This window comes from Indicator indicator, chromosome 15 (assembly GCF_027791375.1).
Source record: "Indicator indicator isolate 239-I01 chromosome 15, UM_Iind_1.1, whole genome shotgun sequence".
In the NCBI taxonomy this organism is placed as follows: Eukaryota; Metazoa; Chordata; class Aves; order Piciformes; family Indicatoridae; genus Indicator; species Indicator indicator.
In genome coordinates, this window is record NC_072024.1 from 14,136,939 (window position 1) to 14,258,834 (window position 121,896).

Here is a 121,896-nt window from a genome sequence, read left to right on the forward strand (position 1 = left end):
TGAATACAAGTTTCAAGTTTCATTAGGAGGCAGAGAAGTAAAAACAAGCTAACCCATGAATCTGTACTTGCTGGAACACTGTCTTGGTACTGTATATTGTTACAAATGAACTAATATATGCCTCGCAGAAACACCCTGTATGTATATTTGTACAGGTAGATGTTTGTGTGGACATATGGATATATAGGAGGGGATTTCAACACTACACTCTGGGACAGATACTTTTTTATTTTGATTTGTCCTGTATGACGAGGATCTTTCCATCTCAGCTCTTCCTTTGCTCACTAGACGCAGATATACGGAAGGAAGAACACTGTCATTGCTTTTTTGGTTCTCTTTAAGCAGTTGCAAAAACACAACACTGAATATTTTCCACTGTTTTAAAAATACTCTTCTTCCCTCTTTATGATTACTGCAAGGCTGAAGTCAAAAAAGACCCTTGTTTATTCAGCAGCAGAGGTCTTCCACTGCCACATGCTTACTGTTTTGTCAGAAAAACACTCAGAATATTTTGCATTTGAAATGCAGCCTTGGGATAAATTGTGATGTCATTCAGTGTTTCTATTTTCAGCAAAAGACATCAAAGAATGTCTCTTAAACCAGAATATGGCATTAGGCTCTGTGAATTTATAAGGAGTTGCTTTGTAGGCAAGAAACCAAAAAATAGGAGCATAGTTCAAACTATAAAGGTAAATAAAAATTGGCTGGCCTTTACATGTCTTCTGCTGCTGTTGCTGGGATCAGCAATAATCCTTAATGGAAATTTAATCTCATCACAGATTTATCACATTTTTGGGGGCCCTGGAAACATACCATGGGCCTCTGCAGTGGACACTTGCCGTTAGTTTTTTGGAGCACCCTAATAGCAGGGGGAAATAGCAACTCCGACCACTGACTGTTTCATTCAGGAAAGGTTTGGTTTAGCCTGGCTTGCAAAAGCAGAAGGGTGTGGGGAGCAGCAGCTCAGGTCCTCAGTGACATCAGTGGACAGGCACCACATGATGGGGTGACTAATGAAATCTGAGGTCTGCTTCAGAGTAATAAACTTTATCATGATCACATGTGATGATATGTTCTTGGATTCCTCCAAATCATGGGCTATTTAAGAGAGATCCCAACCATTTGAGACACTGTACATGCTCTCTGCTTGATGCAACAGCTTGCTTTGATCAGAGAACGACAAGAATCAGAATTGATATGAAAAGTTAACCCAACATCTTCACAGCTTGCTTAGAGAAGGAATAAGCCATGGCTGATCATTCAGGGGTAGGTCTTCACAGGTGGAAGAGGTTTTCTCTAACACTGTCATATCATGGTTCAATTATCACCTTTCTGAGTGCCTATGCAAACAGAAACATCATTTCTTAAAAGATTTCAGTGGTGCTGCATGAGGGGCACTTATCCCACACTATGACTAACCCCACACAAATTACTTTGAAGATGCATCACATCACAGCAGAAATGTGTGGTGAAAAGCCAGCAAGATGCTTCCATCCTTTCCAAAAGCCTCTGTCAAAACCACAGCACCCAGAAGGTTTGTAGCCTGTGGCTGTCAAAGCTTGGGAGTTGTCAGGGCAATGGCCTGGAAAAGGAATAACTGGGCCACAGGCTACAGCAGCCGGGTAGCTTTAGAAATCTATCAGGAGATTTTAAATATTTATAAGTTTTTGGCACATAATAGCCTTATCCAAACACAGGACAGCATTGTGCATTGCAAGAAAATCCATGCACAACAAATGCTGTAAAATAAACGATCATGTATTCAAAACACTCAGCAGATGCTAATCCTCACAGCACTACGGGGAGACTCATCTGCTAATCCAACACCCAGCCGGCAGCGTTAGAGATAGAGAAGCTGAGGCTCAGAGTAGTTAAAGGTTTGGGGTTCCAGAAGCTGCAGACACCATAACTTGGTGGGATTTCATGACTAAGTGACCATAAACGGCATTGCCATGCAGCCAGCAGTGTTGATCCTGGCTCAGCAGTCACAGCCAGGTCTCCCGGAGGCAGCACCCAGCTTCCTGCGTCAAAGTTTTCCAAACACACTGCACATTTTCTTCACCCAGTACTCTATTTACTGGGGTTTTAAGACAATAGAAGTGTTTATTCTTGATTGATGAAGTAGTCATTAAGCCTCTCCTTTTATTACCATGATCTCTACCAACTGAAGCAAAACCAAGACAAGTCATTCAAGTCAAAGCATGAATTAAACAGATTGCGTCATGGATCACATTTTCCTTATTCAGCAGTTCTTTGGAAGGCAAAGAAGTTCTGCATTATACAAATATTGGCTAAGACATTTGAAACAACTTGTTCTGAGTTTTTCCATCTTCTTTTTCCTTCAACTTCTGTTATCCAGGGAAGACAGCAAAACAAGAGCACACAGCAGCAGTTCAGTCCAAATCGGGCAGAGGGATGTCTTTAGGCAGTGAAATCTCTAGAAATATGTTGAATTTGTAGTGAAATTTATCACTCAGAAGTCTGTTTAAGCAACAGTTGCTTGTAGTAGCAGTTTTGCCCAGGGCATTTTTCTTAATCTCTCTAGGTCTAGAAGAATATGAAGTCTTGCTGCATTATGTATGTATGAATATATATAGATATAGATAGAGATATAGATGTCTTGCTGCATTATATATATATATATCCAGAAGCTGACACTGGTGCCAAAAGCAGCCATCCATCTGGCAAATGTGGTGCTTTGTCAGAACTTAAAGTGCTGCTCTTACTTTGGATGCCAGAGTGACTTGCAGCTAGAATTCAAAGCTCTGGTTTTGAAACAGACTCTAAAGAGCCCAAGAGCAAGGCTGCTCGTGCTTGTTGCTATCCTGTGGCAGCTGAAATCAGGAAAGACAAACAAACAAACTGGAGTCCATTTAGCATATACTGGAAGAGCAAGAACAGGGCCTTCCATAGGAGCATGTCTCATGCAAGAATTCACTTTTTTCCTTTGTCCGAAATACCCTCACTGCTTGTTCCTATGGAAATGTTGCAAAGTTCAACCATTTCTCTAGGTTCATCTGTTTTTCTGATTGATAAATTGATGCGGGGTGTTTAATTTTGCTTCTGAATTGTGACGATAGTTTTAAGTTAGAAAATATATGCTCAGTCACAGATAGGCATCTCTTTGCAAAATCCAAATAGAAGTTGTCTTGGTACCTGAGGACAATGCCTGGCAGAGCAAATGTCCCCACAGCCTGCTCCCAGCCAGAACCTCTGCTGAGCACCAGGAATGCAGCGATGGCCTCATTGTGGGTGTCTGAGCAAAACATAGCTTACCCAAATAAATGTGACTAGACATATCAAACATGAAGTTGAAAAATTATGTGAAATAGCAACTCATTTTTAAAATAACTCAGGATCTGATTTCATGACCTGGGAAGTCAGATCCTATGCAACACCACACAATGCTCCAGTGTGCAGCTAATCACAGCTTCCTGCCCGTATCAGATACCACAGGCACGGTCCTCAACAGACATTTTCTGTGCATGCTTCCAGCTTTACCTACTGCTTGTGTTTGCATTCAGAGTACCTGGGGCTCTCTTCCTAACATGGCAAACTCATTTTGCTCAGGGTTTGAGTTTCTTTTCTTTGTGCTTTTACTCCATCAGTTGGAGTTTGCAGGACCGATGGTGTAAAATCAGAATAAAACATCTCACATCGCCCAGAGCTCGTGGACTGCACCGACTTCCAGGTGACCCCTGGTTACTCTTCAGGAGTTGTCTTAACCTGAGGCACAGACGAATAGTTGTGCTTGACTGCAGAGGAGCAGCCAAGCTCTGACTTCAGACAGCTGGATGAAGCATAGGAAGGAGTGCTTTCCAGGGGAACAGTGTATATTTTTTAAACAAACCAAAGCTGCTCTATGTGACATAAACAAAACTGTTGACCTACGTGCAGCCAAAGGGGGAGGTCATTTGTCTCTCCTGGCATGCACCCCAGGATGCAGCAGTCACACAGATGTAAATGGCAGTGCACCGAGTGAGTAAAACCACACACAGCCCAACTATTCCAGAAGAAAGGCAGGATGCTGCCCAGAGCTCACGTCTACTGTCCCCATTACATGTTCCCATGGTGGTGAATAATCAACCTAAAGACCTCTTCAAGTGGATTTGCTTGTGCAAATGGCTGAAGTCACTCTCCATTCCTTTTTTTTTTTTTAAACACTTCTCACAAAAATATTCCCAGACAGAAATCTTGCATAAGAAGCCTTAAGCCTACTGACTCATTTTGAAAGCTACTTTATTAGCCCCTACGTGGGCTGATAAGCCTTGGCTGGTGCATAAGAAGACAAGGGCTGTGCATTGTTCTGCTGCCTCAGCCCAGTGCAGTGCTGGCAGCCTGCTCTTGATCCAGCCAAGCAATTAGAGAATTTAACTTCCTCCATAAATGGTTGTATGTGCAAGGTCATGTATTTGTGGGTGTTTCTCTGCTCGGAAGGGAAGTAGCCTTCTAAAATTTTGCAGAAACAGAAGGAATGACAGAGGCCTCTATGGGCAGCAACACATTGATTTAGGTGAGAAATAGGAATAACAAAGGGTGAAAGAACCTGGTCAGCAGTCACCAGCCTCAAGCTAACGTTCCCTTCTGCATAGTTGTTGTTAGCCAATTCTGCTGTTAATTGCAGTACAGCAATGTCCTGTGGCTGAGCTCTGCCCAGCAACACCCTGCAAGGAGGAAAGGCGGAGGCAAGTCCATGGGTGCAAGAAGCACCAGCCGGGGGAAAAGGGCAGGGTGTTGCCACTGTCCCAGAACATAATGGGAGACACCACCCCAGGGGTGGGTGGGAGCAAAGCAGCAGCTGAGGAGACCTTAGGCTTTGCACGCTGGCACAGCCCCCCCCCCCGTAGAAGCTGGGAGGCTGGGTGTTCAGGGGTGGTTCTATAGAGTTGGCCTAGAGAAACTAGAGCCCCCAGGCAGGGCAAAATAGGGCAGGAAGAAAGCTGAACCTATCACCCACCACCACCGCACAATCTGTGCCTTACCTATTCCAAGGAGCTTTTCTAAGTGTAAATATTTCCTAAAAACTGAGATTCACTTGAACAGACCCCACTCTGCTCTGTCTTTGCCCTTGCCTTGTAGAGCAAATTCTGCAATTCTCATGTTCCTTCTCATCTCATAATTATGATGCCTAAATTTTGTGAAGCAGCTCCAAAATGATCAGCTGGGGAAAAAAAACAAAAGAGCAACAGAAGGTGTGCTACTGAGAGAAGATGGCATCAGAAATGCACTACTGGCGGAACTAAATGAGCAGCTGGCACCTCTTATTCTTTATGTGCCTGACAGAGACCTGAAATGGGAGATAAGACCAAGAATAAGCCCAGTCACAGTGTCTGATTGAAAAGGACCAAAAAGTAAAAATAGATCCTTTTCCATCAAAAAACAGTGTATTTCAAAGGACAGTTCAGCCATAATGCAGTAGTTGGCAGCACACTTTGTATCAGCCATCTGCTAGAGCGCTCCCAGCAAGGAACCTTGTCTTTGTGAGCTGTACACATTGTGGCTTCCCTAGGGGTTAAAACACCAATGAAGAGGCTGGTATGACACAGAGTGGAATAAAGGAGCCCTACCAAGCCCAGTCCTGCTAATCAGAGTGAGCAAGAGAAAAATGTAACATGGCAACAGGGTTGGGGCATGGCTTGAGACCCTTTTTTGAGGGTGGTTGCTGTACCTTAGGCTCAGTTGGCCCATTGCTGCAATTGTATTGTTAGAGAAGGGAGAGGGACGAGTGAGATACAGATACAGCAGCCTCAGGTAAGTGGTTTTATCTTTACAGCCATGCGAGAATATGGATTGCAGCAAGATGGAGGTGATCCATCTGGGGCCAGTCATGCTATATCGGAGCCCCACTGGTGCCTGGGCAGGATTGTGGGAGCCTTGCCAAGCTCTAGGTTATCACTACTGCCCTCTCAGGGGCTCTGCCTGCTTTCATGGGCACAGCACAACAGCCACCCAGGCACCTTTGAGGGCCCTTGTTTGCTTTTGGCCTCTCTGATGCTTGAGCCTGGAGCGGTAGGTGATAGCAGTTCCACTGGAAACGTGAGCCACCCCCACCACCATTTTCTAACACATGCCAGCAGGGCCAGGTGTACCCAAAAGAAGCCCCCTTCTCCTGCTTTCTGCTCAGCAATGGTTTTCTGGATATAGCTCCCCTTTTTTTAACTTCATATTTTACATTTTTCCTCCATTCTGCATGGACTTTGATCCCTTTGGCAAGAGCCACTGCTGGCACCAGCTCCTTGTATGACTGTGTCTATAAGTGTCAGGCTAAGCAGGACTTATGCCAGCACACCTGTGTTATCCCCATCTCCCTGGGAGCAGAAGCTGGGAAGACTCTGCAGTGAGAGCCTTCGCCCCTGTGAGAAAAGCACAAATGCAGCTGTTAACACACCAGTGGTGCTGGTGCCCAGCTGGCACGAGCACTGAGGTGCAGCTACAGCCTGGGAGCTGGGTACAGACAGACGAGCTGTGCCCTGCCCTGTGAGGTGGTGGTTTGGCTACACAGCAGCCTTCCTCCTACTCCTTCACCAGCCTCAGCACTGGTGTGCCTGGCCACAGGCAAAGTTGGAGAGGTACTGGCCCATTGCCTTTTTTGCAGTCCTCGCAGCAGGAGCAGATTTTCCTTCTGGAAAGCAAAAATCCTCTCCCAGATTCCTTGACAGCAGCAAGTTTCCAGTAGCAAAATGGGCAAGTGTGATGAAGTGGTTGCATACTGGTGAAGTGTAACTGGAAAATGGCTTTGTCATTTGTACAAGGCGAGAAGAGGCTCAGGGGCAGGAGAGCAGAGGCTGCTGGAGTTGTTTCCCTTCCCGCCAAATCCCAACCGCTCTGACAGCTCTTAGAAACACTAATTAGAACGAAGTTCATTTAACTGCCGGCCTTGGAGGGTGAAATGATACAGTAAATAATAAAAGGGATACAGTGATCCTGCCCAAGAGGGCTTCGAAGAGGGTCCTTCCATGCAACCCAGGGCTGCATGAAAGCCTGTAAGTAATCTGAGGGTTAGTGCTGAAGCCACACACCGCAGTTCTCTAAGACAAACACGCAGTTCTGCGGCGTGTGCACAGCTGGGTGGGACATGGTGTGACAATGGCCACCATGAGTGGGTGCCCCATGCAGGACCAAGCCTGCAGAAGCCAGGCTGAGCCAAGGACTGGTGGTGTCCCAGGGCTTGGGAGGTGCCCCCAGAACAAAGCTGGTGGAGAGGGGCAGCCTAGCTTGTGCATCCCATATCTAGGGAGAGGCCACTGCCAGCCTCATGGCCCCTCCACCATCCACAGGGCCCCGGCTAGCACCAAACCTGCCTTTACAGCTCCTCGCTCTGCTGGGCCACCGGCCAGGTCTCCTGCACAGGACAAACCCCAGCAGAACAAGCTGAAAGTTTCATTTGATGAAAATCCCCACAAACCGACAGCAGGGAAATTACTCAGCATGGCTGAAGGGTTCACTTGCTCTCCATGAGCTTGAGAACCAGCACGGCTGGGTGGGAGGCAGGGAAGGGGATGTGCTGCCCCTGCTGAGGCCTGGGAATATCTCCTAATGCTGCAGGAATGCGGTTATGTCATGGCGAGTCCCCCACACACCCTGCCACTGCCTCCCAGCCATCTGCCAGCCAAGAGCTCCGGTGAGCATCGTTACTGCTGTAATGGAGGCACAAACTTCTGCTGGCAGGGCTCCTGGCTGCGAAAACTTGTAAGACAAAGCAATCACTTGCTGTGACAAAGTTACTCCAACATTTCCCAAGGTACCTGTCCCATCTGTGAGAGCTGTGGGCAGGAGGAGGGGGAAAAGGTTTTAAACAGCTTTTCATTTTCCTTACGTAGCTGAGCATTACCAGGGGCAATATTTCTGACTGTGCATGAATCCTGCCCGCTGAACTCACTGGGCATGACACACCCACGGGAGGGGAAAGCATGCCCGTGACCAGAGTAGCTAAAGTACGCTCCTGCTGAGCTGCTCTTTCTGAAGATTTGTATTTCTTTTTCCAGCTGAGAAGCTTTATTATTGCAGAAAGAACATGTGATTTTTATGAGTGATTTTATAAATTAGTTTCTCAAATTGTTTGCAGCAGCATGAGAAATGTTGCAGTCATTAGAGTTCATAGAAAGTATCGAGTGCTCTGACACTGCAGAGCTTTTCCTTGTGCAACAGAAACAAAGCAAAGGCATCCCTGACATGTTTAGACATCTGACCCTGAGATACTGTTCATCACCTCTCCACTGTAGCCATACAACCACGCATCCTGCCCTCGTGCACATCACTGGAATGAGCCGGGAGCTGAACCAGCACAAACCCAGCAACAAACATGAATTTAAAAACAAATAACTAATTATTTCCATTCACTTCATTTAATTTGGGTTCATGCAGAAATTCTCTTCGTCCAAAAGTCCAAAAGATGTCACGTATTAGGAGCTAAAGAGTCCAACCCAATGAATGAGTCATCACCCAGTGGATGAAATCCCATCTCTTCATGGCTGCTCATAAATAAGACAAGCTCAACTTTATAGTAAGTCATAAGTAAACAATGAACTATATGAAAATCAGAATCAGCTGTGTTATAACTGCACGGGCACAGTGCCCATGCAGAAATGAAAAGCGAATGTGATACCATCACTGTTTGGCTCTGGAGGCTGAATTTGGGGCTGAAACTCTTAGCAGGGTTTTAATGCGTAGCAGGGCAGTCGGACGTCCAGACCTTCAAGGCCGCTGCAGATGCCTGTTTGCAATAAACAACACATTATCCCGACCATTAGCACAGCTGAGAGCAGCCTCAGATCCTGACCAGCAGATTTTCTGAAACTATCGTCTGGTATCTCCTCTCTACAGCCCAATGTCTCCAGGCGGTGCTCCTGTGCTCACACAGCCCTCTCCTGCATCAGCATTCTCTCCTAGGCTGAAAAGAAGCAGCAGCAAGAAGCTGCTCCTTCACCCCACAATGAGCATTGGTGCCTCACATCCCTGTAATCGTTGCCTTGAGTACGGGGCTGGATTCACGAAGCTGGCTGGGTTAGAGTTTTTGGGGAGGGGGTGGGTTTGTTAATAACCTTGTGAGAGAAGACAGGAAATAGCCGAAAGTATTGATCAACCTCCGCCTCACTATAAAATTAGCAGCATATAAAACTCAGCATTGAAATAACTGGAAGCCTGACTGCATGGTGGAAGGGCTGGACGAGAGAAGATGTGCTTGCTTCACAGAGAAAGACTGGCATGTGGCACCAAAGGCACCATGAGCAGTGGGAGCAGCTGAAGCCACCTCCACACTTGAGCACAAGTGGGCCCCAGAGAGAGTCTCCAGTGGGCCCCAGGGAGTGTGTCCCTGACCAGACAGCACTGTAGGGGCAAATTCAATAAAAGCAGCTTTCTGCTACTGAGGAAGAAAAGTAAAAAAGTTTAGGAAATTAATATTTTTATCCCCCCACTTCTCATATCCTACTTGTGTTCAGGTGCAGGTGGGATACTCATTCTTAGAGCATTACTGGAAGCAGATCCTTGGATTTCAGGGAAAAACAGGCTGTGCTTGGTCACTGACGAAGGGAAAGCAACAAGTAGATAGGGTTGACCATCTCAAGGGATTTTCAGTTTTCATTAGTGTGGCACTACACAGGAAACCATTAATGGCAGAGACATTCAGAGATGCTATTGCCTGAGGGAAGCACTCTGGGCACAGATAGAACAGAGGGTAGCTTTGAAGACTTCCAAGTCCACATGGGCATGGTGGTGCACTTAGAGGTGGAGACGTCCTACTGCTCACTCACCCTAACCTTCTCTTCAGCACAATGGAGCAGTTCAGGCTGCCATTAGAAGAACCACAAGGCCAAGATAGTAGCTGCCTGGCTATAAGAAGGAAAGAGAGAACAAAGCAGCTTTTCCCTGAGAGAGCAAAGCTCCAGCATCTGCCAAAATACACAAGGACACAGACTGCCTGTGACTGACCCTGCAGAGCAGGGGCTGGGGCAGATCAGGCTATCCATTCTACAGTGATGTGTCTGGACACAGTGGGGGATGCAGCAGAAGAATGGTTGCAAGTGCTCAGTCCACCCCAGGGGATGCACTCCCACCACCCTGAACATTGAGAAATGTGAGGTCCTCTTAGGACTCCACAGATAATTTCCAAGTTCTCTCAAGAGATCTCAAAAGAGCTCCTCCCGCTCCCTGGCTTCCTGATGGACCTCAAGACAAGTGACTCCAGCAGCTGGAGCAGACTGGGCAGCGCCATGACCCTAGTGTAGGCTCTTCCCACCAAGGATACTTTGAATGGCAAAATCATTTTATTTTCTCCACCCCACTGTAGCTGCAACAGGGAAAAGTGGAGATGAAACCCAACCGGAGATGTGACAGCACAACCCCAAGATGCTGCTTTCTGTGCAAGCAGACGTCCCCCACAAACGTTCTCTTTTTAACATCAGAAAATTATTGTACCTTGCTAACACAGTTCTGTACATTGATGAGTAATTTCCATGAAGGAAAGCTTGCATCAGCATAACGTTGCTTCTAATCAAGTGATCTTCATAAATTCTCCAGAACAAACGGAACTTCATATTTTCCATATGTAGCCATCTTTGTCACCCAAAGCACTTTGTATTCAATAAAAATCCCATTAGAGATCCCATTTCATTAGAGAAAACAAAAACCCTTCTGGTGCACAGTTTTCCTGGCATTGCACATCTCTGGTTCCTTCACTCAACATGTTTAGAATTAAATCTCAAAACCTTAACTCACCCTCTAATGATCTGTTTGTTTCCAGGTTCATATTCCCACAATATGTTTGCTGACAGCAGTTGGGCTCCTTGACAAAAGACAAGGAATTTTTCCCAACGATGTATAGTTGCTCATTCTGGTGCATTATAGGGAAAGGGTGCAGGCTGCATGAGCTGTCACCAACAATGTGACTGTAAGACCAAGTGTAATTTATTTAGTACAAACTAAATGTTTATACTAAGTGTTCTTTGTTCTGAACATTATCACTTCAACATTCAGCTTTTTATGAAGAGAGCTGTGAGAAAGGTTGAGCTCTGTTTTGAAAAGATTTTTAAATATAATATTCGCTGTGAGTTGGAGCCAAAACCCCCAGGCACACAGTTCTCAGGAGGAGGATGGTAAAAAGCTGCTCCCTTCACTTTCAGACACTTGAAATTTGTTCTTTTTGAGTTCACATTATATGTTAGAACAGAGGAAAACCAAACCAATTCTTGAAAGAATATGTTGTTTCAAAATAAATCTGAAATGTTATACCCCAGATAATGCTAAATGCAGTATTTTGACATTAATGCACATTATGCTTTTCTTCCACCCTTAAAATAAGACCTTCAAATTCGTATCCATTTCACAAAGCACTTTGATCTCAACAGAAACACACTGGGATAAAACCTGGTCCCACCAGTATGCCCTCAGCCTCTCTTACCTGTCCATTGATGGATGAGGCTAGGAAGGTGTTCTTATGCACAACCAAACTGAAGGCAGCAGTGCCAAGCAGCTGTCATGTAATAAACTGCTGCCACACAAACAAAGCAACCCAAAATCTGTAATATCTGAATAGCCCTGGATGTGATCTCTTTTAACAGTAAAAGTTATCTCCTGTTTTCCAGGCCTAGTGCAAAATTCTTAGTCAGAAGAATACTGGACTTTGTTAGCAGCATAGAATGATAGAATTGTGTCAGTTGGAATAGACCTCCAAGATCATTGAGTCCAACCAACTGAGCTGAAACCAGCTGTGGCAAACATACATGAATAATCTCATCCCATATAAACATACTGGAAAGCTGCATCCAGGTGTGGTATTTGCCACTCAGCAGAGCCAAAAAGAAAATGGAGAGCAGCTATAGCATGGGAAACCCACCTTGTAGTGAAGGGCTTTGGGAGCCCAGTCTGCTGCTGAGGTCCAGGCCAGACTGGTCCCAGGTTGCAGCACCTACACAGGGAAGCAAAATGTCAGAGGCCAGGGGTCCAGCCTTCCCAGAGGGAAAAAGACTCACTGGCAGAAAGCTGCAGCTAAGCAGTCATGCACAAGGCAGATACCTTTTCAAATGAGCAACTTGACCTCACAAACAATTAATTGCACCCTTATTCACCTATTACAGTAAATCCTCCACCTCTCTCATGAAAAAAACCCCAATGTCAGATGTTTCTCTAAAACACAGGTCATCTGAATAGGCACTATTTAAGGTGGGTGTCCCAGCTGTTATATTGTAACTCATCACTAATTCCACAGTCACTGCTTCCCTGGGGATAATTTGTCCTATGAACAGGGATCTCAAGTTTTACTCTTAGAAAGAATTAATATCTTACTATTATTACTAAAATTAGTTTGGCTTATTACAAGATATTTTAGACACATCAAATAAAATAACTCTAGGTTTCTCTGAAGAAAGGAAATCCTTTCTGCGGACTCCCCTTTGCTCCCTGCTGAGATGCCAGCTGAGAAGACTGCACAGTCCTGTGGCAACACAAGAGCATGTTTCCCTGGGGTGTGAAGCTGACTCTTCCTTATTACAGACACAAGCTTTATGGCACAGGCATTGTTCTGCTTCACCAGTGCCCTGTTTTCACAAGGAATTTAATGAACAGTCTTTCAGCTGCAAAAATACAGGCTGAGATCAGGAAGGTAAATGACCTTTGTCTTGCGACTGCATGTTCACATAGCTCCGCTTATTTCGCTCATTAACATATGGGTATCCCTTTTTGGTTAACATGCTTTATTTAATTTTAATGGGCTTTTTTATTGTATTTAACAATTTGGAGGAAAACAGAAAAAAAAAATCCCATTGTTCTCCTCCATGTTTGTTTTCACTACAGCTGCTAAGAGGAAAAGCCCTTTACAAAAACAGGATACAGCAGACTCCTCTGCACTGAAGCGCTCCGCACCCCCGCACACTCGCACGCTCCGGGCACAGTTGCAGTGGTAATTGAGAGTCCATAGAAAGTCATAAGTAAATCAAAAACATCAATGGCAGTTTTATTAACCACTTGAATGGGAGTAGCATCAAGTCCCTGCTGAATAACCCCCCACCAGCCTGGGCAGGTTCTTGCTTCCCTTGGATGCATTACCAACTGCCTACAGGCATGTTCTCCTGTGACTTCAGTTATGGACACTGGGTATGTCTGCAGGCACCCCACCATTGCAGGAAGATGTTGAGCCAATGAGATGCATGTCAAGAACCCTCACATCTAGCATCCCTTCCTAGCTGTCCTAAGAGGTAAAATACCAGTGTCTCATCTGATGTCACCCTAGAATATGCTTCCAAATCCCCCCTTGGCCTCACTGAACAGCCTCAGGCCATCTCTGGGGTGCCCTCAGCAACAAGGCTCCCACTGCATTTCTACTGACTTTCCAGAACTGCTCTCCTAAGATACCCCATGGCCTCCTTTCCCCCACTCAGATTATTGCTTCCCCTGCTTGGTTCTCAGATGGTCAGCAAAGGGGTCCCTGCCTGTGACAACAGCCCCTAGGAAAGCCATTGGGGCTAAGACAGGAGGACTCACAGGCTGCACTCCCTGCAAAGCACCTTCCTACGAGCTCTTGTTAAGAAAAATAACAAAAATTGCTGTTTCCTTTCCCTCCACATGTTAGCATTTGGAGGAGTTCATGCATCCAAAGAATAACATGGACTTCTTCTCCATGATACAGAAGAATAAATCAAGTGTAGTTACCAGGAGACCTACATTTCTGTAATCAGGAACCTCGTCTCTGGCCTTGTGGGGATCAGGTTGTAATGACGGGAGACCAGTAAAGAGCAACTGGAGCTTTTCTGACTCTGAAACATAGTGATTGCAATTCCATTCACCTGCTCAGAAAGTACTGCTTAGCAGCAATTTGCCTGGCAACCTCCTTCAGACACCATCCCAAGATCATTTCAACCTTACAAAAAAAAAAAAAAAGGAGGGGGGGAAGCCTCATATTTCAGGGAAATACATTTTCTGGTTTCTTTCTAAGGAAATATATGTAATGTCATAAGGGCTGGGGCAAGAGAAACTGATACACTATTTCGATTTTCATTTTATAGGAGTGTGATTCTATTTGTCTTTCTTTTAACCAAGTGTAATCCTTGTTTCTTCACCAGAAACAATCATGACTTTTGATTCAGCCTTGATATCTGGACAAGAAGTATTACTATAACGTAAAATCATTATGTTTTATAATGCAAAATATATGAAAAATGTTTATGCAAATCCTTAGGTAAGACTACACTACTTTGTTCCTGCAGAATAAGCACCCAACTTGCTGCCACAATGTCTGTGAACCACTGTGTGTTTGATTACTGTGCAATAAACTGAGGAATCAGGGAGACAAGACAGACTTAAAACAACAAGCTATGCCTCACATTACTTAGAATCAGACCATGACGTTTCAGCTCAAGATTTAAAAAAAAAACAACCAAGATCCATTTATACCAAGAAACCCATCCATTGTTTAGAAAGTGTAAACTGACATCCCATGTTTTCTGCATTTATTAGTAAATGGCTACCCACCATCAGAAAACAGGACTAAAGAATGTGACAATCATTCCTTCCTCATCAGGGAGAAATAAATCCACAACATACTTTCCTGCTGCATGCAGGGAGTTCAATTACAAACCCTTGCAATTCCCAAAGCCTCAGAATCTGCCGGCTGTGCATCCCAAAAAGCAAGAAATCACATTTCCCCAGGCGCTGTTTGACAAGCTGGCTCCGAGCAGTCCCTTCTCCAAAAACAGATCAGGGACAATCTTCCCATTGCTACCTCCAACCCACGGACTGTACACTCTGTCATCGCCCTCCAGCCTCAGCTCCCGGAGTCCCACCGGAGCCAAGGGCAGGTCCCACATGATGCCCGAGCACAGCACCCCCTGCACCTACCGGCCGCTGCTCCTCACCAGTCCCACCAGCCGATGGATGAAACTGCCGGGCTTGGACTGGGGAGCCGCTGTCCCAGCAGCGGGAGGTCACCAGGCTGCTGGTTTGATCTTCAGTTCATTTTCCATCTGAGAAGTTTAACTCCTTCATGCCCTGGAAGGTGAAGTATCGACAGGGCTGGCTGTGCTGCAGCACTCGTTCCTTGCTAGAGATGCCAAGCACACCCTTGGTGCCAGGCTGCCAAAAACAAGTGAAAACACCTGAATGAAAGCAGGACCAGAGCTGGCTGGCGTGGGTAGTTTTGCTCTGAGACTTGGGGGTGATTTTGCTGAAGAGAAGCCCACAGTAAGATATTCCTCTTAACTTACACCCACCAAGCTCCATTTCGAAGCCTCCTGTATTCCCATGCATTCCTGTGGCTGCCAAATCCCTGCCGAGGACCCCAAGGGCTTACACTTGGGAACGGAAAGGGAAAACCTTTGACAGTGCTTTTTTCGCTTTCTCACCAAGCCCCTGGGACATGGCAGGGGATGGAAATCTCTTCTCAGACAAAAGAAACCCAGATCTGCAGGGGTGCACTGGGAGGTGGCCCTAAGCCATCCCAGCCACAGAACTTCTGCCAGAAACCCCCAGTCAGATCTGGGCTGGTCACCCATGTCCCTCTGTGTGTTGATCAGAGAGAGGTTCCCAGGGACAGGAATGGGGTTTGGTCATGATAAAAGAGCATGCAAGAGCAGAGGGAAGAAGATGCCTCTGCTTGGTCCTGGCAGCCCACTGGGGTTCCAGCTCCCTGTGTACCAGCACCAACCTCTGCACATGCCAGTACCATAATGCACAGGACAGGGTAGAGCCAGCCACCAGGAACCCAAGACACTGCTATTTCCAGCTAGATGAATAAATCAGTTACACGATGATGTCAGCCCTGACCTCCATGTTCCTCTTGCATTTCTCTGCTGTACAGCTGTTCAGCAACAGAAACACTTTCTGCATTTCAACGCACTGCTTCCAGTCCCCCATCCCCTGCTGCAGGCTCACTCTTACCTTTAGCTACTACACACGTTCTACGCAGACTGTTCAGGGTTGGCAGATAGGAATTTCTACGCTCCTGCCCTCCAGGAAACTAAGCTAAGTCTGGCCTTGGTGAAAGCTTCTTCAAACACCCCTTGTTAAGCATGAGATTGTGGTTCAGCATGAACCCTGTTCTTGAAGCTGCTGCCACACAGAGGCTGCCCTCTAACCTGGCCCTGGTGGCAGTTAGAGGAAAGGGGCAAGCACTTCCCAGCCTCCTTGGCAGGAGGATGTGCCAGTGGGCAGGCTGTGAGTAGTCACAAGGAGGGTCACACACTGCAAGGACAAGAGCACTCAGGGGGCCAACAACAAGGCAGTAGGGTCAAGACTTAGTAAAGATTTTCTCATAGACCAAATATGCCCTGGGGTGTTGTAGTGCCCCATGGGCACAATGCACACTGGCCTGAGCACATTGGCACTCACTGTGCTGAGTCCAGCTCCTGCCCACCCCTGCTTAACCTCTGCATCCATTCCAGTGCATCTACCAACACAACCACAGGAGTCTGTTCTAGTCTTCATCACTGGTGATGAAGCACTCAAAGCAAATAATAAGCACAAGGCTTCTGCAGCCGGCACGTCCCACCCTGCACCCCACATCTGGGCTTCCTTACAAGATCCCCAGGAGCATTGGCACACCCTGCCTGGAGCACCCAGGCACCCCAAGTTGCACAAAGGGTGATTTTATGCCCGATAACAGGAGCTTTGATGAAAGAAAAGCTGAGTGAGGGAGAGGGAGGAAGAGGTGCCCCTTGGTCTCCAGAGTAGGAGGCTCAGTGGTGCTGTAACTCCAGGTGACACACATCACCCCCAGTGCTTCACCACTGATACATGAGATGACAGCCAACACGTAATCCCCATGCAGACACTCTTACTGAAGGGTTGCAGCAGCTTTTCATTCATCCCCAAAATCAGCCTTTCAATGCAACTTGACTTAAAAGTCAGCATTTAGGATAATTTTTTGAACCTTGCTCTGGAGGGAGGGCAGCTTTGCGCCTTTTAATTTCAAGCATGAAAAATGTAATTACAGATAATGACACCTTTTGCAGCAGCACAAGCAAGAAATCTGTGTTTCCTGGCTGGTCTCTGCATCCTAGAGTAAAAGAAGGTTTCTGCTTCCATTACAAAACATATTTGTATTTCAGCCTGAAAGGCTTCTCATCTGGGAGCTCCCTAGTGGCCAGCAGTCTCTCCTGCATCTGGTCTTACTTAGCCAGCAATTTTTCTTCTGCGCTGCCTGGGGGCCAAAAGTACTCCCCCAAAGGCGAAACAGGGGTTAAAATTGTGTAGAGAACAAAAGTCTGTTAGAACATTTTATTGCAGCCCGGGGAAATTACTTTTAAAATACACACACATAATATTAGCAGCAATAATAAACTTTTAAAAAGTCCACTGCAAAAGTAACGATGTTCCAGGAGGGAGCCAGCGTTTCAAACCCATCTGCAGGGAGATCGCGTCAGACACGCGGCTTGTGTTTCCACTTTGTGTGGTGTGAAAGAAAACACCCTGCTAAATGTACCTACCTTCAGAGAGTGCTGGCTGAACTCTGAGAGCTGGGCTGTGCAATTGCTTGTACACAGAAAGCTTCACTTTCACAGAAAGCTAAAACTGTTTCTTTCGCTTTGTTTTTCGTTTACAGACTACTCAGCTTGTATCAAACCTCACACTGGCTTCTGACACCCCGAGGCTGAAGTCCCCTGTCATACTTCAATTATTGCAATGCAAGAAATTAAGCTAGGACTTGAATAGTGAGCACAGGACCTGTCCCAGCCGCTGTCTCACAGTGTTACATTGCAAACATCTAGGCTCACTTATTTGACACCAACCTTTCATCTGTCCCTGTGCTTAGGCAAGGGACAGAGATGCCAGTGGCCAGAGAGGGTGTTGAAGTGGGCAGCAAGGAGCCGTGCCAAGCACAAGGCAGCTCCAGTGCCTGTGCTATCCTGGCCTCAGGCTTTGATGAGGTTAATTAAGGAGTTGCACTACATGATGAGACTTCTCAGCTGAAAACAGAGACACTGGCTTACCTCCATGTACATTTCTTGTAAGCAGAAGCAAGGTCTCCTGTCTTCTACCTCCTCACAAGGACTGTACAGTCCTGGTGGGCTGTAGGCATTCAGGGGGACAGTTCAAAGAAGTGCAGTCGCAGTCGATTTGGACCTTGCACAGGATACACTAGGTCCAAGCACACTATACATCACTTTTGCTTATAGTTACCTGCCCTTAATAGCATTTTCTGGGGGGAAGGGAAGCTCCAGAGGATTGACTTCCAATCTGCAGAAAGATGTCATCACCTGGTGTACAGAGACAGGCGGAGCAGTGGGGTATGGTGGCATGCATACTCTAAAGCTAGTCTGAGATTTCCACATCATCATAAAAACATAAATGATAAGACTAGAATAATGAACTCTAAGCCTAATCTCTTAAGCCATCTCCTAAATTTATAAATGAAAGAGGAACATCCAGAGGTCCCTAGTTTGAGATCTTATTTCCTTGTTAATCAGGAACACTCTGAATATTTCTTAGTCTGTTTTCAAGTCTTGCCTTCTCACAGAAATGACCATCTAAAGCATTCCTCTTTCTGTTAAAAATACACTATTTAAATAAAAAAAGAGGGAAAATTTTTTCATTTGTATTAAAGCCCTTTTTCCTTCTTTTTTGAGATGGGAAGAAGGATTTTCTAAACTTACAGAAAACCTTCTCAGAACGGGTGGAGATTACAAAATATATCTAAGATGCAGTTTTCTTTGATTTCCAAAGAATTTGATTCAAGTGCTAGAAAGCTGTAGAAAATAATCCCAATGAGAGAGCAGTAACAGAGAACTAGGTTCTTCCTAAGCCTCCAAGGGCCTTTCAAGCTGGTCTGAAAACCTCATTGTTAATCAAAATAATTACATGAAAACTGATCAGGAAATCCTGAAACATTCAGAATGAAAACTTGTCATTACAAATTCACCATCGTGGCTAAACCCCAGATTATCTCTGTCAAAAGCTGTGGGAAAGTTTGCTTTGTAGCAGTAGGGGCAGAAATAAATATTTGCCCAATCTGTTTTGTTTATCCTAAAAACACATATACATGTACAGCACTTCAATTAAACACTATTTTCTTTTCCCCCATGTGCACATCATTTGAATTGCCCCTGTGAGGAGCTGTTAAAGCATCTCTCCCAGGAGGCAGGGCGATGGCTCCAGGCCAGTGCCTTACTCAGACAGTTACATCACAGTGGGGCAGGTTGGCCTGCTTTGAATTTGAAGCCTCATTTCTTCAGTCTCACCTCTGAGTCTGTTTAAACACAGCTGGACCCCTTGCTGTAATTTCAAGTGATTTTAAGCAGGGGTACAGAGTGCCACTGAGCACATACCTGGGCACGTGTTGTTATTTTTGCTGATAACACCAGGTGCATCCATGACCTCCTGGCACACACAGGCAAGGCTGCTGCTTGCTGGGGAGTGGGGCACAGGGTGAAAGGGCTTGGGTGCTGACAAGGTCTGTTTCATCAAGACGACTCCCAGATTGCAGTATTTTAACCATTTAAGAAATTGCATGTTCTCTTGAAGAAGTGGTGCTGGAGATGATCAAGTTGGTGGAAGAGCTTGACCCAACATGGGGACCAAGAGTGGAGGCCTCCTCTGCAAGTAGTGCAAGGGAACATCACTGGCACCCAGTTACGCCAAGATATCCAGCACCATGTGCCTGCCCCATGTTGGCCTTCACCAGCCCAACTACCACCACTGCTGCCAGCTCCTCTCTGTGGATTACCCTCCTTACTAATGGGGTCCCTGGGAGCTTCTCCCAAGGGGCTCCTCAGAGGTTCAGCATTTTCACAATTTCAAGTGAACTGTTCAAGCTACAGCTCAGCTTGCTATGGGACAAGTAGATGAAATAAGTATTTCAACACAGAACCATCAATGGCCTGGCCATGTAGTAGTCACAAGCCTCTCCTATATAGACCCCAAGAACAAAGTCCACTGCACTGACCACTGCTTCCACAGGGACACAGTAAGAGTTAGGGATCCAAAAGGTCTCCAGTGTGAGCTCTCTTTTTGAACAGCTGTTTGCAAAGTTAGTGGTGCACTTTGCTTTGAAAATAAGATCCATATTTATAAACACAACATTTTAAAATGTAGATTTAAAAGGAAAGCAGAACAATAAAAGGGAAAAAAAACAGCCTAGTGCTCCAACCCTCCTGGCCCATTCCCCTGTGGCAGCAACATCCAAACAAGTGAAAAGGAGAGAAAAACAAGGGGTAATAAAAGAACAAGTGCTTGCCACATTTAAAAACATCTGCTGGAAGTGACCACAGGAGAAAATAGTTCAGAACGTTTTTGAAAATACATAGATGATGCTCCCATAACCCACTGCTCTCTGGAGGGGGCTGGGGACCTCTGAGACTTCACCCCAGGACCCCATCAGAACATCCATTGATCCCACTGGCATCACATGAAAGCACAACATTTCTCTGTGAGGTATCATTTCAAAATCTCCTCTTGCTTGAAACAACTCACAGCTAAACAAAGTCTTCTGGCGTATTTTGTACAGATTCAGCAAGTCTTGGATTTGTCTTCTCAAGAGACTAGGGTCTTGGTGCTTCTCCCACTCCAGTCATTGGGAACACTACCACAGGCTTCAGATGGCAGCCAGACCCTACCCTACATGCTTATCTGTTGAGCTGACAACTTTCCATTTGTCACAACAACAGATTTGCCAGGGCTGAGCATTACTGGAACTCGAGTGGGACATGCAGCAGCTTTCTGCTGCTGCACAGGGAGCTAATGATGCCACCTGGGATGCCCCCAGCCCTTCATTGCTGGACCTGTGGTTGGGGTTTCTCTTCCCTGGACACAAGGCAGCACTGCATGTGTGGTATGTGTTTTAGGAATGAAAAAATCTGCCATTTTGCTCCCACTTTCCATCCTGGTCCTTGGAGCACAGTGAAGGGCTGCCTCACTCCAAAGTGGGTGGGACTGACCAGGCTGTGACAGTACATGATTTTGCACATAAGCATCACCGCTTTTATATGAAGACAATTGGTTTGACACAAGGCTCTGTTTCCAAGTTGGAAGGGGTGGCAGTTGTAGACTGGTTCCCTGCTTGGTTGAATTCCATTTTTGACACGTTTCTTTGGGATTCAGTGGTGATTTTTTGTAAAACCATGGAAACAGACATATCCTGTGTGCATCTCCTCCCAAGACAAGCAGTTCTGGTGTCAAGAAGGAGCATCCCCAGCCATCAACCTTGCTGTGCTGCAGCACTTCCCTGTCATCACAAGCTGTTGCTGTGGCCAGCGACCCATCTGCTGCCAAATAATAGCTCTGATCAGCTATTTATGCCTCCATGTGCACAGATATAGATCTGTTCCTGAAGAACAGGCAGAGGGACACTGCTACAAGCAGCAGGCACCTTTTCCCCATTCCTTGGGAGAAATGGAGAAACCCAAAAGGAGTCAAAAGCTGTGCTGGGAGCCGAAGAGGCCAAGGAGCAGAATTATAGATGAATACCATGTGTAGCGTAATTAATCTAGATTAGTTTTTATTCGATGGCATTAACAGCCCGCAGTCACAGCATGTGGTGATCTGGTCCTTCAAGTTCCCAGCCTTCGCCGGGCTGGCCCGGATCGCCCGGCGCTGGGAGAGCTCCAAGCACAGCGTCAGCGCGCAGGAAGCAGCGGTGGTGACTCACCGGCTGCATGCTTGCTCGGAGACTAATGAACTAATACCCGGCACTCCGGCCCTTTCCACGGCCCCCTTCCATTAATCTTCTGTTTAAAAAGCACAGCAGTGGCTCAAGGGGGAAATTCCCACAGAGCAGGAGGATTTGTGCCGGCAGCCCCCCTGATAGCCCTCGCAGAGCCAAACGTCCGACTGCCCTGACCCGGCAGCCATGGAGCCGGCTGGGATTTATGGCTCTTCCTCCTGCTTGCCCTTGGAGGCTGTCTCCTGCACCATATGCTGGGTGATGGGGGTTCAGGCTGCAGTTTGTGTCTTGGGGATGAAATGCAGAAGCAGGGTCTTGCCCTCGTGTCAGGCAGCTCATAACATTTTTGCTGAAAAATGAAAGGTCAATCTTCCCCCTGAAAGATTCACCCTAGCACTTATTGGCAGTTTCCACCTTCTGCAATAGCAAATTGCCTCTCTGAATGCTCATAGCCATCCTCACCACCCTCCAGCCTCCCCCCCAACACACATTTGAGATTCAGAGTTTTGTTTGCCATAGATTACAAATTACCATATACTGTGCCATTACCAACATGTACCACCCCTAAAAAGGGGCCACTGTTGTGCCTGGAGCAACAGTAGAGCTTCTCCAGCCTCCAAAAAATGAAGCACAGTTGAAAATTGTTTCCTAAAACTCCTGAGACACAAGAGCTGCACTGTGCCACAAACAGCAGGAAAACGTGAGATCTCAAAGACCAGCTCTGCTGGTGAGCAATGTGTGACAGAATTTGATCTGTCCCTCCCTTTCCATCCAGGACAAATTGTATATTTCACATCTTATCTTCACTTGGGAAACTCCTACAGCATTCCAGGGACAGCAGAGACCTGCAACCACAGTCCTTGCCCCAGAGGTTTTGGAATGGGACAACCAGTGTAAGGAGGGACTAGGGGTCCAGTTACCACACAGCTACTTTACTCCATCCTTTGACTTTATTTTATATACATTTTTCTTCAATATAATAGAATACAACTTATTTTACATCATGTATACAAACTATATCACAATGCTTTACAGAGCAAAGCATGAATTACATAGGAAAAACTGGGAGAAAAACAATGAGTTCCTCTGCACTGCCAAGCCCCCCATTTTCTCCCTATTGGGTGATCTCCCAGGACACCCTCTACCTACTGCAAACTCCTACCTGAGTAATAACTGTCCCCAGCTGAACTCAGCGCATCAACCAATGCTCCAGAGCAGGAGCAGGGCCAGCACCCTGCTGCTCCCAGCCTCTCCTCGCTGCCCAGCCCTGTGGCCAGTGGAGCATTTGGCCCCTTTTTACCCCCCTGTGTTTTGCCACCTTTTTGTCACAAAACAGAAGGCAGCTCTCTTTGAGCAATGCATTCCCCAAATAATTACTGCAAAGTCAGGGTGAAAAACCCACCTTGGTCTTTTCTCTGAAGATGAGCTATGTTCTGCAGAGCACATGGGTGGCCCCAGATAAACCACTGAGCTTGGCAACGCTGTTTTCTGTGCTTATGAAAGCAGTAAATCCTTCACAGCTCTACAGCAACGGTGGCAGAGCCAGGGTAGGACATGGACCTGCCTCCTCTGATAGTCTCTTTTTGTAGCTGCTTTATGAACCCAGCTCGGAAAAGCACCCACAGCCACCATTCCTGGTATTATGGGATATTGGAAGTGACCCTAGATTGACAACTTCCAAGTCTGTAAGACATAGCAAAGAGAGCACTGACAAGGGGAAAAAGGGAAGGTATGGGAGGTTGGGAGAGAGTAGGATGGTGAACTGCAAGAGCTGCCAAGAGCTGGGAGTCACACACACAACAGAGACGTTAAGAGGACAAACAGAGGGGGGGAGACTGACCTTGCTGCCAGAAGAATAGTTTTCAGACAGATCCTCAAAGTGTTCCCTGTAGGAATCCTGAACAAAACACACACACCTATGCAAAGACACACACACACCTAGCAACAAAAAGAAGGTACTGCCTACAGCTTCCCCCAGCGCCTGCGTTCCTCAGAACTTGCCATTGTGAACTAGGCCACTATTTTAACAAAGATTTTTCATGAGTAATAAGAATAATAAACCACCCATTTACCATTCTCTAACCTAACGGAATAAATGTATAAGTTCACAGCAACTGTACAACAATGTCATGTCCAGAAACTTCCCCAAATATGGAAGGATCAGGATCTCTTCCTGAAAGAGCAAAACAGAACACACCCATGGCAGAACTGATGACAATGGGCAGAAAAAGAGCAAAGACAGGAGCATAGGAATAAGTTACTCTACAAGACTTAAATTAGAAACATAGGTTAAATATACATTTGATGAGTAGGAAAAAATTAGTTAGTGGACAAGAAACCAGAGAGTTTCCCTAACTTCAGAGTCTGCTTCCTCTCCTAATCTCTTTCATTCCAGTTGTACATCAATGAATCAGACTTTAACCTAAAACCTTTGCACCAGGAGAATTAGCCAAATGCTTGCATTATATATTGCTTATAAAAATCTATTTCCCTTTCTTAATAGCAAACTTTCCAACTGGGAAAAGAGTTTGAGGCCCATATGCTTTCTGAGTTTGTAGAAACAGAAGTTTCTCTCTCTTGCATCCCATCTCTCATAATCTGGAAAAGATACAGCCTTACATCGAATTTTTTTTCTACCCAGCAGGATATTTTCTTAACCAGGAGGAATTCTCTACATCTAAACCATTCTTGAATGATCTCTTACTTTCTGATCATGCTTCCTGTAGTCCTTGAAACCACTTAAAGTATGACAGATTTCTGCTGACCCTGGTAGCTGCTGTTCAGTAGCCTAGGAATTCCTCCTGACCAGGACCTGGAGCATCTGCTGCAGCTCTCCTGGGCCCAACGGCCAAGGGATGAACCTGCCTTGGCTGACTGTAAGGTCATTCCACCATGGAGGGGAAAAAAAAAAAAAAAAAGGATAATCTCAGACCCCACCCACATAACTGCACTTACCAAGCAAGCCCCAAACAACCAAACCAAAAAAATCCCACATCTTTCTCAATTTTATAATACACAATCGCTGGATCAGATCATCCATGGCTCATTGAGTACACTATGGCTTCATGAACAAAATAAATGCATTGCCAGATTACATGTGGCCACATTGGCCATGAGAGAACTACAATTTACAGACTAAGAATTGCAGAATAGGAGCAGGTCCTGCCCAACTAATGTTGCTTTTAATCAATGGAGATACATTAGCTTTTATCTCTACTTGAAGTTTGGACACAAGGTACAACTGATTAAAACACAACTACAGCACAGGAGGTTCCACCTCAACATGAGGAGGAACTTCTTCACTGTGAGGGTCACAGAACACTGGAACAGGCTCCCTAGAAAGGTTGTGGAGTCTCCTTCTTGGAGACTTTCAAGACCCATCTGGATGCATTCCTGTGTGACCTGTGCTAGATTCTATGATCCTGCTCTAGCAGGGGCATTGGACTTGATGATCTCTGGAGATCCCTTCCAACCCCATTTTGTGATCCTGTGATAAAGATAGCAATTGTAATCTCAAATACTAAACCAGCAAAGTATTTATTAAATAAGTACTGGGTAGTCCACACAAAGCTTCTCTTCCAAAGATGGTTATGACTATGATTAAAAAACATTTAAAGCCTAAACAGGTTTTTGGTAACTGTGTTATGGTCCCATTTTCTTAGTCAATTGCAGCTTATGAGCAGCAACCATTTCTCAGACCATGCAAAGGAGGTTGTATCTTCTCTGCAAGCAAGCAGAAGACCATCACATTTAACTAACAATGGAAGCTTTGCCTGTGGAAAATATTATCATTTAAGTTTCCATATTGGTGGCATAACTGGAATATCTAAGTAATTGCATGAGAGTTTTCTTGGACTAGTTTTAAGATTACTGCATAAAAGGAAATGCTTTGAAGGTCTGGCAAAAATGAGAACTAGAACTGGTGGCTTTATATCCTGCTGGGCCTTTCAAGGGCCACAGGCATATATTTAGAGCAGCAATTAGGTCAAGCTTTTCTCTAGTTCTCAAGAAACGTTTCTAGATTTCTTGAGAATTCTTCTTTAATGAGAGACAAAAAGGAGGCTGCTCTCCCTGTTTCGCCTCTGGCTTTACATGGTGTTCTGCAAACACACAAGGTTGGCTCAAGGAGCATGTGTACTCCAGGGCCCATTCCTACAAAGCAGCACATGATAACAAACCTGGAAGCATTGTGGACTTGAAGTGAGCTCATGGCTTTGTGTGTACACAGAGCACAGCAACCTCCCTGCCCTCTCCACCTTGCAGGCATGCTCCAGCCATAGGGAAGACATCCTGCAGACCTTATCCAGTGAGTTTCTTGGAATCTCTGCCTGAGGTCATAGGTTCTTGCAGAAACATGGGGCCATCACAACACAAACCCTCCTAACTATGCTGTGGTGCAGATGACACTATCAGCTTTTGCTGTGCACAGGATCAATCCCTGCCTGCCAAATCCTGCTGCCTCCACAAAGCAGGTAAGACACATACAGCAAACTCGATACACGAGTTATTTGGGTGGATTATTAGTTATTAGTGGACAAGACAAAAAGAATTGAAAAGGGAGTCCAGTATTGCACCAGTTATAGCTTAGAATACTCTTCTGCTTTCTCTCTCGCTTCAGTTGGATTGGTACTTTTTAAACACAATCTTTATCACCTTATTAATGAAAACATAGCACAGTTCTGTTGAAACAAAATAGATTGCACTGTAAAGTACAATTTCCTAGGAATTCACGCTATGGCATTCTAAGTCACATTGATTCCTATTCTAGATGTGCAGAGGTGTGTTGAGTTTTGAAGGTCACAGAGCATCCTGCTAAATAGCCCTTCTTCAGAAAATGCTACAAGGTTGATAAGGACCACTGAAATAGTCCGGAAAACAGAGCATATCCTAAGGCAGTGATGCTTCAAACATGTGCTGAAGCCCATAAAAATAAGTTAAAGGCTGTGTTGACAGACAGGATGAAGGGAAAAATCTGTTTCTGGGATTAGTAGCTACAAAAGGTCTTCCAGAGTCTGGAGTAATCACAGGATGAGATTTCCAGATGGCTAACCAGGATTTTCATAAGATCAGGGAAGAAACACACATCCCTAAAGTTACCAGGCACAGCAAATCTTCTAGATAAATGGTATCTCAAGGATACTCCTAGGAATCATCACATAAAGGTGGCACCAAAAACCTTCTTCAAAGAGCGACCCTCTCTTCCTGGAAGCATGAGGAGTTAAAACTGCTTCTTGCCTTACATGTCAGCCAGGACACCAGCCCATAAACCTGGGCAGACTCATTGCAATGGAGGAGCACACTGGGCTCCTGGGGAGGATTCATCTGAGGCACTGCTGAATGACAGACAATCCTGGACCCAGTGAGATGGCATGTTTGTGAGATGCCCCAAAACATCTCACTTCTGCCCTGTGCCTTCTGGGCTCATCTGCTTTTATAAAAGCTGCTAGTTTAGGGTAAAAGAGACAGTCTATAAGCTCAAACTAAGGCATGAAGTACCATTGGCAAGTTACTCGTTCCACACAGATCTGAAAAGACAGATCTTCAGATGTGGTCTTCCTTAGATTTTAGTCTGAGACTCAGCATCAGAACAAGCAAAACATAGCAAGAGCCACAAAAAGCAAGTCGGTGCCCCACCTCCAAACCATCTTGGCAGTAACAGAGCCCTTCAGAAGACCAGATGCCAGGGTGATGGGTTAGTCTATGAGTGCTTTCCCAGCTCCTGCTGACAGCTTAGCAGTGCTGCAAGTGGAAACGGGAAAAGGCAACAACCAGATTAGAGAAATCAGGAATCTGACCCAAACGTTTGCTGGGACAACTCCAGCTGAAAGCCGGTGAGAAGTGGCAATAGCCACTACACAGGAAAGGTCTGGGAAACACTGTTCTGCCCCTGGAATAATGCAACATTTGTCATCTTTACTGAGGATATGATTCTGAGAGAGCAGCAGGTACACAGATTTACAACACAGCTAGAGGACCTCAGGCCCATGGGACCCCCCAGCATGTGTGCCAGCACAGTTATGCTGCACAGCTTATCTAGCAGACAGGGCTCCTGCTCCTCATTAACAGCACCCACCAAAGTCTTGTGTTGAGGAGGGAAGGGCCCCAAGGATGGCTCACAGGGGGTGCCTAAGCTTCAGGAAGAGAAAACAGTAAAGGGAGGGGCTTAAGGATGGATGAGCTTTGCTCCGCGCTCTCCTGGCTGCGTCTTCCCCAGGAGCAGTCTAACACTGTCTGTCCACATGGCATGAAATCAAGTTTGAAAACAAACTCACTGGTTTGAAAACAAATCACTAATGCTTGCTAAAAACTTTTTAATTCTTTCTAAACAAACCAACCAACCCAAACAACTTTCAGTCTTCTGTCCTTGCATGACTAGCGGGGATGAAGTTGCTTACTGACAGCGAGAAGAGGCACATTGAAACCACACCCCTGCACAAAGGTAGGTGCTGGGAAACGGGGAGCCTGTCTCTTTCCCCAAGGCAATTCACTACAGGACCAAGCCTTTTCACTAAGTATGGCACAAAAAAAAAAACAAAACAGGTGAGGATTTTCTCCCTCCAGCAAGCAGATCAGTGTGCACCTCCCACTGAGGTGGAGCCTGACAGTCTACAGCTTTCCCCTTCGGAGGGAGTATCTCCCATTCAGGTACAAAACAGATGCAAGAGCCCAGCCAGGCCAGCACTCTTGGCTGCTTACAGAATGCCTTTAAAAGCTGAATGACAAACTGTAGAGCAGATGTTCACCCTTGGGAGCAACTATAGCCACACTGTGCTGTATCATTTTGCTTTTTCAGCTCTGGCCAAAAAAGATGCACATTTCCTCCATACTGTGTTATGTAGAAAAGACTGAACTCAAAAAAATATCACCATGTTTAGGAGACAACAGCAAACTTCTGTGGTAGGAAACCAAGTGCTTCACTGGCAAGTTCATCAGTGCCCTGAATACCACCATTCTGAATGACTAACACACTGAATCCCAGAAATGAGACAGCAGTTACAGTTAATTTATGGTTCAGGCATCATTTACAAAAGGCTTTTAGAGGTGTGCAAAAGCAGATTTCTGGAAGAGGACAAAAGAGCTGCCTGTGCTTTACCCTGCCCTCCCCAGCAATCTACAGGCACCAATTTTCACATAGTTTAAAACAAAAACAGGAGTGAGTAAATTTTACTAATAAATTACAGTCTGAAACAGAGTAAAGTTAAGATTGGGAGAGCTGATTTGGCTCAGGACACAGAGTCTTTCTCAAAAACACACACTTGAAGATGAATCACATATGTCTCGTAAGGACGCTGTTGCTAAAATTTGCTCTCCCATAACCATTTAAGGTTCCTGTTCTGCAATAAAAAATGATGTCATGACTTACATTACTAAAGGTAATGGTGCTCAGATCAAATGTAGGAAACCAGTCTCTTCCCTCTTAAAGTTTGGTAACCACATTAACTGTCTTACCAGGTTGGAGAGTATACAAACTCTCCAGGGTTCCAGAGTAAAAATAGAAACACAAAGATGAAAAAGGTGCAAAAGTGACCCAAACCATGTCCTTAACACATATTCCTTCTGTTCTTAAAAAACTGGCTAAGTTAGAAGTGACGTAGTTCTCATTGCTTTCACTCTGTCCATGCTAGGGAGATTAAACTTCCGCACAGGAGAGCTGCAGCTGAACAATATTGCCATTATACTAAGCACAAATAGCTTTTTCTTGAACACTGAGCATGCATGTGGCTTCCCCTCTCCCCCCCACAGCTTACACTTTATGACATTTTAGACAGTCAGAGAAAACTCTCCTTCCATATGTTCAAGATGTTAAGATTTCAACCTCCTTGCAGCAGGAAAATAAAGTCATCTTCTTTGAAATGCCACAGCACTGAGCACACACACAGCACTTAAACAGTAATGCATGAACTGATCTCTGCCATTGCTGAAAACTGCAGGGATCCCGTAGCAGGTCTTGTTCCTGTCATGTCTGCAGATGCTCTGTTAAGGACTCCAGGGACATAGAGCAATTACTAGGGTTTGTTTCTGCTTTCCAGGAGCAGTTCTGTTTAGGAGAGAATAGAAAGGGGTTATTTTCACCTTATAGTTTGGATTTACAGGGTTTGAACTGAATTCTTCTTCCCACAGAGATACATTGTCGTAACAACCAAATATTCTAGTGTCTTGTAACAACCAAGTATTGTAGCGTCTTGTAAGGAGGGGCTCCTTCAGAGCAGCACACACCATCACAAGGGCTAACAAGGGGGGAGAGCAGGACCCAATTAGCAGCACTGCCGGAGACTGGAAATTGAAAGGCCCTGCTGCATTCAGCCCACACAGAGGGACGCCACAAGGTTTTTCTCTTTTCTTTTGGTGGGCTTTGTTGGTTTGTGGTTTTTTTTGCTTTGAGTCTGCTCTACTTGACATCTGCTTCTGGTGAAATTAACAAACTTTCTTATTTTCTTTAGCATTAAACATAGATTAAAACAGAACTGTGAACTGCAGTGTCTGAATCTGTGGGACTGTAAGAAGTATCTATATGAAGCATTTTCCACTTGCATGTATTTAGAACAAAACATTTAAAGTGAAGATTTTTTTTCCATATATACTATGTACATTATTATATACAAGAGATTAGACAAAACAAAACTAGAACAAAGATACTTTGATGTTTCAAAAGAATCTTTGTCTGTCTTAGCCATAGGGATGGCTTAAGCATGAGGCAATGAACAAGGCGACAGATGCACCAAAGGCATCTCACTCATAATACACCATTTAGCCAAAGCAATACTAAGACCATGAAGAGGATGTGCTGACACCATCATCATTCTTCCTACAGCAAAGGAGGTCCACAGATCTTACCTTCTGACGTAGTCAATCACAGATCCACCCTTCATAGTGAGTTACACAAGCTCTGGTACTTTGACCAGCAGAGCTGATGTTACCAAGGGTTGTGCTCACCCCTGCAATGGCACTGTGCCATCACAGCACTGTACACATCTGTGCTCTGCAAGATAACCTCCACCAAATCTCACCCCACAATGTTTCCTGCAGCAGTGACTGCACAGACAAAAGTCTTTGCTTCCTGCAGACCTTAGACACTAGAAGGGTGTCTCTAATTAAACCCCCTGGACAATAACTGGCAGCTACTTTCTTTATTGTTCACCTGCTTAATGCTGCAAGCAAAGCTCCATGTCATCTGTGTTGTTGCAAAGAGTTGGAGAAGTCTTCTGTGCCCAGGAAGATGGAAACCCAGAGGTCCAGCTCACATGGTGGAATGTGCTGGCCTCACACAGGCCACAGGAAACCTTGGGTCAGAGCAGACCCACAGGTCAATGCCAGGAAAGGGAAAAGAATGGAGCAAGGCTTCCCATGAAGTTCAGGGATAGGGCAGGAAGGCAGATATTGTCTCTAAGGCCCCTCTTGCACAGCACAATAAAGAGCACCTTCCATCTCACTACAGCCACAGTCATGCATGGTCAGCTGCTCCCTGCACAGGACAGCTCGTGGCTAGAGGCTATCCACCACCGTATTGGCTGAGAAAAGAGGCAGCAGTCAGGAACAGGCTCTCTCAAGGTCTGAAGAGTGCTTTCCTCCTCTGAGACAAACCTCAGGAACACCCCCATCATTCCCAGATATATTCACTTTGCCCTTTCCTTCCTGACACCCCTCCCCATGCTTCTCTTTTGTGTGGTATGGGAATTTTCCCCAAAACAGTTTCCCTCTCATTTCCTTCCTCTCAAGACACCTGGAACTTCCTCCTGCAGGTTCCTGCCACCCCTCACAGTAATATGGGCCAGCCCTCACTTCACCGGGCAGCAGCTTATTGTCTATGAAACCAAAACAATCACACGTACAGCACAGGGCTGCTGGGGTGACACATGCAGAGACAACGCAATTACAGATACCAGTCTTGAACATGCTGAATTTACTTCAGGAATTTACTTCAGGAAAACAGCCTGACATTTGAGGAAAAACAGAAGCAGCAACTACCAGCAAGGACTCCTTCCAGAAGGATTTTCCATAATGAAAGATGTAATGAGATGTACTTGAAACTTGTGTTTTGACATCTCAAGCTGTTAGTTAAACCTCCTTGCTAAAGAGTCAGTTTTGCAGGCAATAAGCAATGCAACACCAAAACAAAAGGAAAAAAAAATATCCTTTCTACCTTTAATGTCAAAGTTGTTGGGAGGCAGCCAATATGTTTGGGGAAGCTTTTTAAACTCCCTTTGCAAACTAAGAGACGCGTCAGCAGAGATCTGTGCCTACAGCGAATGCCACGCATCTCAACTCCAAGTGAACTTATACACCAACCTTCCAATATGATGAATTTTAAAAGCTTAGGAGAGCTTCACCTGAACCCATCCCATTAAAGCAGTATTGGCAGGCCTCATCCTGCTAAGAAACTGCACATGCAAGTTGAATTTTACGCAGTGCCCTCCTACACCAACTTGCATCTGCTACACTTGATGCCCACAGCTATGCAAACACACAGTTTAGCTGGCTCATTGAACTTGTACTGTCAGACACTGAATGTCTGTGAAACAGATATTTAACCTAAATGCTGGCCTTGAGCAGAAAAGCAGACCCACTCTGCAGACTGCAGCATACTGAGATGCACAAGGAAAACAAGACTTTTTACTGGTGGGCAAGCACTCAAAGTGCAACATGTGGGCATCACTAACTATGAAGGTTTACCTCTCCCACACTGGACACTTGTATACCCAGGAGCAGGTGCTATCACATTTAATGAGATTAACAGTAGATTACACTTCTCCAAAACCACCAGAACCCACATCACAGCAAGTCATCTTAGCCTGTGCAACTGCAGAGAAAAATCACAGCTAAAAGCTGGATGTAAGCAAGACCACGATGACTGCCTGAGTTGCCACTCAATGGGGCAGTAACAGCTACAACCAAGGTAAAGTGGTTCACTTGACTCTAAGACCTCCATAAATGCAAGGCTGAACTTGAATTTCTTTTGAACAGGTAAGCTACCTGCATACCAGTTTGGATAGCTACAGATCTCACATTTCAAGGGTCTATTTTTATCTCTTCAGCTTCATCAGTCAGAACTAGAAAGAGTGAAGTGGTGGTGTCCCTAACCAATGTTAACAGGATGTGACTCTACTCTGAGTCATCATCCTCTTCCTCAGTTGGAGATGGCTGCCCACACCTGGATCACTGGACACCCAGGGTAATACCTATCAAGACAAACAGACTGCTTTTCAAACTTGCTCATTGGAGGCTGCAGGTAGCAACCTCCACATCGAACAATTATAACTTAGTATTTTCACAGTACCTTCACAACCAAGAGGACTGAAAACCTTCAATATGTGCTCAAAAGGCTGCAGGTAGCAACCTCTACATTGAACAATTATAAGTTAGTATTTTCACAGTACCTTCACAACCAAGAGGACTGTGCTCAAAATCTAAAAATTAATTCAGCAGTTTTCTGAAGTATCTGAGCCAGCAGGATCTAGCCAAAGCCCTACTTACAGTCCAAGAAAGTGAAAACTTAACCCACACAGCTGCAGAATGACTAAACACCCAATTACTAGTCTTTATTTTAGAATAAAAAAATCTTACCATGTTTTAGTAATCTCCAGTGACATTTATTTCATGGGAACTGGAAACCATTTACATTAAATGAACACCACTGTTACAGAGTCTGTGTGCATATGAGTAGAACTGAGATGCCTCAGTTGAGAAAGAGCTGTGCCAGCACAGTAGTCTCATCTTCCTTCTTGATATGCATTACATCAAAGGCTTCACCGATGAATTTCCTTGCCCATGTAAGGGTAGTCAGTAGCAGAGATGTGAGGCAGACCCACATTCCAAGCAGATGCAACATCCTACACATCTAACAAAGCAATTCAGTTCTCACCGAAGACATTTCCCAGAATTACTCATTCTGCTGGAATTATTCCAGTATTTGTTTCTTAATTACTGGAGGAAGCACCAGTTTGAGGCAATTTTTTTTTAGCACTCTCTAGATGTCAAACTAGAAACACCATGTAAGTCACTATTTGTCTGTTTTACTAAGTCTCCTCCTGAACAGTCGCATGGATGTGCCATGGCAGCCCCTCACTCACTCCAAAAACAGTCCTGCACATAGAGTAGTAACATGGGAGCCGTTAATTTGTTATTGTGTGAGACATAATTATAGAATGTATAAACGTGATAAACATGCTGCAGGTGCACCATGGCACCAACTACGAATTTGCTGTTGAAACAGATGGATGGAAGCCCTTAAAGTTCGAAAGTATTTGAAAGGAAGGAAGAATTATAATTCAGAGAAGTCTGCAGAGGAAGGACGTAGTTGCTGCAGCACGAAGCACAGAGACACCAACACCTGGCCAGCCCAAGTCTGTGAGTGCAATTAAAAAAAACAGTCAAGATGCTGCAGGCTAAATTTTCACTTATGTGCCATTACAACAATTATGAAATGGAAAATACTGAGCAACAAATGCCTATGACAGTGCCCTGCTACAGTTGGATTACAGTCAAGTTCTGCAACGGAAAAACTACCAATCAACTGTGACTGCGACACACACAATAGAAAACCCAAACGCCTTTAATGTTGTGTGCACCATGAGTCTGTAACACTGGACCTTTAAAAATGAGCAAATCTTAATCACCACTTTCACCTATAGCACTGCTCATAAATAATGAGAGAAACTCTGTATTAGGTCTGAGCAAGAGTGCTCTGCACCAGTATTTGGGAGATGAGAATTTGAGATGAAGTTACTGGTAGATGTTACATGCTACCAACAGCATCTCATGAAAAGCAGCTAGAGCAACATTTAACGTTTTCTTAGGCTTTTTTTTTTCCTCTCAAATACTCAAACATCTAGTATTCTAAAGTTAGCCCTGATTTTAACCTTTTAAACAGGGAAATGGAAGAAAGGCAAGTTACCTAGGCTCTTAACAGCAGGACTTCGAAGAGCCTGAAAGGGAATCATGCTTAAATTACACTCTGAGGTGGATCCAAACCACACAGCAAACAAGGAGGAGACTTCCCTTCCTCAAACTGCTCAAACTTGCTGAAAACTACACAAGTGACTCAGACGTCCTTCTCCTGAGTCAGCACTGAAGCAGAGTTCCATCTCATTTACAAAGCAGGCTGAATATTGTATGATTGTTTGTTTTCTTAAAGGATGATCTCTGAAAGATATCCTGAGGGTGTCTGGTCACTGAAGACATGTAACCCTTGCACAAACTAAGATTGCACTCACATCCTGTGTTCCAGCCCCTCTCCCCCTGGGTTTGCAGGCAGAGCTGTCAGAGCACTGCTCTAGCACATTACACAAAGTGGAAAGGTCATATGGCTGTGAATCTCACTCATACGGCTGTGAATCTCACTCATACAAAGTAAAGAGGTAAATAGACTCCAATTTAAAACTAAGTTTTAATTTGTTTCCTTAACTAGCAACTTGTCTTCTATTGCAAAAAAGCAGAGTGCAGTAGGTTATTTGGAAGTTGTGAAGTGCTGCAATTTGGAGTCAGGCTGAATGAAAGACTATGTACAATACAAATCAGCTTTCTGTTGTGTTGTAAATTTATTCTTGTAATTTTTACCATTTATTCATCCCAAGAGACATATTGCATATTTGGAACATTTTAAAATAAAAACCATTGTATTATTCAAGACGAGTAGATTTGTCACATAAAATTGATGACATACCCAATGAAAGTATTTTCCAGAGCAAGAACTCCTTACAAGAAATTTAAATAGAATAAGCTTCATAAATGATCCAGCACAAAAAATACAGTAAAGCCATTCCATACTGAAGGCAGTACTTTACCACTGATAATATGTGGGTGGTGTTTCTAAAAATCAGTTTCCTAACAGAGGGTACTGAAACAAATGCCAGCTAGCTTTTGGGTAAATTTTATTCCAATAGAACAGAATGAATTGATCACTTCACCCTTTTTTCTCAAGTTAGTGATTAATATGATCAGGTTAAAAAAAAAAAAAGTTACTTTTGGTGTAACTCAAGGTTTGGATTTGCTCATCTTTGTGAGACAGGATGAGATGACATGCTTGGAAGCACATCTGCATTTTCAATGCATCACCTGACACAACAGAAGAATTACACCTCCACACTAACATCTCCATTCCCACAGTTGAGAACGATTCAACTGAGAACCTCGATTACAGCTCCACTCTCATGGTTGCTAAACGCAGGTAATCGTGATCTCTGTTACTGCATGCAAGCGCAATCTCAGGACAGCACTGTACACATACACATGCACACACCCCCGCCGTGCGCTACAGCTGTTACATTTCCAGCACTGGGAATAATGCTGAGCCAAATCAAGTAGCCTGCAAAAGTTAAACAGAGTCACATGAGTAACTCAGGAGTGCCTTATACAAGGAAGCAGCAGGAAGAGGCAACAACATGATGGGGCTGAGGGAAGTGAGTAAAATGGGGCTTTGTTTCACTTGAAGATCTAAGCATACCACAGAGTAATCTATGGGAAGCAATCAGTACAAAATTCAAGAATGTAGTACAACTCCTGCCTGTCAAAGCACTTTAAAAATAAAATTCCACTTCATAAGTTTTTAAAAAAATCGAAAGTTTATTGGTGTTAAGCCATGACTTCTGTAAATCATTTGACATTCCAATGAAAGTGATCTCTACACTACTATCACGGTAACTAATAAGCCAGGTTGGAAAAAAAAAACAAAAAAACAAACCCAAAACAAACAACAAACATAAATGAAGAAATTATTTTATGAATGTTTTCCCTACTGTCCTGCAGGGATCTGCTTTTGGCTCGCTACTATTCAACAGTGTATGATCAATTAACTAGAAAAGCTTCAGCAGCCACTGTTAAAATCTGAAGGGGGAAAAAAACCCAAACCCATTGATGAAATGCTGAACAATAACAAGAACACATCATTGCTTTGGACTGCTTGCCTGCAGTGGTTTTGACCAAACAATATTGCAAAGTCAGATGCTACACAGCTGGGATGATGCAAGGAATGCATGGATTTGATTTACAAGATGAAAATCCTGAAGCTAAAAGTCAGTGAATCCCAAAAAAGGTTCTGGTAGACAGTCAAATAGGAATACCAGAGCAGGATATATAAAGCTTATTATCCATTTATATACTGTTAGTAAGGTAGTTACTGTAAGGACATGTTCTGTTCTGGCATCTGCTCTTCAAAAACAAAAACAAAAAACAAATGAACATTCTGAAAATTCACTTCAAAAAGCTGACAACAAAAAGCAGAGGGATGAAGAAAAAATTAAGACATTCAATTTGTTCCTATCAAGTAAAATAGGAAGGTCTTTGTCATGGTATGTCAAATCCCTGGATCAGGACAATAGTTGAAAGTGTAGAACATGCTCCATGAGAGATCTATCAAAATCCAGTGGTTGGGAGCAGAGCCAAAGCAAGATGAACTCAAACACAGAGTTGGGGTTCATTTTGTTGGATTCTTTTGAGAGAACAGTAATTGTGCTCAAGTAACTTACCTACAGAGGTGACCAATTGTTTTTCTGAAATTCTTAAAGCAGAGTCCTTTTTGTTCTGAAATCAGTTGGTGACATTTTATGACTGTGGTATCCAGAAAAGCCATCACATAGGAATTACCTCTGCCTTTACCAATGAACACAGATCTCTAATGGGCCTTACTACTGAAATCTTTGTTCAGTTCTGATTTGCCTTCTACTCCTGGGAGCCTGTAGTCAAATACCATGGCACCTGCTGTTATTAAAGCAGAAGCAGGTGCAAACCTCTCTCTAAGCAGAAGAGTTTGGCTCTGTGGGCAAACCCTTGCTAACTAATTTGAACAACCTGGCGCAAACTAGATAGCCAGGAAGAACAGGGAGATCCATACTGCAGTCCAAATCCCTACCACAGGAGAAAGAAAGGAACTCTGTGTCAAGAAGCACATGCAAGGAGGCCCTGGGATGAGTAAATCAGCTGGATTGGGGGAATTCAATGCAGCTGTTCTGGAAGCAATAACCCTTCAAACAGACCCAGAGGTATACAAGTGTGAGACAGAGAATATGGCTTCTAATTATTTTACGTGATCAATTGCTATATTAATGGAGACTTAAAATCTTGAAACAGTTGATAATGAAATACTAATGGTGGATGAAAAGGGCAAAAAGGCCCCTGGTGGAAACCAGCCAGCCCCAGCTGCAGAGTTAGTGCAAACTACAGTGGCTTCCCAAAAGCCGTTGTGGTGACCTGGTGTTTAAAAGCACTCAGATGCTGCTGGTGGAATGAATCTTGGCAGTGGATTTGTCATGGAGAAGACTCAAGCTGAAGAAATGATTCTTCCAAGTGGCAGAACCCTACACATTAAGGCAGGAGACATTCAAAATGTAAAGCACATTGATAATTTGAACAGGCAACATAATCCAGAAGGCTTGATTAGAAAAAAAGAAAAATAGCTTAGCAATATACCCCAAAAATACACACACAGGTGATTGATTACCTTTGCATCAGCCATCAGTCATTTGATACTAAGTCTCACTAAGACTTTTTATGAGAAAACACTGCAATATGTTGTGCAGGCTCACAATTCTCCAGTTAGCACCAAAGAAATCCAGAGATTCTGCAAGAACGATCAGGCCAAGACTCTGGAAGGATGCATTTAATTCAGCTACAAGGAGCAGGTAAGCTACACTGTATTTTAATATATTTGTATTTTTAAATAGCTGTAGTCCCCATGTCAGTAAAACTCTTCTATAATTTTAAAAAAAGGTGCCTCAGAGTAAGTGTTCAGATATTTTATTATATTGCAACTTCCAAACTGAACTAGCAACTGATTCAGACCGATTTTTCTAGTATGAGGAATGTTTTTAAAACCTCAAACTTCAGTGAAAGGTCAGAGCACTTATTCTACAAGTGTCTTAGATATTTGTGAACAGCTGCTCTCATTACACCAACTCTAAGGCTTAGCTAATCAAGCCTCACAACTAAAACCAACCTAAATCTGAGTATAAAAGAGCACACACATTTTTCATAAACAAATGCAATGGAGAAAAAAAAAAAAGTTTATGCATAGAGTACTTGCAAAATAACTCCCCACTTGCTGCTTTAGTACCAAAGCACTCAAAACCAGCAGCTTCCAAGTTACCAATCCTTCTCCAGGGATTCTCACCACAAGAGAGTGAACTGTGCATTTGAGCTCATTCCTGATCATTTTGAACATGCAAATGTCAAGAACTCCTGGGAGAGGCACTGTATTAGGGAACCACAGGTATACTTGTAAGCACAACCCCCATGCAATGTGTACTATGCACCTGTGTATATAATGTAAATATGCACACATGCACATCTTTACATTAGAAATCTTTCTCCTTTAGTACAACCATGTGGGGTCTCAAATTCCATCTGTCTGATGCTCTAAAGATTTCTGAAGATACAACATTTGTCTTTAATACAAGAAGAAACATACCACAGGCAGCACTGCTTACTTTGGGGCACCAACTGGTAGCGCAGGCCTGCCCTGAGGTTGTCCCAGGGAACTTGGCACCTTCCCTGCTGCCAGCCAGGTGGGACTGCTGCTCCACCAGGCTCCACTTCCTCACACCACATCTACATGCTACCATCAGGGAGGAGGGAATAGAAACCACTGGAAAAGAAACAGTAGCTGAATGAGGGGTGAATAGAGAGTTCAGGATGCTGGAGAGGAAGCAGCATCAGCCTCCCTTCCCCTAGAAAGGATTTCTGCTACTGACCCCTATGTGCAGCCACTGCTCCTCCAACCTCGCAACCCTTGCCACAGGCACAATCCACCCTTCAGCTCTGAATACTTACTTTTCTCCCCCACAGCAATTTTTCCCCCAAGACTCCCAAACCTTCCATTGCTCTCTCCTCCCTTCTTTCTTTCTGAAATACACTGACAGGAGAGAGATCAGCTAAACAAACCTAAAAACAGTGCAAATGTGAAATATAAAGGGGGGGGGGGAAGTTTTTGCTATTACTGGACATGCTGCAGACACTGTGCCTAGTAACTGTGGCAATATCTAGTGCAAAAGAAACTTAACATGAATCTTGTTTTCAAATGACATTCAACTCAAACATGCATAGGGAGAGTAAAGTTATTTTATTAAATCATGCACATCACGTGTGTTAGTGCAAATAGTTTAATCTGTACTCCAGAAATTCTATTGTATTTTTATATCTTTACAAAATAGATTTAAAACAATTATTTACTTTAAAAAATGTAATTCTGAAGTTAAGCATTTCAGAACAATATTTGCAATAACCTATATACAAGAGGTACTAAGTACCACTGGCATACGAGTATTCTGTGGTTGGATGGCTTCCTGCAACTGAAAAAGATGAAATGAATGAACTAAATGACAATATTTATTTTCTATAAGTCACTTGTGGACTATTTTTTCCAACTAATTATCCTCCCATTAGCAAATCCCATCTAAAGATAGAACCTTTAAAGGACAATGACCCTTAGACCTTCACAAAGAAAATTATATGCTAAATTTCTATTTAAATATTTAAACTATCTGTCGATTGCCATAACATTCTTTAAAGCCAATTGAATTGATGAGACTACCTTTCCATTTTGAAGTTTCCTTCAGCAGAGCCATTTTACTTGACCATTCTTTAGCATATTATTTAAGTCTTTAATAAACTTTTTGGACAGAACTGTTGAGCTGAACAAGACAACTACAGTCTACATTTAATTCAGCACTAACTACAGTGATTCCCACCAAAAGTCAGCAACTAGCAAGTTAATAGTACTTAGATAAGGAAAATAAACTTTGTAATGGGGACCACTGCATCATACAGCCACGTGATGTGGATGCACAAAATTCTACTACCAAATTAAAACCATCACCTGCTAAAACTCCCATCAGGTGTATGATTCCAATTTTGTAGTATTTTATGTATCTTGGATTCTGTAATCTCATCACAGATGTACTGTAGCAGTTCTCTTAACAAAGTTACGTCGACAAAAGCATATCTAAAGAGCTTCTCCAGCTCAAGTCAGGAAGTATCAAATGACTGAAAAAATAGATTGATACATGTGATATGTGAGACAGTATTCATACTTTTAAAGAACATATTTCTTTAAATATATGAAATTTAATAAATTACATTCAAACTAAAGTTAACGTAAGTTGAATCACTGCACTATGTCCATCAAATGACCCAATACTTGCTCCCAGAAATACCTTAGTTCACTCAAGAACACACACATGCTTACACTCGCACACGCACACACTAAATACTTGAGGCTGGTCTTTACCATCAATATCTCTATCTCTTAAGGCTGGACATGAATTGTGTTTATTCCCATAAATCATTAATAAAGCAACCCTTATCAAAGAAAAATATGCTTCCTTCAAAAGGTGTGATAAGAGAAGTGTTCGTAAGTCTTGTTCCCAACAGCTCAGTGACTAACAGCAAGTAAAATGATATACGATTAAAAAAAAAAAAAAAAAAGAATAAAAAGAAAGCATACTGAAAGGCACTGAGCACACTGCATCTGTTTACCAAGTATCTGCAAAGTTACTTGGCTTGGGTATCCAGATCAGAAACATGTTTTCCTTTTAAATCTGGCAATCAGACTCTAAAGTACGTGTCCACAACCCTAGCCATTATAAATAATTTGGTACCAAGAAGCCTACTTTAGGCCACCATTATAGTATTCAGAATCCCAACATACTAATTTAAAACTTGCATGAAATTGTAAGCAAAAATATTGCTCACAGTATGATGAATCACAATTTTATTCCCTCTTTATAGACAGATACATTTTATACAGTTTAAAGCAAATGACCCTACTGCTGTTCTCACGCAGAGCTGTGCTGGATTAAGAGGTAAAAAGGAAGAGAATTAATCTGTTTTCCCTCAGTATATGAATGTTGCCAGCTTCTAAAGGGAGGACGGTGTATGGATTCAACAACAGTTCTCATGGAGAAGCTCTGGTTAGGCCTGGGTACAGCACCACGGCTGTTACAGCAACCAAAGCTGCCATCACAGGCATCCAAGGCCATTGTCTCTGTGTGGAGAGAAAAAAAAAACAATATCATATTTGTTCTAATTCATACTAACCAGTTCACCCCGTGGTTCCTGAAAGTCTTGAGTACCTGTTGATAGGCATTACTAAAACATTACCCGTGGGCCCTACTGCAGGCTAGTCCTGACAGAGCATCACAGTAAACCATGGTTCTCTAGCAAAGGGCACTCCACAACTCTTCGTGGCTGAGGATCAGGAGAACTTTGGGCAGTGCCGTATTTCCAGCTTCATTACTGTATGCACCTCAAAGAAATGTGCCTTTAGATGTGAGAGCTTAAGATGTTTAAAACATCAATTTTGCCGAGCAATCGCTATACACAGATTTATGCAGTACTGACATCTTCAACTTAGCTTTTCAATGTTTAAATCCACATCTAGGAAGTTAGCTTGTAGCAGATCCTAACATTGTGTCTAACTGACTGTCCCAACATTTCATGACAACAATAGCAGTTTTAGGAGGAGGACACACTGAGAGATGTTAGAGAAAATGCAAGCTGAGAACTCAGAATACAAACCAACCACCTATTTCTCATAGTCTTGTTTTTTCCATATTCTCCATAGCAACAGTAAGAAAAAATAAAGTTTAGAGCCAGAGAGGAATTTCTTAGTCCATAAATAGGAACCAAAGTTTGTTGATTTTTGTTATTATTTAGAGGCAAACTCTTCATTTTTCGTAGTTAATTAAGCAATTAAGTTTTCTTACAAGCCCTAGCATCACAGCATTGTGCAAAAGGCAGCCCATTGCCTCAAGACAAACTGAAACCAGGATAGATGGGGCACATTCAGGACCAGTTAGAACGACAGCCATTGTTAGGATTAAGGAAATCACACAGATGTTAAATGATTAGTTGATCGCTCGCCTCGTCAGTATCAACGGAATGGCATATTAAATGAAGGGTTTGCTTCAGGTGAAGAAATACCTGTGAGCATTTCACCATGCACTATTTTATACAGAAATGGCACGAACAGGTGAGAGGGACAAACATACATTGACTGAACAGTAGTGCTTGTACCTTTCGCTACCACAATGGGCCGTAACACCAATACAGGAAAGCCAGGATTAGGCCGATGAATACGGCTGGGACGGGTTGTAATATGGAAGGCTAAAGAAGGGAAGGGATATTAAAAATCACTTTGTGCTATAAATCAATCAGGTAACGATGATTTAGAGAGGGGAAAATAAGTCAGTGAGTTCTGTTTTAATTGAAATGTATTAAAGACATCTAACACAATGTAGTATTATCTCTTGTGGTATACAAAGTTAGTACACCGTTCTACTCAAATGAACAGGGATGTTTAAAAATAAAAGGGAAGTACGCAGAAAATGTTGTAAGAAACCTTGTCACAACTCAAAATTTAGCACTTAAAACAAATTTTAAACTGATTTGCCTGTAATTAGTTTTATAGTTGGTTTTAATTTTTCTACGTAATAGGAAATCCCATCTGGATTTCTTAAGGTACAAAGACTCACAACAGATACTGAATTTTTCATCTATTTCTTCATTGCTTACTGCTTAGCCTTTCCCACTCTCCATCACCAGCCACCAGGAAAGGCAATTTTTTTTCTCCTTTAGTGAATCAACTGCAACTATGTCCACAGGCAAACCAAGTAGTCCAGACATTTCTGTGAGACTGTAAGATGACTGTACAATCTAAGGTACTATGAAAGTACTAAGGTAGTATGAAAGTGGGAAGTACACATCTATTAGAGATACCACAAGGATCAGTATCTCCAGCAGGTCTGCAGAACCACGACCAAACGCAATTCTGAAAGTCTATCAAATGCTGCAGCTGGGCCAAACAACCAGCTGGCCAGAATGCAGGCTCCTTTAGCTTAATGGCCTCATTAGAACTCTCTACACAGTTTCTCAGCTACGTTCAATTAACTGTAAACTACTTGACATTCTGGATGGACAGCCTCTATCCTTAGTATGATGAATTAAAAGTAAACAGACTGAAATGCTTTTTAAGCTGTCCTTAAAATATAATCCGCTTTCTCCGTGTCGTAGCCTATTTATTTGTGCACACACACAGACACACAGAGGTTAATTTCAAACCATGCTAAATACTTTTAAGAACATTTTTTTTGCTGAAGCCACCTTGATTTTGTCCAGTCAAATAAATATATAATTGAAGACTTTATAAAAGATTGTGATTCATAAATAAAAAACTCATCCTATTATGACTTTGTAGAAGTCAATCATAGAACCTTCAATATGGTTCAAAACATAGGAATCTTAGAAAGAATTCTAGCTTCTGCCATTCAATTCAAATTTGTTTTAATCAAGGCATATATTTAAAAGAAAAATTGTGTAATGATTGAAGTAATTCTCGTGCAAGATTATTTTTGTGTCATTGGTGCCACAAATCAGAGTGCCACTTTCTCACAGAAAGCATGTTGGTAAGAATAATCACAGCAGTGTTCAAAAAAGCGCCAGAAGTTTAAGTCAACCAGAGCAGCTAAGGTTCTCAAACCATTCACAAAAATAAAATCTGTCATATAAAGTGCATCAGGAAATAATCAGTGACTACAAGCATGCAAGCACAAATAGTACACCACACTGCTAAGCATTCCAGGACTCAACACTGCAATTTTTTTTCCAAGTAAAACTTAAGTATAAAAAAGTAATGTTTAGATTATATCCCAAATGGAGTACAGAAGCCTTGTCTTTTCTAAAAGTTCTTAGTTAAAAATTTTATGGGTTTTTTTTTTTTTTGTTTGTTGTGGGTTGAGTTTTTTGTTGTATGGTTTGGGGTTTTGTTTGTTCTTGGGGTTTTTGTTTGGTTGGTTGGGTTTTTTTAAGTTAAATGCATTCATGGGTGTTGCATTTTGACAAATTAAACAGATGATACATTTCTACCACATTATGTTAATTTACCTCCAAACAAATTCTTCCACTCATGAACAATATATAACAAATCTCCTTATTGTTGAGGAGCATTTAATTAGGTAGTTCATGAAAAATGTGCATTTTGTATTAGAATCTGGATACAAACTTAGATACAGACAAGTTGCAAAAAGGAACAAATCCCACAGTGACTTCCATTGCTCTTTGGGCCACTGTCCTTGGAAATGAAGTAACATTTAATCATTCCAGTACATGGGGACAATGGTACTTGAAAAATTTGACCTTGGAACTCAGCCTGGTATCCATGATGCTTCAAAATAACCCACAAGATTGATGCCTTTTACATTACTGATTGCGACTAATCCTTGCTTGAACAGCAAGCTTGTACTAAAAGTCCTTATATGGTTGGATGCTCCTGACCTCCAGGTTTCAACTGTCATAACTAACTCCTCCTCTGGAAACAAATTTTGGCAGCTGTTGTCATTCCTGAATGCATTCAAATACTCACCTTGAATTGTTCCTAAGGTTCCCCTTAGCTTGCAAGCCTTTCCACTTTCAAGAGCTCAAATTCTCTTCCAAGTAGTTCTTCCCTCCACTATGCTCTTTTTGTTACCGATCATTTTAACTACTAGGTTAATGTTTTTAACAAAGCAGAAGGTTTCACATGGACAATTACTTATTCAGTGTCATCTTTTCTATTATAATTATTTTTTTTTTCTGGTTGTTTCTGACTAATTTAACGCAGTGTTATCTGAGTATTGGAGAAGAATTTCAAACAGGAAGCAGGTTCCAAGAGAATTAGAACATCATATTCATGAAAATATGGCTGAAGTGAAAAGGGGTTTTGAATTCTTCGACAGTTTTACTGCGTTCAAGGATTACATTCAGTAATTGGCTATTCACACAAACTTTGGACATCTAGCAGCTGTAGAAGGATGACACCTGTAAAACTTTCTTTGCAGTCAGAGAAATAGTTTTCTAAAAGGTCATTACAGAGCATCCATTATCCTCCTTTTTTGTACTGTCCACTGCAGGAGTTGTTCACCCTGCACTGATCATAGAGGCCGTACAGGAAGACAATGAATCCAGCCAGCCCAGGGTAGTAAGGGACCTAAGATGAGGCTATCACCACCTTATAACATTTGGAGGATTTCAGAAGTCTCGAATATAAAAAAAAGTTGTCAACAGCTGTAAACTCAATCGTTAGGATACAACCTCTTAAATGAATTGCAACAGAAAAGAATGCATTTTCATTAGTGAATAGAAAGGACAGTCCTACTGCACTGTTCAAAGCATGAGCTGATCAGGGATAACCACTGTTAAGAAGCACAAACAAGAGAAATGGAGCATCCATTGTAACAAATGCTGATAAAATAAAAGCATCTTAAAAAGGATTACTTAATTCATCTGGATAAAGGTTTCTCAAATTTACAAGTTTTATGTAGCTCTGGCTCTTTAGTATTTAAGACAGAAGTTTTCAAGAGAGCAGATATCTAAGCCCACATTTAAAACTGCCACACAACTGTAAATTTACCTTGCATGCATAATTGCAACAGGTTAAAAATGCACAAAATTACACAGGTAGTACTAGAATGGAATTTTGTATTTAACACAGCACACAGCTTTTCATGGTGGTTGTTTTTTCCAGTTTAAGTCTGTCCTTTTCTATTTGACACTGACACATGCTCTCAATCAACAGAGCTGCCAGTATCATAACCTGACTCCCCTATGTATTTTGTACAAACTTACGTTGTTTCCTCTTTCTTGTAGCAGCTTCAGGTTTTCTTGACATTGTTTGAGCTCTTCTGTGAGTGACTGGTTTTGTTGTTCAGCCATCTCATACTTGGCCTTTAGCTCTGCGAGCACAGTCTGTGTTCTTTCATACTAAAGACAAAGAGAGAACAGTCTGCAGACTCCTGGACACCCAACACATGCTTACATTTGCTTAATGCACAGCTTGGATCAGTACACTTTTTCAAAAAAGCAGAGTAGAAAACCCCTAGTTTAGATTTTTTTTTTTCCTAAATGAAGATTTTTGTCCCTCACTTTAAAGGGCTAGATTACTAATAACAAGGAAATACGAAGTAAATGCAAGATCCTACCTCTTACACCAAAAGATTACTCATTCTCATACTGGAAAGTACCATAAAAACAATGAAGACAAGACAAGGAACGGGAACAAGGAGTCCCTTATGTTTAAATAGTGGCCTAGGTATCTAGGCTGTAACTTAAACACCTACACCAAGCAGGGACAAAAATCAACATTCTGTATGAAGTAAAGTAAACCCTTTTCCCCTCAGAGCAAACTCAAACATAAGAGTAAGGCATTAAAAAAAACCATTCTGCCTTACTAAAATCTACTAAAATCATGTCATAATCCTCCACAGCATGGGTAAATGTGTCATGTTCCTGCACTATGGGCAGCTTCTCCTTTTTCAAACTGACAGTCCATTTTTTTTTTCTATAGATCACAAGCTTACTAGTAGTCCTCATGAAAGGAATTAGCAAGGACAGAATCAATCACTTTCAGTACTGCTATTTACCATGAAATTTAAGAGATCAGGTATCTTCACAAATACACAAGACCTCAGACTGCCAAAACTGTGTTTTTCAAATTGTGAAAGTGGGCCATTAGATGAATTAATGACAAAGCAAAGCACAGGACTGTGAAAGAAACTACAAGCAGAGACTGAGGAAAACTTCACTCAAAATACTCATGAAACCAAGTAATTGTTGGAGACTGTGGCTTTCTTCCAGACAATATTTCGAGGTAGGGAAGATAAAATACATGTTCAGACCTTTATAAAGAATGGGTACTCCCCATAGCTTAACTAGGAGGATCATATTGAATTAAAAAAAAAAATTACAAAGAAAATAATTTTGACTTAACTGCTAATGAAACTCTATACCACGATGTTTAGGAAGACTCTGAATAAAGGTTCACCTGTCTGAACAGCCTATAAGTAACTTCACTAGGGTGATGCTTGAAAGTAAACTTTAGGAACTTTCAAATCATTTTACCCAAAATATTCTGGTTTACATTTAATCTCCAATTTATACATTGTTAGCTACCGTGTAAGTACCTGTAATAGCAGTATTAAAATGTTTCATTACTAGGAATTTTAGATTCTTTTCTTTTAGCTTTAAAATTCAAGTCATTTGGCATTATATTCTTCCCAAATAGAAATGTTTCATGTTACCTCTTTCTGAAAATCTTTTGCTTGACTTTCAGCTTCACTGAGTTGACTTTTTAGACTAGCTGCATCCCGTTGATGCTTTTCTCTCAAAGATCCCATCTGACTTTCAAGTTCTTTTCGAGAAAGTTCAAGAACACTTATATCACTGGTTAGTGCCAAACTCTGTTTCTGAGAGCTGAAAAACAAAATCCAATTGATCCCTTATGTCTTTTAAATTTAAACAAAAGAGGTATTTTTTAAAAGCATTTTTCATCCTCCAAAGTTTCAAACATTATTTTCATTTAATAAGGAAACACCAGCTTACAGCAACCATAGAACTACAGATCATCATCGCCCTATACACAGCACTGACACAAAAGGCAGCCCACAATCTTGCTTTTAAATAGCTGTACGCAGCTTAGTGTATATAGTGAAACAAACTGTAATTTAAATAATTCATTAATAATAATTTTTCGTTTCTTATTTTCCTTTTTATTAATAAGTATTATATACTGAAAAATATTTTGAAACAGATTTGTAATGAGAAGAAGTAAAATTGTTACAAGTATTTCACGTGTTTGCACATATGCTTCTGCTCACCCTAGTTGGGTAAGCTAACAGCCAGGACATTCAAGTGCTTAGTAAATTGTAAAATAGTCATAGAAAGCTCTAAATTAAGCTATTAAAAAACTCTGTGTAGTAATCAAGTAGTGCTAATTTGTGCTTAAGCAAGACAGAAAAAAAAAAAAAAATCAGAGGAGAGATCTTGTGCCGCTCCATTACGCAAGCCCTCCATTTGATATTATGACCTTCTGTATGACGAAGAGTGGAAATCAGGACATGATGGAATGAAAAAGAAAGCTGTGATTCCTATAAGCACATTACTTCTAGAAATGCTTTACTGTGGGAAACAATCTGTTTTTTTAAATTAGATCTTACAACAGTGAAGAAGCCAAAAGAAAAACAAAATCATTATCTAAGCATGATGGTAAAATTCAGATCTTCAATAAAACAAAGCAGCTATCCAGTATTTACTTTGTGAATTAAATAACAATATCTGAAATTGAATAGCAATATAGTAATGGCAGATGGGTAAGAGAAGTGACTTCTGGGCAGAAGATTTAAATAGTCTTTAGCAATACCATGTGCTCAAACCGCAACAACACAAGAAAATACAAACACTCCTGCACTCTAAAATACCTCCCAATACTTAGTATGGCACTTGAGATAAAGAGGTGTGCATGCTTCTGTTAAGCAAAACTTCATACAAAATCCTATCTCTGCCCATGATTGCTATTTATAATGTGACAGCTTCTGTGAAACCCAATTCTATCTGAGAATCATTTTTCAACTGTGAATGCTGAGAACATTTTAGGTTAGGAAGTGTATGTCATCTTTTAAGTAGAAGCATAATATCTAAATAATTCCACAACACATGCTTCCAAGTCATTAAAAGCAAGCAGTAAAATAAGCCAGGTTACCTTCTGACAATATATCATCACTGATCAATAGTACAGAAGCATTTGCAGAATAGAGAATAGCAAATAGCCTGGAGTAAAAATTTGGCGTGATAGCAAGTGTTCAGCCCAGTACTATCACACATATAAAATTTCAATACATTCAAACACACAGCACTTTTGGGAAGAAAAAAAACCCCGAAGCAAACAAATAAACCCCTTCTTCAGCTACTCTAATACTTGCCTAAACAAATCCATTGTGCCTTACCTAGAAAGCTCCTTCTCTTGTCGCTGAAGTTCAGATGCAAGTAAGGTATTTTCCTTCTTTAGTGTAACACATTCTGCTTCCAGAGCACTCCACTCTGCCTTCAACTTTTCAAGTTCACCTATAATTAATGAAATCAAATTAAATTGAGTAAAATTATTCCATCATTACTTCAAGTATCAACAGCTAATAAACGGAGGAAAAGCTGATACCCCTCATAAATCCCAAATACACCTGATAATCATGTGACATGAATTCTCTCACAAGCACTTATAAAACATTACAATATCTTCTATTGGTATGAGGTTTGTGAGCCATTAAACAAGCTACTGCTTGCCTTTTTTTTTTTTTTTACTGCAAGATTTTTCTAAGCCAGAAAGGAATAGACAACAGTCTGTTTATGGGTCTACTCTAGTACTTTAAAAACAATGACAAAACCAGCTTTTATATACAAGCCTTGACACACACGTAAACACACACGTGTAGCTATATAGACAAAGTAAATGATTAGAGAGACAGAAAAATTGTGCCGTGAATAACTGATGTTCCTCATATGAAGAAGGATGCTATTCTGAGTGCCTGTCTGTGACATTCTTTTTAATAAGTACCTTTTAAGCGAGTAGCCTCTTCCTTATGCTGATCCTCACACTGCTGGCATCTGAGCTGAAAACTTGCTTGCAGACTGATAATTTCCTTTTCATAATCTGAGGCATCTTTCCGCCATCGTTCAAGTTCTGCTTGCACTGTTTGCAGCTCGCCTTGCAATGCAGAAATATCAACATCTCGCTCTGATGCTGTCTTTTCTGCTACTTGTTGAAGTGACAGAATTTCATTTTGAGCACTGACTAGTTCATTTCGAGTGCTTGAGATTTCATTCTCCTTTTCCTCACGAAGATTCTCAATATCTTCTTGCAACTTTCGCAGCTGAGCTGGAAAGCACACATGAATATTTTTTAAACTCTATTTACAGAAAATCTAACAGACTTAACTCCTTTTTTCGACAAAGTTCTCTTAGACAGGGTTATTATGAGAGTGATACTGAAACAACTCTCAAAAATCTGAAACCAAGAATTAGATTCAACTCACTGTAAGCAAAACGAGTATTACAGAAGGAGAACGCTGCAAGGTTCAGGGTCAAGAGTGAAAGGCACAGAAGCTTTCTTGCAATCCAAGTAGTTGCAGAGCTAGAATGGAAATGTTTTCCCATTCAGTATTTAACTTGTGATGTCTATAAATATTTGTGGCATAGAGTCTACTTTCTGATCCAGTCTCAACATGTACTAAAGGAAATAAAATTGCTTCTTTGCAGGAAGGATTTTTCAAAGTGCAAGATTAATTTCAAATTAAAAGTGACAGCTTCAGTTTACTGTAGATGTGCAGCAGTCACAAACACTACACTATTTTACGTTTCTGCATGAAACAAATTCTATGAATTATTCTCATTCAAAACTGTTTCATTACTAACCATTGTCAAAGGAAAGAAGGACAGAAGGACATAATAGTTACAAACCTTACTGTCTGCATTACTAATGAACAATGCTTGCATAAAATATTCAGTCATGAAAACAAGCATGGTATCACTGAAAATCCAAACATATGGAAACATTTCTAAAGTTCAGTAGAGTTGCAGAAATAACTCAAAAGAAAATAACTACCAGCAGTATTAGAATGATTTCTAAAGCACTGGATATGGTTTGAGAGGCCAATTAGTAAGAAAACTTCCATTACATCTTTTATGTAAGCCATTACCTCATCTGAACTGAATGCCTCACTTTTTTTTTTGTTTAGAGTAATAACAAGTTACTTGAATTTCCTTGCTTTACCTATCCGTTCATCTAAAGAATTTCACACTTAGAGACAGGATCTCAGTGGTTTCTGTGTTTTTCTATGACAAACATACAAAGCCATGTAGCGCTGACTAGCTTAAAACATGGATTTAGTGAAAATACCTATGAAATGTTACTGAATGAAGTTACCAGGATTTTGTTTTTCTCCACTGCAGTTCTCAGAGGCTGCCAAGAAAGAATCCTGACAACTTTTCCCAAGTTGTAAAATATGTCACACCCTAAAAGTCTGGGAAGCAGCAAGCATATAATAAACATATGAACACTTTGAACTACTGAGGAGAGAGAAGAGGAAACCTTATTAGGCAAGACCTAACTGAGGTGAGGAAACAAAAGAGAACTGAATTGACAAGAGGTATCTTGCAGTTAACTTTGGCTCTGCAAAGCTTCTACTTTGATTCTTCTTCTTTGGGAGGGCAAAAAACTCATCTTTTTTTACTTAGAAATACCTATCAAATTCTATTTTCTAACTTTTGATACAACATTTTTTACCTAGAGGATTTTCATTATTAGGAGGGGGTAAGATTCAAAATTAAATGGCTCCTCTTGTTCTGAAAATGATTGTTATGTAAGCTTCTTATTCTTACAGGAACAATGGCAGAGAAGATGATAATTCTTTGCTGACATTCCTATAAAACAGTGTAACTGGTATTCTCAGCATAACTGGTATGTGACACAGCATTCCATAACAAACTACTGCCTGTTAAGTAATTTGCTAAGAAAGTGAAGACTGTTGGTCTGTCTGCCTGTCTGCTTACCTGCCTTGCAATCATTTTTGGGTCTAGGCCAAATCATATGCTAACAAAGATCCCAAGGAATGAAGCTCCTACAAGTTTCATAACAATGAATATCTGAATGGATGTTCAAACTAATGCTTGCTTTAAGGAAGTCCTAATACAACCCTTACTGGTCACACAGACAGTCTCTTGCCCAATGAGCCCACTGACCTGCACAGGCTGACAATTTAACATGATGCAGAATGTGACACAAGAAGTTATGCAAGTCTGCTACTATTACTTTGGGCTGAAAAAAGCAGGAACAGTCATACTGTTTTTTAAAAAAGGACAGTCTCTGTTGCAGAAGTTTTACTGCATGCCCAGATGTTGGACAAGGCTCTGGATTACAACTTTGTTTAGGAGGATCCCACCAATGAAGTGAAGGGATTGAGTAGAACACACAAAAAAAAAGACTAAACCTTCTGAGTCACAGTAAGAATACCTAGATCATTCAAACCTGGGAAGGACTGAAGAAAAAGAAAGGAGGAGTAGTATCTGCTAGATGATACTTTTTTCTTTTTTTTAAGTTATTAAAATAGGAATTGACAGGAAACATTTCACAGTAAAATTCAAAGAAATGGTGAAAGAGTTGAGACTTAAAAATGCGCTCTATAACGTTTTCCTTAATTAGCATATATGATGCCATGGAAACAGCCAAAGTAATATTTTCCCTGAAAAATGGGGTGAAAAAAAAATAAATTCTTACCTTGCAGAACATTTATTTGCTTGTTAGACTCTTCAACTTGAGCTCGATAAGCTTTTCTCTCTTCTTCCAATAGAGCTACAAATGAAAGTGAAAATGTGCCCAGAAGTTTGTTAGTAAGAAGTATTTCAGCTGTGCAACTAATTTTAGTCACAACTTCCCCTTAACTGAAAAGATTGAAACAATCTTATTACTTCAGTAAGTTGACAAAGCTAGTAGCTGTGTAAGTAGTTTAATAAAATGTTAATATTAAGACATCATTCCATTATTGTGATAGTATTATAATTAATTGGAAATTAATATAATCTGTTGCCTGATCCAAAAACTCCATGGTGTGGGAAGAGGAAAAAAAAGGGCAGCTGTAAATATATTCCATAAAGAACACTGAACAATATGCAGTTAAACTGGACTATATTATTTCCTGTCAAAAACAATCCACAGTTTTGCTGAGGATGATGACACAACTACATATCTGGTAAGATAATTTAAACAAAGAACTATCACTGGATACAATGAACTATGTGCATTACCTGACTGAAATAGAGATTAATATCTTTAGGATGAAATCTATGGAGTTCAAGTACGTATTTGCTGGTCTACCTTGAACCAAAGGACAGAGCTCAATTGGACTGTATACAGCGTTTAGAAAAGCAGAAAGTGTTTCTGACATTCTGTGTAGATGGGAATGCTATGAAACAAAATTATCCAACAACCAAAAAACAGAACTCTTTTAAGACTACCTGATCAACACAATTTGAATGGATAGGCTACACAACTAAGTTGATCTGGGTCTCACCTTGAAGTTCAAAGCATTTTTGTTTACTTGTCCTAGCTAGCTCTTGGGCTTCAATCAGTTCCTTGTGCAGTTGCTGAATTTCTTGCTTAGCCTCAGTCTCTGACTGTGCACCCTGGAATTCATCTGATAAAAGAACATTTTCTTTAAACCATAAATTTGTACAAGAGTTTAATTTGCATTGATGTGATGACTGGTGATTTTTTTTATTCAAATCCTCTTAAGTTAGTTAAAGTAAACTCAAAATTGGATTAGGTAAATATTAGAAAATATATTAATACACTTTTAAAGAGGAAGATACACACAAACTTTAAAATATTCATTATATATAGCATGCAGTATAAAACAAATAAATGGCAAATAAGAATTAAAGACTTTTTAAAAGCACCCTATAGATCGGCAAAGATAACTGCATTGACAACAACGAAGGAAGCATAAAATAATCCTTGACTTTGTTTACAACTTGTCTGTTCTTTAGAGGAAGCTACTCTAACCCTCTCTCTTAGCAGACACTTGACAGCAATGACCCTGTGTTCCGTCTCCAATGCCCACCCCCTTCCCCACCAGCTCTGCTCCTAACAGCACGTACCAGCCCTGGCAGGCAACATAGCAGCAAACACACAGCCCCAGCCTGTCCCAGGCCTGGCTAATACCAGTCAGCTGCAGGAGATTACGCAAAGAGTTCCTATGAAGGAGTTTGCTACTGCGCAAGGGTTGGCTTTCCCCTCCCTCTGTGGAACATAACAACAAGGAAAGGAAAACAAGCAGAGAAATGTTCTAAACCAAAACAAACAGACCCAAGCAAACTCTGTTCTCCTTACTTTATTCAGTGGCCTACTGAATACTAAGCTACATTTTGCCTTTTTTTCCCCCCTATCTTAACATATTAGGTATATCTTTAAGAAAATGAGATTGCTACACCTGTTATTTAAACTCTAAATAAAAACACTTGCTCTGCCCCACAAGACTTGTACTAGCTAAAATGCATATCAAATACTTCTCAGGCCTACATGAAATGATTTGCAGTTGCAGAAGAAAATATTTGTAACAAATAGCAGTGTGCACACACTAGAAACTGGATGCAGTAGAGGAAGCCAACACTCTTGCCTACAGGCATCTGCAATGCCAGGAACTGCGTCCAGGAAACTCTCATTCACTGAGTTTTCCTTATTTAGTGCCTGTGCAGAAACAGATCTGTCAGTGGTCACCAACAGCACTAACAAACCCTACAGGCAGAAGACTAAAACTTCCTACAAAGCCTGTTAGGTCAGAAAGGCAAAGGAAGCAAATGGGTGAAAAAAAAGGCTAGCTGCGCATCATGGGAGAGGGAGAATGAAAAGGCAAATAACAGCTAACTGGTTAATAAACCTCTACCACTGTAGACCATATGGATTTAAGATAAAGGCACACTGATCAGAATAAAACCCCTAAAAGAGAAATCACTTTGGTTGTCTGGACCTTTGACATCGTAAGAAAAACAATAACAATATAAAAGCTATTGTTTAGGTCATCATTATATTTTTGACACTCATATTTGACTAACTATAAATTTTTTCTTCATTAAAAAAAATAATTTATCAAATCATGCTAAAGTATGCACAATGTACCCCTCTCAGAGAAGAGGCTATTTTTCCTGTTCTCACAATAATTAATTGGTGGGATCGAGTAGAGCTGAGGGGGCACAAGCATTTTTAGACATTCAGAACAAAATTAGGAGAGCAGAAAGAAAGGACTACATATTTCATCCAAATACTCTCTTTTATAGTTTATTATAGAGTTCCAAATCCAAACTTCTCTTTACTGAACATTTTTTGTTCTTAGCCTCTCATGGGTAAGATTTGGGGCAATTAAGACTTTCAACCCTCCTTAATGAGACTGTTCAGAAGAAACAGATCAGGAAGTTGACAAATTACGTTCAAATCATGGCTAAAGAAGCAGCAGTGTCCCAAATCAAATAATGGACACCCTAAATGAACTTTCCTGTGGACAGTGTTTTCCAATCAATGAAAGCAGACAAAGACAATACTGCTTCAAAGGAGAAGAGGAACTCAACTTATGGGACAACAAAATAAATCAGCTTAACAAAGACACAATCCTACTCATGCAATAGGAGAATTTCCACGTATCTGACATGCTTCAAAATCTAAAGCCAAGAAATACAAGTACAAGAAAGTAATGGCTTATCAGTCTTAACCAAACTGAAAACTTATTTAATCTCTTCTAGTTCGAAGTGAACAATTTGTGCTAAACTCCAGTTTTGGAAAAAAATTCTTATTGAGTAGAATTGCTCTTTGCTCTATTTATAAATAATAGAGGTACTAAATATCATGAAGCTTAGAATTAGTTAGCTCAAGAATCAAATCCATGTCATAAAAACCTGGTTTGAGTAATTTCCAGAAGTATTCAAGCATTAGACTAACTCTAATGAACTCTAAGGAACTCTATCATTAATTACACCAAGGTGCCAAAACCAGAAAAAATTTAAATACAAACAGTTTGAAACCCCTTATTTATTTATTTATTATTCTAGTTCACTTTGTTATGTTTCTTGTAACATTCTCAACACACACCCAAGGAGGTTTCCCTTACTGTCAACTCTACCCATTGATCTGAAATTGTTAAAGTAAGTTATCATCTGTACAAATCATTGCCAAAGTACACTAAAATGTCTTCTCCTTCAATCTGGCTCAAGACATCACAGGTCTGTTTGCAAAAAAAGGACCACTTCCAAATCATTTAGGAACGTGAGTGAGAAAGAGTATTTTATAATTTTAGGGTCTATAAAACATCAATAAAATCAAAACAAAGCTTAGGTTGTATTACTGTTTACAAGCATTAAGATATTAACAGAGCTCTGCTTATTCGTTTGCCTTCATGCTTTTGTTTTGGCAACAGAGATGATCTAGAACCACACACAGGCTGTGGTCTTCACTGATCCCTTATCTGTATGTGCCTGGCCTGTGAAAGTAACTTCATGAGCAGGCTGCTATTTCTCCAAAAGTAGTTCACTTCCAGAGTTTTGCAGGATTTCTCAGGTTATTCAGATAACTATTTTCAGAGCACTCAGGTGAAATCATATAATTAAAACCCCAAGTCGTCTTCTGTTTTGTAAGATCCACATAAAATAAACTGTACCATATATTTAAAGTATCTGACTACTGCAACAAAAAACAATGGCTGATTTTCAGTATTTCTTATATAAACTACCACTATTAAGCAAAATCTCAGCTGAAACCTCTTTTTATTAGGATTCCATGGATCGCTCTTGTAGTTACGATGAAATAAGGAAGTAGATAAGAACAAGATTGCTAACCTTTCAATGACATTTATTGCTTCTTTCCATCTGTTTAACATTTACCTGTTCCTAACTTTGCAGTAAGTAGTAACAAACAGCCTGTCTAAATAGAACTGTCCAGGGAACTGTTAGTAATGGCTAATAAAGTCATTCACCTTGTGAGAAAAAATGCACACCTCTAATCTGTGACAGCTTTTCTCCTTCCCCTCTGACTTGTAGAAAGTTCAAACAAATCCTGAATGTGCTCAGAATTTATTTATGGAAAATACACTTGGAGGAAACTACAGCAGTTAAAAGTCTCATCATTTTCTTGGTTCATTTATTTGTTTTGCAAATTCCAATAGTTAAACAAAAAGGAATGCTGCCTTTTTCAGCAGCCGTTTCTGCATTCCAAACAGCTGCCAGATCAGAAATGTTCTCACTCCTCCTCAATTATATGACTGCATAAAACATCTACTTGGAAATCATTTTGTGGCAAATAAGATCCTTTTTAGGGCAAAGTCAGGCACATGAATTAGCTCACTGACAAAACCTCAAACAAACTTCGGAGTTTATAGGCTCTTTATAACAATTATGAGGTCAAATGATTCACTGTGCAGGTATTTTTTTTAATGGTTTCATGAGAGCAAAGTAGGAATGCCCATAAATAGCCTCAAGAGAGTTACTCCAATTATTTTAGTTAACAAAAACATGTAATTTGACAGCAAAGCAGTCTATGCAAATAGGTATTTTTTCTACTTATTCACTTCGAAGTTCAATAATGCTTATGGTTTAAATCTTTAACTGAGTAAAGACAGATGAAGCAATAAAAATATTCACATAAGCAAAAGACTGCCTCCGTGTAACTACATAAAACTTGATCTTAGTCCTTTAAGAGCTCAAATAACCCTCTCTGACCGTTTAATATACCGTGGATAGAGAAAGTGTAACTACACCTGACCTTTGCCATGATACAAGACTGTTCTAATCCAGGAAGCAGCATATGCACAGCAGTCTTGCCCTGGTCTTGGGTTAAATGAACCTTTCTAACAGACTTAGAAGATTTTAATTGTGTTAAGGAAAATTCAGGAATCTGTGGTGTTCAGCCTGAGGGATCTCATGGACTGCTTTTGATACGTCTGCAGAAGGTAACTAGTAAACCAATTATGAGTAGTCTTCAGTTTGCTATCTTAAAACTAAGAACTAGAATTAAATTAATTCAGTTTCTCTACTGTAGTGTTTAGATACAAAGGGTTATTCTGGCTGTGAATTCTCTGGATGTGTCAGCACTCACAGGAAAGAAACTCCTTCAATTGTATCTTATTCTGAACTTTAAAAGTTCTGATACTTAATGACCATCATGCTTTTCAACTAAAACTTTTTTTCACATAAAACTTGCTGCCAACCCCATATTACAAAAAATACGACTATCATAATCACTATGAACAACATGACCAGATTGTAGCTTCTAACACAGGACACCACTGAATATACTTGTTATTAATTGCAGACATTAAAGCAACAGCCAAATGGAACATTCTCAGTATCTCAAATATCCCTGTTTAAATTGCTCTGCTGAACTACTATCCAGTGGAAAACTCTCAAACTCAGTTTCAGTTTTGTTGTTTGGAAACATACGTAACATAAGCAGTTTTTCAAAGTCCTTTTGTCATAACACTAGAGACCTGAAATTACAGAAACAATGCTCTTTTACAGGTCTTCAAAATTTCATTATAGTTTCCAGTCTTTCAAAACCAAAAGTCACAGTACTTTCTATGCGTGCTCCCAGCATATGTATCAATCTACAGATCTTATCGCATGTCTAACTGTACAAAAAGCACAGATTTTTCAGTATACTAAATTTAACAGATAATCAGTATCTCACAAAATTCTTTACCTCATGAACATGTAAATATTACCTCACTAATCAAGTTTTAAGTATATGTCTTCAGTATACAAAGCAGTAAAAAGAATAATTTTATAGCTACAAAACTCAAAGCTAAGGCTAAGTAGTTATTTTAAGTAGTTCCAATAGAAAATTCAAATCTTGACTGTGTTAAGCAAAAAAAAGGAAAAAATCTATTTTCTTTTTAAGCCATCAGGTGCAAACCAACAGAAGTGTTTCCAAGAAACCACAAAAACTATCCCAGTAAAATACAGCAATGCTTAAGGCATGTCTATGATTGAAGACTCTCCTCACAGCTACCAGCTCTAACTTAAGTGTATGCTGAAACTATTTCTCAATTTCACTTGAAGTTACACCATGTAAATTCCTAGAGTAGTGTTGGTGGGTGCAGATATTAGCTTTATACACAAATTATTTCTATACTGAGATTCAAAAATATGTTTTTATAACACCCAAAAGAATCATTTTTGATATTTAAATGCAGCTTTTCCATATTCCTAAAAGATTTGAATTTCAGCACACTACTTCAAAAGATGTATGTGATAAAAAACAGGTTGGCAAAAAGATATATAGATACATATACACAGATTATTCACCTGAAATTGCAAAAATAAATTTGTTTACCTTTTAGAAGAGCTACTTTAGCAATAGGTTCATTTAGATCTTGGTCATCCATTTGGGCATCTAAAAAACAAAACCCCGCATCTTTCAGACAGCAGGCAGACTGCAGACAGTTTTCATAGAAGTGTTAAGTGAAGAGAAGCTTTGACATTGTTCTCACATTACAACAGCTAATATGAAGCAATGAAAGAGACAACACTGCTCTTGGCTTTTATCTGGCTCTGCATAGTATACACCTCCACTCTTAAAGAAAATGCTCTTTATTAATTGATTTGATTCAAATTACAGAAACCTCAGTTAAACACTTACCTGTAGTGTCGTCACTGCTTTTTTCCTTGCTTGGACTAAGAGTGTCTGACAAATCAGATTCTTTGACTCTTGCTTGATTCTCTGTAAGAAACGAGGAAAATCAATTGCAATCAGTAAATGCTTCGTTCAGGATGCTCTCGGACAGGATTTCTTTTATATGTCTATTTATTTAATTACTGATAAATGTTAATAGAAAACAACTTGGTTGAAGAAACACGCTGGTGGTTGAATATTTCTTCGTAAATCTGGGCTAAAACGGATTCAGCATCACTGAAGGCATTAATCTAGCCTAGCATCAAATATGGGATTTGACTGCCTCATGCACAGCTTGAACTTTTATTAAATCTGTATTCTTGCCAGCTGGAACTCTGTGCAAAAGCTGATTCAATCGGGGAACAAACAAGAAAAGAAAACTAAAACAATGCAGATACTGTAACAAGTCAGAAAGAAATTGCTGGGAACAATAAACTGGGCTTCAGTATTTTGGACAAATAAAATAATATCAACAAGTCTTCTACATACAGTACTGTTAAAAAAGAAACGCGTTATGAACCAGTAAAGCATCACAGCAATATCCATCAATACACTAATGTTGATAAAATATGATTTGAACTGAAAATTCTAAGAGAAAACAGTCTATGCCCTTTCCAACAAAAAAGCTTCATGAAATACCTGTTCAGGCACAATTCACCATATTAAATGCAGCCTAGTGAAACCATACAGTTGGTTTTGGGGTGGGGTTTTTTTTTGTTTGGATTTTCAGAGGTTTTTTTTTTTACTTATTTGGGGTTTGTTCTGTTTGGGTTTTTTTTCTGTGTTTGGTTGGCGGTTTTTTGTTGCTATTGTAATTTTGGGGGGTTTGTTTATTTTCTTTTTTTTTCCAGTTTTTATACCAAATCTAGATTTTTAATGAAGATTAGACATTTTCAAAGGGTGAGGGGACTTAATTACACTAATGCACTGTTTTCCCCACACAGAATTATCCCTGACTCAGTTTAAATACTTCATGAGGCTGTACTTTTAAATATTCATTTATTTTTAAAATAATCATTCCAGTTCAGTTGTGATATGCCCATTAAAGAAAGGTACACCATTTCTGATGTGGGCAAAACCAGTAGCTCTGTAAGTGAGCAATCATATCACTGACATGCAGATAAGGTTACATATAATGAAGCTTTTTTTGGCTTTCATTGCAGCATCACTGCCCACTGATTAACAGAGGTTTCCTCGGAGTCTCAAGTTTCAGCCAGAAAGATACACATATAATAAAATAGTATAATAAAAATAAAATCTAAAAATACATCATTACAACACTTCCAGTATACTGACTTCAATTCTACCATACATGCAGGAAAGCACAGCGAACAAGCAATTTCTTCACACATAGATGCTGTAGATGCAAACAACTATCAGGATGCAGGAAGACAAGTGAGGAGCAATAAGTAAATCAAGTATGTTAGAGCAATAGGGTTAGCATACACAAATATGCAACACAAATATGCAAAAAGCAAAGGAGTAATGAGAAAGCTTGTGTGCATTGCCATTTTTCAAACAAGAGGACAGAACTAAAAGCCCCCAGAATGAAAGTGGAAGCTGAAGACAACCTGTAGACCTACACAGTAAAATTGGCAAGATTACAAAACACAGAAAGGTTAATAATAATAAAACAAAAACAATATTTGCTTCACCTAACATGAAATGTCTTCTATTTCTCTCTGCTAGAGGAACGTCCATTGTACATAAGACAGAAGGTGGCAAGCACAAAACAAACATCTTGATCAAGAGCCCGACTCGTCCTATCCTGAAGTGACTGAATCACTGGGGTTAAGAAAAGGAAATCATCTGTACCCTTAAAGCACATTAGGGGTTTGGACCTGGCAGCTACTTCAAATATATCTTTCATGCCTTCAGCAGATTTCAAAGCTCATGACTGGAATAGATAAAACTTGATGTTTGGGAGCAGTTCTTTGCTAAAACCAAAAGGGCACTTTCCTATTTATAGGAATAAATTTTTAACTAATATCTAAAGACATTAGAACACAAAGCATTTTACAAATATCATACAGAATCAAGTCCACAAGACTGTCATTAAAACTGCAATAATCAAACAACCAAGTAATACATTCACTTTAAAGTATTAAGAAAAGTATATCCCAAAAGCCTCACCCATGTCGTTCATATTAGTGGCCAATCCAGAAGCACTAAGCTGAGCAGTGTGTGTATCCAGCTACCTTTACCATATCTGGTCATAGATGGAAACACAGCTTTCTTGCTCTGTGCAAAACGGGAGGAACAGTGCAAGTTCCAACCGCTGAATTAATTCTCTCTCCCCCCAGCTCCCTCCCCTACTCCCCACCCACCCACTCTCGGGTACACCAGTTTCTTCCCCTTCTATCCTCCTCCCCCTGAAAAAAGGAACAAGATTAGGCGCCAGAGGAAAGATGCATCAGTGTCTACAACTGAAAAAGCAGAAATCAAAAAGAGAAATTATTTAGAAACCTACTTCCCATTCTTGAACTAGAGTCATAAGCACAAAACTCTTTCCTGTACTATATTATTTCACAGCAGTTGTTGCTATTTTCCGTAATAAAACTGAGTGGAATAAATATAGCCAAAATGATGAAGTATATTGAAATGTGTTGACATCATACTTACTTGATGAGTTAGAATATATTAACAGACACTAAAAATAGCTCACTGCTGTGAAGGATAACTGGCATGCAAGTGTTACATTACAGTTATTGTATGCATTCTTTTGCCAAATATGGCATGCTGTCTATAGGTTATTCACATACAGAAACAACTTAAAAGGTGCAAATTCACACATTAAGAGAAGATAAATCGTAAGTCTCTAGAATACCAGAACTTTTAACAAGCCAACATTTATTCAACATAGTAACACTTTCCAGAAGGACAGAGCATACAGAAAGGAGTTAGTATGTCTAGACACTAATGCAAAGCTACAGAAGTGGAGTCAGCCTGCAGTCCAAACAATCTTACATTATTAGACACATAGGAAATACTCATCTAACACTTTGCAGCACTCCTGATTGTGGTACTGCAAGATAAGGATAACTGCTCCTTAACCAGAGAAATCTTTTCTAACTAGCTCCTTTTCTAGTCTTGTTTCATGCATAAGAGTTAGAAATGCACATACACACTGCACTCAGCAAAAGCACGTTTAAGAGGTTCATGTTTTAAGTGTGTAAATTCGAAAAAAGTCAAAATACACTTCTATTGAGAAGTTAAAATTTAGTCCTGTAACAAAACCAAAACCTGTTTGAAATTTATGCAGACAGTAAAGATTTAATTCCATTTACAAAAGTTATCATATTTTAGGTTTTTTTTTAAACACACATTTTAAAAAAATGTATATTCATGTTAATGACATTCATTCAGGCAAAGCTGAGACTAGTATTTCATGCAGTTGATCTTAAAAAATTGTTTCCTTTAAACCTTTTCACCCTACAATAGTATATGGAACAGAGTTCAGTAAACAATATTCCTCCTCTTCATTGATTTTTTCCTTAAGTGAATATTCAACAAAACTGAAGCTGCTAGTTTAAAGACAGACCATGCACTGAAGTGACACAAAAAACATGCTTCAAAAACAGTTAAATAAAATCCAGAAGTCTAACCTTTCAAAAGCTTTGTTTCTTCCACTTTGGTTAGATGTCCTTCATCTATGATCTTGTCTGCCAAACGAAATAAGTGTTACTTTCCAAGCTCAAGTTAAGCAAGCTTTTCCCTGCACACATCTATGTAGACTACATTCCATGACCAAATTAAAAGCTGATAATATTACTTCCTACTCAGCGTTGAACAAAAACTTTATTCTGGCATGGAATAATGAAACAGAGCACACAAGCCTACTGGAATTTTGTGATAAAGTGCTTAATTATTTCTTCTGCAATTTATTAACTTATTAATGCTTCACTTCACCAATGGGAAGTCAGCAAAATTAAGTTTTATGAATTAAAAAAAAAATCTAGCTGGGAACAACAAATTATTAATACGTTCCTGAAGTTACAAAAAAAATTAATTAAAAGAGCTGGTTGCCTGAAATAGATATCCACTCAATACAGCAGAAATCTAGAAACATGCCACAGTAAAACAGCAACTGAGATTCCACCTCCACATCACAATTGCTTTAGCAGTGCCTATGAAAAGTACACAGAAATAACATTTCTTAGCTTGACTTGTCAGAAATCCACACAAACTTGCAGAAAATTCCACATGCATCACCCAGGTTTACAACAGCTGAATTTATACATAGCACAGACAGGGAGGTGTATTCATATGTGTCAGGTGCATAAAAACCTAAAACACAGAATTTGAGACTAGATTGCTAACTTCATCCTAACTCCAGCTAGGACATGAAGGCAAGCAGTAAGACCAAGAAAAGAAGAAGTTTGGATTAATCAAAGACACTAAAAGAACTACTGAACCAGAAATTAGTAAATTTCTTTTCCAGGTTTCATTATTTCAAATCATTTAGGAACTGGCCAGCGACACCAAAATGCAAAATTATCTAATGTCATGTATCTTACAGATCAAATCATCACTTCCATAGCAGTGCATATTGCAGTTTAGACAATGGTGAAAGCTATTAACACCCACTGAAACCCCAGGCTTGAAACTGCCTCTGCCTCCACTCTGTGCTCTCCCTGCTGCATCCCTGATAACGAAGCAGCAACCTGAGTTTGTTGGTTATGTCATGTGCTACTAACAGGTAACTGAGACAAGGGAGTCTGAACAAACAGCACATACAGGAGAGTTCAGAAGGTGAATGACTGAGTATTTTTCAAATTTTAAAACAAAATTAATGAGCATTTCCAGCTTTAAGTAGCTCTGAAGATTAGAAGTCTCTGTACTGCTCAAATGGCATGTTGCTGGAACCATGACAACTTAAGTAAGGGCAGAGGCAGGACGAGATTTGCAGAGAGATCTCTTTCAACCCTACATAGACGACAAATTTCAGCCACAAATCATCTAAGGTCTGAAAAGCAGTATGCACGGTCAAATCTTACTCTGTCCCCTTTCTCCTCCCACAGCCAGACAAATCAATCTAAAAGAGACATTTCCTCTACCTGCTTTTCTCTGCAAGTATAGTTGTGCATTCCTATAACATTTTGCAAATACCACTTCAGAAACACACTAAACAGCACTGGATTTTCAAGTCTCACGCAACCATAGGAGATTACTCATCATCCAAGTTCAGAACAGTTTCAAGTTCATCAGAGCTGGAGACAGTCACTGTGCCTAGACCAAGGCAGGCACTGGGGGGAATCAAGTTACTGCAGCCACAAGTGAAGAATTACTGAGTGCTATTATAAGCCCTCTTCTGTTTAACAAACAAACAAACAATTTAAAAAACCAGAACAAAGTCTCCTAATGTGATTACTCCAGGACTCAGCTCAGGCTGGAAGGGTGGTAGGAAAGGCAGTAAGAAATCAGCAGAGGAATCCTGACCATGTCTGAAAAAACTGGCTAAATGTAAAAAACATATACTCAAAGTACCTATCAATTGCTTGATCTGAAGGGGTAACACCTCATCTGTGCTGGACTTTTAGCTTAAAATAGGCTTCTATAATCTGCTTACAGAAGAAAACTTATCATTATGAAATGATGGATCTTGGGAGTTCTCACAATTCAGCTACAGTTAAAACCAGAATAATTTTAGTACAAAACAAAGAAAGTATTCTTCTTGACCCAGATGTTTTTCCAAACTAAAGCCTTTGCAGCAGCTCTTTACACTTTTAAGAATTCTCAATTCCTGACTAAAAAAACCCTGCAGACTTAAATTTTTCTCTTTTCCAGGGTGGCTAACTGTTTTCCAATGTTCATTGTGAATGTGTACATCTGCATATGTACAACAGCTTTCTTCTTAACACTATTTCTTCAGCAAAGAATTTCATCAGTAACACACAAGTCCCCTTGCCCAGTGACCCAAAGCTTGTACAGTCAGTGTTTTTTTGCTTGGTGGCTGACATCTCTCTTAATTACACAAGTAAGCATTCTCTGTTCTAAGAATGCTAGCATTAGTGTATTTCAAAGCCAACAAAATATAGTTTGTTTCAGCATGCTTGTGTATATTTAGATTATGAACACAAAATTGGAAGTCGGTGTCGCTGAACTGTGTAGAATCTATTTGGCATTGTTACTAAGTCACTGAAAATGGCAGAATCCAGACAACAATCTCAAAGTAAAAGCAAATGTACCTATATCATTAAAACTTCCTTTTTTATTTTCAGTTCTCTGCATCTTTTCACATTACTATGTCAGAAAACTTTATAAGCTTGGTTTCATTTTATTCAATCCACATTTGCCTTGAAACAAGATGTATATATTTTTGGCTAAAAATACAAATTAGGGTGAGGATCCTAGCTTTAATTGTTGGCACAAATAATGTTTCTCTTTCATGCTATCTGGTCACTACTTAACAGAAAGCAAAGAGTTATTGATACATTATCATAACTAATTTTTACTGAAGCATCTAGTTTGAAGTTAACCCTTCAATTCCTCTTTAAGAACAGTCTATGTTACTTTTTGATGATGAATACAGTTCAAAGGCACCTTTCCTTTAGGTTCTTAGGCATTTCCTATTTAAAAACTCCCTTTTAGATTTATGTTGCCTATCATTATGTGTAATACAATAGCTGAGATCTGTTAACATTACAATGACTACTGAAGATAGCTCCAAAAATCTTTTTTTCTATTGAATTAGTCCTTGAAGGAGACCAGTTTTGAAGACAAAATGAAACCTAGCCCTCAACACACAAAATTAAAATAATCTGAAAAAAATTTAAAAATTGATACTAAGTAAAAATTGATACTAATTGATACTAAGTCTCTTCTTGATACTAAATTGATACTTTACTTGCCACCAGGAAGTCATAAATTTATGGACAAGTTCAAAAAAGCCATTCAATCCATCCAAAAGCTACCCCATTTTGGATGAATTGGGAAAAAAAAACCAAACAAACTTACTAGAAGAAAAATTGACTTGCATTTAAAACCATAAATGCAAAAATCACAAAATTAAGAAAAATTAAAGACACAAATAAAGAAGAGTTAGACTGGAGTGAAAGACAGAAATTAGCAAGGCACCCAATCTCTTGTGTCTATACATCATCACTTTGGTGAAAATTCATATCGTGTATCATGATGTTTTGCTCTCCACATCGCTGGTTTTCACCAGTGAGCACTAAAAAAAAAAGTTATGAAGTGAGCAACAAGTGAGCTGCATGTAATGATCAGAAAGTAACAGACTTCCCAGATCATTCAGAGCAAGATTTCTACAGCTGCTGTAGATCATGACAGGTTACTGAATGATACTGTGTGCCATATCTGCCTTAAACATAAGTGCTGTTTTTAAAAACGCATCAAAGCTGGATTTTACCCAAGTTAAGCATTCCAGCTGCACTGCAATTCAGATTTTAGTGTCTTGTTGATTCTTCCCTACCAAAAAAAAAAAAAATCTAGCTTCAGTATCTTAAGAGGTCTCCATGCTCTCAATTAATAAACACCTTTGATCGCCTAGTATCTCTGTAGTAACTGCTCATAAAAATAGTGGATTGTTCAAAGCATCCCATATTCTTCCATGTGCTATCTTACATACTCTACTTCCATGAATTAAGCTGGTTTTCCTTAATTCTCTGCTTGTGCTTTCTCAATTTAAGTGCTTCATTCCCAGAACTATGGAATTGTGCACTTTCCCCACTGCACCAGCACAAGTCAGAACCTTCTCTTCTAGACAAAGTAGACAATGTGACCACGACTTTGCAAGAGCACAGATAGTCTCTTACTACACTACTGGCATCTGCTAGTATCACAATGTCACAATTCTATGCTTAGAAAATTTACACTCATACAGAAATATTAAACCATAGTGACAAATTCTGGGTTTTATCCACCTTTTCTGGTTTTTCTTGTTGTGTTTAAAGCAAATGTGATGAACACTCTTGTACTCACTCTGACATTCTATGAACTGATGAATAAAAGTGCAGTCCCCTCCACTCTTTGTAAGAAAGTGCTCTAGTAAAGAAAGAAACACTTCTTAAGTTCACATCTTCTTATCATTTTCAAAATGATGCAACAAAAAATGTGAAGGCTTTTTAGAATACTTGTGTAGTTACAGTGAAGTATTGAACTCTGAGTTTGTACGTAAACAGACAAGACAGAATTGAAATGATATCTGAGTGATATTAGAAAATAGATTACAGTTTTCAACTCATCAGAAGTACTTCAACAGCATTTTCAAAGGGTACTTTTAAATCCTAACATTTAATAGCAGTTCTTAAGCATAATAAAAAGCTCCTTTCCACAATAAAAGCTTTAAAAAAAAAAATCAACGTTTTTTTCTCAACAAAATTTACTAAGGAACAGTAATTAGAAGTCCAAATGCCATTTGGCATTTGCTGTATTGCTCTTTCAGGTTAGGTGGTGTCAAATGACTTGCACTAAATTTCTGTTAACAATTTTGCACTTTTGGCAAAACAATTAATACAAGAATGTGATTCTTAAATCACAATAAATTTAGAAAACATGAGATGATATATGAGTGAAACATGGAACTCCATAGCACTGATGCCTCTAGTTCTTGCTGTTGGTTAGCTTATAATCAGGCATGGATAACTGCAAATACTAAATCCAAGCCTTGAAGAATAAGGAACATATATTTAACTACCACTAATGTTTTTTATTAGTTAAAAGGGCATTTAATAAGTTTCTTTAATCTTCATGTTAATTCTTACATCCAATACACTCTTGAAATTAAAACATTTATAAGTGTTGCTAAGTATCTCCCTTTACTTTTTGAACAGAGTTTCACTGAGCAGAGACAATACATTTTAAAGGACAGTTCTACAGTAGAGATCCTAAAACTGGGCTAGATTCTCAGGTTTTCCCAAGTCCCATGTGACCTTGGCTGAGCTCCCAAATCCATCAGGATCTCTTCAGGTAAAAATGTGCTAACATATCCTTTCAGAAGGATCTCATACACACAAACAGGGGAAACCTTTTCTATATACCTTAAAGATTGTTTAGCATTCACACAAGAATTCCTGGCTTCCACCTTTAACTGTGAAGTGTTTTGCTCATGCAGAATACCTACAACCTCCTTCTATCGAAGTTACTGAATCTACATTATAAAGCCCAAATTCTTAGCTTTCCTAAAATAATGCAAGACTATTCAGAAAAACAAAACAAAACAAAAACCACAACCCAGTAACCACCTCCTGCTGCTTTAGAAAGAACAAAATCCAAGACCTGGCAGTGAAAATTACTGCCCATCTGTCATTATCCAAGGGCTAAAGGACAGGAAGATACGGAAAGGCACAAACTGTCATGGAGAACACAGGCCAGCAAGCTGTGAAACACCAGAGAAATGTGGATGGACACAGCATAGCAGAGATGTAGAAGAATGCGGTACAAGAGAATAATGGAAAAAGTACACTAAAATACAGAATAAATAAAATAGCGTGGTAGATGCACAACAGCAAAGTGACAGATTGTATAAACACACAGAAGGACAACTTCAATGAGCAGTTCTATGTTATCTATACTCATATAGATAAATTAATTGGCCAAGAGCTTCCTATAACTCCCAGATTTAAGCACAGGCTCTACTGTTACTCATAGAATGGAGGAATCTGTATTTCCCTGCAGCAATGCAGGTAACATTTTGACTCTTGTGCAAACCAAAATAAGGAAAAACCAGATTGCTGCCTCAACTTTTAACAAAGAAGTAACTAGCAGTGATAATAATGAATTCAATTTTGAAATGCTAGACAATTTTTAAACCCAGATTGACAAAAGGTAGCAGTATTTAAAACCTAATAAGATATTCCTACCATTAATATTTAAACAGTGAGGTGTTTTAAAAAATAATCTTTACCATATTTAATGTAATATTATCAAATATTTCTTTATAAAACAATACATATTTACACTCAAAGCTTGAAAGTTTTCACTAAGTGCTTTAATTTAGCTGTAGGAAACTTTTGTTCACAGCATTGGATGTTTTTCTAAGGTCTTTCAAAGTCTTTTTGTGGCTTCCATAAGTAGAATGAAGAACCACAATCTCTATAAAAAGCAAACCTGAGGTACTATAAAGAAGTTCTTTTTGAGGTTGGAAGAATTAAAGAAAAATTAAAAGCAAATGTATTTCTTAACTGTTTTCTCAAACACTAAGAGTATCACCAACCTGAAATTATGCATCAACAAGATGGATCATTCCATTTGAAAATTAAGCATGGCCATGCAGAGAACTAGGAAAAGACTTAAAGTCTCCTGCTTGCTAATCTCAGCGTGCACCACAGCTAAGTGCCTCAGACATTAAGGGATAACTAATACTTAGATTAAGGGGAGGGTTTTGTACAGCTCCTGTCAGTGTTCTCCCTTCTCCTGCTCTATATAAAAATCAGATGTGAGGTTATGCCATGATTAGTTTTGTTTTGCTATTAAAGGTCCTTAGTTAGAAGCTCTTAATTTGGACTTCAAAAAAAAAAAGTAAAAAGGTAAAAAGCTAAGAATTAGAGCATAGAGAGTCTCCTGTTTGAAACAAAATTGTTTACAGTGATTAGTTAAAATAATTTCTCTATATAGGTGCCCCAACCTTCCAGCTAATACTACCACCATTTCTCAGAGATTTCACTATCCAGCAGGCACAGCAAATGCTGAACAAGGGCACATCAACGCAAAATTTAATTTAAATGGATAAATATATCTTAGCCAAACGAACGAATGAATCAATTTTGTATCGTAACTGCAGTAATCTTTGCTAATCTTTGTGATGTATAGCACGTTCTTATCAGACATTTTTATTGTAAAAAATTTTAAATGTGTGTTATTTAAAATAGATTGCCCTAATTGGTCTTCAAAAAACCAAAAAATAAATCCTCAGTTAGTTCAATCTGTATTCATTCGTCCTTTAAAGGCACTCCTGCATTTTAAAAAGTTCGTTCCTGCTGTTTATCCATTTCATAAACTCACATTTTTTATACTTCAGAGTTGAGAGGAAAAACCAGTTTTGCTGACTTCACTTACCATACCAAATTTACTAGAAAAATGGTGTATATCTGTGTAGTAAAGAACAACAAAAATTGAGAGGGGAAAAGAGTCAATGAGTTTTCCACTTCCTTGTGTCACGAGCCTGATACCATTCAGTAGATTCCTACTATTTCCAGTGAGAGCCCGTCAAAAATGAGCAAAATACCAAAAAGTCCAAGTTGGTTATGTTTTACAGAACTTGAAGACACCTAAGCAAAAAATGCTGGTCAGAGAAGTGGACAAATTCAATTCCAACTTTTTTAAGAGAATACTATTCATGTAAAACTTTAAAGAACGTTTTGATTTTGTTCAACTTCAAACATCAGCCATAAGATAAAAGGTAGCCTTAAGATACACTACCTTTCTCTGTGCTCCCATTAATTTTAGGTATGAAGTCGTCAACTTGTATGCCTAGGATTAAGAAAGGGTATTATTTCTGGAACCAAGCAAAATGTTTGGGGTTTTGTTTCTTTACAAATACAGCACTGTGAAATACATCAGGGCATTCGTTCTACCTCCTCCTAAGTATCTAATCTAATCAAACAAAATGCATAATTTAATGTGTTTTCCTGCAGTACAGATCATGTCCCTGTTTGTTCAGACGAATAAGAGTTTACTATCATTCAAGGAATTACCACCTATTACATATATAAATATTTGAAATCCATATGCGTAAAAACCTTCAAAATCTTGCAGTTCAGAGGACGCAAAGGGAACTCTAAATTGAGCAATGACCCAGAAGTCTGCACAGTCACAACAGCAGTGCCCTCTACTGGCATTCAGTTCTGTTGTGGTTGGTAAGGGACACCAAGAAGAATGCACTACCGGGTTAACTGCAGGGCATAAATCTTTGTCAAACACCTAGACTATGAGATTATTATAAAAAAAGTAATTGAACAGAAAAATCTGGAAACCAGCTTGAAACAAGAAACCAATCACACCTACCTAAGCTGTTGTGTTCTTTAAGAGTTTTCTCTTGAAGATGTTCTAACCGTACTGTAAACAGAAGTCCAAGAAAAAGATATTTCACAGATAAAAAGAAAAACAAATAATCAAAGTTTCTTCCCCACTAGTGACTAACCTTGTAAAGCAGTGAGGCGCTCATTGGTGAAGTCATTATCAGCCTGCAAGGCTTCTATTTTTGCCTGAAGCTCTTGCTCTCTCTCTTCCATTTCATCTATTTTATGCTGCAATTCCTTTTTCTCTGTCAGTCCTTTCTGTTGGATTTCTTCTTGTCTTCCTTCTGCAACCTGTTCAAAGACAATTAAATGAATCATGCAACAAATCAGAATTAACATGCTAAGGAACAGACTTGATTTTTTTTTTTAAATAACTAAATACACATAAGTAACTCTTTGTTAGTAGGATGAACAAAACAGAAGCAATGCCATGAACATTTTCTACTGTTATTTTTCTGTTAATTTCATTTCAAGCACAATACCAGAGAAAGAATGTCAAAACATTTAACTTTTCATATGAGGAACCTAAACGTTACAGGAACAGTACAACAGCCCAAGGACTACAAAACACCCAAAGTCTTCCAGCATTTCAGTTCAATCAAAACCCAAGAGTCCTTCTGAACTGAATGAACATAGCACAGACCAACTTGACTGGAAGCCACATCTTGCTGGATTTCATTGTATCTCTAAGACTTTCCTCCCTCAAAACTCAGTAATGAGTTTTAATATTGATCCCTCTGTGTATACACAATATCATCAGTGATTAACTGATAATTAGGAAAGCAATTGCCTTAAGATGAACAATTTAACATTTTAATTTGGAAAGAAAATTACTCTGAGGTGCTGATATAGGACTCCGAGAATCTAAGTTCAAATTCCAATATTTACCTAAGACAAACAGAACTGACTCAGGTCTACAAAAACTACTGCCTTCCAGAACTATTTCTCTAGATTGGAAAGAGGTTTTCTCATATGATTATTTTGTTCTTAAGCATCAAAGATCTTTAAATATATTCAGATCTTTTGTTTAGTAACAAATCTGACAGCACATTCCTCCCCGCTGGAAGTTACTACTGCTACTATGTGGTAGTCTAGTTATACTTGTAACTGCACACAAAGGCACCATGAAATGCAAATTTACTCCTAATTGCAGTTTTCATTCCCATTAACTGTAAGATATTTAGGTCAAACATTATTTGTTTACTTAAAAGCACCTGAATACAAAGTTTCCTACCATACATCATTTTATATTGTATTGGAAGACCAAAAGTACAACAACTTTGGCAGTGAACTAAAACAGAACCTCTTTAGCAATTTACTTCACTGGTAACAGTTTCAAGTATATTAAATGTAAATCAAAAGAACATGTAAAAGATGATATGCATCTTTCTTTCACTAACCTGTTTTAAAAGTTCCTTACATTTTGATTGCTTCATTATAAATTAAATTCTACTTATTTGTCCCACGCATTATAGTACTGTCATAAGGCAGATGAAGTTCCGTCATTACCTTTAGCTTGTCAGAAAGATCTTTAATTTCATTTACAGCTCCATTGTACTTATTAGCTAATTCTCTTAATTCTTCCTGAGTCCTCTCATTCATTTCTTTCAGGTGAGTACATTCATCTTCTGTATTACTTAAACTCCGCTGTAAAACAGAATTATTATGAAATAAATAAGAGAGTAATCTAATTAACACTGAACCTGATCTAATTTTTTTTAAACAAAATATGTAGCTAATCATATTTAACTGCCTTGATACTAACCATTAAAGCTAAACAAACAGATCATGTCCTGGCCAAAACAGAACCTACACAAATCTCTGTAAGGTTGTATATAAAGAACAGATTATATGATGTGGTGGTTTGGCCCTGGCTGGGTGCCAAATGCACCCCCAAAGCCACTCTATCACTCCACTCCTTAGATGGACAGGGGAGAGAGGAGAAAACAACAAAAAGTCCACAATAAGATAGAAACAAAAGCAAAGGCCACACGCAGAAGAAAAAGATGGATGTTATTTACTTCCCATCAAGCCAGACAGTGTTTTTGGTCACTCCCAGGAAGCAGGGCTCTAATACACGTAGCAGTTGCTCTGGAGGACGGACACCATCAACCAATGTTCCCCCACTTCCTTCTTTCACTTGGTTTATACATCTGAGCTGCCATCAGATGGCATGGAATATCCCTTTGGTCAGTTTGGATGACCTGGCCTGGCTGTGTCCCCTCCCAAGTTCTTGCCCACCCCTCAGTGTACTCTTGGGGCAGAGAAATTTTGGAAAAGCACAGCCTTGGTGCTTGGTTCAGCAGTAGCCAAAACACTGGTGTGCTAACAACCCAGCTACAGCACTGCAAAACAGCTCTAGAAAGATGCTCTGGAGAGAATTAATTCCAGCTCAGCTTTAACCCAATACATGTCAAAATATATTGCCTTCTTGCATGTTGTAAGAATGGATTTCACGAACATAAACACTACAACCAGGACCCCTCAAAACTTGGACTAAGTCAGGCCAACATCTTAGCAGGAGTTTAAGGTGGCCTGCTCCATGATATTACTAAGTTACTGAGCCTGTACAATGGAATGTAGTTTCCATGAACATGCAGAGGCAAGTTCTACAGGAAGGGGCCTATATAGTAACAGGGGTATTGAGTCATTCCTGTTACCTAGTGGATGCCAAAATACTGGATTGTTCCACTGTCCCAGCTCATTCCTTCAGAATGAGAATCATAATTGCTTTCAACAGGGATTGATGCCCCTTAGGCAAGCTTTGCTCATTCTAATTTTGTTATAATACAAAAGCACACTTCCTGGTTGAAAGCTACCCACCTCCAAGGTGTACCACAACTCAGACACTCCTTGGATATGCCTGGAGGCCTTGCTCATGAGAGGAGGAGATTGGTCAGGTGTTACTGACTCTAAAAGAGGCCACCCTAGCAACAAGTCTTTGGAAAAAGTTTTCCCCACCAGGATTAAGAAAGGATCAGAAGGACCAGCAGGACTGGACCCAGTACCAGAGAGATGTCTTTGGATCCTCGCACTGATGGTAGCTATAGGCCTCTTTCTCTTTTCTCTCTTCGCTTGGCTTTACTTGACCTTTCTCCTCTCACTTTTTCCCACCTATCGCACACCACCTTATGGACAAACAATGAAGTTCTATTGTTGATTGAAGCAAACGCCTGCTGGTGTGGTCACCTGAGTTTTTACACTTTGAGATGACAGCAGACCAACCATGATGAGTCCACTGAGTGGACCGTGACACGTGTAAAAGTAACCCAAACAAAAAAACCCCACAGTACATGATATAATTAATTGTGATTGATAGGAACAATGAACTGAAGCGTGTGATCCATTTTCCCCATTCTTCCTCATTTTATGCTAAACTGTGAATGTTTTATAACATTTTGTAGTTCAATGTTATCAATAGATATAATCATATCTTTCGTGCAGCAAAAGACTTAACACATTATAAAAGCCAAATGGCTCCAAGAAAGAGTTCTAAATCTTTTCTGTACTCCATAATGTTGAAAGGCATCTAAACTAAGATCTCCTTACTGAAAAAGCAGCTGGGTCTTCAGGAAGCAGGGAATCAGTTGGCGACAGCAGTGCAACTAAATGGTGGGGAGAGTTTCCTCCTCATAGCTCAAGACTTGTTTCTTTACTCAATTTTTTTTCTTAAAACTCTGACTTAGTTCTCCAGCATTGAAGCAGAACAAAACACCTTCAAACAAAAGTGCTTTTAAAACTACATTATATAATAATTATTAAAAGATGACTTTCAACCAGAAGCCAATGAATCTTCTGTGTGGAGACAAGTATGTGGCAGGATGCACTCAAGCAAAGCTGTTACATTAGTATTGCTCCTCCAAGAGAAAAGAACAAAAAGTAGAACAAATAGGTGGAAGATTCTTTTCTTAGCATATGATTGGAAAGCAGAATAAAGTCAGAAGTTAACATAAAACTCCAACAATTAACAAAGCCATCAAGAACCATTACAATATAAAAAGGTACATTTAACTGAAATCTCACAAGATTATTTATTAGACCTCTATATGCACTGCATCCTCTAAACAGCATGAAGAGGGCAGAGATTGTCTGCACTTAATTTTAAGGCAATAAACCAGTAACAGTGTTATAACCATTTCAGCATTTCCAGATTAGGTATGAAAGCTCAATACCTCCACTTCAGACAGTTTTCTGACCACTTCAATTTTCTCCTGAAGGACCCGCCTCAGGGACTCTTTGGCTGTTGTCTCATAATTGTGTTTGTCTTCTTGTAATGCTATAAGTTCTTTTCGTATACTGTCTTCTGTTTGATTCTGTATGTGTAAGATAAGTCAGATACAAAATCAGAATGTAGATTAGTGTTTTGCTGATTAAAAGCATTAGATGGTGATAAGGCCTGTTCTACTCTAAAATGTTTAGCAATTTCTGATAGATGGGAAAATGGTATTGTCATATCAGTGATCAAAGACACACTTGGGTATAAACCAGTTAATTTTTGCAGTGTATCTATGACAGCACACATTCAACAATTACCTTTGTCCACAGGAAAACAATGAGGGATTTTTGGACACTGCTAAGGCAATGTCAAGTCTAGGAGACCTATAACCTGACAAACCAGAAACCTATGAGGTGACATCTGAAAGACCTCACAAAGGACCTGCAAAAAAAGTTCTTAAAATGTAAGTAGCTGAGAGGAATTGACAATAAAAATTCATGGAAGGCTGAAGGTGGTCTAAACAACAATCAAGTCAGGGCATATTTGTTACTCTGAATCCATCAGACAGCACATTGATAATGTATTCTTCTCACATCCCTATTTGGAAAGAATCATCCATAGGAAACAGGACAGAATGGCTGCCTCTCATGAATGATAGAGATTCTTTTTCTGCACTTCATTACATACATTTATATGCATATGCAAAAGAAGGGCTAAAAAATGCTGAAAAATAGCTGTTTATCCAGACTTACAATAATTCAATTAAATACAGAAGAGATCTACGGTTTTCATGCTATTTGATTATCAAAACTGTGGAGACTCATTTCACGAAGTCTGTTCCAATTGTTTCCCTACAAGTAGCTGATTTCAAACCACTTTGAAAAAGCTATCTTTCAGCATCCTTAGCATTCAGCTTTAAGTGACTTACTTACCTTTGAACATGCCTGTAATTGATTTCCCATAACCTCTAATCTTGATAGCAGCCTGTCTTCATCTATTAAAGCCTAGCAGAAAAGAAGCATCACCTTAGTATTAACATGTGCTTTATGTAGTACCAGTAGAGTTATATTTGAAAGACTACTACTATTAGTTACTTGAAATTGGTACACACTCACTAAATTTATTAAACATTACCTTTTCTGCAATTTATGAGAACTGCCATAAGCTTTTTATTTTTTCTGCTGCTTTTCCTCCCTCATTGTTTATAAATTAATAGCTGAAGTTTATATGCCGCTGCTTATTTCAGCCCATAAAGGAAAAGGATGCCTGCAGATACCTGCCAACTAGTATCTGAAGCCTCCTGTGTGACAGCAAGTAGTCGCTGAAGGGTTGCCAGCTTCTGCTCCAACATTTGTTCTCTATGTAAGGCTTCCTATGAAGACAGCAGAACACCAGTCAGTTCAGTCAGGACTCAGTAAAACAGAAACAACAGAAGAAAGATCAAAATATGATAAAAAAAAAGAAGCGTGAGTAGCAAACATTGTCACATATTCCAAACTAAAGAAGTTCATCCCATTTTATCAATTCACACATTTATCTGGATATTTTAATTAGAAAACATTATCCTATTCAGACTCCTGAAAAGCTTAATTCTTCATGCATATGTTGCACATGACGAATACACATTGTAACAAGTTATTCTTTCCAGGACTCAAAACCACTGTCAATTATTTGAGTAATAAAACTAAAACCTAAAAGGCAGTTTGGCCTTGCAATACGCTGTTCATCATCAAAGCGGGTCACAGAAATAAAAATGCCAAGCAAGAAATACTCTTGTTTAATTTTTGGTTTACGACAGCGTAATGGTTTAGTGCAAGGGCTAACCTGCCTGCTTCCCCCAACAGTATGATAGAAGACCATCTTCCATCAACAGTTTCAGGACACAGAATGAACAGATCGGTGAGCAAGTATGTATTTGGCCTCTCAGCATCTGCCTGAGCTGCTTCCTGTTATGTCAGCATATAGATACTTATTTTCTGTCTCAAAAACCTCACCACTGATGTAAATAAATAAAAATTGCCATTACCAAACACAAACAGGCACTATACATATACAGGAACTATACTTAAATTAAACCTAGATAATTTACCAGTAAGAATGTTTTCCAGAAAGTTCATTTTATGATCCTTTCTAAAGAGTTTATTTATATCCATTAGCACACATATTAATGCGTTGCCATTTTGCAGTCTCTTTTGTGACACATCTTAGGGGGGGGAAATTAAAATTACAGTTATTAAGCTGACACAGGAGCAGACACCGAGAAGGTGGAGAAGCCAAAGAGGAAAAATAGCTGCCAGCCAGCACTGTCCCACTCCTTTGCACTTCCCAATAGATACAGGGGCAGAAGTATTCACACCACCAGATTATATTCACAGAAGCAAACTAGCTCTTGACATGTGAAATGACATCTTGTTTTGCTTTTCTTTTTTTCTACAAAATCTGCTCATCAAGTACACAGTAAATCCACAGCAATGGATGACAGAAATACTGTGAGGGAAAGAAAATTAGTGGGGCAGTGAGGGAGGAGAGGAGAATGACCAAGCAAAGCAGGTATATAGCATTCAAGGGAGCTTCCTATAAAACAGGCAGCTCCCATGTTTCCTTTAAAAAAATTCTAATTTATACTGCTCATGCAAAGCCCCAAAAGTTAACATAGAACTATACTACATCCACTTACAAAATGCTTTGCATTATTTTGCTATGGAAAAGGCAGTTAAAAGCTTATCATGTTCCCATTTACAAAGTGCAAGCCAAACAAAGACAGAGACCATAAGATTTGTGCTTTGAACAAAGATTAAATATTTACCTAAACAAAACATTATCAAGAGAAAACCCACCTGTAGGTATTGTGAAAGCTGAAACAATTCCTGAGAATACATACTGGGAGAGTTAGCAGCAACCTGAAAAGTAAGAATTTAAGAATGAAAATCAGCTTTAAAAAAAAAAAAAAAAAAAATCAGTCCGTGAATTTCTCAGGCTGCTGATTCCACAAATAAGTTTCCTTAGTTTCTCTAAATTTTGTTTCTTGCATTCACAAGTCCGATTCAAACCTACTTACACTAATCCTTTTTATTGGTTAGAGAGAAAACTAATTCCTGATCCCTTCTCTGAAGAGTGCGTCTCTTAACAGATTTTCTGCAAGTCCCCTCCATTGTCAAAACTGAGTTTAAAGACCACACCAGATGCTACTGGCTCTATGAGTCTGCAGTGAGCAACTCTGGTTACACAGGAGAAGCAGAGAGGTCTGGTCTCAATCTTATTCCAGAACATGCCAGAGCACTTTCCACTCCATGCAGTGCAGCATGTTCTCCATGAAAAACAGGATACAATGACAACAGAGCTCATCCAAACACCAAATCATTAGCCACTGTCAGGTTCCACAAGCATCAAATTACCCACTACCCAAGTCCTGCTAGTCAATCTGTAATTTAACCACAGAAATGTAACCATCTTAACATGAATTTTTTGTAAGGCCACGTTTCAGGTGCCACACTATATGACACCAAGCTACCTTATAATATATACTGCAATCCTGCGGTATCTGCCCTACCTTAAGTGTCACTCAAAATATTCAAGTAGGCAAAAAAAGGCTGTGGAAAACACGGCTAAATGTTACAAAGGAGGAGAAGAGATGAAGTCCAGATACAAGTCAGAAAACAGCACATGGCTGATAAAACCCAGCAAATTACTGAATTACCTTGTCAACAGGACTTGGTAATGGAGCATGGATAACACTAGGAAAAAAAAAATTAAAAAGTGAACACAAAGTACAGAAAAGCAGTTAAAAAATCCAGAAGATCCCCAGTACTGTGCATTGAAATACAATACTTAGTCTTTTTAATTTCTCAGATAGAAATGAAGAGCTAACATGCAAACCCAGCTAATTCTATGTTAAGTGACATTTTCAAATTACAGAACTACTCTCAAATTACAAATCCAAGGTCTATTCTAAAAACTCTCTTCACCAACTTATTTCAGTAGTTACACAGTATTTGATTTTTGTAAAACTGATTTAAGATTTAAACCAATTCCACGCACAAACCAATAAATATGAAAAGACAGTGGATATACTACTCTCATTTACAAATTCAAAGAAATTGAGTGAAACAGTATTTGATACCTTACAGAACTTTGTACACTTTCACTACAGCAAATGTTAGACTTGCACAATTTCTTCAGAACTGAAAATTTAACACTACACTTCTATGTCTTATTAGGACATGCAATTACATGGAAAAATTCCCGTACTAATTTATTTTTATTTTTCCCAGAAGCAAAGACACCCTTAAGCTTCAGGCAAATATTTCTCAATATTAATGATAAAAAAAATTTCAAATAATCTGTCCAAAACATACAATTGCTGAGAATGAAAGATGATTAAAATAACATCACATGTAATTGGCACTCAGGTACTGTAAACAAAACATACTGCTTTTCAAAATTCTATTCAAGATGTGTACATAAGCACAGAAAACCCTTTCAACACATTGATCTGAGTTTCCAAATACTGTTCCATCCAACATATTGCCTCAATTTTCTTTGTGACACCAAACAACTGTACCACAGGGACACGTTACTGTATTACTTATCTGAAGAACACAAAAGTGTTATGTGTACACACACACACACAGACATTAACTTCACTTCAGTAGAGTTTGTGTGCATTTAAGAGCAAAAATAACAATACCAGATAAAAATAAATGGAAGGAGAATTCACTCATTTCCTACATTCCTAACACCCACTCCAGTACACTAAACCACTGCCATTCAGAAAAGGCCAACTTGGCAAGAACTTTATTCTTGTATAGAACATTTTTATTCCTTTATAGTTGTCTTAATTTCTAGAATTGACAAACAAGTAAGACTTCTTTCTCAATGCCTGCAGAAGAATCATTCTCTATTACTTCCTACTCATGATCACAGGAAAATAAACTGTTCCTATGCTGACGTTAGCCACAATATCCCTCAAATTAAACTGTTCCTATGCTGGTGTTGAATGTCATATCCCTCAAACCCTCATTATATTGTAGTTTAATTTTGCCAGACATGAACAGATACTTATTCTTACTCTGATCGTAATCGAGCTTCCATTCCATCTGGAAGAAACAGCTTGATTGTGGAGACTATACATCCATGGGTAACTGAAAAGAAACAAATATTAACTCATCATCCTTCATTACTACTTAATTATAAATTCAATGGTTAATGTTATAGTAACCAAGCAAACTATCATAAGAAACTCTGAGGCAATTAAACAGGAGGAGGCATTCATGCCTTCAAGCACCAGTGCCTTGGTCTGCTTTCTCAGACCTACTCCAGACAGGAAACTTTAACATAAGAGACCTGAAGAAGCTATTGTATACTTAGCCCTGGCTGTGAAGCACCTCCAGGTCCAGTTCTTCCACATGCAGCAATATTTGCAAGTAGTCTTTACTGAAGCAAGTTCGAAAAGTTATCTGCATGTTTTGATCATACAGTGAGGGAAAAGGAGTGCATCTTACCTGTAATAACAGGAATGCACAACTACAAAGAAAAGAGTAAGCTACCATTTTGACAAAATTCCTATGAGCATGCCTAGAGACTTAAAAGGCAACATGGATGTGTTGCCAGACATTCACTTCAATATTTTGAACTTGCCAACCACTTATTATTTACAAACACAAGGATCAAAAAGGGAATGCTTAGCCTCTTGAACACTAAGAGCAGGATCCTTCAAAACCACACAGCTCTATCTTTCTACACTTTAACACTGATCCCTAGACAAGTGGTCTCTCATTTCAGGAGGAGAAAGCTTGCTTCTCCAGGGCCATATTCAAATTTCTTTGAACTCAAGAAAGATCCTAAGAAACAAAAAGAAGAAATGCAATATTTGATTCTTACATTAAGTTCAACATCTCTGCACCGTATTTCCCAAAACATTTACAGTGACATTACAAACAATCGAATCACATCTGTTTTTTTTCCTTGCATGGTTCTACAAAATCGGAAGTAAAAATCCCTTCTAGTTACATGGAATGAAAGATAGATGTTGTTCCCAAGACATTACTGTAAGCTACATACAAATAAGTATATGTTGATCTATCATCTACCATTATACCTAAAGTACCCACCGACACACAAATAGCTGCTCTACTTTCATGGTTATTAATATCAGCAAAACAGTTAATCCAGGTTTGAAAAAAAGGGCCAATGGGTGTTTTAGGACATGGGTAGTACTCCAGGGAAATGAGACAGGTCTTTGAATAGAATCTAAAAATAGAGTAAAAATCATCCAACTAAAAAACAATTGTTCTTAGCCTTTATTCAGTGCTAAAAGCTAATGCTTTGTAGAACTATTCTCCTGGCTACAGCACCTTGCTTTTTCAAACTGACCTGGTAAACTATTATATGCCAGGGAAGAACAGCCAGAACTTCATCATCAAAATAGATTAACCCACAGGGCATGGGAGGGTAGGGGATGTTTGGCTTTAAAATCTTAGGTGCCCAAAATTCACACATCTGTTCATGCAAAAACATTAAGAAGAAAAAAAAAAAAAAAAAAAAAAAAGGCAATACCAGCTGTATCATGTAATAATGAATCTTTCCTTTAAGGCACAAAGAGGGAATCAGTGATTTCAAGACTAAAGTGCTGAGGTATTTGAAATGAAACACCAACAGCTTTATCTTTGGGTCATGTCAGGTAGATCTGCTGTAAGGTTACATAATTCTGAAGTTTTGTCATCAATACTCTGACTGAAATAAATCTCCTAAAAGCTGCACGAGCTTTATTTTTGTAAAAAAATTACAAGATAATGGGGATTTAGCAGAGGGTCTCAGAATGATTGATTGTGAAACGGTACTAAGCATTTTGATAGGTTCAGAAAATAGAAATAATTGAAAAAACACATTCCACACCCTATCCTTCAGCAGTCAGTATTTTGTAATTGGAAAAATAATGCAAAAGCCCAGGGGAATGGGAAAACAGCACATAAAACATTTCTCCAGGGAAGAGAGGCCAGGACAGCACTAACTGCTGCACTTGCATCCTGCATTACTCCTTTTGAGGAATAAAAATAAAGCAGTGAAGCAACCCCTGGTCGCCAAACGGGACTGAAGAAACGCTCCTCTAGCTAAGCCGTGCTCCCCGCCCACCCCAGGTCCCTGCCACACACTCACCTCCGGGCGCGGGGACCGCGGCACGGCGGCAGCGGAGTTCGGCCGGGAGCGGCGGTGGCGCCGCCAGAGGGCGCCCCAGGCCACCGCTACCGGCGGGGCAGCGCCAGCGGCCAGGACCCCAGGCCCAGCCTGTTACCCGTCACCGCCCGCTGCCCGCCCGCCCCACTGCACAAACCCGCATCCTGAGCTGCTGCTCTGCCAGACCTCAGTCACAAACGTGTTGCTGCCTCGTTCTGGAACGCGCAACTGCTGCACGCCTCACCACAGAACTCCAAACCACCACCGAGAGCTGCCCTCAGCCCTGATGCAGGGTTTATGCTTCGCAAAGTAATAATCATAATGGCACCAAGTCAGATACCTCTTGCTACCCCTTTGGGAGCTCGAGGTATCTGACTGGCAACATGAGCTGGGCCACCTCATCTGGCCATTGGAATGGGCTGCCCAAGGAGGTGGTGGAGTCACCATCCCTGGAGGTGTTCAAGAGGGGATTGGACATGGCACTTGGTGCCATGGTTTAGATAGTCATGAGGTTTAGGGTGACAGGTTGGACTCGATGATCTTTGAGGTCTCTTCCAGCCTTATTGATTCTATGATTCTATGATCTGCACATCCTTTCTCAAACACCACACCAGAGAAAAGTTGGATTAAAATGAAAAATTCAGACTTGACTGGAAGAATAAAAAGTGCATGAACTGTATTTGAACTAAATCATCTGGCATTATTTCACCCTATTTGAGCTTGCTGCTCTGCTCTCCACACTAGGAAGTCACCACCAGCTAACTTGTGGAGCACTCCATCACTGATTGGGAAATTTCAGAAGTGCTAAAAAAACAAACCACACATAAAGGGGAAAGCAGGGCAAGATGATTAATAGATAAGCACTGCATTAAGAAGAGGGAAATGAGCAGGCCTGTGTGCTTGTTAGCAACGTAACAAGTAGACAAATAAGGAAGCAGGAGGTTTGGAAATGTTTCCTTGTGGCCTTGTTAATGACTTCAGCTCAACAGCAGAAAGCAGAGCAATCACTGCTCCTGTAAGATATCCTGAAAAAAAAAAAAATCACATACTGAACATGCCACTATTTTAATAAACCAAATCAAGATCTTATTTGCAAGTTTTAATGAACCAAATCAAGATCATATTTGCAAGGAAATTATTTACCAAGACACAGCCTGAACAACAAAAATAAATGTATTCTAGCAATATTTACACAATTCACAATTTACATAGGCAAGTAAACTCTACCTATCTTGTCATTATCTTGTAATTACACACAAAAATGCTGAAATGTCTTGTGCAAGTAAGGCATTATGTAAATACCAGCATGCAAAATTGTTTTAAAGGAAATCACTAATCTAAAATCTACTACCATGCCTGTTCCATTACTAGATTAACAGTAACATCTAAGACCACTGAAATGAACTGGTGCAAAAAAATGTGCTTATATGCATTCCAATCCCATTCATGGGTAAACGCTTGAACTGTGAGGCAGGTGTTTCATGCCCCAGCAGGATGATACAATCTTCATTCATTGCTTAGGGGAGCACAGGGAGTTAGGAAAGCAAATTTGTATGCTCTTCCTCATTAGCTATCTCAACACATTCATGAGTAACATGAGTACAGCTCTTACGTTCAAAGCAAAAGAGTAGAAGGAAAGCTGCAAAACCTGATCACTCATTACACAAGTGCCAGGTGGCTGGGATCATGTTCTGCAAACTATTATAAAACCACTTGGAAGAACTACTACAGGTACAAATTCCTGACAAGAACTTGCTTACAATGAACTTTCCACAAACTTCTACATAACCTAATTGCAAGTAATTGCTGATAAAAGCAAGTGAACTCCAATTCATAATCCAAGCAAATAATAAAATATTTTTTTTTCAGGTCTAAATACACACAAAGTTCAGTTTCTTTTAGCAAGGACAGCATCTCATCAAATTAATAGTTCCAAATGGAAAGTACTCTTTTCACTTACTCCATGCCTATTGTTAGTATTCATAAATATTTGCAAGCACTTAACATGAAGTAACATTTTAAGTAACTAACAGATAATTCCAACTAGACATCTGGGACTTAAATCTTTGAGACATCATTTTTGAGAAAAGTTAAACAACGTGATGGGACCTTAACTACAATGAATCACTCAAAAAATAATACAGCTCCAGAAGCTCTCCATCACAAAATATTTAACTATCACCATTGCTTAACAGTGTTTTCTTTAACATTCATTAACCTTCCTCTCATACTTCAGACTTGTAGAACTATAGTCTACCTGGCCACAAATGAACAAAATTCATTAGTAACATTTGGAGCAGGCCACATCTTTTCTTTTGTCCACTGAAAGCCATTTAAAAATTCTGTGGTACCAAGGGGTGGTTTGAGGGTGCTTGGTTTTGGAGGTAGTAGTAAAGGTTGCTTAAGAATTTTACCATCAGCATTTAAATTTAATATTATTCTTCCATTTCATTCTTTCATAATATACCCCTCCTTAAGGGTGAGTTCTATGAAAACCAGAACAGTAAAGAGAAAGAGCAGTGATGGCACTTCTGACGTTTTATTGACAAATCTTTGCATTACTGGACTAGGCTTCTTCCAAACATGGCCACAAGTTCCATACTTGCAGAAAGTAAAATCTACTAGGTAACTTTAAAACATCTTGACCATATTGATTACAATCCAGTAACTCCCATTAAGACCAGTCTTCAGAAAGAAAAAAAAAAGCTTCTGAAACACTGTACATAAATGCAAAAGAAGAGACTGAGGTTACATTTTTATTAATACAGATATATAGCTATTACCAAATACAAGATCTCCTGAGAGCACATACTGGGAAGAAAAAAAGCAAGAAAACCAAACAAAAATCCCATCACTTCATTTTTCAGCTAGCAATATTCTTCTATCCTCATTTTAAAGTACCTGCAGAAACCAAAATCAGCAGCAGTCACAAAGTAGGTATCTTGACAAGAATTAAATTAGCCTGTTTCAAACTTGAGCTGGGTACCAAAAAAAAAAAAAAAAAAAAAAAAAAAAAAAAAAAAAAAAAAAAAAAAAGCAGTTTCATATTTCTGCCACATTATTAGCTGAAACTTCAGGGTTTAAAGAAAAGTAGTTAATAAACTAATTAGAACAAAAACAACAACAAAAAACACCCAACACAGCACTACACACATGCCTATGCTGCGTTTTTAAAATAGCTGTTAAGTCAACTTAAGTGACGCAATAGCTAAACATGTGGTCCCAAGTTCAGCCTCCTTTTCTGGATCTACATTTTCACTATACACACTGGCACCCACACATCCATAGAAGAACGTGGGCTGTGGAAGCAACCTAGTTAAATCTAGCTAGGGCAAGAGGAAAGGAAGAGAGTCTATGTTTACAAGCAGATCTGTTTCTTGATCCAGTTTCTTGTGTGGCCATAGGACTCACTTGCCAGCATAAAGGAGAAACAACAACAAAACACCCACACTATTTTCTTACAACAGGAATACCATTTACTCTTAACCATAATCTAGTACAATGTTCTACATAAATATACTTAAAAAAAAAAAAAAGAAAGATCCATACCCTTACCTTTCCGCGTGTTCTCCGTCACATCTACACCGAACTGGATGATGTCACCTGACATAATTTCACATGGTGGGCTTTCCTCAGATCCTCTACTCAGTCTCTGACTATTAATAAAGGTACCATTACTACTTTTAGTGTCTTGAAGATAGAACTGCGAAAACAAACAAAAAGAATAGTAATGTATCTGAAAAAAAAAGTATGATGAAACTTAAGCTCCATTAAATTGTATTTGCTAAAAAAATATAGCTTGACCTCTGTGTGTAGAAGAGGACAGGGGTATCAAACTCAGAAGGCCCTCAGCAGGATGCAACATTTTCACATTATCAAGAAAAATTTTCCTTAATTTTTAGTTTACATATGATTGAATTCTAGCACATACACTATGAAAATAATTGCTACAAATTGTACCTGTTGCCTGTATGGAAAGGATCAGATGCTGTTACCAACACCACTTTTTGCCACACATGTAAGAATTTATATTTATGTTGGCCAACACACAAAAACTCCATCTGCTCATACATTTAGAGTACCAGTGTTCCATGACAGAAACATGCTGTAGGGAAGAATAGCAGAGAGAGCAGAAGGGAAAGTTTCAGCAGAAGACAGAATTTGGGAATTGTAATACAAGATCACGGTGAAATTACAGAGGAAACAAAAAAAATGAGGATGCTTTTACCTCTCAGTGATACTAGTTCATGTTATTAAGTTAATCTCAAGATTGCCACATCAAGTACCTTTGCAAATAGCCATTTGTGGAGTTAATTAAATTTTAATAGCAACTTACTGAATCTGAAACTGCTTATGACACAAGACTTCAAGTCAAAACTGCTACATCTGAGAAGCAGGTATAAGGGAGTCACCTGGCAGAAGACCAGACTCACTGGCTAAGACCTGATCAGCCTGAAAGAGGCATGAAAAAGGGGACTGGAATTTTACTAACCACCCAGGTGTAACTGCTGAAATGAGTCACTTTTAGTCATTCAAGATGACAGTCATTATTACAGGAACCTGATGGGAAGGCAGAAATCCTTGACTTCCTGTCTTGAAGTACCAAAGCAAAAATAAGGCTGGAGGAGAGATGTTGCCTGCACTTAAATGGGTACATTCCCATGTTTTTCCTATAAAAGCAGGCAACTTTTTTTTTCAGGATTCCATGCAAAATTTCCTGTGCTTTTATCTGCCTCTATTATCACACTCCTCAAAAGCACAATATATTGCTCAAAATCATAGTGTCAATGGAAAAGGTGGGTTTAAAAATAGAGCAAGAGACCAGCACTAGGGCTCTTCAGTGCTCATAGTGGAAAATTACACCAACCATATGTCTCTAATGTGCTTGTCCTGAGAACTTAAATACCATTGTACCCAGAAAATGGGACTCAATGCAGGAAGCAAGGGGAATGCCAGCACAGGAAAGCCCTGCTAGGTGTACATAGTAACAGAATGGAAAGCAGCACATGAAAGATTTATGTATTCTCCCCTTGCATCTTCAATTAAAGAAAATTATAATCAGTCATGTGTTCATAAAGAAGGTAAGTATAAATGTGGATAGATTCAAGAAATTACAGCTGCATTCACTGCATTAACAATCAGACTCACTCTATGTGATTTATATATTAAAGTACTACATATTAATATAAAATAATAGCATATAATATAGCTTTGACAACAATAAGTTTAAAAGCCAATCAAATTAACAAGCTAATTACTCATCTGAAAGTACTGAACCCTCTCAAGGTTCAGTGCAGAGAATTTTTTTTTACTTCCTGTTTGTTTTCAATTAGCGTTCTGCTCCATTTGAAAATCCTTCTGTTATGAAATTGTGAGTCACAAGCAAGGAGGAACAAACATGCTTGCGCTAATTTGTTTTCTCCACCCTTTTCTTCCCTGTGCATAATGTCTGCCTTTTATCCCTCCATCTTTCACATTAATCACTGCCCCTTGTAAACACACTTCTGCAGCATCTGCAGTCAGGTAACAGATGAGACAGCACAAGGAAATACAGGAGGGTGACTATGGGAAAGGACATGCAACAGTATCTGCAACATAAGGCTTACAAAATACCAGTAGAAAGAAATTTTTAAAAAATATAAAGACCCCCTGTAACCAAATGGCCACATCTGTGGCCACATTACATTTAGTATTAGTGAACAAATGTCCATTTAACTACATGCTACAGAGTTTGATTATGTAAGTTTCCAAAAAATTATTCTCTAAGTCGTTACAAACAAGGACGAAAACACTCTTCTTCCTGCATCTAGTTAAGAAATAAGAAATACCAGCAACATGTAAATAAGCCAGTGTCCAAGGAGATATGCACTGACTTCAAGACTTGGTGAAAAAGATTCAGTTATCTTTACCCAGCACTTGGTTGGGAACCCACAGAGCTGGTCCCTTTCCAATAGGAAACTCAAATGTTACTGCTGTACAGTTTTCAGTAGTTCAAACGATCTTCATCAATGGTCAAGCCCTCTGCCACTTTTGTATCATTACTAAAAATTATCTTTAGAACAAAAAAAAAAACCCCACAAGCACAACCCCTAACACAAACACGTATGGAATTAACTAGTATTAATAATTAATTAGTGTTTGTGGTAGCATACTGGTATTTAATATACTGTCAGTGATGCAGTATCCTTGGCTGGTTCTCCAATTCGCAGTGCCTTTCGTACAGCAGCTATGATGTAACACAGTGCCTTATGTGAAACCAGCACCACTTGTTCTTTTCTGCTTCCCAGAGCAAACTAACGAACTTCAGCAGCAGCGCCAGCTTAAAGAGTAACTATACATCTCTCCCTTCCCTAGTGCTCATTGCTGAGTTGCACCACCACCTCTTCAGGTGTATTGGCTCAGGCATTTGTTTTAGCTACTACAAACTAGTTTTGAGAGCTGACTCAATTTAAGAGAAGGTGCTTAAGCCAGTACTGCCAGAAAAGAAGGGCAGCAATTATACTTTTTGTTTTTTATAATTCACACCTCTCTGCAGATCAAGCTGAAGTCTCAGCCCTTTGTGCCTCCTGTTAACAACTTGTCCAATGTAGTAGAGAAATTGTAGTTCATGAACATTAAAAAACCAAACTCTCAGCTTTTAAGAACTGTTAAAGAATTATCACATCCTTAAATCTGTATGTATGGTTCAAGTGGTAGTTTCCCTTCTTTCTTAAAGTAACAGAATTATTTAAGAAACTTGCTCTCCAGTATCATAACACCTTTTCAAGTGGATAGATTAGTGAAAAAGAATTCTTCCTTAGATATTCCTGCACGTACAATATAAGAATCCTAGCTGATATTAGGAAGTTGCAAAATTGCTATGCTCCAGAAGGACAAGTTTTAACTGCCTAAGAAATATACTGTTTTCTTCAAACAGACAAAAAAAACAAACCCACCCTGACAACAAAACCCATTCTGCTTAAGGACCACTACTGTAACACATAGGCTGAAAACAACTCTATTTAGGCTGACACGTGAGAGTCAGGAAGTGTTTTGTTTCCCAAGCCATACACGTTCCCAGTATAGGATGAGACACTTCTGAAGGATCTCAGAGAAGACAAAAAATAGGCTCATAAAATCTTGAAAAGAAAGAAATCACTTAAGTAGCGTACCACATTACCTGGATTTAATTATAGTACGACACAATGGTAGAACAACAAAACACTGATCTGTTGTTTTACTGACTACAAAACTTGCGTTTATGCACTGCATTTTTTCATCTTCATGATATACAGCATTCCTCTCAATATACTACACTACACTTCACTGAGGATTGAACTACAAGTTTAACATGAAGTTCTAGAATGAGCCCAAAGTGTAAACAAATACATCATCAAAAATGAACTGTTAATAATCTTGCTAGTTTTTTGATTTGCTCTGAGAAAGTTAACACACATTCAAAAGCCAAAGACAGAGCTCCTTCTCTTGTGTAACTGTTTGTTACAAGGTCAAAGGTAAAGGTGGAGAGCGAGTACTCAAAACACAGGACAACAGAAAGGGAACAACGTTTAAAGAGTTACACACCCTATTAACAAGTTCCTGAGCATTTAAATTGTGGGTTTTTTCGAAAACTCTTATGATCTGAATACCCCAAGTACAATACAGTGAACAGAAGAACCTCAAGTCTCTCCCCTAGTAGAACTGTTCCAGTACTGCAGTAAAGGAAGAACGATGATCTTGACAGTCTCACGTAACATTTGCTATCACTAAGTATAGCCATCCTTTTCCATTTTAAGAGCACATTACTGCTACTCCATCTAACGTAGCTTGAAACTGCAGTTTGGGATAATTATGTTGAGAATTACAGTGAGAAGAATTACTGGAGAACTAAGACAGTTGATCCACAGAGATGCGAGATGCACTCCATGAAGAGGAAAAAATTCTACATCTAAAGATGTGGATGTAGACCAGAGCATGTAATGAAACATACTTCAGCCTTACTCCACTGCTGAATTAATAATTAGTTAAATAATATGTAGGTTGTTGCCTTTGACAGAAAAAAATCAATAATTAAGGCATTTTATTCATTCAATATATTTTCACTGCCAAGACAACAAATCTAGAAAGAAAATTCCAATTTTAGGACCTCCTACTTTTACTATTCTTTTCCTCAGCTCTTATTTCCTGTGTGAAAGAAGTACACACAACTCCCATATGCTTCAGAGCCCTCTCATACAGGCTTTGAGGCACTAGTTTACATCAGAAATATTTAAGTTCGTCAAATTGTGAACTATAGCCACTAAGAAGTTAACAGCTTCATTTCTGCCATGTTTAAGCCACAAAGGGGCAGCAAGGCTGTCATTTAGAGCAGCTAAGACATAAAACACTGCAGTTAGATGTCATTCTTCTACTAATGCTACAAACTATGTAATTGAACACTGAACAACTGTGTTAATTTACTTGTTTCACACTGAGTATTCTACTAGGAGGCAAAGTACATTGGATCTGCACAATTCAAATTGTGCACAACGATTTCAGAACAATACAAAATCGGGTCAAACTAATATGGCCAACATTTATTACACTACAGCCAGAAAGCTTTCTCCCACATACAATTAAAAGATCGTTCTATCTTCCTTGAAGTGTAAACGCTATTTTCTCATTTTAAGAGCAGCATTTCTGCTAGCAGAGTACACTGTGTGAACCATACTGAATTCCAGGTCAGTTGTTTGGCTGTAAGATAAAGAAGTTCAGATGCTAAATTATCTCCAGATCCGATTGGATTCATCATTCTGGTCTACTTAGACATAACCTAAATTCCTTTCCCTCTCACTTGCCTAACTCCACCCACCTATCAAGGAACTAGAAATATTTGTCTTCATAAGCAAGCATAATTCACAGGGTGGAGTACAGCAAGCAAAATTGCTTTTCTGTTTAGTTTTCTATTTCTCAAGCACATGGATCTAATAGCTCTTCTTACTAAACTCCAGGTCCTTCAACTTAGAAATACTAGTGCATTAACTTTTGAGTTCTTAGCAAATCTCCTTTTAAAAATTATTCTAGCTACCTGAGGCAAGTACACAGTGTGAATCCAGCTGTGAAGAAAGGGATTTTCTAGCCAGATTGAACAGACTGAAGGAGAGATCGCTCACTATTCAGGGACCATAAATATTGGAGATCCCCAGAGAGAAGCATAATTTGCTAATAGTTTTCAGTAATTTCTCTGAAAAATAATTAACTTACGCACTCTATGTGCTAAAGAAAATTTAAACAGACAAAAAACACATGAAAAATAATTAACTTTGATAATAGCACTGGACCAAAAATAATTCACCTGAAGTTTTCAACTGAATGTGTACGTCTAATAAAAATTCAGCTACTCTTACATAAAAGGTTCAAGTCCTCAGCTACTCCCAGGAATTCAGTGCTATCCTTCCAAACCTGTCAGTAGCTGCAAGCCCAGGAGGGAGAGGACAGCAGGGAATATAGTCTTCCACTGACCAAGTTGTTCCGTGTCTGTTTACAGCTTGAAGCTTTGTCCTGTACTGCCAGGACAACCCTGCTGGCTGCTCATACCCGTTGTCAAGCAAAATAAACTATGGCAGTAAAAGCAGTTTTGTGCCAGCATAACTGAGGCTGAGTATTAACAGTGCTCAGCCTTTTCTGGATGTATCTGAAGTGCTGTAAACTATTTATCTCTCTGCTGCTTACCATTGTCCTGGAAGTTCAAGAGCATTGAAGTTCACTACAAGCCCTGTCACTAAAGCTTCACTTTAGTCTGAGCTAAGACAGCAGACTTTGCCTGAAAAGGACACAGGGGCTATGACACGGAAGAAAGGTTGGATTTCCAGGGAGAAGAAACCACCTTAGGTGGAGGGGCAATGTCATGCACCAAGAGCTACTAACAGCTTAAATGGCTCACAACTTCTATTTGCTTGCAACCTTGAGTTGCTCTTGTGTGCACATCTCAAGTGTGCCCCTTGGTAGCAAAATGTCACCTTCCTCAACAAAGCAGAGCAAACATTTCAGGTGTGTTGTACCTGCAAACATTTCAACACTGACCGACCTTTTAACATATGACATTGCAATGTTTATTTTAACTGGTGAGTTCCACAGACAGTTATACCTATCAGAATTTCAAATTATGGAATATTAAAAGTATTCACAAGAAGAAAAAGATGAAAGCATGCTTGCAGTGTTAATACCATCTCCTACCTGTTGTGCACATTAGGCAAAAGCATTTATTTCCTAAACCACTATTCAAACCTCGCATTTGCTAGTTTTTGTAACTGAACTTACTGGTCTGAAGATGAAGAGCTCAGGACTTAATGTTACTATTAGTCAATAGCTCAATAATACTATTCAGTACTTTCAGTTATCTACAAAATCCACATCAGGGCAATTCATAAATAATATATGTCAAACATAAAAAGCATTTTTACATTTGTATTAATGGTCATTAGTAACAAAAAGGCTACTAAAAAGATTAAGGAATACTTTCAAATTATTCAGTTTTAGAACTAGCTACATGGAGCTTAGAAGAGTCTATTTAAATGTTCTGTGTTCTTCATTATAAAATAAAATTCTCAAGCAATATTGTTGGCTTTTATGAAGTAATTCATATTGAAGAGATCGGCTAATAGTCTAAGTTATAGAACCTCAAGCTGTATCACAATCTACATCCTCTAATTTAAAACTAAAGGAAAACTTCCTGCTCACAATTTAAGTAAAAGGATGAGAGTGTGAAGCTCTCTACCACTTGTCTCCAAAGGTCTGCTGTAATCATGCATTGCTGCCCTCAACTTCAAACCGTAGTCCCATACATCTTTCACAATCACTATACCATTCAAGACTGAGATCTTAATCTCATATGTGGTAATGGAGAAAAGAAATGAGGCAGCTGAGCCCACCATCATCCCAGTTAATTTGCTCCATCCCCATCACAGAAAGCAGCAAAGTTTGCCCATGGCAGGGACAGAAGAACAGCTCAACATGTTTTCAGAATGCCTACCATTTTCAGTTTGCTTAATTTGGTTGGTATATGACAATGACCTGGGCTAAAAATGACCATGCTTTAGACACTGGTTCCTAAGCCACATACACCTCCCACAGCAGCGGCACCATTCAAGATAACCATAAAGAGCAAGCTGTATTTATAGTGTCAGCCATCTGACTTCTGCCAACTGCTGTATGTCAGAATCTTAAGACCTTAAAGTACTTTCCTCAATCAGGACTTGGGAGGTCACTGTACTTGGAGTTGGAGTAAATGAAGGAAGTCATGATGACCTGCATAGTCTTATATTTTATGAAAGGAAAAGTAAACAAAATGCAGTCCAGAATTACAGTTCCTGGATCCCCCAACATCCCAGTGCTTGGTACAAAACTGTACAAACGTCACTAATCTACTTTCAGATTTCTTCAATTTATTTTAGCCATTAAAAGGAACTATCAACACTCCAAGCATCTGAAGCAATGAAAACTCTAGAAAAAATACTGTATTATAGTAATTCACTGATAGTGAATTCACACAGAAAAAAACAATTCTTCCAAATGAAATAATCATCATAGGATACCAGTATTAAAATAGCTTATTTAATAGTGTTTTTACTGTGAAGTTGTGCACTCAGACAAAAATTAGCACAAAACTTGCCCAAGTCCCGTCTTGGGGGTATTTTGAGGGGTTGGGCATTTTCTGCCTGTGTGTTTTTTTTGTGTTTTGTGGGGTTTTGTTGGTGTGTTGTTTGGTTTGATGTTTTTTTTAATTAAAAAACCCCAACAAGCATACACACACACAAAAAAACCCCACCACCAAAATCCCAAACAAACAATTATTACCAACAAATGTGAATAAAAACACTGTTAGAAAGGAGGGTTCTCATTAGTAATCTATTAGCTCTCACTCTCCTCTTGCAGGCATTCAAGTAACCTCACAAACTTTTGTTTTCTAGAAGCAAGCATTTGTAACGTAACTTGACAGTTGTGTAATTAACTCCTCCCAATAATCATGTTCTGTAATTGCAAAATGCAGAAAAACGCCCAGTCACATTAGAGCAAGCCCTGACCATTCTCTATTATGCAGTAACACCTCACTCCTGAAAATTCTGTAATAAATACGTTCATGTAGAAGATTTATGCTGATGGATGTAACCTGAAGCAATCATAGCCATGGCACACAATATTCATTCCTCCTATTGAACAAAGTTTTCTGTGGTAAACAGAAGGTGTGGATTAAAGTAGTTCAAAGAGGTAAAATTTATTCATGGGTGCTGATCTACCCATGGATTATTCAAATAATCTAGAAATGCATTCACTGTCAAAAGGAGCAGGATGACAAGGCACTCAAAAACCTCAAGATAAAATGTTTTACCACAAGATATATAGACTTCATATAAAAATAGATGTCTTTTCACTCAATGTCACTAGTTTTGATGCAAAAGTTTCGATGCTATTTTTAAAATTAAGAGATCTTGAGGAAGAGTTCTAATTTAAAAGTAATTTTGTTTTATATATAGTTGACTGACTTGCTACAGTGAGACATCTGTCACCATAGCTACTAATTACTACTCTTCAGAGTACCTCTTAGTTAACTTTTGTTCTCACAGTTCACACTAAGTCCTGAAAGCCTTCTGCACAAATGCTGGATTATTTCAGGGCAAGTAGAAAAAAAAAAAAAATCTCATATTTATTATAATAGAGTCTGCCCTTTCCCATACTCCATGCTTCAAATTTTCCTTTTTTTCAAGTAAATCACAAGATAGATTAAGGGCATTAATGGCCTCAAAAAGAGATGAAACTCTGTTCTGAATATGGACAAAGCAGAAAAGATTCCTACCAAGAAAAAACAAAACAAAACCCACCAACCCACAACTCAGTAGCAGCTATAAGAAATTTTCTTGAAGAAGACAAAATTATTTGACTTCTCAGCCTACACAGAAATCCTCAAGTATAATTTAGATTCTGTATGAAATTCTCATCCTGAAGTTGTGGGGAGATTTTCAAAGTATTTTGCTGATTTAAGCGTTAAGGTAAAATATATAAACAACAGAGCAAAATCCAGAGAAAAATTCCCAAGAAATTATTACTCACATGTGGTCCTTAAGATGTCCACATTGAGTCAGAACACAAAAGCAATCTGATGAAGAGACTTATTATTTTATATTACTGCTGTCATTGATGACAATATCTAACACAAGACACAGACTTTGAAAAAACTTCCATGCTGCATATAAAAAACCCAAGCAATTCATAAAAACTGGACAAAAGGGTTTGGGGGAAGACATTGCTCTTGTTGCAAATTTTTTCAGCTCCATTCATTAAGGAAGCAGTAAAGCAAGACATTTTTACAGTTATATATCACCTAGCACTGTTATACCAGTGATTACTTTGTATATTTTATATCACCTTCTATCACCACATCAAACATTCACCCTGCGGAAACCATCTGGACAAGGTGACTTTCTGAGGTTTTGCTTGATGTTACCGTGTGCTGTGTAGTAATCAATCACAGATATATGCTGCAACTTGATATGGCTTTAAAATACAGAAACAACATTTAATAGGCCATTACCCAGAAATTCAGACTAATCACTTCACTACCACAACACTTATCAATCCTGATGTCCTCACGTGAGTATTTTCCTCCAAAATTTGACTGAAAGCTAAATACCATTGTTTACTGTAATCAGTTTACTGAGAGCTCGGCAATATGACATATTCAAACTTCGCAATAACCAAAGTAAACATTATCTTCAAGTGTACAAAGTCTCAAAGGCTGTATTTGTAGGACACATGTATCCAGATAAAATAAAGATTGAGTTCTGCAAAGAGCAGTTTCCCATATAGAACTCCAATTTCTTTCCAAACGTTCCTAATGTTTGCAATTTATCATTGCAATTTACTCATACCTTCAAGTAGCAAAAGCACCTGTACTAATACTCTGTACTAGGCAAAACCACTAAGACTATTCAGAGATCTAAGAGTTTTGTTCTTAAATTCATGAGCAAGAAGTGGTTAAAACTTGGTAGTTACGTTCTTTGGCCAACTTGGTAAAGTGTAAGATCAAAATAAAATACAGTCTTGTCTCTGACGACTGTGATGAAAGATATGACCTAAAAAGAGAGATTTGTCATGTTTGGACATTGCTTTGCCCTAATTAAGAATGGAAGTAATGCTTAAATCTCTCCTGCTCTTGAAATTTTAAGAGACCAATCTTATTAAAATTTTGCATTTAAAAAAAAACCAAAACCCACAAAGATCTACAGCACCTAGTGAAAGACTGAACTGCTTTAGCAGGGAAACAGTGGACAAATAGGCAGAACTGACAGAGAAGGCAGAAGACCAATGAAATAAAAATGCTTCTTGCAAAGAAAACCCTTAAATCCCATCATGATCAGGCAGGATAAATACTTAGAACAAGAAACCCATCACTAACATTATTCATTGTCTCTGCTTCCTGAAAAATCTTGAAGCAACAAGATAACCGATTAGCAAAAAGTAACTGAAATTGACGTTTTCCTTAAGAAATCTGCATTGCAGATACAAGTTTAATAAACCATTACATTTTCCATTTGCAAGCAACTCAGGGGATAACAAACAAACAAAAAACCCAAAACAAAACACATAAACAAACAAACAAAAACACCAGCAGAAGCAAAGATTACCAGATATTCCACCACATGAAGAGCCAGAACAGAAGATCTACTTATATGAAAGCAAAAAGTATGAGGCAGCTCATTAGTTTCACAAAACTCCAACTCTCAACCATAATCCCAGGCATTTCAAAGCAGATGCAGTACAGCAAAAGTTGCTTAACTATCTTGCTACACGCAGCTAGTTTCTCCTATTAGTTAATCATTACATCAAAGCTCCTCTATTTGCAAAGAACGATCACTTCAAGTGTTCACTTTTCAACGGTATAGTTTCAACAACCTCTCCCTTCATTCTGTTTCAACCTTTCCTCATTTCCACTCCTTCCACATAAGGTATTGTGTTTACTTACTATCATTAATTCCACAGCACTGCTGGTTTATGACAGAGAAAACTCTCAGTGATCACATATTCAGATAAAGGGAGAAACAAAAAAACCCCAGACAAGATTTCACAAACCCCTCCAAATGCAATAGTGGTTTGGTATCATCACAATAACACTACATAGAAACTCCACAAATATCCTGAAAAATCTGTGAAGAAGCTGTCTCCCTTTCAGCATGGGCCATATTCCATCTGAAAGGACTTTTCTGAAGTGACTGTGGGGTGGGCTGGGGGGGAGTAAAACATCTGCAGCAAGCCCTAGTTAATTCATCCCTCCTTTGCACAAAGTAAAGATTTCTTGCTTTCTGACATCTTTTGCTCCTGAGCTATTAAGAGGTGACAGGTGTCATAAGGAAAACAAGACTCAGCACCTTTCCAAACTGAGTTAGAACGACCATACTGAGGATGGGCTTAATGTGATAGTGATATAAATTCAACAAAGCCAGTAAAATGCTAGGTACATACAAGTTCTAACGCAAAAGAGTTGCCCAAGCAGAAATGACACTGTACTAATTTTAGTCATCCCAAACTAAGCATTTTGGTAACAGGTCCAAACGACAAATACTATGAAAAAAATACTGCAATGAGAGTTCACTGCACACTTCCTCATACTGAAAACAAGGGGTCACCAGAGCAATTTGCTCCTCTGTTTCTCTGCATCAAGTAAAGACAAAACCTTTTTTTTACAAACTAAATGTAATTTAATTTTTATTCTATGTTTTGAACTTCAGCATTCCATTCAGAGAGCAAATGCAATTAATTGGAAATCAAACACTGCCAGAGAAGGGTGCGGCTCCATCCAAAAATGGAAAATTCATTTCCATCACAGAGGAGAAATTTGATAATTGAGAGTTTAATATTTGTACTCAAGGCACTGCCAAGCCGTACTGCCAACAAAGTGAGAGTGAAAACAGTTGTAAGGAGGCTGTATTTATTTGCAACTCATTCCCGGGTCAAGATTTTCAAAGCAAGCAATAACCAAACGCTAGTATTAATGAACAAAAGCAGATTATTCTGGCATTCCTCTGAGATCAACAATTAAGGTTTTGTTTGTTTGTTTTTAAAGCTTAAGAAAATAAGTACCTATCTTACTATGCATCCACATACTGAGATGGGTCTGCCAGCAATGTGAGAGATTGTATGAACTGGAACTCGTTTTTCATAGACTATTTCAGAGCACAGTCAACCATTTCTTTAGCAGTGCCCTACTGGCTTCAGAACAAGGTGCAGGTGCTGCAGCCTTCTCACTGGTTCAGAACGTCACAACAATCCCAGCAGGCAAAGAGGAATGGGCAGAGTGAAGATAGCATGTTCAAAGATGTGGTAATTACAGGTTCAAACACAGTGACTCACAACTCAGACTGGTCTTAGTTGAGGGCAAAAATCACATATGTGGTACTTTGGTGTTACTGATTAGAAGGTTTGCTAATGTGACAAAACTTGCCAAGGTAATTAGTGCAGTACAGCTTTCTACACAGACAAAAGTATTTTCACATCTTATTTCTAGCTATTTCCCAACACATCCACAAAGCCGTCAGGTATGCTACACTGATAATGCCATGCCCATGAACTTTATTCTACAGACAAGCTAAAAAAAAAAAAAACCTAACCCACCACAAAAAAACACCCCACCAAAACCAAACAACCACTTGACCCAAAGCAGCTTGAATACCTTTTAAAACATCTGTCATTACAGTATTTAAAATACAAGGTAAGATCCCATGACCAATCTGCAAGAGCAGGGGCAGGACAATTGCTAAGTACTGCTGGCAATCTTACCCCCTGTCAGACGCAGAGCCTGAGAAAGTAGATGTCCACACCTCTCAGAAATACATTATCAAGCTTTGCAAGTTTTTTGTACCAAATGTATCTATTTCCTTCTAAAACAAAGACAACATTTTTCAAAGTACAAAAAAACCCCCACACACCTTCTTCTAACACCAGTAGTTCTAGATTGCCAGTCTAAGAATAAATATCCACCTTAGATGCTTTAATTCTTTAAACAGCCATCAAGTCATTTCCCGAATGGCAGATCCTTCCAGATGAAAACCAGAGACACTTCAAACCATATATACACAGATTTCAGGTCACACTATCCAACTGACAAACACAATATAACACTCTTCTTAGCAAGATGATATCCTCTTTTAATGGCTAGAAACATCAGATAGAACTTGTCACAGTCTACCTCCTAAAAGCAGCGACATTAAGTTGCTCCTACAATGTACACCAAATCACTTAAGTCATTCTTTGTACTTCAGTATAATCATCAGAACACTTATTTTCTTTCCTCACTTTTTTTCTAAAAAAGGTAGTTAGGATAAGCTTGATATTTTCTTATTCCGAATTAATTTCATTTGTAAAAAGAGAAGATGAGAGGTAGAGATGACAGAAGTACAGACAGTTTCAATCCTGAAAAGCATATGCAAAATTACAGAAAGATAACTAGTCCCTCTGACTACCAAGCTTTTCCATGCAGCTATCTATTCAGGGATCTTATCGTACTCAAGTTAGAAAGCTGGTATATTGTTCACCTATGAAGAGTCAAGTGATTTTTCTCATTAACTCAGTTGTGATGCTTTGAATTAGACAAAAAAGGGGCAACTTTAGAGGAAATGTCAAGTTAAAAAAAAATTAACAGAGGTGGACTTTTTCTTTTTTTAAATACCCACTCACCTGAAAGCTGAATCTACAACCTCATCAAAGCGCCACTACACTCTTCACGTGCAGCAGCTAAAGGCACATCTATAAGTACTGCAATCAGCACACCAGTGAGGCATTAATCATAATCTCAGAATATTAGATAAAAAATAAGTTGTATAATAAATAAAGGTGGGAGGTGTTCCCATCATAATAATTATGGGTGGTGTTCCCTGCTATCAAATTATGTACAGCATATTATGCTTACTTTTTACAATCCTGACATTTAGTTATTGAAGTCGTAGTTCCACAGACAAGTGAACACACTGCTACTGTGAAAACCCAACGCACCTGATCACTCGCCAGTAAGAATCCCTGAATTCCTTCCCGCAGCAGGAAAATCCTTTCTTTTCTCATTATTTAAACTGGAGTTGTAGCCACTAGAGGGCAACATAATTATACGTTGGTCAAGCAAAGCAATCCCCTCAAGAACTGCAGATCAGAAACCGAAGTTGAAGACAGTCGTATAACAAGGTGACATTTTTTACTACTGAAATTTCCATTAATTATAGCACATATACTGTGGGTTTTCTCAACTACTAATTCCATTTTAACAGTCTAGAGCCTCAAACACAAGCTACTTTTAAGCTACAACAGCCACATTAACAATTCTCCTACTTCAGAGGTTTTAAACTCGGATTTCTTAACTTCAATGTTCCTGCTACTGAAATTATGCAAATTACTGAAATGCTACCAAGAATATGCAACCATGTGTATAACTCAGAATGCTGCCAAGGCCTTTTCGTATTAAATATAAAAATTGACCTTTCTAATCAATGGTGAAAAATATCTAGCCAGAAATTGGCCGTATGTTGCAAAAGAACTGAAATTAACACGCTTTTTCCCCACATATCTAATCAGCAGTTCAAAAACATTGATGTTCTGAGACAGTTAGGCTTTTTCTTTAAAAGGCTGCACCTTCTTGAACTGCATTCTTGTCATTTAACATACTGAGTGCTGCTACAATTCATTATATAGGCTGTAAAAAGAACAAAAGAGAAAGTCCAGAAAACTAAAGCAAACCAGGGGAATGAGTCATTTACTAAAAGAACAAAAACAACTAGCAGAAAGACACGCACTGGTAAGTCAAAGCAAAAACATTTTAAGTTTTATTTCTAACTTTACAGTCTCCACAGAACACAGAAGGAAGCGCCGCAAACTTGCTTTCTCCAGTCATCAGAAATTACAACAGTTACTGAGAGTGGCAAGGCACAGTACTGTGCATCAAATCAGTTTCATCTATGCTGTGGAAAAACAAAATCTGCACTATCACCAAAACAGACAAACTCTCAAATTAAGTTCACCTTAAATTCAAACTTCACTCCCAGTACAAACACAGCCTTCCCACAAAAACATGTTTGCGATTAAGTAATAAGTTTTGACATACAGACATTAAATTTAATATGGTTATAGACAAGTCTATACTTTAATTAAAGAAAAATCAGTGAGGCTTCTATGCTGCCTATAATTAGTCCAGTATTAATATGAAGTTTTAATAAACTTTAATTTGGCTTAGATACTATCCACAGCTGGTTTCAAAGGAAAATAGGTTGGGCCACTGGGAATTGGCAGTATTACGAGCAACATGGTTAAATAAAAATTAAAGAGAAACATGTTTGTGCCCCGATGGCTTCTTTCTTCTAAACTGTTTATGAAAATAGTTTTCTTCTACAGCCAAGTAGTATAGCAAGGTCCTATACAAATACTAGACATATCAAACCTTACAGATGATGCAAGATGACAAAGTTTCATTGGATTATTATAGTTTAATGTAACTTCAGCCCTGCCATTAAAAACAATAAAACAAAACGAACCCCCAAAAAACCCCAAATACCCACAAGTAATTTTGTGACCTTTTTTCCCGAATAATCTTTAAGAGGTGTTTATTACTCAAAACCAGGAAAAAAACCTCCAAATGCTGTCCATCCAGTCTTAAAACAATTAAGATATTATTATAATAAGAATATAATATGAATCACAGAAGGCATTGGGTTGGAAGGGACCACTACAGATCACCTAGTTCAACCCCCCTGCTATAAGCAGGGTCATCCCCAACTAGGTTAGATTGTTCAGAGTCCCATCAAGTCTGACCTTGAATGTCTCCAGGGATGGGTCCTCCATCACCTCCCTGGGCAACTTGTTCCAGCGTTCCACCACCCTCACAGTACAGAGCTTCTTCTTAAAGTTCAGTTTAAATCTACCCTCAGATCATTTTTGTAGCCACCTTCTGAACCTGCTCTGTCAGGCTCATGTCCTTCCTGTGTTGAGGGCCCCAGAGCTGGACACAGGTGGTCTCACCAGAGCAAAGTGGAAGAGTCACCTCTTCCTAGCTGCTGGACATGCTTCTTTTGATGCAGCTGAGGATGCCACTGGCCTTCTGGGTTGCAAGTGCACATGGCTCAGTCATGTCCAAATTTTTGTCCACCAGTACCCCCAAGTCCTTTTCTGCAGGGCTGGTCTCCAAGCTGCATTGATAATAGCGACTGTCCCAACCCAAGTGCAGGACCTTGCACTTGACCTTGTTGAACCTCATGAGGTTTAACTGGGCCCACTCCTCCAGCTTGACAAGGCCCCTCTGGCCTATCAACAGCACCACTCAGCTTAGTGTCATCTGCAAACTTGCTGAGGGTGCACTCAGTCCCACTATCTAGACCACTGATAAAGGTATTAAATGTCACTGGTCCCAGTAAAAACCCCTGAGGGGTCACCCATATCCATCTGGACATTAAACCACTGACTACTACCCTCTGGATGCAATCATCCAGTCAATTCCCTATCTACAGAACAGTCCACCCATCAAATCCGTATCTTTCCAACTTAGAGAGGAGGATGTTGTTGGGGGGGAGACCATGTCAAAGGACTTGCAGAAGTCCAGACAGATGACATTCATAGGTTGTCCTTTGCCCACTGATGTTGTCACTCCATTGTAGAACGCCATTAGGTTGTTCTGGAAGGACTTGCTCTTGGTGAAGCCATGCTGGCGGTCTCAAATCACCTTCCTGTCATCCAAATGCATTATCAGATCTTCTGTGAGGATCTTTTCCATGATCTTCCCAAGGCAGAGAGGGGAGGTTAGACAGGTTAGTAGTTCCTAGGGTCCTTCTTTCTACCCTTTAAAAAAAAAAAGGGTGTAATATTTTCTTTCTTCCAGGCACCTGACTTCCAGGACTTTTCAAATATCATGGAGTATGGCTTAGCAGCTATATGAGCCAGTTCCCTCAGCACTCTGGGATGAATCTCATCAGGTCCCATGGGCTTATGTATGTTCAGATTCCTCAGGTGGTCACAAACCTTGCATTCACTTACAGTGGGAGGCACTTTGTCCTCCAGGTCCCTGTTTTGCAGTCCTTGAAATCAAGAAATGTGAGGAGAGAGGTTGCTAGTAAAGACCAAGGCAAAACGCCATTGAAAACTTCAGCTTTCTCCTCACCTCTTGTTACTAGCTTGTTGTTCTTGCTCATTAGGCAGTGGGGGTACACAGATATTTTCTTCAACTTTCCTTTTCTGGTCAACATACCTGTAGAAGCCCTTCTGGTCATTCTGCACATCCCCTGCCAAGTTCAGGTCCAGCCACACCCTGGGTTTCCTAACCTCATCCCTAAACAACCAGGAAGCATCCCTATACTCTTCCCAAGATACAAGTCCCTGCTTGAACTGCCTGCACAGTTCCTTCCTGCTTTCTAGTCTGACTAGCAGGTCTCAACTCAGCCATGTTGGTCTCTTCCCTTCCTTGCTTCATTTGACATGAAATTTACATGTAGATCAGTAACAGCTCTCCTGATTGATTGTACACAGATCCATGCAAATATCCAGCCAAAGTTACATAATCTGGCAAACACAGCTAACAAGTAAAGAACAAGACTCTCTTACATCAAAGCACTTTTCCACACTGTTCCTGTTACTAGGTAGGAATTAGCATATCATGGACATAGAAAAAAGGAAGCAAGTCCTTCTTCTACTTGATCTTAAAATTACATCCTTCCTCTGTTGCCACCTGACAGTAGCTCCTAGGTTCTAAGTAAGTGGCTGTAGCTGAGGTACTCTAAAATGAGAGAGTCCACGACTGTTCCTAGAAAGTAACATACACACAACTTCAGTCTTTACCTATCTCTTGGCTTTACTGGGTAGCACATTCCTCAACAGAACTCAGTACCTCCCATCTAAGTTTTCAGGGATGTGCCAGGAGTCAGCTCTCTGCTTTCTTCCCTAAGTATTTCAACTATTTTTCATCCTAACAAGTTCCTTCCTTAGCACCAGGCCTATGCTGTGGAGCAGTTAACATTTCATAATGCACCCAACTGCAGGAAAGATGCACTGTGCAGTGCACACAGCTGTTCTGCTCTCCCAAACATCTGCATTAAAAGTTGCACCACAGCTTCCTCCCCCTTTGTATGTTCTGGTTTCTTTTGGGAAAAAAAAAAAAAACAAAACACAACTAAACATGTGGAAGAATTGCCCTCCCACCATGCAACTGCAACATGTGCAAAGCACATAAGCAACTAGCGGCATGTCACAGAACATCCTGTACCACAGTGTCAACCTTCAGCAGAAGGTACTCTAAAAACAGAAGGGTGCTAAATTTCCAAACAAACACAAGTAGGTAATTTAACTCTTAATAAGTTGTCTTAGAACAATCAAAATTTTTTTTTCATGCTATTTATTTATTCCTTGGTTTGCTTTTCTGTCTCTTAAAATCAGGTACAGGTCAAAAAAAAAAGTTCTGTTAACCAAGGTCCCTGATTTATGTTGTTAAACTGCACTTTTCACACTTAATTAAAAGCTGAACAACTTGAACAGCTTACCTACCCAGTGACTGCACAAACTGGATGGTCTGACAACTTACAGACTCAGCAGTTGAGTGTTTCTAGGCTTCCAACACAATCCACTCAACCAGCACCAAGGAGAATTAATTCAAAGCATGACACACAATCATCAACAACCACCCAACAGCGTTTGCCTTCTCTGTTTCTCAAGAGTTTTAACCTCAGTATTTCTTAATAGGTGCATCAGGAACATTGTTTTCTTCACTTCCCTTTGAAAAGTTTAGCTTGAATATTTAAACACCAGAAACAGTAAACTAGCAAACAAATGTGTTAACCACACCAATCGTTCAGAGTAAGGAAGGAGACAATAAAAATTCCACAACTCACACAGATTATTCTGAAAGAAAAATGGTGGGCATTTCAAGCCAACTGGACTTAACCCTTTCTTCCTAAGTCTTGTACCAATTCCTAAATTATATTTTATAAAATACTTAGCAAATATTGTTAGAATTTCATAGAGTCCCTCTGGATTTTATCAGTCATATATACAATAACCAGTCGTTAATCCAGTTTTCACTTACTACTTTAAACTATAATCACTCATACAAAGCAAGTCACTCAACATCGATGTCCTGTAAGTTACAACAGACCTCTTGCAACAGATTTCTTTTTTGCCAGTATAATAATAATAATTTATTATAATAATAATTATAAAACTTTGCTCGAAACCAACTATCACCTTTTGTTCTTTCCTTGCTATAGCTTTACCACCTGTGCATGACTTAAACACTTCACTCTGCAACTCAGAAATATGCCCACAGTGAGTTAGTCAGCTGGAACCTCAATACCACTTAAATGGCAATAGATTATTAATGCTTATCTTCTCTCAAATTGCGGTGCAGCATAATTTAAACTGAAAATCCCATGTATATTAATCCCTAAGCCATTCACAGAAAAAAATAAACCCAAAACAAAACCCCATAAAAACAAACTCTAATAGACTAATTAAAAATAAACCCCAAAACAACCACCAACTTGAAGAAACACACCAACTTGAGTCGACCTAACAACAGATTTAATAGAGCTTCTAAGATTGCACATTTTGGAAAGCAGGTAATTTCTTTTCAAGCAATAGTTAATCATTCTTACATTATGTTAAGAGCCACTCTGCGAATATCTAACTTTTTACTTACGTGACCACATTTTTGCTACTCCCACTATACCTGACATTCACTTCAGATACTGTATAACGGAAAAGTTCAAATTGGTAGCAGATGAAGATCATGATTTACTGTGACAGTCTCAAAAAAAACCCTAAACAATTACCATTTAAAGAAAACTACTACAACTTCTGTCAACTACAACTCAAACTGAATTTCTAGATTTCTTCATGAAGCAACACCTTCAAAACCACATTAAATAATAAAAACTGTGATATAACCATGGAATTGAATGTAAGTAGTTCCAAGCTGCTATGTAAAACATAAACCAAAACCACTGAAGCAAATGTTAACATCCAGTGCTCTCATTCGCAAGTCACAACATAAACCTTAAAAAAAACACTCCATCAAACTATTTAAAAACAGGATAAGTGGTAAACAATAAGTGTCTCAAATATAGCAGAGAAACAACATACTCCTTACTAGGAAGAATCTTATATGAGATTTAACTATTTTTCTCTAAAATTTTCCACAAAAAGTGACCTGTCTTCCAACTGCATGAGTGGTTCAATGAAAAACATCTGTCTGATCCAGAATTATTTATTTTACTATAAATGAAGTTCATTACAACCCTCATTTCTGTATTGCTCATAATGGTGGCTCTTTTTAACTATAAGAATATTGTGAAAGAACTCATTAAGCGGAAGGAAATATACATTTTTCAGAATGAAATGTGCAAACAGCAGACTTAAAAGAAAATTTTCAAAAGGAAAGGGTTTACCTGAAATGATACGTCTAATCTTTATGGCAACAGCACAAAACTCTGATCTTCAAGCACCTACGCTCAATGGTACAAGCAAATTTGAAAAGAAGAAGTGGTAATATACGCTTCCTGCTGGTGTTTTTTTTTTCCCCTAAGAGTAACTTGCAATCTAAAGTGTGAACTTGTGGCTTCAATTGTTGTTGTTTTGATATTCCCTTTTGCATCATTGCAACAATCATCTTGTCCCTATCCCATCCAGTGCATTTCCAACATTATCAAACTCCACAGGATCTTCACCGATGAGTGCTCATTTCACCTGACTGTTCATCCCTAATACCAAAAAGTGATTTGTGCCTCACTGATGATATGAAGCTCACCTCTACAGTTCTCCAGTCTGACACTACAAATGTGCTCCTGCTACCTATGGTACCTAAGCACCTGGAGACCACCTTTCAATATGGCTAGCAGGCTCAAACCACAGAAACGGACCTCAAAAACTCCTTGATCTGATTTAGAAGGAATAAGACACAGAACAGAAAAATGTCTTCCATTCTTCCTCTCTCCACCTCCTAAAATTATTAGTGTCCGGCTGTCCCATCATCACATAGCACTTACCTCAACCACGTTTGAGCAAAAAAGAAAGGGAATCAAAGGTGCAGCTGTGATGGGATGCTACCACAGGCTGCTGGGAATCTCTCTCTTTACAGAAACAGACAGTAGAGTTAAGTGGCAGGTGGCTGCTAGAACAAAAATGACTTTCAGGAAGACAGCCTTAGAGGCTCCAATGTTCTTCACAATGCTACTATGAAAGGTGTTTTAAGAGCAGCCCAAGTACAAGAGTTAGCATGTGGAAGATAGAACGGATGGAGGATGCAGAAGGGCTCCATCTGACACTTAAGAAGCGGTTTGGAAAAATTCTGTGCACCCACAATCTTTTCTGCCAGATTTGTTCTCATTTCAGTAGAAAATATAAAGGAAACCTTTAATTCCACAACCTGAAATAGTGTCTTTTTTGATGGTAACATTACAAATAAAAGGAAGTTGCTATCCAAAAATCCACAAAGATACTCACTGCTAGATAGTCTTCAGGTCTCAAGAGGATCAGATAAATGAAAAAAGAAACACTCTGTTCTGACATGGTGGTTTATCAGGCTTTTTTTGCTGCCTACTCTATTTCACTCTTCCTGTTAATTTACTAGATTACTGACCTAACAGCGGCAAGAGCATCTTGTTCTAAAAAAGCTTTATCACCCAAATGTTCAGAAATGAGAAAGTTCAGTGACCTTGGGTTTTCTAAAATATTTTCACCAGACAAGTTCACAAGACTTAGTTTCTTAGCTTTAGTCGTTTCGTCAAGAGAACTAGAAAGCACAGAGGAACATAGAAATCAATATTTAAGAGGTTATCTTCTGAATTGGAACAAAATCCTGTAAAAGAACAGAAATGGAAATGAACAAACAATTCCTCCCTGAATTGCAGCACTGAGTCTTGCTGAAAGTAACAAATACTCCATATTCTACCACAGTTTTCATAACGTAATTTCTCATTAGCATTGTGGGAAGACACACAAACTTCCTGCTATAGGGCATTTTTAACAATTATACCCAAGCGTAATATGTTAACGGGTCTGAAAAATAAAATAGGCAATATTTTATTTTATAAAGAACAGTCAGCTGTGTCTATTTTCCAGAACCTGAAGCTGTAACACTTGCAAACAACAAACATATAAATTAGAATGTTTTCAAAACTTGTACATTTGGCTTAATACACCATTAGCAAGTCAAACGTTAATTGTTATAATTAAGTTATAATACCTTTCCTCTGCCTCAAGTGTAGACAGGTATCTCAGTGCTTTACATTTTAAACAAACTGCACTTTAACTGACTTTACCACTGCTGATTATATAAAATAAATACACAAGACATTCCTTCCATCATAATTCTTCTTCCTGCAAGGTCATACAGTTTTCTAAAGGCTTGTTTATCGAAGTGAGTAAACTTTCTCCTCCTTCTTTTAAGATGCCAGCAAACAAAGCTGATATTTCAAAGGCTACATTTCAAAAGTAAGTCCTAGTACAGCTAATGCTCTTTCAATCACTCAAAAATACAATGCATCAGGAAAATAAGTACTTCATCTTCACCAGCCTAAGTCCACATAGCATACTGATAAAATAAAAAACCTCAAACTCACGGAAGAGTTTAAAAAGGCCTTCAGACCTACTCATGGACACCACTAAAAGAAGCTGTGCTCACAGTCAGCTGTATGAGCAAATGAAGTCGTCTCTTCCAAAGAAATGGGACATTTCACCAACAGCTATAAAAAGCACAGTGGGAAATTCTACTGCAGTCAGGAGTTTTGTTAGTAACTGTTTTAGAATCTGAATTAGTGCAATGAAGTTAAAGACCATGAAAGGAAAAACAACGAAGAGGAAAGAAAGTTGGAAGTAGCAGGTTGGTTCCCTCTGTCCGCTATAGTATCTCTAGCTTTATGGAAAGGAACCCCCAAAAATGCTCAGAAATGGTAAGGCTGAATTGGGCTATTTTCCAGATTTGACTCAACACGCTCACTAAAACCTCTTCTGAAGTCTCAGCACTTACAAAGCCACTGTAAAAAGCTGGCCCCTTCCTTTATTCTACAATTTGTTTTGCTGGTGTGTTCGCTCTACCATGCTTTTTTCTCATTTCAGACTTCAAACAGAATTTAACAAAAGTTTGAGCTTGAAGAGAGTATTCCTAGAAAGTTGATTTGTCTCTTTTTTTAAATTTATTTTGGGTTCTTACTCATGTTTCCACTCTCTCATCCATTATATATAAATGATATTAAAATATAAATACAAGTTGGCTCTTTCTGTAAATGCAATGAAGACAAAAGCCATTTTATGCCCATATATAATCACATATAGTAATTCTAGAACAGATCCTGCCATAGAAGTTCCTTACTCTAATACAATTCCTCACTGAAACAGCCTTCACTATTTGGTGAGTAAATGCTAATAATACAGCCCTTAAATGGTTTGTGCTGTCATACTACTAATGATATTAACACCAGTATTTTTGTAAATATTTTGAAAACACAAAACAGCAATTACAAAGGAAGATGTGTACAAGAAGCTTAAACTATAAAACACATGGAAGAGCACAAGTTACAGATCTCCAAAGAAAAACTAGTCGTCAAGATCCTTTAGTATTAGTTTATAAAACTTATGTCCTCATGCACAATTCATCCAGCAACACCTAACCTGGGAAGGCTCAGCATAAAGCCATCTGGGAAAGGGAAGAAGAAAATTGAGCACTTTTTGATTTGATCAGCCAGGGGAAACTAAATAAAGCCACATATCTGCACACAAAATTCTTCAACAGCAGGCCCATTTACACTACACTGTGAAGCAGGCAAAATCACAGAACAGGATGACCAAAAGAGCCCACAGGAATATAATCTAGATATCCCAGAGTGGTTAAAAGACAGCAGGACTGCTGTGTTGGTGCAACATTTTGCCAAACTCTCCTCAAGCCCACTTCTGGAACATGGGGTCAGAGTTAAGTCAACTTGCAGCTAAAAGGCAGATCTGCACTGAATTTACCAGGAGGTAATGTTCTGCAATAGGATGTACGTATAGCCTGTACTGACTTCCATAGGCAACAGAGTATGTACACACAGATTTCAAAACAAAACCTGAGTTTTGAGAGGAAGTTGTCCATGTGTGTCAATGCAATACATTTGGTGAAGCACAAAAACATTTTTTCTACGATTTACATGAAAGTTAAAAGTTATCCAAGCACAGCATACATACTTTTAACTTTCTAATTAACAGTCACATTAATAAATTTAACTAAAAATCAGGATGACACCATGGGTAAAGAACATTCAGATAGGCTGAGAACATCCACATGTCTGTGTTACAGGAAACATTAATTTAATGGCACTCTACCAGTTCTTCCTTTAATTATATAGGAGGGCTTCTGTTCATACGCTAAATCATTGGCCTTCAACATCACAAACAATATTTATATACTTCCCAAATGTCTTGCTTATACAGCACAGCAGGTAGCTTTACCTAAAGTCAGCTATTTACACAGAACACAAACCCAAACATGCCCTTTCTATGACAAATTGGGATTCCTGGCTTTCTCTTACAACTGCTGGAATATACAGTCTAGAAAAAGTCTGAAGAGGAGGATTGAGGGGGAAGAAGAACGAAAAAAAATAAGCATTTCCCTTTGAGTTCTTAAAAAGGAAGTAGTGGTTGAGAGCTGTTAGTGAAAGTGTTGCACTGTTTCCATCCTGATGGAATGAGGGGTGGAACAATGAACATTCTTATTTCATTCATTTAGTTCTTTTCCTCCATGTAATGTTAAAAGAATTTCTATCTAATTCTAACTTTACACTATAAAATAAGTACTCCAAGTATAACGCTAAGCTATACATATATATGGACTGAAAGTTCAGAACATAGGAAACAGTAGCAGTACAAGCTAGCCTACCCAGCAAACATGCCTGACCCTGTCTACAGAAGCCTATTTGTTAGTAGGGATTAACTTTGTATTCGAAATGTTATCTGAACTCCACAAGCAAGCTAAACTACTAAGACCTGCTGTTACGCAGAAGATTGGATTAAATGACCTTGAGAGGTCCATAATAAACTAACTTATCCTCAGATGGGACATCCATGTCATAACACTTGGATATCCTTATTGTAACTTCCCTCCAAGTGGATATTGCCCTAACTACATAGTTAGTTACAGTTCTGAAATCTACAGAAACAAAAGGAACTTCGCCAACTCAAGAGGTCTGGCTTCTACCGTACACAGTTAAGAAGAAATTCACATTTCAAGAAAAGTAGTTGAAAAATCGAAAACAACACAGGTTCATAAAAATCTGCTGTGAGGGAAAGGTTTAAACAAGCAAAAAAAAAAAAAAAACCAACAAAAAAACCCAACCTCTTAGAGAATATTAATAGTCTTGTATCAGACAAAGTTTTTGAAAACTTATGTTTAAGTATCTTGCTTAACATCCAGAAAAGGAACAACTCTGAAAAGTGCCAGCTAGAGCAAAAACTGCCATATCAGATAAGACGAATGGCACATGCAGATCACAGCAGTAAATACCAAATGCCTTCAAAAGAATCTGCCATACAAACATCTATTTGGGCCATAACAGAACTTTTCTTTGATTGTAAATAACTTTCTAAAGGAAGAAATGAAAATGCTTATTACTCAATATGCCATAACTCTTGTAACTTAAGCTCTACCATTAATTTTTATGAATGAACTATTACAATTGTCATTATGAGAATATACAGCATTAATAACTTGTTCTTAATTATATTTTTTCAACAGTCTCTTTATACAAAACCAAAAGGTCACTTGTTTGTTCTTGCATAGATTCTATATATGTATCACATAGAACATTTCCTAGTCTTCCTGTCAGTAAATAGTTTCAACACGTTTGAATTATCATGAGAAAACCAAAATGCAGCAAGACGTTCCAAATGAGGACAAACTTACTTTAATAGTAGCATATTGTTGTCATTATTTTTCTTACTTAGTACAATTTCTCGTTATTTTATGCTACTAGAGTTTTTCAGATCCTTGATTCTTCAGTCTTTTTAGTGTGGTTACTGTTATTTCACAATCTAAAAGGGTTTAAGAAGAGCAAATATTTTCCTCCAGTATGCACCATTAGTTCAGCTGTCAATACCGAAATGTTCCTTAGCTCTGCAAAGACAATTCCTCATGCCCTTAACTTCCCTTGACTAATTCCAGTACATGTTAATATTTATTTTTTATAATTTTACAAAATGTTAAAAAAATATTTTTTAAAGAAACTGAACATTTTCTGTGGTTCTCAACACAACTACAGTGTTACGACAGGATCATGCACTTTCTTTTATAAGCCTGCTGGAAGTTCATAATTTATTTGTACTTTCTCAAGACTGAAATAAACACTTAAGACATTGCTCAATCACATATATGTGTGTCTGGTACAACATAACACAGAAATTGTTTCCGATTAAGCGTCTGTCTCTAGCACAACAATTTTCATTTTTAAAAGGAAATGGTTCTGGGCATTTGGCAGACATGTCTGCCTTCTTGCAGGGTCTTGAGATGGCACAGTTCAATCCATTTCTCTGCCTAAGGTTCCCACTCCTGAAGCAGACAGAAAAAAACCCTTGTCTATATTCAACAAAAATGTGGCAACACTCTTACACCTTCTTGCAATAATTCTGCTACAAGCAGAAATGTTTCTGGAAAGACAGGCAAGTTGTGAATGTTAATGCATTGTCACAGAAAGATGTAATGAAACCCAGGGATCTTAGATAAACCAAATTCTCAGCAAGTAAGAAACATTAACAGGAAGCAATTACTGATGTGATTCAAAAGAAAATCCAGAGACAGCAAGCAATCATATAATTTAGTAGCAACAGCCTGTAAAATTGCTAGTTTTAGGGATGGAGACAAAATTATTCCTTTCCTTTCACTTGCCAGGTTCTACATAACAATAATCATTTTCATTTTAGATGATGTATTTAAAAAATTACAAAACCCCAAACACAATAGATCAGCTGTGCATTTGTCTACACATTTTGCAGGTTTCCAGCTAGATGGCAATCAAATCAACACAAAGTAACACACTGACAGGGTTAGACACTACTAACCCACATGACCCTTCACAGCATATATGAATTCAATTAATTAGACAAATAATCAACCAAAACTATTCGAATTCAGTAAGACAAATGAGAGGGTAAAGCCAAATCACAAGTATTTCTCCAGTGTAATGTTAATCCATCAGCAAATAATCAATGGACTGTTGCAACTAACCTGAAAAAGTGAAAAAGAATTTCAAGTCTATTAAGCAATCAGGTTTACTTTTGTAAGCATGGGCCCACGAACAAACCCAAACCATCCCATTAGAGACCTAGGAAAACACATTTACCGGCCTCCATTACTGCTAAGTAACTTGGATTCATTTGAGGTTTGTAAAAATTCATTGCAATTCCAAAAAGGATTTTTGTTTGTTTTTAAAAATTAAATCAATGTGTTGGTGTTCCTGGCTCAGGATAGATGCATCATGACTGCAATGGATCAGCTCCAAGAATTACAGTATTAGCTTTGCAGCTCTGCAGGGAAATCCTTGTCAGCAGTAACTTACGTCTCCTATAAATGGCCACCAGCACTCCCACACGTTCTAAAAGTACGGTGAAGTTCGACGAAACCGAGAGCTCGCTAACCCATGCCACTCTTACAATCATATCAGCATAAAATCCAATGGGCCATTCAGGGTGACAAGCACTTAATACAAAAATATTAACAGATGTCTGTAAGGACTGGCCGATATCACTCTGAGCAAAAACATCTAAGCAAGCACTGAAATTCCACCTTAGTGCATTACAGCGGGTGCAAGGTCAGTCTCCCAGGGGACTTGGAGTAAACATTCAATGCTCAGAAGATAAAGTGTCTCCTCTACAGACACTGCAGACTGTAAACATATAGCAACATCAAAAGTACAGAAAAAATAAAACACTTGTTCAGCTTTCAAAACCAACAAATTAACAGAATGCTGAAAAGATGTAAGAGGAAAAGCAAATAATAGACATGGTATCTACTGAAAGAAATACTACTAATATATGAGAAGCTAAACATTTCATACACAGATTGGTACCAATAGCCCAGAATATCTCATGGGACCCTCAAAAAGAAAAATCTGAAGGAAAAACTCCCATTTAAGTTCTGCAAGCCCAAATACTATTTTTCTTATCTTACTAATTTTTTTAAAAGATAGATTTACTAAAATACTTTGGCACAAACAGGATGTCCAAAGATGTCCTACGCTTCTTCAATCTTGTCAAATTCTTAATCTCTACAAAACATTCTATGTAACATTTAAATTAACAACATCCTTTTTAAAAAAAAAATCTCTTCTTTCTTTCAAGGTCAATATACTTTTGTCCCTAGTACCTCACAGCAGGATGAGAGAGCACCTAATCTTTCAACTCCTGTTCAACAATTTGTCTTGCATTGGTGGTCCAAAATAAGATGCAGTATCTTAGACACTGTCTAACAAGCTGTAAGGGCTTCTTCCTTTCTAAGTGCAGGACTTCACATTTGTCCTTTTTCAGGTTCCTGAGGTGCCGTCATTCAGCAAGCTCAAGTCCCTCTGGATGGCATCCTTGCCCTTGAGCATATCCACTTGTTTCCACCACACCAAAAACCACATTTGGTGCCATCTTCAAACTTAACTAGCACCTACCTCACCATGTCCTTCAGGTCATTGATAAAAATGTTTATCAAGACAGGTCATAATACAGACTCCTGCAGTATTTTATTACCAGCACCCAGGTAGCACACCACCTCCTAAACTACTAGCACTGAGCTTGATCCTCAGAACAGTTTTACTTTTACCCATATAGCTCACATATCTATAATGCAGAGCCCTAACTTGTAAGGCCATTGTAGCAAAAAGTCAAAAGCCCTGCTAAAGGCAAGGTATAAAAGCATGTACTGCTCTTCCCTGCCCACAAATCTAGTATTGTTATCGTACATGGCAATTGGACATGATTTACCCCTGCTAAATCCATACTGACCGTGACCAAATCATCTTCTCCTACACGTGCCTAGAAATGCATTCCCAAACCTGTCCCATTATTTTCCAGGGGACTCGAACAAAAATGGTCAGCTTCCAATTCCCTAGCTTCACCTTTGGGGTTGTAGTTTTGGGGATTGTTTATTGTTTACAGTTGTTTATTTTTGTTTTGGTGTTTTGCAAGAGCTGTGGGATTTTCTGGGGGTGGGGGTAGTGAGGTTGGTTTGTTTTCTTTAAAGGCGGCACTCCCTCCGGTAAGTGTTCTGCAACATTCTTATCTCATATATTTTAAGCCTAGAAGCCATAAAGCATAGCCTTAATAAATTCCACTTGCTATCCTGTGGATTATTTGGCTTTCAGTTTGCTAGGTAGCATTTCTGTAACCAAGGCACTATGAATCTGTTCAACTCAACTTACACTCACTTTGAATCAAATGAAAACAGTACTATTAGCTGCCACCCTAACACAGGAACTCATCTACACTTTTTTTTCCCCCCAGTTGTTAAAAATGACCAGTTATTTGGAGTCCTTTTGGTCTAAGAAAAATACTTCATTTCTCACACAGTTTCTCAGTGCCTTTGGTAAACTATGGCAATGGATTCTTCAGAAAAGGTCCTTTTAACAACTACTCACAACAATCTAAGGCACTGAATAATTTCCATTTTGAAAGCCTGGATATCTGTTGGAAACTTGAAGTTTCAACTAAAAGCCTCCACCACATCTGCCAGAAGCATTTCAGCGTGGGAGAAGTCACATACAAATTCTCAAGGGTTTTCAACTTACTTATTTTTAAAAACAAAATAAAAACAAACTTATTCCGGGGGCAGTGAAAGGGGAGTGGTGGCATTAAGGCAATTTAAATTAAGCAGGTTTTACAGTTTCTGACCATATGCAGTGGTAGAAGCTGAACAAATATATTTAGATTTTACGAACTATAGCCTACTTTTTCCTTTTGCTTTGATTCACACTTTTTGGAACACTCCATGCTCAGCACAACACCCACTTCCTACATATCTAGTGACTCATTTTTTCAGGCATCTCTTAAAAAGATTAACTTGCAATTACTCCAAAGAAATAAATCAATTCTAAGCATCAGCTTCTAATGTTATTGCTGTATGAAAAATCCACAAGGAGATATTACAACTTTCCACAAACACAATCAAAAGGAGCTGTTGCACTGGTTATCTACAAGAGACAACTTACTTATTATGTTAAAAATATTTTTAAAGCAAACCCAACTTTAAATATCTGCTTTTAATTACTGTTTACTGGTAATCTTCAAGACTCATCCTAGTTTCATCCTTAATAATGCTGGTGTTACATACACATTATCTCCTTTGGGCACGTAACGTTTTCCATGCATAATTAAAGTGCCTTTATACAAAATAAACATTGATATCTTCAACTGCAAGTAACAGGTCATCCTCAACTTGGTCTACTTATGTGACATACTTCAGCTTAAGACTACCTCTGTCTCAGTAAAAAATCCAATATATATAGACTACATACTACAGTTCCCCTGGCACTGCTTATAGTTTCTCCCTCTCTTTGGTTTCCACCCATCTTTACAGATTATGCGGATACTACTCTTTACAGATTAGGTAGTCAACAGGATCACTGAAATGATTCACTAAAACAAAATAAACAGAACTTCAAGAAAAAAATCATTGGAGTATAACTGAAAGGCAGCTCAAGAGGTAGCAGAGAGACTGGACTGAGTGGGAATGTCAGAAACTGGTATTGCCCACACCCGCAACTTAGAAACTGCAAACCTCAGATCACTCATGAACTATTCTGAACTATTTGAGGATTTCTCTCTTACTAAATTAACATCTCAAGTTCCTTCATCTTTCATAAACCGCAGAACTGTCAAAAGTCCCATACATACAATGTTTACAAATACTGTGGCAAAAACAATTTATGTAGGTTTAAACATAAATTGTTGATAGGATAATGATGTATTTCTAAATAAGGTGTACTTACTAGAAGATTGATAATAAATGTTCCTGCATGCAAGTATTCTGGCATAGTTTCCATTTTTCTTTATACTTAGAAAACACCACAGAATTTTTTTTTCAACTCAAGATTAAGACTACCAACATAACCCACCTGCCTTTTCACAATAGCATTTTCTATCTGCTATCTAATGATGAATTTTCCCCTATCCTCCAACTATCTTACCATTCACCATACAGGTACACAATCAGAGAAAAAAATAACAGTATAGCCAAAAAAAACCAAACACAGAATTCAAAGTACTCTATGCTGCTGTAACAATGCTTTAAACCTTTTACAGTACCACAGTATTTCACATGCAAAATTTACAGCAATCTATTCCTCTGCACAATCTTAAACCCACTCTTTAGCTGATCACCCTGGTTACTGACCCAGTTACCCACCTGGGCAATTCTCCTCAAAAGCCCTACCAAATCTTCACATGATGGTATGTCAAGAACTATCTCATACCATCCACTTATTTACTACCACCAAGTCATTATTTAGATCAGTTAGGTAAAATGACTAAGCATATAAATTCTTTAACTGCATCAGAAAAGCTAAAACTAACAAAAAAACAGCTGACACTCTAAGATTATCTGTTATTTACCAGACTTGTTTGACACTCAATGCTTTGCCAAATTAGTCATCTTTAATATGGCTAAACTATTTGTAATCTTTAAAGACCACATGGTGGTCTCAAAATCTTTGTAAGAGAAATGTTGATTAAAAGCTATATGCACAATACTTTTTAATTTAAAAACAGCGCAGTAATTTGGAACATTTTACTTTGTTGAGTCAAGCAATTAAAAAATATGCTTAAATCAAAAATATTCATGCACTTCGGTTTTCTCAAGTGTCCAAGAATGTACATCACGTAAGCAGAGCCAAAGCAACATGCTTAATGAAACACTACCACAGATAGCAGTTTGCGCAATTAAGTGCAGGTAACTTGAAAGCAATGCCATAACCCAGCCTTAAGAAATTAAGTGCTTGTCTTGTCCCATCATGCCCAGGTATTGCATAACATTGGAGTGTTAACAATGGAAGGTTTAAGAACTTTGACTGCATTGTACTGTTCCTCATGCTGTGTCACTCTACTAAAAATTACTGCATTACCCCCCACATTATTCAAGAGCTACACTGACCACATTTCATAGCATGAAAGGCACACTATGAAGCTAAAAAGCAAAGCTGATTTAGAGCATATGAAACTTCAGGGCATAACATCAATATATTTGCAAAAAATATATATACACTCCTGAGGAACTGAAGTCTGCACTTTGTTAATTTCTTGCTGGATATTTAAAATTAACTTCACATCAAGTAAAATAAAACTTTACTTGTCCCAGTTCAATCCCTAGTGGACAAAGCATGCACTACAGAACCCTTAAACTTAAAGAGTATTATCCTTTGGAAAGGTACAGTTATGACCACGCAGCATATATTTTTAAACCATTTTTACTGTCAGTGAGAAAATACTTTGTATGACATTTTTTACACTCCCTGCTACCAGTAACAAACCACCTATAACATTTTAGAAGGGCAAGTAGGAAAAGTTTCAAACACTTCTTTTTTCTTACACTCCTCAGGCTTACATGAAATAATTTATCAACATCTGAAATTATCATTCATAGAAGCTGGTAGTTTTATGTATTTTAACAATATTTGAAGCTTTTGCATAGTAAGAAATTACCAACTCACCTGAAAAGTAACCATTTCAACTAAACACAATCCTTACTCCTTCCGCACAAAACCATATTACAGCAAAACCAAAGTGATCTGCAATCTGCGAGGACTTGCTAAAATAACCACACAATTCACTCTACTAAATAAAGAAAACACCTTACCTTGCCTGTCTTGTGATCAAACCACACTAGAGCGTGGTTCCTGGACAGCACCTTACAGTCAAATGTTGCGTTATTCTGAGCTGGCCGACAGCGAGCCACTGAGCGGCCGATCTTGACGGGCTCGTCCAGGTAGACATGACGCTCCTGAAACGGATGAGAGTTCGGGCGGCAAGTGAAGATGGCCAAGGCTGAAGGCATCGAGGACAGATTGGGGTCGCCACACCAACCAGAGATGAAGAGGTGCTGTTCTGATGCAGACTGTCCTCCACAATTTTTAACCCCAACTTCCACAGTAGTTTTATATTAAAGCCGGACAAACATTATTATATGAGAGGCCTAACAACTCATTGTTTCAGTGTGTAAACTAATTCTGGCAATAATCCAGGGAAAAAGCCCCATTATGTCTTTTAATAATGTCATCAGTGGCCTAAAAGAAGTCTAAAATGTACAACTTTCAATCCATTCTCCTCTGAAAGAGTAAAAACAAGCATCTGATTCCTTCAAAGAGTAGCAAAGGCTCCTTGAAAGAAGGATAGAATGTCTTAAATCCAAGTAGATGAGTCATACACGTACTTTTGTTTGTAACCTCAACTGCTTTCTTTCTCCCTCCCTTCCGTAAACAACACTGACCAAATTTCTGACCAATGCAACATAGACACAAGGAAAGGTTTAGGGAAGGAGGATGAGGGAGATGGATTAACGTCCTTTCTCAAAGCACATAGATCACGCGTTGGAAGGTGAATACAAAGCATTCACTCCAGAAGACAGATCTAGTCGCTTCAAATGGCAACCCGCATTTCACCATCTTCATGTATTTAAACCAAAGCAAAATAAATGGTCCTCGATTTGGCTAGGGTACAAAACCTATACTGTTTTCTTCCCCTACACCAGAACTGGTCTACAGCTTCAAGCCGCCACTCAGATGAGAACTTGATAAGGCATGGAGAGAGCTTCAAACTCTCCTCTCGGGCACAAACCAACGCGTGGGAAGGGTCCTTCGGGGACGGCCTACGAGGTGCACTGACAGGTTGCTCCTAGGCGATGCCCACGATGGCTCTGGCTGGCAGCAGCGGACAAGTGTCGCTCCGCGGCGAGTCCGTTGGCAGTGGGTCCGTGGCGACGGGTGGGCAGGAGGGAGGGGGCCGGCGGAGGAGGCAGGCGAGCAGGGAGGGGGCTGCTCCAGGAACTCTCCGCCAGAAGCCCCCGGCGCAAGGAGCGTCGGGCCGGGAGAGACGAGGCGTCCCCTCCGCTCCTCTCAACCCCTTTTCAAGTAGCTGAGCATGAGGAGGGCCCGCTCCTCAGCCCCCCGCGCTCTCCGCCCGCCGAGCGCGGCTCCGCTGGCCCCGCGGCGGCCGGCCCTGCTGCGGCGGGAGAGGCCTGACGACCGGGCCCGGCCGCCTCCCGCTCAGTAGCTCTGCCTCTCAGGCAGCCGCCGACCAGGAAAACTTTCCTCCGACCTGCAGAGCCGAAAACAAACCAAGTCAGACGCGTTACCTCACCCGGCGCGGCCCCACACCTCTAGCGTGGCCTAACACTGCCCGACCCCGAGGAAGAAACAGGGCGCACCACGACTCCGCTCCCTGTCTTACCTTCAGCGCAGCGGCCGCCATAGTGACTGGAAACCTACCCGGTGTAGCAGCCGCGGCGTTGCCGGGGAGGGGCGGGGGTCGGGGGGGGGGAAGGGCAGGCGGAGGGAGGAGCCGTCCTCAGCGGGGCCTGACCAAAGGGAAAGCGCCGCGGCCGCCTCCTGCCTCCGCGCGGGTGGCTGCGCAGGCGCAAGAGCTAGATCTGGGCCGGCGCGCTGCGCTCCGTGAAGCTGCAGCCGGGTCGAGGCTCCGCCCCGTGATCGCTGCCGCCCTCTTCCGGGTGTGCTGGGGGAGGGGAGAAAGAGAGGGTGTTGGTGTTAGGAGACGGCGAGGGAAAGACGCCGTGGCTGTGAGAGGGAATGGGCGGTGGGTTGAGCTGTGAGGGGTGAGGGTTCAGGGTTCGGACTGTTGTGCCGGAGGGCGAGCGCTCTCTCCTGAAGCTGCTAAAGAAGAAGAGGGGCTGCTGCGGAAGGGCACAGCTAGAATGTGTTAGCAGGTGGTGAGGAGGGACAGGTTTCTGAGGTGAGCGAGTCCCCGG

At 39.5% G+C, this 121,896-nt stretch overlaps 1 protein-coding gene across 16 annotated transcripts; it reads right to left on the minus strand.

Moving 5' to 3' along the window:
- Positions 1-40,988: 40,988 nt before the first annotated feature.
- SLMAP (sarcolemma associated protein) lies at positions 40,989-120,900 on the minus strand. Of its 16 annotated transcripts, XM_054387551.1 has the most exons (24): positions 119,773-120,900; positions 86,505-86,652; positions 80,845-80,917; positions 79,474-79,510; positions 78,614-78,676; positions 77,053-77,148; positions 76,709-76,780; positions 75,733-75,873; positions 73,070-73,207; positions 71,683-71,851; positions 71,547-71,597; positions 70,962-71,012; positions 67,524-67,586; positions 63,188-63,244; positions 59,550-59,630; positions 59,244-59,303; positions 53,443-53,565; positions 52,650-52,724; positions 49,932-50,252; positions 49,327-49,444; positions 47,626-47,797; positions 46,175-46,309; positions 42,590-42,679; positions 41,520-41,558 (listed from the first exon to the last, which is right to left on the minus strand). In XM_054387551.1, the coding sequence occupies exons 1-23, from the start codon at positions 119,968-119,970 to the stop codon at positions 42,596-42,598; spliced, it is 2,526 nt and encodes an 841-aa protein (XP_054243526.1). In that variant the 5' UTR covers positions 119,971-120,900; the 3' UTR covers positions 41,520-41,558; positions 42,590-42,595. The 16 variants fall into 16 exon arrangements, with proteins under 16 accessions (XP_054243524.1, XP_054243523.1, XP_054243527.1 ...); XM_054387549.1 differs by lacking the exon at positions 42,590-42,679 and having other exon boundaries at positions 40,989-41,558; XM_054387548.1 differs by lacking the exon at positions 42,590-42,679 and having other exon boundaries at positions 40,989-41,558; positions 52,650-52,778.
- Positions 120,901-121,896: the final 996 nt, after the last annotated feature.

Coding starts and splice junctions, on each gene's coding strand:
- SLMAP (XM_054387548.1), bottom strand. CDS start 119,970: ATGCCTTCAGCCTTGGCCATCTTCACTTGCCGCCCGAACTCTCATCCG. Junction 77,149..78,613: donor AGCTTTCACAATACCTACAG/GTGGGTTTTCTC, acceptor CTGTCTTCATAG/GAAGCCTTACATAGAGAACA. Junction 71,598..71,682: donor GCGCCTCACTGCTTTACAAG/GTTAGTCACTAG, acceptor TTCTGTTTACAG/TACGGTTAGAACATCTTCAA.